Here is a 144179-nt window from a genome sequence, read left to right on the forward strand (position 1 = left end):
TCACTGCAACCTCTGCCTCCCAGGTCCAGGCGATTATCCTGCCTCAGGCTCCCGAGTAGCTGGGATTATGGGTGCCTGCCACCACGCCCAGCTAATTTTTTGAATTTTTAGTAGAGACAGGGTTTCACTATGTTGTCCAGGCTGGTCTCAAACTCCAGACCTTGTGATCCACACACCTCAGCCTCCCAAAGTGCTGGGATTACAGGCGTGAGCCACTGAGCCTGGCCTGAAGCATTTTAAATTAAGTTATATACATTTTTTTTTTTTAAAAAAAACACAATGCTACTACAGACTTTATACTACAGTAGAGTATAAACCAGCATTCCCCAAACTTTTTGGCACCAGGAACTGCTTTCATGGAAGATAATATTTTCCCAGACCTTGGGGGGAGGCGGGGATGGTTTGGGGATGATTCAAGCACATTACATTTATTGTGCACTTTATTTCTGTTATGATTACATTGTAATATATAATGAAATAATTATACAACTCATCATAACATAGAACAGTGGGAACCCCGAGACTGTTTTCCTCCAAAGAGACAGTCCCATCTGGGGGTGATGGGAGACAGTGACAGATCATCAGGCATTAGATCCTCATAAGGATCACGCAGCCCAGACTCCTGGCATGCACAGTTCACAATAGGGTTTGTATTCCCAGGAGAATCTAATGCTGCCACCGATCTGACAGGAGGCGGTGGTAATGCCAAGTGACGAGGAGTGGCTGTAAATACATGTGAAGCTTCATTCACTTGCCCACTTGCCCTCTTGCTGGGCAGCCCAGTTCCTAACAGGCCATGGGCCACTGGTACTGGTCTGCGGCCTGAAGGTTGGGGAACCCTGGTATAAACATAACTTTTATATGCAGTGAGAAACCAAAAAAATCATGTGACTCACTTAATTACTGTATTTGCTTTATTGTGGTGGTCTGGAACAGAACCCGCAATAGCTGTGTGGTGTGCTTGTTATTTAGTTTTCTCTCTTCAGCTTTCTGAGTTTTACTTACTGCCTCTCTTCATGCTAGAGAAATTAAAATATCACCTCTTTCCGCATGCATGCAGCAAACATTAATGAAGCAGTTGCTCTGTGTGAGGCAGAATGCTACAACGCCGGCCTACAGCAGGACAGAGGTAGGGTCAGGAAGATGTGGACTGCAGGGAAGGGTCTCCCACCAACCTAGTCAGTGATGTCCCAGAAGTTGTTTTCTTTTACTGGGATTCAGTTTCTCCATGTGTGAAATAGCAGTCGTTTCACCAGATGAATTCTAACCTCACTTCTGGCACTAATAAGCTATGATTTACCCAGAAAGTACAGACTCAGATCCCCCAGGTAACTCTAGAAGAGCTTCAAGATTAGATCTTAACCCCTTTCCCACGCCTCACCCCAGAGAATTTCAGCAGTGGCCATGCAAGCTTATGGGCTTCCAACTTTTTATGACATTTTGATGCTTTCTTTTAAGATGGGCAGAAATTTCTTTCAGAATAGTTTGGAATTGACAGACGCCTCTAAAACAATTGCTGCTCTTTTAGGCAATTCTGAAAAATTCTGAGGGAAACCCATGTTCCTCTTTCCATAGTATTCCCTTATTATTAAGCAATCAATGCTGAGAGTGTAACTTTTCACTTACATCAGCTCTCCTAAAATCATCGTGTCATCTCACAGAGTTACACGCAGAGTGACCAGTAAAGTGTTGTTTAAAACTAAATAAACCCGCTTGCATTCTCATAGACTTACCTTTAGTACAATTTATAAAATTGTGATTGTTTAGGCCATTTTCAGTGTTCCTTATTAGACAGAAATTGCCTTTTATTGGCTTTGCTTTTTAACGGATGTTAACTTGCATCAACAGACTACCATAAAATGCACCTGCGTTGGAGAAATGTCCATCTATCAATGTAGACTCTTGCAAAGAATTCCAAGTGTTAGACAAATTGTTTCCATTAAGCTGAAAATACTCCTTCGGGTGTGAGCTTTTAATTCATGAGTTGCTGTAAACTGATTCAAATAATAACGAGGCTTTTTCCCCCACCCCCTGGCCTGATAGCAAACTAGTGAAGAACATGCTCAATCCCTCAGAAGATATTGCATTGTGATTCCTACAATTGTCCTGAAGTTCAAACAATGCTGTTCTGTGAGAAAATGTGGTTTTTATAAGGCTGTTATTTTGTCTGACTGTTTTATTCCTATTTTATAAAGAAAATGTGAAATTTGACTGATAACTCAGATGGAGATGGAGATGGAGAGTAATCAGAATTGCGGCCCATGGAAAAATTAAGAGAGAAACCAGGAGCTGATAAAAACTGAAAACAGAAAAAAAAAAAAATGCAGCCACATTTAACGTTTTTACATTTTTTTTTTCTATTTTGGAAAAGCACCAAGCAGCACAGAAGAAATTAAGGGGAAACTTGATGAAAAACTCTGTTTATTACCATAGCAGAGAATAGACACTGATGTCTCTTTTTTTCACTGTAATGTTCACAGGATGATGTCTAGGGTTAATTTAGGTTAATCATATCACTCCACACAAGGTAATCTCACCTGTACAGCAACACTTCTGAAGTCTCATAAAATGTGTCTTTTTATTGTAATTATAGTACGGCAAGCCACATCCCCAGAAACCTGAAAGGAATAAGGCAACTTTGCCCGTAAACAAATGCTACCCACCACCTTCAGTTTTCAGGGCCTGTCCAATGAAAACTAACATGTAGTTGTTCAGTCTATGCTAGGCATTGTGCTAACTGGAAAAGGGTTAGCTAATTCATGTAGTTATGTGGTGGGCATTTATAAGTGCCCATGTCTGCCAGCAGATGTGCCCTGCCTGTCCATAGGAGGCTAATAGGACCACAAAACAACGGTAAAAGGGTGACAGCAGAGGGCTATACAAAGGGACCCAAGACCACAAAGGGACCCAAGCTCCTCAAAGACCACTTCCCTTCCCGTTTACCAATGTCTCTGTCAGCTAAATTGTTCAAAAGAGGAAGTCGTGACCTTGCCTTCCTTGAAGCATTTCTGGCTATGCCTAAGCTCTTTCAATGTTATTCTGCAGTTCAAGCTACAATCCTGAAACATAACTGCAACCGGTTATTGAAAAATGCAAATGAGTTACCTGTTCAGGATTAAAATGAAACATTCTTTTCTGAGTCAGCAAAAAGTTGGAAGTATATACATTTAAAATATCTTTTTTATTACAATAGTAAAATATGCTCGTTGAAAAAAAAAATACCCAAACAACACAGGAGGAAATAAAGTAAAAAGTAAAAATATTTCCTTTCCTCAAGGCTTCTAAAGCTTCTCTCAGAGTTCAAGGTCTATGCTTTTAGACTTTTGCTATGCCTAACTAAACATGTATCTATAAAGTTTTAAACGCTGAGAAGCCATACAACTGTATTCATTTCAAACTAGGTAGAGCAAATTTATATTTACTGAGCACTACATGTGTGCAGAGCCTCTTAGTGCGTTGCATGCATTACTTTGTATCCATCGTATTCCGCAGGAGTCCGCAGATGTTGGCCTGGGGGCCAAATCCCATCCCTTGCATATTTCTGTAAATAAAGTTTTATTGGAACTCAGCCACATTCATTTGTTTACATATGGTCTCTGATTGCTTTTGTGCTACAATGACAGAATTGAGAGATTGCAATAGAGATAGCGTGGCCTGCGAAGCCTAATATATTTACTCTTTTGTCCTTTACAGAAAAGAAATTGCTGACCCCTGAGATAGTAGATAATTTTATGTGGACAAAAAGGACACTGGATGTATATAAAACAAGCTATTAACATAGGTTAAATTATGAGCAACTCTTAAGTATCTTCTTCATCCATTGCTGTGCTGTGTAAATTTTTAATAATGATGCACCTATTTATTTTGTGCCTTAACTACATATGCAATTTAAATAAAAGGCTATCTTATGATGAAAAAACTAATAAACTGTTACTAAGGAAAGTCTTAGAAGTTAAGACGACTTATAACTGGCATTTCCACTGTGTGCATACAAATACAATACTCTAGAAGGATTTTTTTAAAAAAGAGTTTGCAAACGCTCTATAAGATGACTTTTTTTTCAGTAAAATTTACCCTTTCATTTTCTCAGGGCATGTATTTTCTTGACGATTTGAAAAATGTGGCAGACACAGTTGACCATGCATCAGACTTGCCATTGCTTCTATTTGGGCAACTAGATTCCATTTCTCAGCTTCTTTGGAGTCAGCATGGCCATGCAACTGAGTCCTCATCAAAGGGATGTGGGCAGAGTGGAAGCACTCCACTTCCAGACCTGGTCCATAAAACCCTGCCTGCTCACACCTCCACCACTTGGCTGAAAGGGGGATTACCTCTTGAGTGCACTTGGGAACCGAACGAAGACTGTAGAGCCACGAGATGAAAGAACCTGTGCCCCTGGATCAACACTTGGAGGAGAGCCACTCAGGAGAGCTGCCTGTTACGTGAGCGAGGAATTAATTTTGCATTAAGCCTTTGCGATGTGGAGGTTTATCTGTTACTTTTCATAATGAGAGTTCACTGTATTTATGGAGCTAGCTGTTGACAGATGGCTTTGGGATGGAAAAACGATATAGAAGTCCCTTCTCTAGGTAATGTCATCCAATAGCTTCTCCTTGAAATCAAAGTACTGGAAATGCTTTTCAGACCTCCGCCTAACTGGTACTCAATCACAGTGAGTAAGTGGTAACTACAACTCCCACCCAAGCCTTTATCTGCCTCTATTCTCAGGTCTCTACTCTAGCAGTAATGGTGTCCTTAGGGACCAATCCCATTTCTCCCCTGCCAGTATCATATTCACCATGCTTCCTGGTCAAACTCCTCCCTCTCTGCCACATGACACTGGGTTCCATGTAACCTAAGATGGCATCCGGTAACAATTTTTAAATTTATCAACCAGGATACTTTCTCACCTACTGACTCCTATACATCTTGACAGAAGATAAAGGACCATTCTGCCATCAGCAAGGAAGCAATGTAGATAAATTCCAAGCCATTTATAATTCATTCCGTCTTCATTAAGTATTCATACACTACTTATTGGCAATCACCTAAGCATTTTATGTAATAAAAAACAGAATAGCTAGAAAAGAAACTGGGAAAGGTCGGTTTTATTAGGAGACTGGGGGAGAGGAAAATAATCGATTTGCTATATTCTTTATCCCAAACTTTTTCTTGCAGGAAGGATTTCTGGATAGGTCGGTCACAAGTCAATTAAGTAGCTATCTTGAGGGTGATTTGAACAGCACCAATAGAATGTCACTGCTATTCTCTTTGATTCATTCAGCCCATATTTATTGGAGACCGGCTTTGACAGGCCCTGAGAATAAAACAAGTATTCCTTTCTTAAAGGCTGGACATCTTAAGGAGATGTGGATTAAACACACTGAATATATGTGGATTAAACACACTGAATCCAGAATGAAAATACTAAATACCTACCTTGCTATTAAAATTAGTTTATTGGATTATTACCAATAATAATAATGGCATTAATTCATAATAACTCACCATAATTAGGATAGCCAAAACTTATTGAGATTGTACAACTGGCCAACTCCTAAACAGAGAAAAGTGTTCCATGCTTATCTCATTTAATTGTTATAGGAACCCTGAGATTTCATTTCTATGATTCGTTCCCATTTTAGGGATGAATACATTCAGACTCTAAGAGATTAAGCGATTGCTAAAGGTAAGACAGCAAGTCATTGACCATGGAGAGGCTGAACTTCATATCAATGTGAACCCAGAGCCCAAGCCCATAAGCCCTCAGTGCCATTGTTCCCTAAGACAGAGAAGATGTAGAAATAAATGGTGGGGCATCAGGGTGAAAGGACAGTGAAGAGAGAGGGCCCTGCAGAGTCAAAGGAAGTCTGTCGTAAGAGAAGGCTACCAGAAATCTGAGACCAGCTGTGCCTCCCTCAGGGGTTTACCAATATTGGTCTTGATTACTTGTCACAGACACCATTCCATCCAACCCAGTTAGTAGCATAGAGAATAAATGAAATTAGAAGAAGAAAAGGAAGAACTTCCAGTATACTCATTAATCTTTAAGTGATGTCAAAGAATTATCCCTTCCTACTAATTACAGGAATCATGCAGCCCATTCCCCCTAACGGAAAATGCTCTTGGATTCAACAGTCAAGCTTGGGAATAAATTTAAGATTGGCCAGATCCCTACACACCTGTTCTTTCAAACATCTGCCTCTCCGTAAGCTGATCATCTGAGTTTGGTTGATTCAGCATGGTGACCTGGAGAGGTCGATCACATTCATGACAATGTCTCTGGAAAATATGATTCAATTTTTACCCCATAGCTGTGATCTGAAAGAATTCCCACCACTCCTCACGCCTATAATCCCAGCACTTTGGGAGGCCGAGGCAGGTGGATCACCTGAGGTCGGGAGTTCGAGACCAGCCTGACCGACAAGGAGAAACCTCATCTCTACTAAAAATACAAAATTAGCCGGGCATGGTGGCACATGCCTGTAATCCTAGCTATTCTGGAGGCTGAGGCAGGAGAATCACTTGGACCCGGGAGGTGGAGGTTGCTGTGAGCCGAGATCGCGCCATTGCACTCCAACCTGGGCAACAAGAGCGAAACTCCGTCTTAAAAAAAAGAAAGAATTCCCTCCACTCTTTGTCCATTTCCCATGTCACCTATTCCTCTTAAAGGTCAACTCAACAACATTTCCTAGATCATCATACCTAGATTATCAGTATCCTCAAAGTGAAGCCATGGTGTATTCCAAGCTAATTTCAGAAGAAAGCTTAGTATATGTTAATGGATCAAGAGGGTTTCTCTTTGGGGTAAATAAATAAATAAATAAATGGCCCTTTTAAAACGATGCTCTTTGATTTATTTTGTGCCATGAATTATTAGGTGCTCTGAATAAAAAATGAACTGAAACATGTCCCCAGCCCTAGTCTAAACCCAGTAGACTAGTACACACACATAATGGATGCTACGTTATCTCCAGTTTGGAGATTGAGAGGCGTGCAAATGGCAAGGATGAGACACCTTCAACTCCTCTAGTCTTCCAGCCAACATATCTCAAGAAGACATCTTCCAAATTTACCAGTAAATAACTTGTTTTTTCTCCCATCTTAATGGGGCAGTTTTTATTCCCACCTGTCATAATCAAAATATATCAGATATATTTACATTAAAAAATTGATTTTGAATCAAGTGAGCAAATATTAGCCCTGAAAATGTCATATTTTTAGCAATAAAAACAAGTTAAGGCTGGGTATGGCGGCTTATGTCTGTAATCCCAACACTTTGGGGGACCAAGGCGGGCGGATTGCCTGAGGTCAGGAGGTTGAGACCAGCCTGGCCAACATGGTGAAACTCTGTCTCTGATAAAGATACAAAAGTTAGCCGGGGGTGGAGGTGCATTCCTGTAATCTCAGCTATTTGGGAGACTGAGACGGGAGAATTGCTTGAACCCAGGAGACGGAGGTTGCAGTGAGCCAAGATCCTGCCACTGCACTCCAGCCTGGGTGACACAGCAAGACTCTCTCAAAATAAATAAATATTAAAAAATAAATAAAAACAAATTAATGTGGACATTCCTTTGGTGAATGAGACAAATTCTACAGGGAAAACAGGGAGTTAAACGCTGCCGATGTCTCTACCATCTGCAATTTGCTTACCTACTATCCCAGCATGGTGCACAGCTGCATCCACCCTGCACAGAGCCTGCCTGCTAACATACAGTCCTGGAAAGCGTCCTGTGCAGAAAACTTCCCCACAGGATTTATGGGGAGCGATCTAATTATTCCACTCAATTCCACTCACTCCCATTATGCCCCCTATTTAAAGCCTCTATGAAAAAGGCCATTTATCTCCAGGGACAAATTTTCAGAGCAGTGTTTTATGGATAGAAATAAGCCCATTCTGTTTGGTAAAGAACCTGGCAAGAGATAAACATATCTCCTTCTTAACAGGTCCAAGGAATTAGGGCCTCAGGGGTCCACATAATCCAGTGGGATCCCCTTACATTCAAGAAATGCTAACTACATTGGTTTGCTGAATGAGCATAGATTACTCCAGAACTCTCAACTTTAAACCATTCTCAGAGTATGGGAGAAGCATGAGCTACAAAGTTGGCTCAACTAGAGAAAGCCGTTCTTTACAACTGTAAGCTAACAGATGACAGAAGTCATCTTGAGCTGAGCAAGTGTCTTCTGCAACATGACCTGAGTGTGCCTACCCAGTTCTTCACACCCTAGAAACAGCCCTTTACAAGGATAGAACTCAAGTTCTGCCTCTCAATGAAGCAGTCTATTCCTGGAGTCTCCTCTTCTTTTTGGGACATTTTGTTAAAATTTAAACCTTGAATATGTAACAACCCTATTCATATGCAAACACATGTAGGTCCTTTGTAGCATAGAAGCATTAAATACATTTGTTTATTTCTTCCTGCAAAGCCATGTTTTTACACACACACACACACACACACACACACACACAGACACCCTTGGAGCCTATGTGTTTGCTTTGGTGTGTGTATAAGGGCTTATAAGAAATTTGGGTAAATGTAACTTGTGGGGACTCATTGAAGATTAATAGAGGTGGTGGTCATTGCTGTTGAAGAAAAAACCTACTCAGAATCACAAATGTTGATTCGTCTTTCTCATTAGGATAAGGTTGAAAGGGACCGTTCTCTCCAAGAAAAAAATCTCTCCCTGAAATAATTTCCAAATTAGCTCTGCAGGTATTTTCCGTGCAACAGGTGTCACTTGCAATTTTCACCATAGTTTGACATGGCTGCCCTCCTAGTTTCATGGGAGATGTAAAAGAGCAGCAGCCCAAAGCCAGGCACCTCCTTATAATTGAGTAGCACTTGGTTTTTTTTTTTGAGCACGATCCCATTCGGACAATGATACTACAAGGAATGAAACGACTAATAATAATACTAAAAGTGTCAAGAGCAATACTGAAAAATGTCAGTACTTTTTCATTCAACCATGTCAGCAGCAAATCCAATCTGAAATATGCTGACAATAGTGGAGCTATGAAAACCAATATACTTGATGAGCCAGCCGTCCAATAAATTATATATGTGTACATATACATTTGTATGTACTTCCCCCAGAAGTAAGAGACGGGGTAAGGGGACTCTAGGAAGACATGTTACAGAATCAGTTAGTTTACACCCAACACTCTGTGCTCCTCAAATGAGGATTAAGCTTAATACTTTGTGACGGGACAGGCACCCCAGAGTGATCAAGGCACCCCAAGAAGGTCATGGTATCTTTCATCAGGACCTGAAATGCCATCGCAATTGGAAATCAGGACTCACATTATCCACAGCTGCCTCCCACAGTATGAGAAAGAAAATGACTCAGGTGTGCTCTAGAGGCCATATGATTTCCTTATCCCAAAATGTTGACTGTAGTATATTTTTAGAGTTTAAAAGAAACTCACAACCTTTCTTATCTTTCCTTTAATTGCTCATTAGAGGTATTTTTTTTCAATATGGATGATCGAAAAGAAGAAAATAAAAGTTGTCCATCATCCCACCATCCAAAGATTTCAACTAGGATTTTGGTATATATAAGTGTGTGTGTGTGTGTGGTGTGTGTGTGTGTGTGTGTGTGTGTGTATTTGCTGTGTGACTACTCAGCTAACTAGCAGAGAGAAAGAGCTCATGACTTCCACGTCACTTCTCTCCCTAAACCTTCTCAATTAGCTATAATATTAGAGAGCCTGGGACACCTGAGTTTCTTCCTCCTGTCTCATCAGTCATGAGAATGCATGTGTTTCTCTGGGCACGGTTGGGGACAAGGACAAGTGGATTTTTCAGTCACTCTCTATTACCAACAGAAGACTACTTTGCCAATGACAGAAACCATGTGGCCCTCAGAGACAGAGTGTTTTTATTTCATGAGGGGGCATTTTTATATGTTTTAGATTATTTAACAGCATAGGAAAATATTTACAATTTACAATGAGGTGAAAAACAAGTTTGCCAAACAGATGCCAACTTGACTTAACTACGTGAACCAAAATATCAATCACGACCAGCTCATGGAGGTGGAAGAGGTGAAAGTCTACTCTTTGTGCGTTTCTGTATTTTCCAGATTTCAACAATAAGCATGAATTGCCCTTTTACATAAAAAAGTGGTAATAACGGTAAAAATAATAGGCACGTTTTTTGTTGTTAGGTCGTTTGTTGTTATGTTTAGTGTGTTGGCTAAAAAAATGTATCACGAAGTACGTAATGTAACCCTTTGCATTTGCCAAAGGTCAAAAGGGAGATGTCACCCTTTCCTTTCTTGGGCCTTGTCTAGGGTTAGAGTCACTGAGAAAAGTTTCTCCCTGAGGAGGTCTCACTGTTCAGAGATTTCTGCAGAGATGCTAAACAAGGTACAGGAAAATGCAGGGAAAGATGTACTTTTCATTTGTTTTGGTTACTTAAACATATATATTACTTCTTTTTTCTTTCCCAGATTTCCTGGGAAGAAAATGAGTTGCGGAACATTTTAAACAGCAGTTACCATTTATTGAGCTAAGTGCTTCATGTATGCAATCTCATGTATCTCCATTACTCAATAAGGCAGGTACCATTCTTCTTTCAAACATTTAGGATAGAAGACCAGGAGCAGTCGATCAGAGGCAGAGCTGGGGTCCACTACAGTTTTGTCTCGCATAAAATTTCATCCTCTTAACCACGATGACATACATGCATAATTAGAAGAAAACAAAAAACAAAAGACACAAGAATCCTGATTCCATTTTGGCATATATTCTTTCAGTCCTTTTTCCTACCTCCCATGTGAAAGGCTTTGTTCTAGGGGCTGGGGTGACTGCAGTGATCACAACATTAAAAATGTGCCCTTGTGGAGCCCACATGCTCTGGGAGAGTCGTATTTTGTACCAAGTACTATTTCTGGATTGTTTCTTTTGTTCAATTATCTAGTCCTCTATCAGTACCATGCTGTTTTTCTATCGTAAGCTTCAGAATACATTTTAATATCTACAAGGAAAAGTCACTTCCCATTGCTCTTTATTTCAGTAAGTTCTTGCTTATTCTCAGTTATTTTTTATTATTTTTTATTTTTTTAAGACAGGGTCTTATTCTAACAACCGGGATAGAAGGCAGTGGTGTGATCATGGCTCACTGCAGCCTCGACTTCCTAGGCTCAGGTGATTCTCCTACCTCAGCCTCCCGACTAGCTGGGACTACAGGTGCGCACCACCATGCCTGGCTAATTTTTGCAGAGATAGGGTTTTGCCATGTTGCCCAGGTTGGTGTTGATCTCCTGGACTCAAGTGATCTGCCTGCCTTGGCCTCTTAACATGCTGGGATTACAGGCATGAGCCACAGTGGCTGGACTATTCTCACTCTTTTCACCAGTATTACAAAGAACATTCTCATAAATATATCTGTGAGCGCTTGGATAGATTACATTCTTAAAATCAAGGAAGCATATTTGCTGGGTCAATGGGTATGTGCATCTAAAATATTCATCCCTTTCACCAGGTTAACCTCCAAAAAGGCTCATTCTGCTTTTCGTCCATTTTAATATGGCTTTTTATCTTTTTATTATTGCCTCAGAACAGATCTTTGTATTCTGTAGATACTAACATGTTCATTTTCAAAAGTGTTGCAAATATTTTCTGTTTATCATTTTTATTTTGAACTTTGTTTATATGCTTTTTACCATGCAAAAGTTTTACAGTGTTTGGTAACTGACCTTATCGATCTATTTCTTTATTTTTTCCAGGATTGGGCATTATGCTTAGAAAGATCCTCTAGTGAGATGTAAAAGAGCTCGTGTATGTTTGTCTATAAAAGTGGTGAAGGAAACTAACAAAAAATGGATAACCAATTGTCCCGACAATATGTATTAAATAAGTTCTCTTTTCTCCCCTAATTTGAAATGTTACCTTCATAATATACTAAACTCTCATGTATAACCCATTCCGCTTGGAACTCTATTACTCTATTTGTCCATTCCTGCAACATTATGATATTTTTAAGGAATATGTTTTTATATTTAATAGAGTAAGCCAGTAGCCTCTCTCCCTATCAATTAGGGATAAAAAAAATCCATTTGCTCTTTTGCTTATAAATTCTTCCATCTAATCTTTAGATTCAACTTGTCACTTAAAAATCATTTAGAATCTTGATTGAAGTTCCTTGGAATCTACAGTTTAATTGGGGTAGGGTTATATTTTGAACCTACCTTCTAAGACCTTGATATGTTTCTCCAAGTCTTACTTTAAAACATTAAAAAATTATAATAAATTTTCTTCTACATTTCTTGCTAACCTTATCCAAAGGCATTTTAAAGCTTTTCTTTTTATGGTGAGTGGCTCTTCCTTCACAACACTTTCCCCACTTTTTGTTGATATGTAGATGATCGATTTTACAACATAAAAACATTTTATTCTTTTTCTTTCTTTCTTTGTCAGCTCTCCAAGCTTGTAGTAATCTGAGTCTCCCTGGCTGCCTTCTACTGACATACTTACAGGCACATGGCAGAAAGGATGTGAAATTTGTTACCAAAAACACATGTATTTGTGAACTTTATGAACTTCTGGTTTGCTGTCTATAAAGTAGGCATACTAGTAATTGTTTTAGTAACTTTTAAAAAAATTAGAGCTTATGTGTGTTTTGTTTATCTGTGTTGAATGTCATTCATCACTTTTTGAATGCAGATGGCTGCAGGATTTTGTAAGAACACTCACATGATACTTTCTTAGGGGTGATATATTTACTTAAGTAGGTTAGTTACTATACAAACAGCCTCCAAATTTCAGTGGGTTAACACAAGAAAATGCATTTTTTGCTTATAAACAGTCTATTGTGAGTATTTCTGCTCAGCTGTCTCTCTACAGCAGCTCTCCTCCAAGGGACAACTTGGGGACCCAGTCTCCTTTACCCGATGGCTCCATACTCCTAGGCGTCCTTGGGCCATGTCAGCTCAGCCAGCAGATGGGAAAGAAAGACCATGGACTATTGCCTAGGAGGCCCTCACGCAGGCCAAAAAGGTTCTTTGTCATCTCCCCTCTCTTCTGCTGGCTTGAGCACAGTCACATGGTGCATGTAACTGCAGAGGATGCTGGGAAATATCACCTGGTGATGTGCCTGGGAGAAGAACCAGTTTTGTTAAGTAGGGAGTAGTCTCTGCCATAGGTACTATTTGGAGAAATGGGAGAGGGCACTCATGTCCATGTGCTTACCATTTGGAGAGAGGAGACAGACCACTTGTGCCCATGTGGTTGGTCTGAAAACAGTCCAGGAAAATGGAGAGAATCCCTACCTAAGCGAGACCCATCCTCCTATGCCAGTTTTCCACTTCTTTTTCTTCATGAACTCGGTGACCTATGGTTTCTTTTTAGCAAAACCAGCCCTACCATGATTTTTTGGATTGTTTTCTAAACCTGTCTAGTAGGAGGTTAGAGAACAACAGGCCAGAAGCCCAGTGTATTGCTCCAGTTTATGAGAAGGCACCTGCCACCACTTCCAGGAGCTTTCCCTGCAAATGGAGTCTCTACTTTCTCCACAACCAAAGTGCCACTGGCTCTCTCTGTTTCCCCTGCCTCCCCTCGCCTATCTGGGCCCATCAGCAATTCCTCCCCTTGGGAATTCTCTGGCTTACCTCAGTTTTGGAAAAGTGATACCGATAATAATGGCCACAATGGCTAACCTTTGTTGATTCCTTATGCCATACCAGGCACCGTGCAAACATACTCTGTACTGATTTCATTTCTTCCCACCAATTCTATAAGGGAGGCACTTGTATTACTCCCATTTTTAGGTGAGGAAACTGAGGTCTAACCCAACAGGATGAGTAACCTACTTAAGTCCACCAGTTGGTAGTAGACAAGATTTGAACACCAGGACCAATCTGCCTGCAGACTCCTCAATATGAACGACTGCACCAATGAGTTTAGAAGTGCTCCCCATTGCTCTGAGTTTAATGTCTAAACTTCTTACCCCACCTAACAATTCCCTCCTGGTCTGGTCTGGTCTCTGATTTCCTTTCTAGACTCACCTCTTGCCAGGGGTGTTCACACACATATGTACACATATACATGTGCACAAACATGCACACACACACAAATACATTTGTACACGTGCAAACATACATGTTCACACACATGTATACAAACACACTCACGTACAGATGTGCACCTACACACAAAGGAAATTTCGTGCACTCGGGCCATGTTAACATTTCATTTCCTCTTGTGACCCACGTTCTCTGGCCTTTGGACCTATACCTACACATACATATTGGGCACTTACTAAATGCCAGGCACTCTGCTAGGTGCTGGGGATGTCGAAGTAAACAGGACAAGTCAATAATTTGCCTTTATAAAGTTTATATTTTTATGGGGGAAATAGATAATAAACAAACAAAATAGAAGTTCATATTTTGGGGTATTGCTTAGCATTATGAAATTACGTAAATCAGGATAGGGGATTAGAGGGTGGTAAAGATGGGCCTGTTTTAATCAGGGTGCTCAGAGAAGGCCCACTCTAGGGAGTGAATATTTCAGTCAAAGGGAATCTCCACTGCAATAAGAATGGTGGCCCCATAAAGCTGGGGAAGAAAACCCAGCCCAGGCAGAAGGAAAAGCAAATGCAAAGGCCTGACATGGCGATGAGCTTGGCCCGCTTATGGAACAGAGATCAGGCCCATGTAGCTGGAAAGAAAAGAGCAAAGCAGAAGTGGTTGGAGACGGGTCCGGGTCACACAGAGCCATGAAATCTATGGTAGGAGTTGGGCTTTCACCCCCACACACCATGGTAGGTACTGGATGGTTTTAAGCCACATAATGATGTGACCTGATTTACATTTTAATAAGATCACTCTTACTGCTCTTGTTAAATGCCAGCTTACCTTGATGCCCTGAAAGTTTCCCTTCCAGCCCTGTTTTAAGATAGCATAAACATACAATGACAATTTGATTTTAAAATTCCATGTTTCATATAAACTGGGGCAAACCTGTGCTACAGATGACAACAATGTAAACCAGCCACCACAGCAAACAGATGCACTAGTCCTGAGTATATTTTGGAAATTGGAAATGAGCATTTTGTAAGGGTCTGATTAGGACGAAGTTTGGCATCCAGTCTCTACGTCAAGTCAAACCCTGCTGGACCTGTTTTAAGTCAGAGCAGGTGAGCCCATTTGACACCTAGGTTGGCATTGGATGTGTAAATATGTAAATTTCTCAAAAACTTTAAGCCCCTTTTTTAAAATCTCTTAAAAATTTGTTTATAACATTTTAGAAAAACATGCACCGACTTTTTTTTCTTGAGGTAGTAGATCCCGCTGTGAACTGTGAAACATGGCTTCTTTCTAATTTAGTTGTTTTTTGCAGGTGTGGTGTTGTTTGATGCACCATCCCACCCTAAAACAAATGCAAACTGACATTGCTTCTGTAAGAAGAGTGTTAGGAGACAAAACCCTGGAAAGAGCTGACGCTTGCAAAAAAAAATACGAAGGACGATAAAAAGGGCTTTTTGAGCTATGTTTGGAGGGAGAAGGAAAAGGAAGGGATCGGGAGCAGATGATGCAACTCGAACAGATGACAGTAAGAAAGCAGAAGTTCTCCACTCTTATTTTGCTTCCACCTTCTCCCTTGAGGAACAAGGTCTTAAGGCTGGAAAGAATCAAGCATGCATTGTGCAGAACAAATTTAAACATTAATTTTGGAATAGGAGTACAGGGCTTTTGTAGACACCACGGATAATGACTCAGATGACTCCAGAGGCCAGACAGGTAAATGCAAGCATGAAGTGTGTGTAGATCTGACTGTGTGGAAATAACTGAGAGGACTGAGGGAGTAGGGACCTGAGGACCTCAGCTACTGCCCACTCTAGCCCACCACAGTAGCCATGAAGACATACAGAATGTTGTCCAAGAAGATATGGTGGGCTGTCCAATCTTTGATTTTTTTTCAACATAAGTCAACACCTTGAATGACTTCATGCTTGCCCTGCCCAGATGTTTAAATGCCAGCAAGGAACTCCGAATTTTTCGAAATGCTATACAGACCCAAAGAACACCTGTCTGCAGAGCAGACTCAGCCCAAGGCTGCCATTTTGGAAATTCTGCTCAAAATAAATTCAGCTCTTCAGGGTACCTGGTAAATGGCATAACTGAAAACCATGACATCCGGTAGTAGAAAACAAGCTACACCATGGGTCAGGGGGGACTGTTGTTCAAGGTTTCTGAGGGAGTCAAGGTCGTATCCCAAAATTAGATGCGTCCCTGACCCTGATTCCAGCAAATTCCAGGACAGGTTACAGCAGATGACGAATATGACAAGAAAGTAAGTCATGGGACCTGGTTCCCACCAAGGCTTGAGTAAGATTAAGTACTTTTGAAAAGGGCCATTAGACTAGAAGTTCAAGGAGATGATACAGAAATGACCTCAAAAGAATGTGACAATATCTCAGCAATGAGAAATGTGGCTGAGTATATAGTCATTTTAGATGAACTTCTAGGTGGATAGTCATCCAGATCTCAAACATGTTGGTTAATGGACCAACAGTCACCAGGGAGAAGGTCCTGAGCAACCATCCTATGAGGGTTCAACATTTTAAGAATAGTTGTCCCTGGGTATCTATGGGGAATTGGTTCCAGGGCTCCCCTCAATGCTGGCAATACCAAAATCCATGGATGCTCAAATCCTTTAATGAAATGGCAACTTGGAACCCATGGATACAGAGGGCCAACTGTGTTTTCATTACCTCTCTGGATGAAGAACTGATGGCAGAGTAGGTCTTAGAAACATATTTAAGGGCAGGGCGTGGTGGCTCATGCCTATAATCCCAGCACTTTGGGAGGCTGAGGCGGTCAGATCGCTTGAGCCCAGGAGTTTGAGACCAGACAGGGCAACATGGCAAGACCAGTCTCTACTAAAAATACAAAAAATTAGTTGGGTGTGGTGATGTGTGCCTGTAGTCCCGGCTACTTGGGAGGCTGAGCTGGGAGGATCTCTTGAGCCCTGGAGGCGGAGGTTGCAGTGAGCCGTGATCCCATGATCGCGCCACCACACTCCAGCCCAGGTGACATAGCAAGATCCTGTTTCAAAAACAAACACAAAAATAAAAATAAACAAAAGAAAATAAACATACCTTAAAACACGTATTATTATTTTTTTAAATCAGACTCATCTGTGTGTATGTTTCACCTTCACCATCACTAGTTTTGTGTCCTTGGCTGCATTACTTAATCTCTCTGACCTTCAGTATCCTCTCCAGCAAAGAGGGAGCTGTAGTAGGGTCTATCTCCAATAGGTATTGTGAGGAATAAATGGGGTGGTACAAGAAAAGAGCTTAATATGGCACCTCCCTTGGGAAAAGTGCTTAATATATGTCAGCAGGCTTAATGATCATTGTGATTACGATTATGATGGATACATTTTGCAAATATTAAATCTTTTTGCAGATCTCCTGGGCTTGGCAAACTTGTATTCATCTGTAATTCCTTCATTGTTGAATAAAAGGATGAATGAATGAATGAGTGAACACATGAGTGACTCTGTTACCCACAGTGAGAATTTCCAGCTTAGAAGGTAAAGTAATAGGGCTGGAGAGTTTTTCTGGCTTTTAGGGATCTCCAGACAAGTCCAGCCCTAATACCTGGGGCTTCTACAATCACTGATGAAAAACACAGGGTTACTTTCCCTGAATCAAAGAGGTTCGGAATTCCTCTGGACCTCACTCCCTCTAGACCCACCCTCTCAGACCTGTCTTAGCACAGGTAACTGAGGGGCACCTGGCAGGCTGCAGGGTGACATGCTCTGAAATCTGTGTGAATGAAGGATGACTCGTGGGTTTAAATGATGCCCGTTAATGCCATCCTGAACATGAAATTGCCTCACTCTCAGTAATGGTGTTCTTCAGGTTTCATCTTGGCAGACTGGTTAGGGCTTTGTGTTGAAAGGAGCAAAGAAAATATTCAAGCATCTTGAGTAGGGGTCCTGGGATTAAATAATAAAAAGAATCCTGAATTAGATCCAGCCTCTTATACTCATCAAGGAGATCTTGGAGGCAAAAGTTTGGATCTTCCTCAGATTGGCACCTTCAGCTGCGTGATGCTATCTACATAGCTGGTGGTCAGCAAAGATTTTTGGAATGCATGTGCTGATTTTCAAATGTTCTGCACATAAATAATGTGTGTGATGCTTGACAGCAAAAACCTTAAGAGAAGACTGTATGTGTTTGAGTTATTTGGAATCTTAGAAGACCACCTAATGTGGTATGTTTTATGTCATGGGGAATAATTATCTCATGCAACAGACACCAGGTATTTAAGATCCATCATTACTCAAGTGCATCTTCTCCTCTGCCCCTGACACCAAACTAATAGCTGCAGTGTTCCATATGGACACAGATCTGTGGCTTTTACCAATGTGGAAGAGGGGACCATGGAGGAATCAGGTTTCCAGAGGGGAACAGAATCTTGGAACTTGAGGCCTGGCTAATTCAGTCTCTGCTATTCCTACATTCACTCCTGGCCGCCTCCAAGCCTTGCCCCTAAGCCGAAACTGGAAAAGATCTTTTCAACATTAGAATACAATCTTGTTGCCACTTCTGTTTAAAACATTATTTTGTCTTTCCATTGAGCCCAGGATGCTGATCAAACCCCTTACAGTGGCCTCCAAGGGTCCCTCCCAGATTCATCATTCCCTTCTTACTTGTTCCTTAAATTCCAGCTCAATTTCATCAGGGGGTCCTCTCTGACCTCCCCAGTTAAATAAACTACCCCATTACAGCCTCTCACTGCCTCGATCATACTATCACCCTTACATGTATACTGCCTCACACCCTTCCAGATGGGAATCTGCAAGGGGGCAGGCACGCAGCTGCTTTGCTCTCCAATAGCATGCATTGAGTGCTTATTGTATATCAGGCACTGTGCTGGGTGTTTTGCAGGCATGAAAGAATCTCCCTTATTGCAGGCAGTGATCTTATGAATTAGGAAACTGTGGCATAGAGAAATCAAGTAATTTGTCTGAAACCATACAGTGTGTAAGTAGGACCTGAACCCAGGTGATTCCAGAGCTCGTGCCCTTAACCTCCAAGTCAGTGGTTCTCAGAATGGGGTCCCTGAGAGCAGCAGCATTAACATTACCTGGGCCTTGATAGAAATGCATATTATCAGGGCTCACCCTGGGCCTTGTGAATCAGAAACTCTGGGGCTGGGGCCCTGCAGTCTGCGTCCTAACAAGCCCCCCAGTGATGCCGATGTATGCTCAAGTTTGTGAACCACTGCTCTAAGTGTTATTCCCTTCTTGTTATAGCTCCACATCCTAGGCACTTAATAAATGTTTAAATATGGAGGGGAGGAAGGGAGAGGGGGAGAAACGATGCAGGCAGGCAAACCTCCTCTCAAAGAATATTCTCAAGTAAGTGCATGTGATGCTTTGGGGGTGGTGGGGTGGGGGTGGTTGTGGCTTGACCATGCTTTAATCTCCAAATTGCAAAAACATTAACATTATTGATTGATCAGACATCAATCCAACAGAAATTTAATTAAATTAGAATGTGTCACTGAGCAGACCTGGCTGCATCATGCATAAATCTCAGGTAATAAGTTGACAAAGAGACAGCAGCCATTGGTGCCTGGGCTGGCTGAATTTATTCTCCGCCGTTTTCTCTTCCCGGGCTGCAGAGGGCCCTGCAAATACCCACGAGAAGGTACAGGTGAAATGGGGTGAGGTCCTGATTTATGACACCCACGGAGTCCCCAGCAGGTCAGGCGTCCAAGAAGTGCCTTCCCCTGTGTGATTTACTGCTGCCCTGGTCCGGCCAGGCGGCAATGGGGGGATGCCCCTGCCTGCGTCCAGCCCTCGACTAAAATGCTGACCCTGCTTAGATCTCCTGGGTGAGAGGATTAGCACTTGGGGTGTCCTCACGGCAAATGTGTCCTCTGGAGGGAGCCAAGTCCGCGGAGGGCGGGAGACCTGCTCTTGTTTGGCCCGTCTGCTCTTGCCTCAAGAATGTATTTTGGTGTCAGTGAACGGCTGCACCTGCTGTCCCAGAAACAGGTCTGGAGCAACCCCAGCATGCTCCAGCCTCAGGGCAAACCTGGCCTTAACCTGCTCAGCCCCAGCTCATCCTGGGCAGGCCAGGGGTGTTGGCATTGAGGGGCAGTCAGAGTCTGCCAGGATGGTGCAGACAGTGGTAACGTGGCCCCCACGCCTGGGGAGATTCAAATCCTTTGGAGTAGAGGAAGGGGGTGGCTGAGGATAAGATAATCCAGTGGGCAGAAAAGAAACCAGAGAAGCCAGAGAAGCTCCATGGAGCATTATAAATCACCCGGGCTATTCTTGTCCTTGGTCAGGAAGGCTACATGGAGGAGACCCTTCTAATGGCGACCTCTTGTACTTAATCCTCCTGCCTGCTTTGATTGCCTTCAATCAATCGTGGGCTCACATTTCCTTTTTAATAGCCATCTTCCATATAAAGAGTGATGTTGTTTGACAAGCAGATATTTTGTGGAGGCTACAAGCTGTCCTTATGCTAGCAGGCATTTATTCCTTAGCCACCCCGCACCCAATCATGTGTCCCAAGTGCCCAAGGGCCCAACTCATGCGTTCCTCTAAAGCAGAGATTGCAAACTGGAGCCCTGCAAGCCCCATCCAGCCCACTGCCTATTTTTGTAAATAAAGTTTTATTGGAACATAGCCATGATCGTTCATTTACATTGTGTGTGGGTGCTTTCATTCCGCAACGGCAGAGTTGAGCGGTTGCAACAGACAGCCTGGATCACAAAGCCAAAAATATTTAATATCTGTCCCTTTACAGAAAAAGTTTGCTGATTCTTACACTAAATAAATGGTGAGTGGTTAAAAACATAAGCTTGGGATTCAGACAGATCTTGTTTGATGACCAATTCTCCCGCCTATTACCTGGGTGACTTTAAGCAAATAGATACCTCTGTGATCTCAATTTCCTCCCCTGTAAGTAGAGATGATAAAATTGTCTACTTCATTGAACAATATGAAGATGAAATAAATTACAACCTGAAAAAATGGTCATTGCAGAGCTAGGTATTTTTATATGCAGGGTCTCATTTATTTATTTATTTATTTATTTATTTTTATTTTTATTTTTTCTGAGACAGAGTCTCACTCTGTTGCCCAGACTGGAGTGCAGTGGCGTGATCTCAGCTCACTGCAACCTCCGCCTCCCAGGTTCAAGCAATTCTCCTGCCTCAGCCTCCTGAGTAGCTGGGATTACAGGTGCCTGCCATCTTGTCCGGCTAATTTTTGTATTTTTAGTACAGACATGGTTTCACAATGTTGATCAGGCTGGTCTCGAACTCCTGACCTCGTGATCCACCCACCTCAGCCTCCCAAAGTGCTGGGATTACAGGCTTGAGCCACCGTGCCTGGCCTACAGGGTCTCATTTAAACTCATAAACTGCCTCATGACAGGGCACATTTTGTTCCCATTTTACAGACATAAGTTATCTTAAGTTTTGAAAAGTGAATAAGGATGGGAACATATAATCTCTACCTCGCTCAGAAAAGTGGGGTCTGCTCCTTCCGCTCGCCATCCTCCAGGCTCTCAGGCCATGTCAGGCATTTGTAAAGAAGGACATTTCATCACAAGACCAACACTGGCATTTTTCCGGGATGTGCTTACATTTGGAACATGAAGAATGTCCCAATAGATCATATGAGCAGCAGAGATAGGAACTGTGGTTCTGAGGAAGTGGGAACTTCCTTGAAATGTCCCTTTCCTTTGTCCTCTGAACCCCAACACTTGCCCTGCTTGGATCCTTGCCAACGAGGACGCCCATCCGCCCTTTCCTGGCAAAGTTAGGGGATGAGTCCAGGGCAGGTCGTGTTACTGAGCCCCCCCAGGAGCTCAGCTCAGAGGGCCCAGGGGACCAGGATGGCAAGTGGGGCATGGCAGAAAGAGCTGCCCACTCCACTGTGGGCTACAGAAATGGCTAGGGAAGCAAAGGGCCGTGCACCAGCCCCCACCACGAGTTCCTGGAGGGCAGGGTCCATGTCTTCCAATGCAAATACAAATACTATTACTAAACAACAGCAGCCAACTCATTCAGGTACTGTGCTAAGCATATTTTGTTTAATTCTCATAGCCACCCACTGGAACTTACTGGGTATTATTCTTTCCATTTATCAGCTGAGAAAACTGAGACTTAAAGAGTTTAAGAATTGGCTTCATGTACTACAGGAAAGACAGCCAGGATTCCGTTGTCCAACATGATGCTGGACCCATAGAAGGCACTCCCTCTTTAATCTGTTGAATGTGTGGTTGGATGGGTGAATGGATGAATGGATGACTGAGTTCAGCTGACACCAGAACTAGTATGTTTTACTGCTATTCATCACCATTTCTCATCCATCTCTGTATCCCAAGAACCTGATGTAGTCAGAGGCACTCAAATTATTCAGTTAACTGGAAAAGAATGAATGAAGTATCTTATATAATGCATGGAAGATGGTAGCAATGAAAGCTACCATCATCATCATGTTCATATCACATCACCTCCCACCCTAGTCTTCACCATCATTCTTGCAGTGTGTGTTTAATTACCAGGTCCATGCCATCTTTTAGGTCCACATTTGCTGAACTTTCCTACCTGGCCTGCCTTCCTGCTGACCATTCCCACACCTGTGGAGGAAGGAGGCATACCTGCAAGGTAGGATGGAGAGGCAGAAGGAGCAGCTTCCTGCGCTTTACAGCAGAGCTTCTCTGCCCATTAATCTGCTTACTTTTTTCCTTATCTTACAGATACAAAAGATCTAAGCAGTCATGAAGAGCACAACAGAACCCTTGACTCCAAATCCTCAGCATTCCCTGTTATTTTTTCACACTTTCCAGATGTGAAAAACTGAGGTTTAGGCAGGGCACAGTGGCTCATGCCTATAATCTCAGCACTTTGGGAGGCCAAGGCAGGCAGATTGCTTGAGCCCAGGAGTTAAAGCTCAGCCTGGGCAACATGTCTTTTGTAAAGACAGGCTAACTCCCGTCTCTAGAAAAAAACCCACAAAAATTAGTTGGGCATGGTGGTGCACACCTGTAGTTCCAGGTGCTAGGGTGGCTGAGGTAGGAGGATGGCTTGAGCCCTGGAGGCAGACATTGCAGTGAGCTGAGATCATGCCACTGCACTCCAGCCTGGGCAACACGGCAAGGCACTGTCTTACAAACGCAAACAAACAAAAAAACCCAAACAAGTAAAAAAGCCCTGAGGTTTGGTGATATCATAGTGTTTGCCTAGGACAGCTGATAAGTGATCATGTCAGGAATGTCACTATATAGGTAATCCAATTTCTTCTTTATTGATGTGTATTATCAAATTTTCCATAATGGGTACAATAAAAATTATTATTATTAGAAGAAAAAACTTCTAACAGGTGATATGAGTGAAATCACTGACAACTTTGGGGAAAATGGCCTTGCTAAGTGCAGACATGCTTTCTCCCTCATACATAAGACAAAGTGTAGCTTTGTAGTTAGGAAAGACTCCACAGCAATTTTTCCTTGCTTCTCCCCTAATGCTGCAGGCCTTGGCTTCAGCCTGACCTCTCTTTCCCTCTCTTTCCTTTGCTCTGGAATGGTTTACAAGGAGCCACCATATGTAAGCATCTAGGTCAGATTTTATAGAAATATTTAGATGACTCAAATCCCCAGTCAACCCTCGAGCAGCTCAAAGGCTGATAATGGAGAGAAGAATAAATATATTACAGGGCTAAACTGACAAAATGCCATTAGAGACCCAGCAATTCCACTCCTGGGAATCCACCCAAGAGAAATGAAGATCCGTGTCTACATAAAGACTTCTATGTGAATTCACTCATAGAGACATTATTTATAATAGTCAAAAAGTAGAAACATCCCGAATGTCCATCAACTACTAAAGGAATATCCAAGATGTCTTCTATCCATACAAAGGAATACGATTCCACAATCAAAAGAACAAAATACAAATGCATGCCACATCAGGGGGAAACCTCGAAAACATATACTAAGTGAAGGAAGCCAGGTACAAAGAGCAATGTTGTATGATTCCATTTCTTTAAAATGTCCACTGTAGGCAAATTTATAGAGACAGGAAGTAGATGAGCGGTTGTCTAGGGCTTGGAGGCACAGAAGAAACGGGGAGTGACTGTTCATGGGTATGGAGTTTCCGTCTAGGATGGTAGAAATGTTCTAAAATTAGAGTAGGGCGATGGTTGTACAACTCTATACATATACAAAAGCCCATTAAACATCACACTTTAAATTGGTGAATTTTATAGTAATGTATATAAATTGTATCTCAATAATGTTAGGAAAGAAAGAAAGAAAGAAAGAAAAAGGAAAAAACCCTGCCATGGAGAGGGAACAAGCAGTAAAAGAGCGTGAGTTCCTGTCCTGGAGAGATTTGGATAGTCAGTGATTGAATGGGTGTGTACCGAGGCCCGGTACCATATGGGCCATCAGCCAGTGCGAACACAACACAATTCTGTCCTATGGAGCTTACATTCCGGTGGGAAGGACTGACGCTAAGCAAATAAATGTACAGACTACAGGTTGTGATAAGGGGAATGAAGAAAAGTAGAGTGAGGGGACATGGAATTGGGGATGCCTTTTTTGAGTCATTCACACCTCTGGCTCAGCGTAGGGAGAGCCCAGACACATTGTGGGAGGAACAGCCACGGACAGTCATATCCTCTGTGGAGGGGAAGGCAGTCCTCACTTCTCTTTACAGGTCCCAGATGTCTGCATGCCCACAAAAGGAATGAATGCAGGAACTATCTCAAGATGCCAAAATCCACGGTGGCAACCCAGGCATTTAATATAACAAGGATTGTTCCAGGAACTTCACTCCTTTTAACAATTCAGGGTCCGTCCTAGAGGAGTGGGGCTACCACTGGGCCTCTTGCAGCAGGAAGGACACAATCATAGCCTCTCATGGGTGCAAACAGCCAGCGGATGTTGCCCTTCACAAAGAGTTGGGAAAACCATAAAAAACGCATAGCCTTTGCCAAACAATGTCAGATAAAATGGCATGGAGAGAGGACACATCTACCAGCCTCCTACCCACTGCACGATTCAGGGCACGCAGACTTCAGCCTCTCTCCTGAGTTCAGCACTCCAGAGCAGGCTGTGGAAAGGGCACGGGGTGAGCATGTCTTTATGACATTATTGATTTATTCTCCACCCGCAGTTAAAAACCATGCCCAGACAGACTATAAAAATAAGTACTTAACCGTATCGCAAGCTCTGCCGACTGAAATGGATTTTACACTTAAAGATACAGCTGATCTGGGTGAGGGTTTTAATGGCATTTTTGAGTTTTAAATTAAAAAAAAAATCAAATCTTTGGAAAAATTAAATGAGAAATCATCAGTGTTGCCCTTTGTGGGATTCTTCTCATAACGTCTCCAGGCTCAAGGGATCGGGGGTTATGGTTTATAAACTGGTCGAGTGGGGAGGAATTATGGCAGGTAGTTTATTTAGTAGGGATGAGGATTCTCATGTCTATAAGGAAAGGGAGAGGGCAAAAGAAGGAGGGAACAGGAGAGAGGAAGATGGATAATCTCCTAGAAGGAAAGAGGCAGGGGAGAGGAAGAAATGATGAGGAAATAGGAGAAGGAATAGAAGGAGGTGGAGGGATAGCCTAGAATTATCCGTGGTCTTTAAATTAAAGCTCAAGGGCTACCCCCTCCTCCAAATCTCTCTATATGGCACAGAAGAAAATGATCCTGCTGGAAAACTTAATGCATTTTGTATTCACCTCTTTGGGGGAAATTATCCTTGTCTGGTTGTACTATTAATATTTATAAAAACGCCTATCTCCCCTGCTAAGGGCAGAAATCATGTTTGATGAATCCATATATTTCTATCCTTCATATGTATTAAATGGTGAGAGATGGCTGAGCAAGTGCCTGGCTGGCTGGACAGACAGACAAGCCAGCAAGGGTGGATGTTAAAATCCAAGGCAAGGGGAAGGGAATAGTGTGGGCTCAGGTGCTTTCTGCCAAGCACAGCATGCTTGCTTTCGATCCCCATAAAAGGCTGATGAGGCTGGGCTAGGAGACGTGCAGAGAGAGCCTCAGGTGTTAAAATAAATGGGTTCAAATCACAACATTGGAATCTGTCTGTCTGATGCCTCATTCTTTTTCTTTTTTTGTCCCATCCAGATGCCACACTCCTTCTTGTTGAATATTTATTTTTGCTGGTGAAGGAGGAAATCCCTGAGCATGAGCATGACCCAGACCTACTTTTTGGAGGCAAGAAGGGACCATCCAACGTCAGGAAATCAAGGATAAGATTCCTCCTCACCCCCATTCTGAGCCATGTCTAGAGCGTGTTGCCATCACTGTATCAGGAGAGATCTAAAAGCAAAGGAGTATGAGTCACCGTCATCTAATTGAAATACACATTCTAGCAACTAGAAACGTGTGGATTAATCCAACAGAGATCAAAGCACCTCCCATGCTTTGTAGACACTGTGCTGGTAGGAGAGGATGTTCATTCTGTCTATCGCTAAGAGTAAGGCAGGGCACACACGGCCTTGGCCTCACCAGGCATCCCGACCAAAGCGCTTCTGGAAGCCTCCTCTCCAGGGCTTGTGCAGCTCAGCAGTGTCCCTTCTCTTTGCCTTTGTGGCATCTCATAATAAACACAAACTCGAGTTTAGAAGAATTGGAAGGAAGATTAACAATTATCCATTGCCAACACTCTGCCAGGTATGGTCCTAGGTACTTCCTAGAATTAGCTTTAAAATAAAATAAGAAAAAAATATATATTATTAATTAATTCTCAGACCCACATATATATGTGCATATATATATGGAGATATATATATATGTATGTATATATATATGTGTGTGTGTGTGTATGCAAGAAAGAAGGTGAGTTGGGAGGCAAATCCAGGTCTATGTCCAGGATCTTAAACAAACAATGTACTTCACTCTTTCAAATATCCATGTACACTTTATATATTTTCAAATGTCTGTGTACATTTTCTGTCTGTCTGTCTATTGATCTGTCTATCCATCTGTCTGTCTGTCTATATGGCTCTGAGTAGGAAGGGACATGAAAGAATTTCCTGGGGGAGATGGAGGTGGAAATATTTTAACTGTTCATAAGGGTGTGGGTTATGTGGGGCTCATCTGTTTGTCAAAATTGGGCAGCTAAGATTTGTGCATTTCAATGCACATAAATTTCACCTTAAAATCTGTAAAAATGAATAAGGATTAAGTGGGGGTGGGAAATGAAGCAAGAATGGCAGAATGACAACCATTCTTAAAGCTGTGTGATGAGTCCATGAGGGTTTGTTATACTTGTTGCAGGCAGAATCCTAAGATGACCCCTGCGTGGCCAGTGCTCTTGTAAAATCTCTTTCCCTTGAGTGGGGTCAGGGCCTGTGAATATGATGGGATATTATTCCTGTGATTACCTTACATTAGACAGAAAAGGTGCAGGGATATTTTTCAAATGTAATCAAGGTCCCTAATCAGTTCGAGTTAATCAAAAGGGAGATGATCCTAGGTGGGCCTGACCTAACCAGGTGATGGCTTGGAAGACAATTTAAGCTTCCCTGAACTCTGAGACTCAAAGCAGCAGAAACTGTCTCTTGCTGGCCTCAAAGAATTAAGCTTCCATGAGTTTTTAGCTGGAAGGGAGTTCTGTCAATAACCATGTGAGCTTAGAAAAAGACCGGGAGCCTGAGATGAGACCCTCTTGATTGCAACCTTGTGAGTCCCTGGCCAGGGAACACAGGAAGTCATGCCCAGGCCCCTGACTCATGGAAACTTTGAGATAACAAGTGAGATAAGACTGTGGGATAATATACTGTGAGATAAATAAATGTAAGCTGCTGAATTGATGGCGATTTGCTACATAGCAATAGGCAACTGATACAATACTTTATATATGTTTAAATTTTTCTGCAATAGAAAGTTGAAACAATGAAATAAAGTGTGCATGGACATTTGAAAGAGTGAAGTGTATTGTTTGAGATTGGGACATAGAGCTGGATTTGCCTCCCAACTCTGCTCCTTTCTTGCATTGTGGTCTTGGCACATTTACATGTCCTCTCTGACCCTCAGATTTTTCATCTTCCAAATGAGAGGGAAAAGAGGATTCACTCCTAAGGAAGTTGTGAGGGCGAAAAGGAGCATCTGGATATTCAAAGTGCCTACCCATGTTAGGGGGGAGGACAGAGACAACTGTGGTGAGAAGTCTGACAGGATGACAGTGAGTGAGTAGACTTGGAGTCACATGGTGGCAGGCTGCTGTCACCCATTACCTGGGTAACCTTAGGCAATGAAGCCTGTCATCTCTGTGCCTTGGTGTCTCCATCACTGACATTTTTTTAAAAATGTCATTTCCTACGGGAGCTCCTGTGTGCAGGTCTGAGGAGAGCGGCCTTTGAGAGTCGCGTTATCATCTGTGGCCATCTTGCAGGTCTTTTCTGGACATCTTGCTCCAGAAGGTCAAGTGCCATCCATACCTGCCACAGGTGATGAGTCCCACCTCAAGGACATCAGGCATTTCTGACAAGGCCAACAGAAGTCCCCAGAACACTCCAGGGTAAGAGGGGAACAAGGATGCTAGCAAAGCAATGGTTGAATAGACCCAGAGTGGGAACTGCTATAATTACGTCAATTTGAACTTGGCAATGGCTGAAGCTGTCAATGACACTCCTCTTCTTGGGGAAAAGGTGCCACTGGATCATTTTAATGACCACAAGAGCTCTGTCATGCTTTGTGGCTGAAAGATGCCACTTCAAGAGCAGCAGGACCCTGGAGCATGGGTTTCAGGATGGGCACAGATTTGCTGAACAGAGAAACTGAAGTGGCTGTTCAGTCGCCCAGTGGGTAGGGCCAGACGGATCAGCTTTGCACAGTGTGAAGAAGGCCAGCCTCCACGAGCCTGGCTGTCTTTGGTAGGAAACATCATTTGCCTCATATTCTCTTCCAGCATGAGAAAACTACCTTGAAAGCCTGGGTTCACAGTAGGAGAGGAACTAAGTATTTACTGAGTTTGTACCACATGACAAGCATGGTCACAGTTGCCTTATGAACACTTAGAGCCTTAACATCCCTACAGCTGCTTTTGTTTCCTTAATCAACCCTGGTTTTCTCTTCACCTGAATTATCCATGTATTTGTGTCTTATTTATTCTGTGAGATTTTGCAAGCTGCTTGAAATTCATTGTGGAATTAACTGACTTTTTTTTTTTTTCTTTTTTTTTGAGATGGAGTCTCGCTCTGTTGCCCAGGCTGGAATGCAGTGGTGTGATCTCGGCTCACCACAACCTCCGCCTCCCGGGTTCAAGAGGTTCTCCTGCCTCAGCCTCCCTAGTAGCTGGGACTACAGGCGCGTGCAACCAGGCCAGCTAATTTTTGTATTTTTAGTAGAGACGGGGTTTCACTATGTTGGCCAGGCTGGTCTCGAACTCCTGACCTCGTGATCCTCCCGTCTCAGCCTCCCAAATGGCTGGGATTACAGGTGTGAGCCACTGCGCCTGGTCGTGACTTTTAAGGTAATAAACAAATACTCAGAGCTGGGCATGATTAACTCTTTTATAAATAAGAAGACTAAAGCTTAGAGAGCACCTTGCCCACAGCCTCCAGACTACTGAGTAGTGAAGCTCAAATGTCAAACTTTGTCAAAATTTCCAAGCTCCCTTCCCCGTCATCCTGTGCTACAGGTTACAATGGCCAATCCTCAATCACAGTTAGCCTTGAGCGAGGCCTTGTGAGTTGCTTTTCACACATTCCTGTGTCCACACTTTACAGGGCTACAAAGAAAGTTTTCTATTTTCTCATTTTATAGATGTGGTAGAGTCTACAGGAGCTCAGGAAGCTGCTCAAGGTCAAATGGCCAAGAGTGGTGGGACCAGAATGGGAGTCCAGGCAGTTTGTTTCCAAAGCCTACACTCATCCATGGCTACCGGGTTCCAACAGAGAAGAACACAATCACCACTGTCAGCCACAATCACTAGTGGTGGGATAGGTCTTAGATGTGGCAATACTGGGACCCCTGTGAGAGTCTATTTTGACTCTTTATTTATAGGATCTTGTACCACCCCAGAGAACCACCCCTGTATGCCACACAATCACTTGTGTACTATCCCCGTGTGTCATTCCAGTGTTCTCTCCTAGTGTTCCATCCCAATGCCAAATGCCTGCATCTTTGTGTAGCATCCCAGGGTTCATTCTAGTGCACCAATGCATCATCCTAGTATACCTGGATGTCATCCTAGTCCACTTCGGCATCACCCCAGCATACCCGTATACCATCCTAGTGTACCTGTGCACCACCCCAGCATACCTGTATCCTGTCATGGTACACCTGTGCACCACACCAGCATACTTATATACCATCTTAGTGCATTTGTGCACCACTCCAGTATACTTCTATATCTTAGTGCACCTGTGTACTTTTCAAGTTAATCAAAAGGGAGATGATCCTAGGTGGGCCTGACCTAACCAGGTGATGGCTTGGAAGACAATTTAAGCTTCCCTGAACTCTGAGACTCAAAGCAGCAGAAACTGTCTCTTTCTGGCCTCAAAGAATTAAGCCTCCATGAGTTTTTAGCTGGAAGGGAGTTCTGTCAATAACCACGTGAGCTTAGAAAAAGACCTGGAGCCTGAGATGAGACCCTCTTGATTGCAACCTTGTGAGTCCCTGGCCAGGGAACACAGGTAAATCATGCCCAGGCCCCTGACTTTTGGAAACTTTCAGATAATAAGTGAGATAAGACTGTGGGATAATATACTGTGAGATAAATAAATGTAAGCTGCTGAATTGATGGTGATTTGCTACACAGCAATAGGCAACTGATACAATACTTTATTTATGTTTAAATTTTTCTGCAATAGAAAGTTGAAACAAAGAAATAAAGTGTGCATGGACATTTGAAAGAGTTAAGCGCATTTTTTCAGATTGGGACATAGAGCTGGATTTGCCTCCCAACTCTGCTCCTTTCTTGCATTGTGGTCCACTCCAACATACCTGTATACCATCTTAATGCACCCGTGCACCACCCCAGCATACCTGTATAGCATCCTAGTGCACCTGTGCACCACCGCAGCATATATTTATAGCATCCTAGTGTACCTGTGCACCACTCTAGCACATCAGTATAGCATCGTAGTGCACCTGTGCACCACCCCAGCATATCGGTATACCATTCTGGTATGCCTGTGCACCACTGCAGCATACCTGTATACCATCTTAGTGCACCTGTGCACCACCCCAGCATACTTATGTACCATCTTAGTGCATCTGTGCACCACTCCAGTATACTTCTATATCTTAGTGCACCTCTGTACCACCCCAGCATACCTGTATACCATCTTAATGCACCCGTGCACCACCCCAGTATACCTGTATATCATCCTAGTGCACCTGTGCACCACCCCAGCATATATTTATAGCATCCTAGTGTGGCTGTGCACCACTCTAGCACATCGGTATAGCATCCTAGTGCACCTGTGCACCACCCCAGCATATCTGTATACCATTCTGGTGCACCAGTGCACCACCCCAGCGTACCCGTATCCCATCTTAATGTGCTCGTGCACCACCCCAGCATACCTGTATCATATCTTAGTGCACCCATGCACAACCCCAGCCTACCTGTATCATACCTTTGTACCATCATACCTTTGTACCATCCTGTTGTACCATCATGGCATACCTGTGTTCCATGACAATGTAGCAGTGTACCATCCCCATGTATGTGCCATAAAATCCATTATCATACCTTTTCCAGGATATGTGTTTTATGAACAAGTGAATGATCAGTTTCAAATGTTTGACTGAGTATCCGTTTTAAGACCTGCCTTGGCACTCCAGTAGTTCATTTCTGTGGTTCTGTACTTGAATGGAACTTGCCAGGGCGGGGCCATCACTGCAAGCTTCGATAACTGCATTTGCAAGGGATTGACTCCCTGCTGACAGTGGGAATCCTTCATCCCTTTCTCTAGAGCTGAGCCAAGCCAACTTGCGTGTATCTGAAGGGGAAGCAGGCCAGTTATGCGGATCACAGTACTGAGTATGTGAAAACTCTTCCTACCTTATATGCTAGGCAGAATTTGGTATTTCCCACAGGAGAGAAAGGAAGGAACGAGACTACTACGTGCTAAGGTCTGTGCTGGTACTGTATATCCATGCTTTAATTCTGTATCTTGTTGGCATTGTTGACCTCGTGTTAAGATGAGAAAACTGGTGGTTCAATAAATTGTCACTTGGGTCAAATCACAGGGTTAATTAGTGACAAGGCTGGGATTTGAACCAGGCCTTTATGGCTCAAGTGTCTACAGTCCTACCCTACTTCCAGCAGGTTTTCAGTGGTCAGCTGATTAGGAAATTAGCTGCTGGTGAAAAAGGATACTGGCAGCTCTACAACTGAAGGATTTCATAGACACTCATTCTACTCTCTCTCTTAGGTCAACTCCAGGGTGTAAGATTAATAGAATCTTTGGCCTGTCCCCAGATACTCCTTGACTGCTTTGCTTGGTCTGGCTGAGATACCACCTCTCAGAACCTCTGTTTCCAATACAGTAAACGCGTGAGTATCCACTCATTGGAGCTAGTCTGTTGAAAAAACCCACGGCACACGGAAAGGACTGCTCAAATTCCCCAATTAGTAACATGTTGTCGGTTTCAATTCTTTTCCAGGTGAAACTGGGCAGGCAGAATTCTCAGCTGAGGTGAAATACAATTTTTTTTCATTCTTTTGCAAAATACGTTTTTAATTCATTTGGATTTTAAAATAAAAAAAGCCAATTCCAAGCACAAACTAGTGTGACCCAGATTGAGACAAGCAAGTGAAGAAGGGGCAAAGAAGGGGGACGAGTCTTCCTCTAAGCCACAGCTCAGAAGTGCAGAAATCAGCATGTAGGAGAAAAACTGTCCAAAGGCCATTCGAGCTGGGCTTCCCAACATCCAAGTGCTGTGCTCTATTTGGTACCTGGCATTCAGATGTTTTATCAGTTCTCACTATGGGGGGAGGGTAGAAGGGTTGGGGAGAGGTATCTGTATCTGAGATGGGATCTCAGAATCCAGGAACAGAGCTGGCATTGGACAGGGATGGCCTGGAGGTGTGGGGTCAGAGTACCATGAACCAAAGGCTATGTCTCAGTGAAAGACGGACATGGAAGGTGAGTGTAGTACAGACAACGATGTGCTCATCAAACCCCATTCCCTTCCTCTGGGAAAACAGCTGGATGACATTTCCCAACATCTGTTTGGATAGGACCGTGGGACTGGGCTGTTCAAAACTGTAAGCCAGAGATGTGGATGAGGAGATGGGTGGGCTGTTGTGCTTGGTGCACATCTCTGCTCTGTGACACCATCAAAAAAGCACCCCCAACTCCATGTCCCCTCACTCCACTTTACTTTTCTTCATCACCCTTAACACAACCTGTAGTGTGTATGTTTATTCACTTAGCATCAGTCCTTCCCACCAGAATGTAAACTCCATAGGGCAGAATTGTGTTCTGTTCCTACTGGCTGACAGCCCATGTGGTGCTGGGCCTCGGTACACACCTGTTCAATCACTTACTACCCAAATCTCTCCAGGACGGGAACTCACACTACTTTACTATTTATTCCCTTTCCACAACAGTTTTTTTTTTCTTTTTTAACAGTGTTATTGAGATACAACTTATATACGTATCATAAAATTCACCCATTTAAAGTGAGAAGTTTAATGGGATTTCAGTTATTTATAGAGTTGTGCGACCATCACCCTACTCTAAATTTAGAACATTTTTACCACCACAACAGCATACCCCATGAATAGTGATTTCTCTGCCTCCAAGCCTAGGCCACCACTCATCTACTTCCTGTCTCTATAGATTTGCCTACACCCCCTAGACTTTACCTCTCCCTGCCCCTAACAGTCCCATCCATCCTTAAATACATCCATCCATCGACTACCTTTTCTTCCATTCATCTACCCATCAATCTATTCACCCATCCATCAACCCAGGTATCCATTCACCCATCCATCCAACCACCCATCCACCCACCCATCCACTCATCCACTTATACATTCATCCACCAATTTACCTATCCACCCATTCAGCCATCCACCCACCCATCCATCCATCCATCCATCCATGCATGTACTCACTTATTCATAAATATGTTATGAGTTCCTTCTGTATCCTAGACCCAGTGCTAGCCCTGGCACTAGAATGGAGAGTAAGGCCACCTTGAGAAACCTCCATCTGGGTAGGGGAGACAGTCACAGGAAGGTGTTACTTCAACAGCACATCAGAAAGTCCACCATCGAAGCAGGTGCGACCTGCTCAGACTTAGAGAAAATTTTTCAGACACAAGGCTGGAGGTCAACCTGGAATCGGAAGAGACTGCAGACAAAGGATGGATGATGAAAGCAAAAACTGCTGGCTCATGGGATGAGGCCTGTGGGGGTTGGGGGGCAAGCAAGAAAAGAAAAAGAGATGTGAAAAGTGTTTGTAACTGCAGAGGGTTGGACGCGTTGACAAGATCCTTATTAAAGAGACTCATCTGACTTCAGTTTTGAGCAGAATCTATCCTGGTTTCTAACAGCCTGTCCTCCTAATAAGGGAAGACCACAGTCATATGACAGTTTCATTTCCCTCAAAACATTCTTGGCACTTTCCTTCTTCTCTTTTTCCCCTCTATCTGGGGGTTCATTTCCTTCTGTTGGGGAAGCGTGGAGCGCAAAGCTTTGGCACCTCTCCAGTGTTCCAGGAGAAGGCTTACCACCGCCTTCTGCCCTAACCTGAAATCTGTGCAAGGGTGGAGAGATTGTCAAATCAGCGACCTGGTCTTTTAAAAAACCTGAGCTGGCTGCTGGATGCCAAGTGATGCTATCAATTGATTAAAACACAGCTTGCCAGCTTCCTGCTTGATAAGAAGGAGCACAATCTGATGAGGAAGTCTCCAGTCCATTACAGAATGAGGAGTTCACCACCTCCATCACCACCTGCTCCTTCCCACACATCATCAAACTTTCAGTGATCATTTCCATGCAGCAGTGAAGCACGGAGCATGCTCACAGCGTGGCCCTGCCCCAGCATGGGGTGGTGGCTCCTGGAGGTAATCACCAGGCTCCCAGTGCCCCACTGAGCAGGGCTGCCTCTAACCATGCACTCAATGAGGGGTCCAAGGAGGGGGGAATCTGGCAGCTTCTTGCAGCAGATGCCCGACTCAGTAGGGCATTCATCATACCTCCCTCCATCCCCTCCCCTCCCCTCCCTCCCTCCCTCTCCTCCCCTCCCTCCCTCCTTCCTTCCCTCCCTCCCTCCTTCCTTCCCTCCCTCCCTCCTTCCTTCCCTCCCTCCCTATCTCCCTCCCTATCTCCCTCCCTCCTTCTGTCCCCCCTTCCCTCCCTCCCCTCCCCTCTCTCCCCATCTCCCTCCCTCTGTCCCTCCTTCCCTCCCTCCCCTCCCTCTTTCCCTCCCTCTGTCTCTCCCTCCCTCCCTCCATCCCTCCCTCCCCTCCCCTCCCTCCTTCCCTATCTCCCTCCCTCCCTCTGTCCCTCCTTCCCTATCTCCCTCCCTCTGTCCCTCCTTCCCTCCCTCCCCTCCTTCCCCCCTCCCCTCCCTCCCTCCTTCCCTCCCTCTGTCTCTTCCCTCCCCTCCCTCCCTCTGTCTCTCCCTCCCTCCCTCCATCCCTCCGTCCCCTCCCCTCCCTCCTTCCCTATCTCCCTCCCTCCCTCTGTCCCTCCTTCCCTCCCTCCCCTCCCTCCCTCCTTCCCTCCCTCCCTCCCTTCCCTCCTCTCCCTCCCTCTGTCCCTCCTTCCCTCCCTCCCTCCCCTCCACTCCCTCAATCCCCTCCCTCCCTCCCCTCCCCTCCCTCCCTTCCCTCCCTCCCCTCCTCCCCTCCCCTCCCTCTGTCCCTCCCTGTCTCCTTCCTTCCCTCCCCTCCCCTCCCCTCCCCCCTCCCTCTGTCCCTCCCTACCTCCTTCCTTCCTTCCATTAATCAATAAATATGCATCAAGACCTCTGTGAACAAACACTGTGTGAGGAAATAGGGATACAAGGGCAGAGAAGGGACAGGACAGAATAGAACAGGGCAGCAAGGGAAAGGAAAGAAAACAGAGGAAGGAAGATAGGAAGGGAAGTGAAGGGAAGGCCCAAAGCCATTGTCCATGCTGGCATGGAGTGGACATGCCCGGGGGGGAAGGAAGTTAAATTAACGTGAACTGCTAAGAGGAAGAGGTGCACGGAATTAGAAGAGAATAGAATGGGCAAGATTGACCAGGTCATGAAGCTTCTTTGAGGAAGTGACAATTGAGAAGGAAAATAAGTATGTCTGTCTGTTCTAGCAGAGGTAGCAGCAGATGCAAAGATCCTGCTAGAAGAGGGAGGTTAAGGGTTCATGTAGCTCAAATCATGAAGCTCACAGGGCTGTATGGCAGGCATAGAGAGAGAGGGGAAGCCAGGCAAGCTTCTGGGGCTGGATAAGCAGAAAGGTCTTTGAGACCCTGAGAAAGAATAAGGTCTCCATCCTGTGAGCAAATGAGCAATGTGATGGTGGTCTTATTAGACAGGCAGAGTGAAGTGATCATCTTTGCCTTCTGTCCCCTTCCCTGGCTGGCTGCCGGGAGGCAAGGCAGGAATGTGTTACCCCTCCTGGAAGAGTGGCCATCTTGACAAATACCAATGGTGGTAGGGATGGAAAAGTGTGTTAGATGGAGTGAGGGCAAGGGGTCAGGTTAGTGATAGCAACCAGCAGGTGCCGGGTATTTCCTTTGAGAGCTTCCTCCCATTCACTCTCTCACTGAATTGCCCGGCATCGCTTGATGGGGTCTATTGTTGGACCACGTGGAAGAAAATGAGTCTCGCACAAGGTTAAGGGACCGGCCCACAGTCACCTATCAAATGAACAGCAGAGCCAAGGCAACCGTCCAGGTTCGCTGAGAACCAAGTGAATGCCCTCCGTCTTCTTAGTCAACTGGTGGTGATGAGGCTGGGATGACAAGGCTGGTGTGACGATGCCTCCCAACATGGATTTCGTTGACCACTATCTCCCCACCCAGGAGCCAGAGGGCTCAAGTGACCCAGGCCATGGCAGCCGAAAAAGGAGCAGAGCCAGCATATCTGCAGATGACCTCAGAGGTGACTCAGCCTTTCTGGCCACTGACACGTCCACTAGGCAATCACAGGGCTGAGTCCTTACCAGGGGTCAGCCAGGTTCACTTTTCATAGTCTTTGGTCCCTGCTATGGTGGGAGGGAAGGGCTCAGCCCTTCATTTTAACAAGGGAAACAGGAGACAGCCTCCCTTGGAAAAGGTCCAGGGCATATTCCAGGTGGCAGCCTGGGCCAGGTGGAATTATGATACCCCTCGTTGGTCCAGCTTTGGGCTCAGTTCTCACAAAAGGGCCAGGCTGGGAGCTGCTCACATTGGCCTGTTGGTGATGATACTCCACAACTAGAGCCGGTGGAGCAGCTGGCAGCTGGGGAAGAGGGGTGATGTGTGCATGTACGTGTGTGTGTGTGCATGTGTGTGAATACATTTTCACTAAAAGCTACTTAACCAGAGAAAGGACCTGAAGGTCTGGCCTCCCAGCGGCATCAAGCATGGTGCAGCTGAACAGGATTTAGAATCAGGCAGATCTGGCTTTGCTTCTTGGACCTGCCATTAGAATTTCTGTGGCCCTAGGCAAGCTGCTCAACTTCCGAGCCTCAATTTATTATCTATAAAAATAGACATCATGCTTCTTGGCCTGATTGCCTGATTATACTTTTATGAAAATTAATCTGATAAATTAGTCAAAGAATTTAGCATGAGACGTGGTATAGATACCGGATAAAAGCCAGTTTCCTCCAGGAACAGTGATCTCCTCTTTAAAGCCTGTGTTCAAACCCCACCCCTGCCACTACTTGCTGTGTGACTCTGGGCAAGTGTTTTGATCTCTCTGTGCCTCAGTTTTCTCACCTTTAAACAGAAATAATAATAACACCTACCTCATAGGGTTGTTTGAAGAGTAAATATGTTAAGATACTCAAAGTCGTACAACAGCGATTGGCACAGAGGAAGTACTGCTCTTTCCTTCTCTGTCATCCATTTGTTGTGATTTTATGACCAGTTATTTTTATTTATTTATTTATTTTTTACACAGATGCTCTGACTCTCCAAATAGGCTGAATGCTCCTTGAGGACCAGAGCTGAGGTTTGTCATTCTGATAACCCTCTCCGAGCCCAGCACATAACAACAGTCCTACAAATGTACACGAATTACACATTGAATTTAGCTGTGGTAAGTCCATGAACACAAACTGACAATCTGAGACAACAAAAGTTTATAAGAAAAAGGTTTCGTTTTGTTTTTAAATATCTCTTGAAAATCTTAAGATCAGGTAATTTAAAAGCACCACTATTACACTTGCAATGTGTCTTCTCTGAGCAAGAAGATCTGTCGGGTTCCTCCTGAATCTTCCTTCTCTCCAAAAGATTTAATACAACTAAAAGCAGCACACAGACTCTGTGTCTTGCCAAACAAAAGTAAGCTACAAATGGCCCAGGGGCGGCCAGCAGCTGGCAGAGAGCATATGAATGAATTAGCAAATTAGCAGAAAGGACTTCTGCTGAAAAACTAATAAAGCGTCCATCCAATAATGGGATAGATTTTTAACTGATGGAACTCTATAAGGATCTTACAGACAAAAAATCTGGACCACTGTGGATAATGGGAGGAATTTTGGGAGCACTTATTGATTGCTTCAACACACATCACAGAGAAAAGAAAAGGTCAAAAGAGATAATAAACCTGATTATGGAGTGTCTCGCATGACTCTCCGATAACTATCACTTCCTTGCTCACCCACGACCTTCCCTGCCAGCTCAGGAACCCCTCTTTTCATGTGGGGCTCATCTCCCTTGATTTTTAGAGGCAGAAATATAGTGATAGGCAAGAGAAGAATTTCTGGTTCCCCTGTAGTTCCAAATTAGTAGCTGCAGAATGAGAAAATGAACTTTACGTAAAATAAAGAAAACCAACTTTTTCAAAATGGTTATTTTCACTCATGTTTTGAAAAAGTTTTGAAAGTGATCTTAGATTCGCCCTGGTCATTTTATTTTATTTTATTTTTAACTCTTAGGACAATCTGAGAAAATACAGATGCAAGCCATGTGTTTTTCACATCTAAAACGTAAACATAAAAATATTTTACCCAAAGACTGATTTCATATCACCCTGATTTCAGTACCTAGGTTCTAGGACATAAGTTCTGTGAGACAAAAAGATTCTCCCGCATAAGAAGGTTCTGCAGACAATGGTGTTTGGTTATTGCTCATTCAACCCAAGTTACGTAGCTACCTTTAGAGCAGGACTTACCAGTGCCTTTAATGTGCTAATTAATAATTGGCTTTATGAATCTCTGAGACAGAGAGAGAGAGCATAAAATATTTCTTAAATTCATTTGACCACTAGCTTTCCTCTGTAACATTACTTAGAAGAATAATTAACTATCCTAAAAGAAATCAATCCTGTTGCTTTTCACCTTGGGTGGGATAGAGCTACGTGTTTGAGAAATAAAGTTTATTGCAGATCATACTCGTAGCTACTCCATGGCCACCTGACTTGTGGAGGTGCCCCTCCACCTCCCACAAGGTGGATTTTGAGTAGACTGGTTAACATATTCTAAGCAGTCCATCCTACATCTGCTGCCCAGATTTTGTACAGGTTAAGTCAGTGGTTTTGACTTGGTGGTCGAGGTGGGAGAGGTTGGGGAGGCCTAAAGTTCCACTCCTTTTTGCAAAGAACATCTATTGAAATCTCCTTCAAAACATTGTTTTATATACTTTCACGAAGACCTTTTAATTAGGTAAGTAGGACCCATTCGGTTATAGAACCTCCAGATTTTAATGCTAAGAACGTTGTCTCTAATGATGAACTAGCGCAAAAAAAAAAAAAAAAAAAAAAAAAAAAATTCCCACATGACTCCAGTTTCGTGAAGTTCAACATCAGGCAAAACTAATCTATAATGATAGTAGTCAGAGTAGTGGTTTTTTAAGGGAGGCATCGACTGGAAAGCGGCCTGAGGGAGCCCTCTTGGGTGTTGAGAATATTCTATATTTTGATCTGAGTGGTGGATATATGGGTATATGTGCCTATACAAATTCGTGGGCCTATTATACACTTAAGAATTGCACATCTCATTGTATTATTTAATCTCAATTAAAAAATTAAGTAAAAGAACCTAAATTATTGAAAGAAGGCATTTTTTTTCTGTTTGGGGGCAATCCTGAAATGGTTTTTAAAATGAGGAAAAAGAACAGGAAGAAAAAGCCCTGTTATCCATTTGGATCCACTCCAAAGATATGAATAATTCTCATACGCCGTTTGGGGAAAAAAATCCTATTTTATTGCCCAATATGCAAAAGGTTAATGTGAAGGGAAGGCAGAGGAAAAGATGGCTCACTGTCCACATAGACCTAATGCTTCTCAACTTTGGAGACTGCATCCTTGGCCAGGACACTGGGTGCCTCTGGAGCACCCCAAGTTGTTGGGAATCCCCGTGGTTGCTAAGAATCCCTCCCCCTTGCTCTTGATGGTAAACAGCTCTGCTTTCATCTTTGCATATGGATGAAACTTTCCAGCCTGCATTTTAAATGAGAATCTTTCCACGCAGGGGATAAGGCCCTGTGCTCACAAGGCTCAGGTTGAGAAGCTACAAGGAAATTAGACAGCCTGTCAATCCATTTATCTGAGAGGGATGTGGTTACAAATCAGTGGGAGAAGTATTTGCATCGAGAATCGAAAAGTAGAAGTCTCAAGACTTAAAAAGTGTGTCCCTGGAGACCTGGAGTGATGCGTTGGCTCACCTGGCGCTGCCACCATGGATCACTCATCCTGCTCATTCTTATTTAGAAGAGCACGCAGAGGGAAAGAGCTGGGCTCTGTCTTGGCTCTGTCATGTGCCAGCCAGCCAGGGTACCCCTTGTGAACCTGCCTTTTCCTCCAATTAATGAAGAAAATCAAACCTTGTGAGGACTTTAGGAGACCAGCAAGGAGAAAAACACCTTGTATTGGGTGTCCAGAAATGTTAGGTCCTCTCCTCTCACCCCCTTACCCTCCAAGTGCAGCTAGGAGGCTCTGGGGTGAGACTGCTTGGGATTGGAGCTTGCTCCTGCCACCTAGTACACTGGTGACCTTGGGCGGCAAGTTCTGGAGCCCTTATAATCACTCTATGTAAATGGAAGTCTGTAATGTAACAGTCCACCAACACCCAGGTTTACCCTGAGGATGGCATTAACAAAACAGGGAACAGGTCGAACATGCTATCTGGATCACAGATGGTGCTCCTTACATTGTAGGCTGCTAGCATTATTTTATTATTAATATTATTACCATTATTAGAGAGACTGAAGGAGTCAGTCTTCAAGTTAGGCAGCTTTCAAGGGGACAATGCATCTCAGCCATTTATAAGTTAATTTATCCTGTGTCTTGCTATGTCAGAGGCACCCTTAGAGAATGCAGTGCACAAAGCAGCCTTCCTACCTCTCGTTCATCAACCTTCCTGGAGCATATCATGAGGACTAATATTCCCTTGAACATCATCACCTCAATTAAAAAGTTAATTAAGAAGAACTGAAATGACTGAAAGGAGGCTCTAGTGTCATGCCCTAGGCAAGAATAAGGCAGGGTCACCTCTCCTTCCAGACTTTGCTACTGCCCTGTTGGCCTTTCAGGGCAGAGAATATAGTGCCATGAAGCCAGAGGGAGGGATGAGCTACCTCAACTACTCAACTTAATTTGTTGATGCCTGAAACTAGAGAAACATGGCAACTATTCAAAATCATTTATTCATCTCTCTACCCATCCATCCATCCATCCATCCACCCACCCACCCACCCATCCCCACACATTCATCCATCTGTCCACACATCCATTTATCCATCCATCTATTCCTCTATCTATCCATCCATTTGCCCATCCATCTACTCATCCATCTATTTATCCACCAATCTATTCATTCATCCACCCACTCACCCATCCATCTATTTATCCATCTATTTATTCATTCATCCATCCACCCATTCATCTATTTATCCATTCATCCATCTATCCATCCATCCTTCGTGTACTGAATATGTGTTATGCATCAGTTCCCATGATAAGAGTTGGGGATATAAAGCTGAGTAAGATGAGGTGATTCCCTGGGGGAAATTCTCAGAAAGAGAGCAGACAAACAATCTTACTGCATGAGGTAAGGGCAACAGTAGAGGGAGGAACTGCCCTGTTGGGGAACAGAAGTACCTAATTCAGTCTAAGTGATCAGGGGAAGCTCCTTAGAGGAGGAAACATCTCAGACTGAAAGAAAGTGGTGGAGAGGAGATCCAGAGAGAAAAGACAACATGGCCAAAGAGATGGCCTGAGAAGCTGAATGTTAAACTTCCTTTCAGGGCAGAAGATGAGGGCAAAATAGAAGGCAAAGCTTCAGGGTATGGAAAGTGTTCTGCTCTGACAAAAGTCCTTGTGGTTTATCTGGTAGGAGACAGAGGGCCAGGTGGAATGGGTCTGTGTGAAATGCAGCCAGCTTAGCTTTTCTGACAGTGACTCTGGGCAGGTTGGAAAGAGACAAGGGTGGTCAGGGCCCCGGCAATGTCCAGAAGCTGAGCAGTGATGAAGGCCTGAAGAGGAGGGCAGGCACCCTAGAAATGCTCAGGAGGTAGAGCATAAGGTAGATGGAAAAAAGCTAACAAGGATGAAAGCCATCATCTCATGAGGAAAGACAGGTTGGTTTGGAACGGGTGTGTCCAAGTGTCTACACCTGTGTGTGACAAGGTAAAGCAGTCCAGGAGGCAGTTATATTTCATATCAAAAGCAGATAGAGTGAAAAGATAAAAGGGCCAAGGATGACCCATCAGGGAACCCTAATGTTGAAATGGCAGTGATTCTGCAGGTGATCTGCCTCAACTGCTGCGCGTCTTTAAAATATCCTGGACACAGGCACGGCTGGAAATCTCCCTTAGTCTTGATTGAACAGCCAGCATTTCAAACGAGGCAGAAATAAAAACATCACCCCAGAGACTGAGATCCATCAAAACTTTCTATACCCAAGGAAACCCAAGACCTGTGTGGGCTGGGCGAGCAGCCTGTGGAGATGCTGTAGAGGGGATTCCTCTGCCTGAAAGCACTAGCTGAGCTTTAAGAGTCTCTGGTTTTAATTAGATAAATAAATTATGATACACTCATACAATGCAACTCACTGCAACCTTTAAAAAGAAAGAGACAGATCTATATGTACTGACATAAACAGATACCTCAGATATATGGTTAAATGAATATAGAAGTATATGCATGCACACATATACACACACACACACACACATAAATATATTATAAGACTTGGAAAAATGTATGCCAGACTGTTACAGAGATTGGAAAGTTGTACAAAGTACTTTCACTCTCAAAGTTCTATGCATTAAGAAATACAGATATATATTTGTTTTGTACTGAGAACAAAACAGTGACCATAATGCAGTGAAGGTAACACAATTCTGCTATTTCTAACTGTCCAGGTCCCACTTCTGGGCTGTCATGTTCCCCAGAAATGGGCTCTGTGATGTCAGAGATGAATGGAGAAGGAAGAGGCGGGGTGATTTACTGAGGATGTTTTCTGGCATTATGATCAGATGAGATGCCCAAACTGTGATAACCAAGGGAACCACAAACACAAGCTAGGGAAATCACGTTAAGAATCAGAGAAAATGGTGATGAGAATCAATAAATGGAAACAAGTCACAGATAGCCTAAATTCAGAAAGGATAGGTGACAGGGGGAGGGTAAGCAGTTCGAGATGGGATGCGGTTATTGAGACCCACCAGCCTGATATCCTGTGGAGCTGACTATATGCTTTCAGGGCAGGCCTGATGGCTGAAAACAGCAGTGAGGACCAGACTCAAAGGCACATCAGTAATATTACAAATGGGGCAAACACCAGCCTGAGTGGGCAGTTAGAGGAACCGAGAGATTGGGAGGTAGTAGCTGCCTCATGAAATTAACCAGAACTTAGACGTGGATAGAACCCTTGGTCTGCCAAACAAACCAGCAAACAAAAGTCTTTTCCTGCGGCATCTGATTGCATTCTTAGTGCAGGTTCTTCTTTGGGGAACACAAGAAACAGGCAGAGAGCCAGCTTCGCAGTCTCGTGTCCCAATCAATTCTGAAGTTGTCACACCACTGCCCCATTTCCCCTTAGTGAAATCAATCACCAACATCCCAGGTAGAACCTTGGTTTCTAAGCCCTGGTATCCCCTGCCTCCCGGTAGTAAATGAGCCTGGATTTGCATGCACTGCTGCTATATCCAGAATGCCCAGCAACTAACATGTAACAAAATAAAAAATGTTCTGCTCCAGACAAGTAAATTACACCGACTGATGAACAATTTTTCTTGAGAAGATGTGCTTACCTAAATCTAATAAACCAAGCCCTGAAAAGTCTCTTCCTATGAGCCTTGGGATAGCGCTGACTAGAGAGATAGGAAGTAGGTGATTGAGAATCTCTTCCTCTTAAAGAAATGGAGGAAAGGCGGATATTAGTGAGAAGAATTTAGACCTACTCTGGCTGTGAGTGCAGCCCCTCTGCCCAGCCAGACCTTCATAAACAACATGTCTCCTCTCTCACTTCTTTTCTACATACCTGGAACTGACAACGAGGGCCTGAGAAACCCCAGTCCAAGCTATTAATTAATTAATTCAAAGTCAAGCTCAAAATATTTTCCCCCAAGCCCCCAAGACCATATTGCAAAGATCTCTGTGAATAAAAACAGCCTATTTGATAATAAAACAAAGTGCCTCCATGAGATAGAGCAGGCACGGGCATGAGAGTTGAGGACCGGGTGCCTAAGGGTCTGCTCAAGCCAAGAGGCCCAGTGGACCTCTCAGACCAGACATGAAGAATGCAGGAAGGGAGGTATTTATGAGACCCACTTGGGGCTGGGATTAGGGTGAGGTGAGTGACGCATTCATTCTGGGTGCAAAATTTAAGGGAACACCAATCAAAATTCAACATTATAATTAATACAAAAAGTCAAAACAAATGCAAAACAATCCATGATGTGCAATGTATCCGAATTTTAAAGAAAGACAGGATCTGACCCTGTATTTGGACAATTTACATCGCTCAACTCACCCTTACCCCTGCCCATTTGTTCTGTATTTAGCAAAAGAAAAAAAAAATGCTTTTGACTCAGCATTCCCCCTGTCCCAGGTCTAAACCCAACAGAAATGCATAAATAACAGTGTCACCAAAAGACACATATGGGAACTTTATAGCAGCATAAAGTTTTGGGCCATTCCATAGCCCCAAAGCTTAAATGAATACAATGTCCATCAATCATGAAAAGGTTAAGTAAAGTGTAGTCTACTCATACAATTGCCATTCAGCAAGAAAAAAAAACCATTGCTATATGCAACATGCAGCGAATCTCATAAACACACTGATGGGTGAAAGAGGCCAGACCCAAAAGGGAACATTCTTTAAGTCCATTTACATAAAATACAAAAAACTGGCAATATTATTCTTTGGTGTTAGAAGAGAGATATGAGATGATACTAGGAGGTTAGTGATTGGGAGGGCTATGAAGGGGGTCTGCAGAACTGGTTGTGATCTATATCTTAACATAGGTGCTGGTTACATGGATGTTTTCTTTTTCTTCTTTCTTTTTCTTTTTTGTTTTGGAGGTAGAGACTCACTCTGTCATCCAGGCTGGAGTGCAGTGGTACAACCTTAGCTCACTGCAACCTCATCTCAAGGGTTCAAGCAATTCTCCTGCTTCAGCCTCCTGAGTAGTTGGGATTACAGGTGTGCACTACCATGCCCAGCTAATCTTTTTGGTTTTTTTGTTTTGTTTTGTTTTGTTTTGTTTTTTTGTTTTTTTGAGACGGAGTCTCGCTCTGTCGCTCAGGCTGGAGGGCAGTGGCATGATCTTGACTCACTACAACCTTTGCCTCCTGGGTTCAAGCAATTCTGTGCCTCAGCATCCCGAGTAGCCAGGATTACAGGTGCCTGCCACCATGCCCAGCTACTTTTTGTATTTTTAGTAGGAATGGGGTTTCACCATCTTGGCCAGGCTGGTCTTGAGCTCCTGACCTCATGATCCACCCACCTTAGCCTCTGAAAGTGCTGGGATTACAGGAATGAGCCACCGCACCTGGCCTCTTTTTGTATTTTTAGTAGAAACAGTTTTCACTATGTTGGCCAGGCTGGTGTTGAACTCCTGATTTCAAGTGATTCGCCTGCCTTGGCCTCCCAAGTGCTGGGATTACAGGCATGAGCCACTGTGCCCAGCCTTGGTTACATGGAAGTTTTCACAAAATGAAAATCCATTGACCTGTGGTCTTTTATTTCACTAAGAAGACCAAAGAGTTGATAAAAGGGTGGAGCTAATGACAGCCACCTCAGCTTGCATTGTGAGTATTTGCATTATGAACATCATGCCAACATTTTCTTTGCTGGAAGGAAGACATCAATACTTCCTGAGAAAACAAGTTCCAAGGAAAGACTTTGCTTCCCCCAAAGCCTTATCAAGAGCAAAGACGTGCCCCTTAGTCTCTATTCTTCGTGGATGTGTATTCATGGAACTGTTTTTTTTTGTTTGTTTGTTTTTTGTTGTTTTTTTTTCTTGAGGGCTACAATCCCAGGTTACATAAGGATTTCCCTGAAAATCAGGCTCTTTCAAAAAACCCACGATTTATGATCCTTGGGTCATTTCCATGGTGACAGCAAATGTGAAATCTCTCCACTGCTATTTCCAAAGCCTTCTATCATGTTTAGCCTAGCCAGGAATCCAGAGCTGTTGAACACAGTTGTATTGGTTTTCCATTGCTGTCATTAACAAATGACCACGAACTTCGTGGTGAGAAGCAACACAGATTTATTACATTATAGTTCCAGAGGTCAGAAGTCCAGTATGACTCTCACCAAATGAATGCCGGGGAATTAGCAAGCTATGTTTCTTCCTGGAGGAACTGGGGAAGAATTGGGTTTGCCCATTCACAGTGTTGGCAGAATTTAGCTCCATGCAGTTGTAGGACTGAGGTCTCTGTTTCCTTGCTGGCTGTCAGCAGGAGTGGCTCTCAGCTCCCAGAGGCCTCTCTCTTCTCCTTGTACAAAGCTTCCTATATCTCAGAAGTAGCCACAGGGAGTCAAATCATTCTCAAGCTTCCATCTCTGGGACCACACCCAGGACAGTTTCTCCACTTTCAAAGACTCATGTGATCCCATTGTATCCCCACCCCAGAGAATCCAGGATAATCTCCCACCTAAAGGTCTATAACCTCAATCACATCTGCAAAATTTCTAGGGGAAAAAAACCCACTATTTCTCTACATAGTACTCACACCACACTTCTGACACCAAATGTGTGAGAGTTTTCCCACACTAACCAGTCCTCTAATTCTCAGCAGATACTGACTGAGTGTCCCGATAACTGCCTGGAGTTATGCAGATCCCACAGATGAAGGGCTCAGTCCCGTGAGACTGATCTCATTTCAGACATCAGTCCTAAGTCTGGGCCTCTGGGATATCTGGCAAACTGGCTATAAATTGGGGTTCCCAAGACTCCCTCCTTGGGTTCTATAATTTGCTAGGATGGCTCGCAAAAAGTCAGAGAAATATTTATTTACATTCACCAGTTTATTGTAAAGGGTACAACTTAGGAACAGCCAAATGGAAGCAACGCTTAGGGACAGGTATGGTGAGTAGGGTATGGAGCTTCCATTTTCCTCTCCAGGTGTCTCACCCCCGAGACACCCTGGTGTGTTCACCAACCTAGAAGTTCTCTAAACCAGGTAGCTTACAGTTTTTATAGAGGCTCTATTTGGTAGGCATGATTGATTAAATCACTGGTCGTTGGTGATAGAAGAGCAAAAGATGTGGCCAAACTCGGTGGCTCATGCCCGTAATCCCAGCACTTTGGGAGGCCAAGGCGAGACGATTGCTTGAAACCAGCAGTTGGAGACCAGCCTAGACAACATAGTCAGACTCCATCCCTAAAAACAATTTTTTTTTTAAATGGGGCATAGCGTCTGGCGCCTGTATTACCAGCTACTCAGGAAGCTGAGGTAGGAGGATCACTTGAGCCCAGTAGGTCAAGGCTGCAGTGAACCCTGATCACACCACCGCACTCCAGACTAGGTGACAGAACTGTCTTAAAAAATAAATAAAAGATGTTCACCTTACTTCTATCACTCAGGAAATTCTGAGAGTTTTAGAAGCTCTCATGCCAGAAACCAGGGTCAGAGACCACATATATATTTCTTCCTATGCCACAGTTTCTTTTTGCCAGGTAAGGTAACATATTCACAGGTTCCAGAGATTAGGGCATGAATATTGTTCTGCCTGCCACAACTGTTGAAATGAACTTTTTCTCCTAGTTTTTATACTATCTCAGAATTTTGATGCTCAAAATTCTCCAGCTTCCCTTGTGCTGATGAAGAAAAAGAATTAAGACATGCATGAGACTTCTGCAAGGAGCAGAAACAGTCTCTACACTGGTCCATTCATTCAACAAATATTTGAGCACCAGCCACACATCAAGCTTAGTTCTGGGCACCCTGGACACGGGAAGGAACAAATCAGAAATATCTCTGCCTTTACGGAGTTTCTATTATAGTGTGATGGAGATAACATACACACAAAATAATTAAAATAAATGGATTGATAGATGGTTTCTAAAATGACTCCAGCAGATTTCCCCTGGATCCTTCCATGGTTGAGCCATGAGACAACCATAGTCTTGGCTGCCATTTTTCTTGCAGCCTTGTGTGAGACCCTGAGCTAGAGGAGTTAGCTAAGCTATGCCCAAGTTCCTGACCCACAAAAATTATGAGACAAAATGTTGCTATTTTAAAGCCACTAAGTGTAGGAGTATTTGTTATGCAGCAGTAGCTAACTAGTACATGTGTCATGTCAGATGGAAATAAGTCTTAACTTTAAAAAAATAGAGCAAAGGAAGAGAAGAGGGAATTCCAGAGAAGAGCTTGGCTGAATTTTGGAAAAGGGTCATTTGGGAAGATTCCAGATAGTATCGTAACAAATAAAAGACTCACAAAGGGCTTCTAGGCAGCCATGATTTCGGAGTAGGGTGAGGTTTTCTGGCATTGACTAGCAAAATCAGCAGGCTTAGAACTGTCATACACAGTGAATTTCAAAGACACAACCTAAATTCTTTTACTGTACTTTATTACTCTCCCTGCATGACACTCCTCAAGTTCTGTTATCACAGCTGCTAGTAGAAATTCCCTGAGTTTTATTAACAGAGCAGTTTCTTGCTGTGGTATTATATAACATACCTCAGATATCTGCCTTCATCTATATAAATCGAGAATTCCATATGGATATAGTTTTCAAAGGAGGGAATTCACATAAGGAAGTTCTTCTCTTCAAAATGCAGATGGCAGGATCTAGAGATGCTTCAAATGCAAGCACATTTAATAAACAATGGGACTATGAAAATAAACACACCAGTGGAAAGAGAAGCTGAGCTTGCCCATGACATCTAGTGTTGTTCAAATATGCAAATTCATCTCTATAGCAAAGTATGTTTTGATTTTCTAGAATCTGATCATCCAATCATGACAAATCCCTCTGATTATTTTTTTTTCCTTGCAAGTTACAATTTAAGGTTCTATACAGTAGCAGTGGGCCTGAGAATATTGGTTGATACAATTCTTGGTCTTGGTTGAGGCAGAAACTTAAGTGAGTGTAACGATTTATATGATCAAATAAAAGCTTCTGAATAATAATAATAATAAAAACATCTTTTCTCCATCTCCCAACTCTCTTAAGTCATTTAGTGCCTCCACCAAAATGCAATGCCAGTGATTGTGTTGAAACAGCTTAAATGGTGGCACATACATTCTCACTCTCTTTCACAAAGGAAGTTTCAGAAATTTGCAAAGGATTAATTGACCTCTCCTTGCCTCCAAATCCTCATATTTAAAACAAGCAATAATACAGAAGAAAAAAAAAGGCTTATTGTAAGGCTGTTTTCACTGGTATAGGTAGGTACTAGTCTCCCCTTAGAAGGCACCCTTTTTTACCAGGATGGATCAGATGCTGCCACGTATGCCCCTCAACTCTCCTCACCCCCCTCCACTTGCCTGCTTCCTCTGCCCCTGTTAGCTGTGAGTGCCTCCCAAGAGACCCAGCAGTGCTATGTACAGTTGTGCTGGCTGTGCACAGTTGTGCTGGCTGTGCACTGCCCAAGGTCACTGGCCTAGGAAATAAACTAGGCCTATACCTAGCTCTTTTTTAATTTGCCATGCCACAAACTCTGCCAGGAGGAAGGGATGCCTTTATCTAATTCACCTCACAGGCCTCCTATGGGTCTACAGTGACCCCAAGACGAGGAATCTGGTGAGGTCTAGACCCGTGGGTTCATCCTGGTCATGGTTTGAACCCCAGCACCTGGCACAATCCTTGGCATATAATGAACACTCAAGAAATGCATAGTCATGAATTGCTGAGTGGATTAATGAAGTAATTGGAAGAGACAAGGAAGGAGAAAAGAGGAAGCCTCTGAATTTTTCCCAGCAAATGAGAGAAAGCTCAGACTGTGGTGGATACAGCACCCCTGATTCCTGCAATGCCTTGCTCACCTATCTGTTTTTTGTTTCCTATTGACTCATGTATTTCACCAGTCTTCTAGAATAACCTCTCCTCTGAGCTCTCCCAGTTCTAGATACCAGAAGACACCACTCTGAGAGTAACAAGATATGCACAGAGACTATAAAACTAAAGGGACGGGAGCTGAAGAAGGTGTGACTTTCCATTCCCTCCTGCCCTTGCACCCAGATGAAATCAGCAGGACTGCTCATCTGTGGGACTCTTTTGCAGAAATCATCACTAAAACTGAGGTGTGGTCAGGCAGAGAGGAAGTGGTGGTGTCTTAGCTCCAGTACTTGGGCACATTTGCTAAGTATAACCGTAGATTATAACAACTTAGATCAAGAGGCAGCAAACTTTATTTGTAAAGGACCATGTGGTCTCCATTGTAACTTCTCGGCTCTGGTTGTTGGAGCAGGTTAGCAGCCATAGACAGTGTGCCAATGAATGGGTATGGCTGGTTCCAACAACACCTTACTTACAGACACTAAAATTTAAATTTCATATAATCTGTATGTGTGATGAAGGAATATCCTTATAAGAAATTTGTTTTCAACAACTGAAAAACTCAAAAGCCATTCTTAGCTTGTGAACAATGGGAAAACAGGCTTCAGGCTAGCTTTGGCCCATGGGCTTCACTTTGCCTGCTCCTGGCTTAGATCGTGCTTACCTGGTGCCCACCACTGTGCCAAGTGTTTGGTTGTTTACAACTTACACCAGCTCCTTGAGGTGGAGGCTATTAGTACTCCCATTTTGCATATAGGAACAGAAACAGGGAGGTTAAGTACCTAGCTGAAGTTCATATGCCTGGTTAGTGGAAGAGCTGGGATTCAAACCCATGAGTTTATTTCTGGAGTCCTTGTATATAACATAACCTCTATACTACCCTAGCCCAGTAAGCAAGTGCTTTCTTCTCTTACAGCCCTTGGAAGCTAAGAATACTCCGGTAATTTGCTTATTAATTTTTTTATCCATCCATTCTTAAATCCTCTCCTCAGGTGTGGAGTATACAGAGACACTTCAGCACCATCCCTGACTCTTAGGATAGTCTAGTGGGCAAGGCAGATGTGTAGCAAGGAATTATGGAAAGATACTTCCAAGATTCTCCATCTGGATTTTTTAAGCCTTTTTAGAGAGGAGAGTAGGAAGCCCTCCCCAGATAGACAAGGTAGCACAGACATTTCAGGGGGATTATCAATGAAAGGCACAGACATATTTCATAGCCCTACTTGAAGCCAACTTGCAATCTCCATTGTATTAGTCATCTTTGCTGCAGTAACAAGCAGTCCCCAGATCTCTGTGAAGTATGACAGCAAGCATATATTGCTAGCACTCTCATTTGTGGCTGGGCTGCATCAGCTGTGTTCCAAGCTGCAGGTCATTTTGGATCTGTTCCTTTTGGGTCTCGTGCTCATCACAGAATGAAGGAGTAAGCACCATCTGGGACACAGTCATCTCAAGGCAAGGTGGCAGGAGTGAACAGAGATGTATGGACTCTCAACAACAACTCCACCCTCCATAGGGAGAGGCACTGCAAAAGCACATGGCATAGAAGCTGTAGTAGGTGGAATGGTGGCTTCCTGCTAGGATCTGAATGTTCATGTTCCCCTAAAATTCATATGTTGAAATCTAATCACCAATGTGATGGTATTAAGAGGTGGAGATTTGAAAGGTGATTAAGTCATGAGAATGGGGTCATCATGAATGGGGTTAGTGCCTTTATAAAAAGAAGCCCCAAAGAGCTGCCTTGTCCCTTCCCCCATATGAAAACACAGCTAGAAGGCACCATCTATGAACTAGGAAGTGGACCCTAACCAGACACCAGATGGGCTGGCATCTTGATTATAGACTTCCCACCTCCAGAACTGTGCAAAATAAATTTCTGTTGTTTATAAGCTACCCAATATTTTGTTTTAGTAGCCTCAAAAGACAAAGACACTTCCCCAAAAAGATATGTCCATGTCCTAATCCCTAGAATCTGTGAATATTACCTGATAGGGCAACATTTGTGATTTAGTTACAGATCTGGAGGATTTTGTCCTGGATTATTCTGATTGACCATAAATGCAGTCAAATCTATTATTGTAGGGAAGAGGCAGAGGGAGTTTAAGGGCAGACACATAGAGAAGGTTATATGAAGACAGTAGAGAGAGATGCAGCAGCAAGCCAAGGAATGCCAACAGAGCTGGAAGAGGCAAGCACCGGACCTTTGCCTAGAGCCTCCAGAAGAACCATGACCCTGCGGACACCTCAGTTTCAGACATCTGGCCTCCAGAACTTTGAGAGAATAAATTACTGTTGGCTTAGGCCACCCAGTTTGTAGTATTTTGTTACAACAGCCACCAGAAATTAATGCAGAAGCTAAATCTGAGAGAGAGAGAGAGAGAGAGAGAGAGAGAGAAAGGAACAGTGAACAATAATCCCATCTGCCATCTCCACTAACATTCTTCATGGGATGGTGTTATGTTGTTGCCTACTAGGTGGTATATGCTCTTTGGGGTTAGACAAACCTCTGTCTGCACAACAGCCTTCCAGGTTATAGTAACCTAGACAAAAGTCTCCACAAGACCTCTGTCTGCAGAAGGGCAGACACCATGTGTCATACCCCAGTAGTTGCTTGACATGAAACTTCCTCTGTCTCCAGCCATCCTACTCCTTCTTCTCTCTAAGCCACTGTTTCTTCACACCAGGGTAGAGATTATGAGCTTGACTGGTCCCACCCAGAGGCTGGATGGCTCTAGGCAGAAAAAGTACCCAAAGTTCTTTTCACCTAATCTCTCCACGGCTCAGAGTATGCTCCCTGGGAAGCACTCTAGGACTTGTCTCTGGGAAAGGTACATTGCGTCAGCATCACAGTGATTTTTTACTAGAAGAGTAAAAAAAGTGCCAGCAGGGATGCAGACTGACTTCCTGCTGTAAACTTTGGGACTCAGGGAGATGTCTGCCTCACACTTACTGGATAAGACATGTAGCTAGACCTTCTCAGAGGGTGTCTGGAAGAATCTTGACTGCGGACTCAAAATACTTCAAGCCCAGTTTCTCTGTTAGGGAAAATTCACCGCCATATTTTTTGGTGTTGCTATATCCTGGTCATGGGCTGGCTCTTGTTTCTCTAAGCAGAAAAGATATGACCCAATGCTAGTGCATTTGTTGCCTAGGGCTTCCATAAAGGGAGCCCATAACAGGTGGGTTACCTCAACAGAAATGTATTCCCTGCCAGTTCTAGAAGTCCTAAATCAAGGTGTCACCACACTGCCTCTGGAGACCCTGAGAAACTGCCCCAAGCATCTGTTCTAGATTCTGGTGGCTGCCAGCAAGGCTTGGTGCTCTTTGGGTTCTGTCTACAACACTCCAGCACTCCAGCATCTGCCTCCTTGAAGGGTTGTCACGTCCTTCTTTTCTCTCTGTGTCTGTCTTTGTGTTCGCTCCTCTTCTTATACAGGCACCAGTCATTGGATTTAGGATCCACCCTAATCCAGTATAACCTCACCTTAGTTAATTACATTTGCAACAAACTGATTTCCAAATAAGTTCACATTCTGGGGTTCTGGGAGGACATAAATTCTGGGGGGACGCCAGTCAAGCCACCAGAACAGGCAATAGGTCTTGTCTGCCTTTCCATTGGCAGTGAATCTAGTAGAAGTCTTTATTTTATGCCAAAATGCTGGAGGCCACATTGCATTCAATGTCTAAGTGAAATTTTCCTGATTGGTAAATTCTTACTACACAAATCTCACAGAGACACCCTGATCCCCTAACTTCAGTGTTGATGCTGAAATTACGCTGAGTGTCAAAATTACCTCAAACAACTGAAGTTATTTCCACCAGAAAAAAATTGATTATTTCACTTTGATTTACACGGCATTTTTCCCCCTCACCTAGAAAAGCTGACTTTGAAATCCCCTTCGGCACCGGACAATGAGAAGCAGGCTGTGTTTTAAATGGGAAAGAAAACTTCCATTATATTTGATACGTATTTTCTCTCCTTGATTTGAATGTTATAATTGGATTGGTGAGATATTTATTAGGAACTCTGTATTTTTCTCCCCCAACGGCTTGAAGGGCATCTCTTAATTTGCTTCTCTTTTTGGACTTCTGAGAAGTGGCTGTGAGGTATTATTCCCAACAAAACTTATTTCTTTCAACCACTTATTTAAGGGTATCAATTTCTTAATAATTCTGAGGATAATTCAGAATAATTTTCACCACCACCGCAATTTTTAACTTCAGTGAATACGTATCATCTATTTCTCCCAGCTGAGTCCCCTCTCAAGAGCCCCTTGTTGTGACAGCCAGAAGGACTCAAAAAGGTACATACGGTGGAAGAAGCATGGCTCCTGAGGCCTGGCTACTTCCATCAGCCTCACCATTGACTAGCCAAGCACAAGCCTGCTGGCCTCAGGTTACCCATGGCTAAAATAAGATCATTAGACTTAACAAGTAGCCTCAAAACTTTTAAAGCTTCTGTTTTACCTAACTCTTAACCTTAAGAATAACATGAAAAACAGACTAAAGACCCATCAGGCCAGGCACAGTAGGTCACGCCTGTAACCCCAGCACTTTAGGAGGCCGAGGTGGGTGGGTGGCTTGAGGTCACAAATTTGAGACCAGTCTGGGCAATATGGCTAAAACCTGTGTCTACAAAACATACAAAAATTAGCTGGGCGTGGTGGTACACACCTGTAGTCCCAGCTACGCAGGAGGCTGGGGTGAGAGGATGGCTTGAGCCCAGGAGGTGGAGGTTGCAGTGAGCTGAGATTGCACCACTGCACTCCAGCCTAGGTAATAGAGTCAGACCTTATCTCCAAAAATAAAAATAAATAAATAAATATATATTTATGTATGTGTGTGTGTATATATATATATATATATATATATAAAATTTAAAAAAGACTCATTAGCTCGATGCGGGGTTGCCTGTGGAGAGTGGTAGGGGATTAATTGTAAAAAAATCCAAGGGAACTCTGTAGGGTGATAGAAATATTCTTTACCTTCTTTGAAGTGGTAGTTACATGGGGTAATCCACTCATCAAATTCATCAAACTGTACACTAAAACTACACACATCTTAGTATATATAATTACGCCTCAATAATGTGGATTAAAAAGCTATCTGCTTTTATCAAAGGAATTTGGTCAAAGCATGTAAAAATCAGTAAACTATCTAACATTCTCAAGTGCTAGCATTGCAGGAGAGCCTGGGGGTTCAAACTCAAGATATTAAGTTGCTAAGAAGGGCAGCTTAGTTTAGTGGCTGGGCACAAGTTCAGAAATCAGTTATTTCTGAATTTGAATAAAGAATACCCAAGATTTTATTAAATTTGTCCTTTGTTTCTCTTTTTTCAACAACCACCTTGTTTCTATTTTATTCACTCACTCAACACGTTTTTATTGAGTGTCTACACTGCTCCAGAAATGATGCTAAGTAGTTAAATCCCTTGATATACCGGCCACAACCACAAAGCGACCATCATTTAAATAAGTTAAAATTTTTATTTACAAGGACTTACATTTTCTAAGAGCTTTATAAAAAATTTTGGTAACTAAAAAAGTTTACTACAAAATTAAAGTACATAAAATTCTTAAGGACTGAGAACCTAAGCCACTATCATCCCCAGTTTAAAATCTCTTCTCTTTTCTTTGAGACACATCTCCCTGCTGGACTGAAATCAATGACCATACTGCCTTCTTTTCATCATTTTTTGTGGATTTCATTGTGGCTGGATTCTCTGACTCTGCTCTCCAGAGTGTGAACTCCTGTTCATCTTTGCCTACAGAGGAACTGCTTTGTTTAGTTTTCTTGGACAAGAAAAATCACATGAGTATTCCTGCTTCCCTTTTTACTTTGGTCACCAGGAAGCTCAGAACTAACTGTGTGGCCCAATCAGAGCAACTGTGTTGAATTGCTTGGTCCGTGCTTCTGCCTTATGGTTACTCCATAGTCTTGACCTTCTTTCATAATGTGTAATTCTGTCATTATCTTATTTTTACTTTTTTGGTAATTTCTTAAGCATTGATTTGTCACTATATCCTATAAACCACTTATAGAATTAGGCCAAATATTAATAAATAAAACTATTAAATCCATAATTTCTGTCTCTAACATGTTAACTGTTAGATTGCAGGAGCTCAGTAAATATCCCCAAATTTCTCCCACCCTCACAGTTTTCAAGAAAGCATAAGTTCTCCCACTCATGTTCTTTTAAATACTGCCTATCAGAGGGTGTTATCTAAAATTAAATATTCAGATGTGATTTTTCAACTTCTGTTTGGGCCATCTTAACTTGGCTGTTATGCTGTAGCCTGAGTTTAAATACACTTAAGCTGAGATATTTGAAACCATTTTTAGAAAGAAGGAGAACCAAACTAAAATGCCTAATAGGAGTCATCCAGTTTCCCTCCCCTTTTGTCCCTTATAGTTGATAGCCTCCACCTGACACCAACTACCTGTCCCCACCACTCAGATAAGCATGATATAACAGACGGAGCTCAGGCTTTGGAGCTAGTGAGAGTGAATTCCAGTTCACCTTCTTATAGCTGCATAACTTCGACAAGTTACTTAACTTCTTTGAGTCTATGCTTTCTTATTTTGGAGACAAAAGCAAGTATCTCATTGGGATTTCTCTGAAGATTAGGTGGGAATCCCATGTAACATAATGTGTGGCACAGAACAATTACCCAATAATTCTTACTTGAATGGATGGATGGACACATGGATGGATGGATGGATGGTTGGATAAATGGATGGAGGATGGAAGATGGATGGGTGAATGGATGGATAAATAAATGAACAGATGAATGTATGTTTGATGGATGGATGGATGATGGATAGATGGATGGATGAGTGGATGATGGATGGATATAAAATGAAACTATGTCTTCAAACCTGGCAATCCCATACATTGGAGTAAAGAAGCTGTTCTCTGTATTTCCTTGCCAGAGTTTGGAGGGGACAATATACATTTTCCTCATCTCTTTTCCCTTGACTACAAGACTATGACTTGTATGAATGCCTTATATGAACACACACATTCACAAACACACACACACACAGTGTGGAGTTACTATTCTGTTTCTCAGGGGTGCCCAATTCTGTTTGGGGGTTGCCACATTTGCCCTCTTGGAGTATGCCCTCATCTGCAAGTATTTATAGCATTTTTCACATTTTAGAAAAACAAAACCCTAAGGATGACTGAGAACAGCTTTGTCTTCAGCTACGTTTTCAAACACAGATCTTACCTACAAGGTAAGTTATTTTATTACCTCATTTTTAAACTAAAAATTCCAAGTAGGAGGAAAACAGGTGGAAGATATTGCTGCTTCACAAAATTTTGTAAAGCATTGACATTTTACTTTTCTGAAAAACAGCCAAAAAACACAATTCAAAGTATAATCTGGAAATCCGGATTATGGATTTCATTCCCTGACCCAGTGTTCGTCTACAGAGCGAGGGGGCAACGAAGTAACAAGGGCTTTTCTACTGCAAGGCGACAATTTGAAGGGTTTTGTATATTTTGTGAGGCTGATTTGTCCTTGTCCTTCAGTCACGGGAGAGGGGGGAAGCTTGTCAAAGGAGGAAGATTAAAATTTATAAAAAGGCCACAGAAAAGGGGACCCGTTGTTCCTAGGGGAAGAGTCCTCTGATCACCAGTATGTCCGGAAGCTCTTGCTTCCTGTCCAAAGCATAGCACTAAGACAAACAGCCACTCCCAGGCGCAGGGACTGGAAACAATGAAAGTCTCAGGGCCCGAGGGGTGCATCACTGAGGAAGCCACAACTGGTCTCTGGGCCTGATGGTAAACCAGGGCTGTTAAGTGTTGCCTAGGTGGCCAGCAAGACAAATAAGGTGAGGCCACTGGGGTCTACATCTTGCATTCCTGTGGCCTAATAATCCCTTGGAGGGCTGGAAGGCCTGAGGCCAGGAGGCCATGGGGATAGGGAGCTGGGGATAAAAATGCACTCATGAGAAAAGAAGCAAGAGATATTCACGTGGCAGTGACTGGAATGCGGGAGAACTTGGGACATGGCAGACAAAATCTGCACACCCAACACAAAGAACAATTGATAGAAGGAAAAGAGAAAGAAAGAAAGAAGATAGAGAAGCAGCAAAAGAAGAGAAGGGGAAAGGAGAAAAGGAAGAAAGAGAGGAAGAAAAGAAGAGGGAGGAGAAGTCATCATTTTTTCCTAGGCTACAAGGAAGGATGTCTCTCCTACTGAGCAGTATAATTTGATCCCTCAGCGTGAAAATGCAATAAGAAAGAGATTTCTTGGAGTTGGATTAATGATAGTCTAAAGATGTAAAAATCGACTGAATATTTACTCTGTAACAAGCTACCGTCCCAAGTCCTTTCTTTGTATTCCATTTCCAGGACATACATCTGAAATGGATGCCTTCTGTAGCCTCATTTTAATGCTAAGGAAGCTGAGGCTCAGCAAAGTCCAAGGCCTTGGGTTCCTTTGCCCATGATTTTTTTATTTCCTGGGGGAAGGACTCAGGGTTTGAACAGAGAGCGGCTCAACCTCAGAGTGTGTACCCATGACCAATATCTCTTAGCGTCTTTGGGAAGCAAAGCAGCAGCTGAAGATGCCCAGCCCAGCACCCATAAAGGGTGAGGCTCTTCTGCATGGGAACTGGAATCATAGCAGAGAGAATGTGGGGAAGACCTGAAACCAGGTCTGGTACATAAAAAAGGAGGATGGTGAAGTATAGGACCAAGAAGAGGGGCCAGAGAGGAAGGCCAGGACCCAGAGGCAGTATTTCACCTTTCACGGGAGGGGCTGGATGGAACTGTGCTGAGGCAACACTCATGCTGTGTGCATGGAGCACCTAGAGGGGCATGGGTCTGTGAGCTATTCAGGGTCTCGCTGGGTGATGAAACAGCAAGGGAACCAATGATCCTGCCACTAAAGGAGTGAAGAAGAGAGATGGGGAGGAGACTCGAGATGCGGCCAGATCAGAAAGAGCCCCAAAGGCTATGATAAGAAATTTGGATTTTATTTTTAGTGCGATTGGACATAAATGAAGGGTTGAAACCAAAGAAATGCCAGCACTGGACTTAGAGGAGTGTATATGAACTCTTGGGTACTTTGTGCTCAGTCCTTCTGTAAACCTAAGACTGCTCTAATAAATAAAATCTAGAATAATATCTATCTTTCTTCCTATCTGTCGACCTCTGCTGTTTGTGTGTACCACTAGTGTGTTATTTAAAAATAAACCATGCTTAATTAACTTTTCGGCATCTTTTTTTTTTTTTTTTTTTTTTTGAGATGGAGTCTTGCTCTCTCACTCAGGCTGGAGTGCAGGAGTGTGATCTCGGCTCACTGCAAACTCTGCCTCCCTGGTTCACGCCATTCTCCTGCCTCAGCCTCCCAAGTAGCTGGGATTACAGGCACCCACCACCATGCCCAGCTAATTTTTTTGTACTTTTTTAGTGGAGACTGGGTTTCATCGTGTTAGCCAGGATGGTCTCGATCTTCTGACAACATGATCCGCCTGCCTCGGCCTCCCAAAATGCTGGGATTACAGGCGTGAGCCACCACGCCCGGCCCTTGCATCTTACTTTTCTCATTGTTTTTTTGAGACAGAGTCTCACTCTGTCGCCCAGGCTGGAGTGCAGTGGCGTGATCTCGGCTCACTGCAAACCCTGCCTCCTGGGTTCACGCCATTCTCCTGCCTCAGCCTCCCAAGTAGCTGGGACTACAGGTGCCCGCCACTAAGCCTGGCTAATTTTTTTGTATTTTTAGTAGAGATGGGGTTTCACTATGTTAGCCAGGATGGTCTCGATCTCCTGACCTCGTGATCCGCCCACCTTGGCCTCCCAAAGTGCTGGGATTATAGGCGTGAGCCACCGCGCCCGGCCGCATCTAACTTTTCTACTCAACAATGTGTTTGGGAAATCTCTGTAAGTCAACTGATAAGCATGTAAGTCACTGCAATAAGAGTTGCCAAATACCCCATTTTCTTTAGTACTCATAAGCATTTTCTTCTGTTGGGGTTTGTATACATCCATTATGAACATATATAAAATACCTAATTGTTATTACCTAGAAGCATTAGACTTGGGTTTCATGAAAATCTCATTCTTTTTAAGTGGGGGAAAGGGCCTATTTGGTGATGGCCACAGTCCTGCAGTATGAGAGGATGGTGGATCAGAGCAGAGCAGGAGAGATGGACGTGAGGACTAGATTTGCAGCAGAAAAAAGGCCTGGAAGAACAGAGTCTCCACCACGGGGAAGGAAGAAGGCGCAGCATGGAGCAACCCTTGGAAGGAGCGGGGAGTCATTCATTGCAAGCCCTGAGCCACTGTGCAGGGGATAATTCTGCCCTTCCAGATGTACTATGCTCCTTTGCTCAAATCCGCCTCCCACACGGAGGCCGCGTGGTGTCTAGATTGGCTGAGCACCTCTCAGGCCTTCTGGCTTCTTGTTGGACTTGGCCAATGGGGAGTGCTCGCAGGAGGTGGGCAGCAGAGTGAAACTGAGTATTCACTTCCCTGACTCCCTCCCTCTCTGTGGGGTCTCCACTGAACTGCTTTCTCCATGGGCCTCTCTCCTCCTGGGTGTAGGTCACTCCTTCCTAGCCTCGCCCCTTCATGTCTACAGTGTAGCAACTCCTGCTGTTGCCAGTCCCAGGGCACTGCTCAGCAGTACTGCTTCTGCTTCCCTCTCCAGTGCGTTCTTTGCACCTGCTCTGCACCAAAGGCTCCTAGGCTCTTCCGGCTGAATGTGCCCTTTCGAGCCAGGGCTCAACAGCTACCATCCCACCAGAGCCCACTTTCCTACCCTATACTGACTTAAAGTAAATTACATATAGCACAGACTACATAAATGAAAATCTTGCAAAAAAAAACAAAAACTTGGCTGGGCGCGGTGGCTCATGCCTGTAATCCCAGCACTTTGGGAGGCCGAGGTGGGTGGATCAAGAGGTCAGGAGATCGAGATCATCCTGGCTAAATGGTGAAACCCCGTCTCTACTAAAAATATAAAAAATTAGCCGGGCATGGTGGCGGGTGCCTGTAGTCCCAGCTACTCAGGAGGCTGAGGCAGGAGAATGGCGTGAACCCAGAAGGCGGAGCTTGCAGAGCCAAGATCGCACCACTGCACTCCAACCTGGGCGACAGAGCGAGACTGCGTCTCAAAAAAAAAAAAAAAAAAAAAAAACTTGCATGGACCTCGAAAACATTATGGTAAGTGAAAGAAGACACACCAGAAAGGGCATGTCTTGTAGGTTTCCATTTATCTGAAGTGTCGAGAAGAGGCAAATCCATAGAGACAGAAAGTAGATTAATAGTTCCCAAGGCTTGGGGAGAGGGAATGGGGCGTGACTCTTAATGGGTATGAGGCTTCCTTTGGAATAGGGGGAAATGTTTTCGAGCTTTGTAGAGGTCATGGCTGCCTGACACTGAAAGCGCTAAAGGCCAACAAATTGTATACTTTAAACCAGATAATTATATGTTAAGTGAATTTCACCTCAATTAAAAAATAATAACTAAAATTCATGATAGCTACTGCTCTAGTCTTGATATTTAAGTCTCTATTTGTCCCCTTTGGGGCTTTTACCCTGGACACATGTGGGTTGCACCGCTGAAGTTACTTGACTTTTTTGCTGCCTTGGTGAAACCATCTCCGAGGCGTGGTAGCAAACCCTTGGCGTTCTAAGCAGAAGCAGAATAAAAATAGGACTCCTCTTTGCAAAGGGGAAGCGGAGACATGAACCATGCTGGTCTCTAAGAAAGCCCTCCAGGCCCTGGTTGTGATGGACAGCCCAGGGAGGAGGAAGCAGTGAGGGAGGAAGCCGCAAGAAGCGGGGCACATTCCCCACATCCAGTCCTGGGAGGAGAAGCCTTTGTCTCTTCCCTCTCTGCTGTCAGCTTTTGCCAGAAGAGCTAGAATGTTTACACAGCTTGGCTGGCAAGCATGTTGGCAGCGGGGCCCTTGCTGGATGGAACACGAGGCCCTGCTGGGGCTCTGAGACCAACTCTGATGCGTACCTCTCCTGCCTCCCACCCGCCTTCCCATTCCTGGCTGGAGAGGGCCGGGTCTGGGCCAGCACAGGGCAGGAAAGACCTGGGGATATTGGCCAAGGCCTGCGTTACCTTGGCCTGAGCGTGTAATTCATTCGCAGTGGGGGCCCAGGGCCTGGCATGGCATTGCCTCTCCCTCAATTTCTCTGGGGATGTGTGCTCTTTTAGGCCTGGTTTTGATATCACTCCACTGTTATCCACAAAAGCACCAAACCTATTTTGTTTCTTAGGCTCTGATGAGCCTCTTCTTATCAATGCCTCTTCTGTGTCTACTGGTGAGAATTAACTTGTCAGAGAGAGCCACATCCAGAATTCACGGAGCAACTGGGTTGAAAGGGAATAACAGAAAACCCCAGGGAAGGAACTCACAGCTGAAGGATAGGGGAGGGTATCCTGAGTTTCCCGTAGGAAGCAGGGACTCTTCCTAAATCGCTTTGGACATGGCAGAACAGTTACAAAGTCTCTGGAATCAGGTTTGTAAGAAGCTCTACCATTTACTAGCTCGGTGATCGCAGGACGGCTACCGAAATTTATGCCTCAGTTTCTTCCTCCATAAAATGGGTACAACAATTATGTTTATCCCCTGTATGGATTGCGAATTAAACGCAAATATAGTGCTTAGAAGCACATTGGCCCACAGCAAAGAGCTCAATAAATATTGCCTGTTTTTATTGAACATATATTTGCTTCCTCTTGGCTTCTTCATACCTCACATTTGGAAAATGAGGACACTAGAAGAGAGACTGTTTCTCGAGAATCCTCTGATTGTAAAGCGGTCTAATTCTGAGGTTTTAATAACGTTTTCTAACTGGTCCTGGAGGTGTGGTATCTCCCCACAGTCTGGGGACTATCACCCCACCTTTCAGAACAGCCTCTGCTTCTTTCGAGGTGTTCTGGGATGGAGACACAGTTTGGGTTCCAGAATAGAGGCACAGTTTGGGTTCCGGAATGGAAGGTTCTGTTTCATTTGCACTCACCTTTAAGGCAGCTGCTCATCAAAGGGACAATGGAAAGCCACCCTAGGGTCTATTTACTGTCGTACCCAGAAGGCTTGTGACCTAAACAGGCACACAATAGGGACAGCTTCATGGGCCTGTGACCTGTGCCCTCAAAGGGGACATGGCGCTGGCTAAGTCCCATACACATCGAATGCTCTGCCTAGCTGTCTTGACATTTTAATAATTTTTGAACAAGAAGCTCCACATTTTCATTTTGTGTTGGGCCCCACACATTGGGTAGCTGGTCATTTCTGCATGAAGGTCCCGAAGGTCATCACTGTCCAAGTGTGTGCAAGTGTGCGTGTGTGTCTCTATGTGTGGTTGGGACAGAGAGGGATTCTTTTGAATTTTAAGTTGCTCTATGTAAAGAGATGCTTCTATCAGCACTGGTTGCAGAAAAGAAGTCCAGCTAATTACGAGCCGTTTCCAAACCTGGCCCCCTGCACTTAGAAGACATAGTCAACCCAACTGCAGCAGCAGCTGGGAGGCCAGAAAACAGCAAATGAGCTGACTCATGAGAATCTCTCTGTGCACAATGCGGGGTGGTGATTTTTCTCTGCCTTACTTCCGTGTCTCCTGCAGATGATGTATGAATTGCCTTATTTACCTTTTCTCTCCAAATCTTCTCCTTTATTATTTTTATTAATGTCATGCCAACCCTGAAAATGAGTTTCCTTTTCAAAAAAAAGAAAAGAAAAGGAAAGAAAAGATCCCCAAACATGTCATTCTCATAGCCAAGAGAATGTATTTTTTAAAATACTAGTATTTGTGTGTACGTGATGTAAGAGAGAGAAGGAATGGTTTACTTATATGAGAGTCCAAAATTTGAATAGAAATAGTAACAAATTCAGGTCTTTATTTCTGAACAGGCCAGACTACCCAGGAAAGTTTTATCATCTTAATTGACAATAAAGGCATTGCTGCATTTAAAAAGTTTTAATTTCAAAAATAAGGGAGACGTAGAATGCATTTAGAGCCAGGACAGAGATGTGTGTGGTGTTACACACACAAGAAGCATGTTACTGGCTTCCCAGCAGCCTGATCCTGGCACTTACTGTCATATGTATGGTACATATATCTCTGCCATTTATTGAGTGCTCACCAATCGGCATTCAGTAGCCCATTGGGTCTGCAAAACTTCCTGTGAGATAGGTGAGTCCCAACTTACAGAGGATGAAACTGAGGCTTAGAGAAAATCAATAAACTTGCCCAGGGTCACACATCTCACACTAGAATCAACATTGGAATTCAGCTCCATCTAGCTTCAGAGCTCATGGTCATAAGTTCTACATATTTACCTCTGCTTCGGTCTGCAAACATAAGCCTCCTTGATTAGCTGTGGCAAAATACCATCCACAGACTGGCCAGACTGCTGCTCTGTTATACATTCAACATCTTAGGGGACAGACTTGAGAAGTGATCTCTCTAACCTGTCACCCAGTGCATGAACTTCTTCTCCAATATTCCCTGTTATGGATTATTTTTTATTATTCCCTGTGATGGAGAACTCACTACCTGTAGAGACAGATTGCTTCATAATCCCACAGCTCTTTGAATGACAATGTTTGTCTTTAACTTGAAAGACAGATCTTTTGTCCTCTACCCTTGGATCTAAGCTAGAGGCACAAAGAACAGGCAAAGCTTCACCTTCAGTACAGGTTCCCCAGGCCTCCTAGACTCTTCATCTTAAGGCAGAGCCCCTTTCAATTTCTCAATTGTTTCTTCACAAAGCCAGTATCCAGACCATTTCCAAGCCAGCTCAGGGTACTGGTCTCTGGTTGAAGAAAATGAACCTTTCAGCTTTGCCCATCTGCAAATGAGCTTTGAGGGTTGGGGGTCCACTCCTAGGCCAGTGGCGCAGTGGGTTCCACATTCCATGGAGCAGATGTGATCAAGGGCTCTTGAGGTGGAAAGACAGCTTGCGTTTCAGAATCCAGGCCCATCTCCAGGTGTCCTATTAGGGGAGAAATGGCGGCTCCACCTGGACCCCCAGTTCACCATCTGAGCTGACTCTCTTCTGAGAAGAAACCTCCTTCTGCCCGGCAGTTAGGGAGCTCATTATGAATCCTAGGAAGGTGAGGGTGTGCCGTTTATGCAAACAACTGTTTAATAGCTCCCAGATCATCCATATTCGAATGTGAAGAAAATAATGGTAAAAACATAATAAAGTAACAGATGTGCCTGAGTCAGGTTTTGTGGCAGGAAAAAATGTGGGTTTGCTAGTATTGATTTCATTCTTCCAAGGGTTGAGGATGGACGTGGGTGTGTTTCCAGGATGGGTCTCGCAGAGCCCAGGGCCGTGGGCAGCACAGCGCCAAGGACATTCCACACGTGCTGTATACCTTTATAGGCACATGCATCCATCCAGGTGGCTGCGGATGTCTAGCAGCGCGAGAGCGGGGCTGAGTTGCAACACAAAGGTACTGACTGCTCAAGTCATGTGACCACAGAGCTAGGTCTGCCCAGAGGGAGCGCCTTTTCACCTTTTCCCACTGTGCATGAAGTTGCCTGTAAGCACCAGCAGCAATGCTGTGAGCATAAATGCACATGTGCATGTGGGTGTACAAGCTCACACTCTCACACTGGTCCTCACCAGGGTGGAGGATAGACCAAAGCCCTATATCCTGGGCGACAGCCCCTTGCTCCAGGCATCAACAGCCAGATACTCAACTCAGCAGTAGCTTAGAGGCAGCCTGTCGCAATAGATGGAACAGGTTTTACAGCCACAGAAACATGATTTTTAATTCTGGTTCTGCAACTGACTAGCTATGTGGCCAAAAGCATGTCACAAAACCTTGCAGAGTGTCAAGTTCCCCGATTGGAGCATGAGAACAATGAAAGAGAATCACCTTATGGAGCTGTCATGAGGATTTGAGATAATAGATGTGCTAACTTCCTAAGCTGCTCCTGGAGCATAGCAGACGGTCAATGAAACAGCATTTTGGAAGTTACTGTGCAATTGAAGGCAAATACACGGGAGGGAATCTAGCAAAGTGGTTGTGAGCGGTGTTTCTGAAGTCAAACAGCTTGAGATAGGAATTCCACTTTTACCTTTGACCAGTTGCGGAATCTCAGGCAAGTTACTTAATCTCCCTGTCCCTCTGTTTCCTAATTGGTAAAATGGAAACAATAAGCTTGTTGAGCTTATTGAGCTCATGAGCTTGTTGTGGGGAATAAATGAAATACATGTTTAAAAGTGCTTAGCTGAGAACCTGGTGTGTAGGACACGTTCCATATATACTACCTAATAATATTGCTGTTCCAACCCAGTGAAGGCTGTCTTTTCCACCGGGTAGGCTGTGTCCCATGCAAACTTTCCTGGATGTGAAAACTCCAGTCTTTTTGGCACTGAATATCTCCGATGCAGTTCAAAAGCACAACAATAAATCCTCATCAAAGGAAAGAATGGAATCAATAAAAAGAACACCTTTCCCCCCACCCTGCCCCGCACCACAAAAGAGGAACATTTAATATCTGTTCTCAGTGTCTATGTTATCTCTCCTTCCCCTACATTTTAGTAAGTTTAATTTCTGAAATGTTTAACGGTTGTTTCCAGATAAATCACAGTCAAGCTTTCTGGCCCACTTCATAGGACTTTTCATTGCACGGGGGAAATAAGCTCTTCCGGCTTGTTGGAGAAAAGCAAATGTGTTCTCATTGTCTATTCATAGTGGAGTCGCTGGGAAGGGACCTTGAACGTGCAGCTTGTCAGACTTCCCATTACCTATCATTCAAATGTGTAGCAGAATTCTTTTAAAAATGGATTGCTAGGTTTTTGTTTTTTGTTTTGGTTGGGGAGTGGTTTGCAGGTATGGTTTCATGAAAAATAGCTTTGTAAAGATGAGCTCACCTACAAATAATATGGAAGTATTCACAGAATGGGTGCAAATATAGTATATACACAGGATTCCAAAGGGGGACATCCCAAATTCCTTGTCAGTTGAGAATTGAAGACCATATCAGCTTATGACCCAGAGCTTTGATTTTCCTAAGCATTTCCCTGCATGGTAGCCACACTGCCATTTTCTTCCAGCAGAATGACTGAAAATTTAGGCTGTAGTGGCAGAAAAATCTGGGTTTGAAACTAAGATCTGTAACTCCTATGGATATTCCCTGTCTACCTCTACAGATTCAATCTCCATCCTTCTCTATGCAATTCTGTGCCCTGGGAGGCTGTCATAGGCGGCCTCTATCAATCAGGCACTCCATTGCTTTCTGGATGCTAGCTGGATTTAGCCAACGAAGTTCACTGACAGAGGCTTTGTTTGGGTGTAAATTCTCCTGGCTTTCTCTCCAACAGACCTCATGGTTGCAGTAGGTATTTTTCTCTACGCAAGCCCTTTCCTTCCGCTAGGACCCTAGGACTCTCTCTGGGCTCTGACTTGATGTCTCCTTCATTAACTTGCCACCATTACTGTGCTCAAGTGAGCATGAAAGATGCTTCATACTGGCTGACAATGACTTCATCTCTTCAAACCTCAGCTCACACCTTTGTAAATGGAGGACAGAAAAAATGCCTACCTCATCCAGGTGTAAGGATCAAATGAGATGACACAGGTAACATTATGGCCTGACACAGAGTTCACTGTGTTCAATAAATGGCACCTGTTATTTTTCACCATTGTCATTGTCATCCACTTAGACTTCAACGCTGCTGACCCTTACTCCTAGTAGTCCCTGATAATTGTCTATGCTGGCGATTAGTGCCATTCATCAAAATACAGATGGTGCCCAACTTTTGATGGTTCCACTTACGGAATTTTTGACTTTACAATGGTGTGAAAGTGACACACATTCAGTAGAAACTGTACTTTGAATACCCATACAGCCATTCTGTTTTTCACTTTCAGTACAGTAGTCAATGAATTTCCTGAGTTATTTGACACTTTATTATAAAACAGGCTTTACGTTTGATGATTTTGCCCAACTGTAGGCTCATGTAAGTGTTCTGAGCACATTTCAAGTAGGCGAGGCGAGGCTAGGATGCTTGGTAGGTTAGGTGAATTAAATGCATTTTTGACTGAAGACATTTTCAGTGCATGGTTTATCAAGCTATAGCCCCATCTTAAGTTGAGAAGCATCTGTATTTACAGCTCTCCTCCTCCCAGATAAGAGGCTGGGCCATGCTTCCTGCCCTTGCTACCCGTGGGCATGAACACGAGACCTGCCTTGGCCAGGAAGAGATGTGAGTGGCAGTCATGTAAGTTGCCTCCAGGAAGGAGGTCTAAGATCCAGTGATGGAATCACCACATTCCATCAGCCTCACTGATCACAGAAACATAGGTTGAGATAGAGCCTCCATCATATGGAGTCTGAGTGACAGTGACAATGGGCACAGCCCCTCTTGCTAACCCACATTGCACATGTTACTTGGATAAAAATTAAGCCTTTTTTTTTTTTTTTTTTTTTTTTTTTTTTTTTTTGCTGTGCCTCAAGCTAAGGTAAATGAGGACCAGAGAGATGAACCTCCTGGCTCAAGTGGCCCCTATCCCATGATTCCAGCTCTCCAGCAATTCTCCCCCACTCCCACCTCTATTCGATTCTGGGGCCGAAAGCCAGCAAGGCAGAGCCGCTGGGACCTTCCCTGCCTGAGAAGCACATAGAAGTAAGACCATTGAACAGGGCCAAGCTGGGCCCATCACAGAAAACAGATGTCCACTGAGGGTCCAGCATCGGGATTTAGAGCTATTTTTTACAATGTTACTGAATGAATAAATTCTCCCAAGATTTAAATTTTAAAGTTTAAGAGTTGTCACCTGTTCTGTTCTAAGGATGCCTATAAGGAATATCGGCTTTAGCTCAGGTTCCCATGGCGAAGGGGAAAACTGCTGTGTGCTATGATAAGTGATTTACAAAACTTCTTTGTTTAAAATTTCCTTAGAACGAGGCAAAGGTAAGTATTATTATCCCAGGCTACAGAGAGGATGAATGAGGCTCAGAGATGTTAAGTAAATTGTCTAAGGTCCCAAAGCTAGTAATAGATGTAGTAATAATGAATATAATACATGATGATTTTAGTTGACATTTATCAAATGTTTACTCTGTGCTAGACACCGCTAATCTCTTCCTGTGGATTAACTCATCTGTGATGTGCTCATGGAATGTGCCTATGAAGATGGCAATTTTATTATTACTATTTGGTAAATGAGAAAACTGATTCAAGCCCTGGGCTCATTTTCCAAGACCTTCTCCACTATCTGGTGTTTCCCAGACTGTGTACCCTGGAGCTCTACAGGTTCCATGGAATCTACTCAAGAACAAGGAAAGACAGAGCTAAAGTCTCATGGCCAAGTTCTTTTATTAATCTTAAAGCAGCTAGACCTTCAACTGCATTGTTGTTGCTTTTTCATACAATTTCTTTAAACAAAATTTTGCATGGCTAGGAAAAGGTTGAGAACCTCTGAACCAGAGGCTTTCTAAGGCAGCTTCCACACTGAATCTTCTAGGATCTGTGAATGGAACCCCCAGTTTTTTAATTTTTTTTTTCTCCAGGACCATAGAACACTGCTCTTTTGTCTTGGCTGTCTGTTTTAGCTATCTGGCATCAGCTGGTACCAGCCAGGTGTTTATCTTTTAGTTTATACTGTAGATTCTATCACCACTGAGGTCCGAGTTCTAATCTTCGTTCCTTGGCTCTGAGCCTACCTGGGCCTGATTTCCTCTGTTAGAGGAAAAAGCCCAAAGACCAACCATTCCCACCTGGCTTCAGTCTAGCAGCACCAGAGAGTACTGATGTGGGAAACATCTGGAGACAAACGATTGCCTAATAATGAGACAGACATACATGCCAATGGCTTGCTCACACGCTTTTTGTCATTGTGCTGTTTCACTTAATTACATATTTATTTTCTTAACTTGGGCTGCTTACTCAGAGTATCCTGGCAGCAAACATATTCTCAATAATTTAAAGAACAAATAAAGTTCAAATAAGTGATCATTCCAGTCTTTCAAATCCAGTTAACCCCCAAGTCTTAGAGCTCCTTTCCCAGAGTGGGGTTTTGAGTGGACTGTTTAGACTTTTTTTTTTTTCTTTTTTTTTTGAGACGGAGTCTCACTCTGTTGCCCAGGCTGGAGTGCGATGGCAGGATCTTGGCTCACTGCAATCTCTGCCTCCTGAGTTCCAGTGATTCTCCTGCCTCAGCCTTCCAAGTCGCAGGGATTACAGGCACCCGCCATCACGCCCAGCTAATTTTTGTATTTTTAGTAGAGACAGGGTTTCACCATGTTGGCCAGGCTGGTCTCAAACTTCTGACCTCAAGTGTTCCACCCGCCTCGGCCTCCCAAAGTGCTGGAATTACAGGCATGAGCCACCACTCTTGGCCTAGTCAGCCTTTAACTACAAAGTTGGAGCTCTGAAAACATACCCACAACAGTGGACCAAGGGCAGGGTCTTTTTGCCAAGACCTACAGCTCTGCTTCTATTGTCTGGGAACTCAACAGTAGTTGCTTTTCCTCATTGTGCTACTAGTTAATCATATATATGAAAATGGATTAGCACTCACTTGATGCCAGGCATCCTATTAACCTTTGTAGACATTAGTTTATTACATTCTCTCAACCACGCTATGACACATCCCACAATATCTCCCATTTGGCAGGTGAAGAAGTAAAGATTTTGAGAGGATAAATCATTTGCCCAATGTCACATAGCTAGAAAGTGGGGGACCTGAGGTTTCACCCAAGGAACATGACCCTAGAACCTGTGCCAGTGCATGATACTGGCAAAGACATCTTGCCTGCTCCTTGGGAAGCCATTCGATGGCTTGCCTGGGAATTTTGGTGTCCTTCTCTGGGCGTCTCATCAGTGAGCTCCCTGGCTGGCTGGAGAAGTCATTAACAACACAAGCTCTGAATCTAGACAGATACATCTTGTAGAACTCTCATGGGAAATCCTGAAAACCACTGGTAGATCTTCTCACTCAACAGGCTACGTGGAGGAGTAGTAGGGAAACACAGGCTCTGCAGCCAGCTGCTTTGGATGTGATCCTAGCACCAACTGTGACCAGCTGCCTGACTTTGGGAAAGTTACTTGGCCCTTTGGTGCCTCAGTTTCCACATCTGTGAAATGCTGATAGCACTTTACATAGTAAAGTTATTGTGAGGATAAAATTAATATATGTAAAACATTGAAAACAGTGCCTGGCATATAATAAGTGCTTTACACTTGAGGTCGGAAGTTCAAGACCTCATGGAGAAACCCCATCTCTACTAAAAATACAAAAATTAGCCAGGCGTGATGTCGCATGCCCATAATCCCAGCTACTCGAGAGGCTGAGGCAGGAGAATTGCTTGAACCCAGGAGGCGGAGGTTGCTGTGAGCCAAGATCACGCCACTGCAGTCCAGTCTCGGTGACAAGAGTGAAACTCTGTCTCAAAAAATAAATAAATAAGTAAATAAGGTTTATAAGTCTTAGCTAGCGTTATTAACTCTATTACTTACATAAGAACCATAAGCTCCTAGGAATGGAAGAGCCATGTATCTATCACATGTCTTAGTGTAATAATAATATTACTAATGCCTTGCAATTATATTTCACTTTCCAAAGTTCTTCATGCCTATTATCTTGGTCGATCCTCACAACATCTCTGTGGCAGAGATCCTCTCCTTTGTACATGGAGAACCAGAGAGGTTCACTGACTTGTCCAAGCCCCCAAACCTGGAGCTGTTACTCTAAGCTCATGAAACCCAGAAGCAGCCATGTGACCACCTCAGAGATCTCTGAAGATAACGGAACCCCAAGAGATGAGGTATAATGCATTCCAGATGTGAAGAAAGGCATGATATGCAATTGCAACTCCCAGAGGTTAGGTCAGCTCTGCCCATGATGGAAAGAACATCTAGGGTCTGCCTCTTGCTTTGTCTAAATAGGATGCTATGGGGAGTCTCTAACCAAGACCACGTTTCCAGGGAGAGCTGATCCCAGGAGCCCTCAGTTTCCATCTTCAAGCACGAAGCAGCATGTTTTGGCCTCCCTTACCACTCTCTGTCCCTCCCTTTCTGCTGCAATACAAAACCCAGTTCCTTATCGCTTGTCATCGCTAACCATCCGCTGGCCCTTGGAGACCAGAAGGGACTGTAGCCCGGGTGGCCTGGCAGGAGTCCAGGCCAGGCAACACTGCTCTCGTATACCCAAGTATCCTGCCTGTGGTTTTCACTGCTGTAATTGTACTGGTTTGCATTTCCTGTCCTAACTCATGGGCCGGTGCGACGCTGAGCATCCTCTGAACCCTGTGTTCACAGCACAGGTAGCCAGCTGTGGTCCTGTGATCTGTCTCCATGTGGGTAAAGAAAGTAGAGTCCTGGACCCTGTTGACTGCTCGCCCATCCTGCCTTGGCCCTCCTGGCATGGCCATGTGTCCTCCATCTGGGACAGCACATGTTTGTCAATGCAAGACCTTCTCCCTCTGGGAGGGAACCCTGTCTGTGCAGGCAGAGTTGGGCAGGAGGGGATGCTGGAACTGCATTGAGTAAATACCCCAAGCGTGTGCTGTCACACGTTGGGTCAAAAGGTTCGCATAGGTATTGCAAAGACTACGGCCCCTTCTGAGTTCTGAATATGAATGACTCAACCATTCAGCAGGCGCCTGCTAACTCTGCTTCTGACATCCCCTCTTGCCAGCTACTCGTGTCTTCCAATGCCAGCTCTACTTAGCAGCTGGGGCCATCTTTTATAATTCAGATCAACTGGCACTCCTGGTTCGAGCCCTTCAATCCTTCCATGAAGTAAAATGGTGAAGTTCTCACCGTTGCCTAAGAGACCCTTCAGTGTCTGGCCCTGCTTCCCTACCACGTACATTTCCCACCTCCTCTGCAGCCATATGAGCTCCTTCTCATCACCAGGAGCTGGCCCCATGGCACACAAAGGGCTCTTATGGTCCTGACCTCATTCCCCACACCCTAGCCTCTTTTCTCTATCTCTTTGTGTGTGTGTGTGCGTGTGTGTGTGTGTGTGCTTGAACGTGTCCCCCAGGGTTCTGAAATCTGGATAAGTAGTACATAAATAAATATGGCTTCTCTTATTTACTGTCTAGTTGGTGCCCCCACAACAAAATGGTGGCCAACTTGAAAGCAAATGCTGTTCTGGCAGTGCTAGAGAGAGAGAGAAAAAAAAAAAGCACTGGCTTTGGGACAAATCAGATCTGGTTTCTGTCCCAACCCTGTGCTTGGGTGGTCTTGGGCCACGTTAATCTACCTGCTGGAGTGTATTTCTGCACCTGAAAGCAAGAGCAGGACACCCAGGGCACCCAACTGCTGGGAAGGTTGTTATTGCTCCTGATGAACATTGCCATTGGCATTGGAAGCATATTCACCATGTGCCTGGGACCCTGCTAAGTGCTTCATTTGCTTACCCTACTTCCTTCCTACAACACCCCTAGAAAGAAGGCATTACCATCACCATATTTTAGATGAATAAACTGAGGCTTAGAGAGTTCAAGTAACTTACCCAAGATCATTCTGTTAGTAATGCTGGAGCCTGGCTAGGTTAGAATTTTTTTTTCCTAACCACTGTATTATACATTCCTGGAGAATTCAATAAAATAATGAATTAAAGCAAGAACGCATTGAAAGTGCTTAGATGTTGTTGAGGAGGGCAAGGAGCACAGGCAGTTAAAGTGAACATCTTGTGCTCAAGTGACTGGGAATTCTAAACCCGAGCTCCACAGTACATACTTTCCCTGTTTACTTTTCGTTAACAGAATCACAACATATCATTGGATCTTAATGGCACCCCAAGGGGGTTAATTACATGATGGGGAATTGTCCTTGGTTTCAACCACTGTTGGTTTAATGGATGTTCCTTCAGAAAAAAGAAATATAGCACATTGATCTTTAAAAAGGAAAAATAAAGATCTCTCAAATGCAGATGAGGAAACGGAAAAGTTCACACTCAGCATTCAGCCCACCATTAATCCTCAGGACGCATTTCGTACAGGATCTCTGGGTTCTTCCTGTGGTGGACTTCGGAATTCTAAGGCTGAAGGCTTCCAGCCAGCAGTTTCCCCATCTCCCTGAACAACACCCTCCTTCTTCTACTTAGTCAACATCTCTTAGAAGAAAAAATTCTCTCACCCTCTGCAAACTCACCACCAACAAAGTCCATGCATCATGCAGCCATGTCTTTCCAGTGCAAGAACCTCCCACTTGCTTTTGTCTCTGAGACTCAGTTTTCCCACCTATAAAATGGGGTAATACCACTGATTTCAATAGGACAGCTCATTTCAAACGGTTACTGAATCAATTATAATGCGTGCTTTCTATGTGAAAAAGACACCATACTAAGCACTTTAATAAATATATTTGTATCTCACAATCCTATGTAATAAATATTAGAATCACCATCTTAATTTTCCAGAAACAATGCTGGGCTCTGGGGAAATAAAGATAAATAATATGTAGTCCCTGCCTCCAAGGAGATCGACTTCTTATTGAAGAAACAGCCATGGAAAATGGCAATTGCAAGAAAATGGAGCCACTGTGAAGAGAGGTGTCAGCTCAGAGTGTAGCAAGCACACAGGCGGAGAATCTGAGGTGTGTAGGGGGATAGAGACAGCATCCTGGGGTTGTCAGAGAAGCCATGAGATTCAGAGAGGTTGAGCATCTTGCTCAAGAACACACAGCTACTTAGAAGGAGAGCCTGGGTTGAGATCAAGGGGACTTCAGCCCAGACTCTCCACTGTTCCAGTGCTGTTTGATCTCCATTGAGCTCTCAGCTCCCCTGGAATAGAAGCCACGTTTCTCTTTTTGCATAAGTCTTCCTGCCTATGCAAGGCAGTTCCTCAGTGACTCCATGACACAGATGAGAAACCAGCCTGCAAATGGTGGCCTGTATCTGCATCATGCCCTACCACCCCCAACAGAGCTGCTAAAGGAGCTGTGTTTGCAGAGTCCTCACCACTTGTGTGCACAAGTTGAAGGAATAACTATCAACTCAGAAATACAGCTGATCAGTTCAATAGACATAGGATGATTATCCTGTGGCTGGCACAGGGTAGGCATGTCAACAGCCTTCCTAATTTTGCCCCTGCTGTTTGGGAGTTTACACTCAAGCCAGGGAGACAAATGCATGCACAGTTCATGCATCCAAAGGCAAAGCAACCTGAATGTTGCAAGCAGGGTCCCAGTAAAGTGCTCTGGGAGTACAGAGAAGCCCGTGATTAAATAAAAGAGGCTTCCTGGATTGAGATCAATCCAACGATGGCTTGCTTGCTGGGGCTTTGGGCAAAAGTCATTTAATATCATGAATGTTTTAAGGCTGAATTGGATTAAGGCTGTAAATGCTTGGAGCTCCTTGGAGAAACTTGTTTCATGAACACCATGCAGTTGGAGAACTCAGAGTGCTGGCACATCCCTGAGAACATCATGCTTAGATTTCGAATTCCAGAGAGGAGACATGATGTCTTTCCACCTCAAAATCTTACCCTGCACAGGGAGAAAGGCAGAATGACGGAAAGACAATTTTGAGGATTTACTTCATGATAATAGCGTTAAGAGTCATCATAAAAATTTTACCCCCTAGGTATTTCTCTCCTGGCATCTAATGGTTTTTCCGTCTTGAGCTTTTTCTGATCCATTGGTCAATACTGTTTGATAGCAGATATTGTTATGATATTAGAGCATAAGAATTTCCATGTGGCAAAACCAAAGGAGCATCTATTTGACTCATCTTCTAGCCATGATTGTTCTAACAGGAATTCTCTACCATAGTAAAGGAGGGTATATCCTTCTGTAACTAATTCTCTAGGGTGAATAGAATGGATTCTTCTCACACTGAAGGGAGGGAGACTACAGAGGACTTTTCTGTGTACTAGACCAGACTTCAGTATAGGAAATGAGGTTATGTTGAAGCTCTAGAAGTCTTAAAATAACTTTCACATATGTTATTTATTTCTATTTTCATAACAATCTATAAGCATGGGTTCATTCATTTATTCTTTCATTCTAAAATATTTACTGCTGAACACCAACTGCAGCCAGGCACTTTGCTGAGTGATACAACTGGACTGGTGAATGAGAGATGCTGGCTGCCTCAAGAGCTTAGTGAAGAAGACAGATGAGTACACAAGAATTACAAGGCGAGATAAGCTGATTCTGGAGACAGTGGTCACGAAGGTGTGCAGTAGTGACCTTAACAAATGTTAGAAGCTCCATTTTACAGAAGGGGAAGCTGAGATGCAGAGATTAAATAACTCATGCAATGCCATATACATCCTTCAAGTGCTAAGTCCTAAAATCATGCACACGTCATCCAGCAAAGCCTATGGACAAATTCAGTTCCACAGAAATGAATTCATTAGGTCAATAACAGCCTCAATTAGATGATCACTCTTTCAATGTAGACGGAATCTGCAAAGTTTACTGTGGCTTATTTCTTTTTTTCCCCACTATCTTGGAATAATATAGTTGTCATGATCCTGTGATCATCGGCATGAAATTACCCCAAGCTATCCAGTATAAATAGACACACACACCTCTCCCGGAGATATCTGGGTTTCCCCAGATACTCAAGCCTACTCAGGCCCTGGGGGATTTGAGGAGCTTTTGAAGGGACTCACTGGCATCCAACTGCGCCCATCAGCATCCCCGGTTGCTTTTCCTCTTTGATAAACCCTCTGATCCCTGTTCAGGTCAGTTTCAACGGGAGAGCAGAAGGCCTGGAAAGAGATCTAAACGACTTAACCCTTCCGCAGGGGGAGTTAATTTGCTGCATTAGCTGGGGGCTATGCAATACCTTCTTGCTCAGATTGCCTGCTCCACTCTGACCCATCTCTCTTAAGGATAACACCTTCCTCTGGGATTGGACTTTGAGGCTGGGTTTTGTAGATGGGGATTTATTTGCAACTGGCAAATGAAACTTATCTAAGCATTAGCCTGTTGCAATTATTCCTGTCTGGTCAGCCAAATGGGAGCTCGGCACGAGATCCCAAAGGTTAAAGTTGGCTATCCAACATTCATCAGCAATTTTGAGGTTTCTAGGAACAGCAGTAGAACAAGAGTGTTTTACCCTTCATAGGTTCCTCCATCATTGCACTTGGTTGCATTATAAATTTTTCAGTTTGAGTGTGTGTTTCTTGTTTTGTTTTGTTTAGAATTCTGGTTTTCCTCGACAGCTACTTCTTTGGAGAAACACATTATTTTTCACTGGCCAAATATAGAAATCATTGTGTTATCGTCTAGCAATAAAATATGTCATTACTTTCTTTCCCCAAAATTCTTTATCCCATTGGATATGGGAATTAGATAAGATTAAGTTCTTAGGCAACATCAACTTATGGGGCAGACAGATTCTGTGCTGTTCAACTGTGTCAGGACAACATTTATATCTGCTTAAATAGGAGACAATGTGGCCAACACGCACACAGATACAGCCACGTGAGGTTTGCTTTAAGTAGAGCAGCATTAGGTTACTTTAAGGTGACAATTTCTAAATGAGTGCAAAACTGTGTAATAAGATTTAAAAAATTGGACCCATTCTTAGTCCACCAGCTCCCCAGCCAGTGACAAAATATGCCATTAGTGGCCACAGCACGCTTCTGAAAATATACCTTCCTTACGATTTAACGCTTTTTTTCTCCCTGTGAGCTAAAAATTACAAAGCCCCGGATTTCATCGCTCTTGCAATCTATTCTTTTCCCCTGACTTCCTGTTTTCATGAAATTTTAATCAGGCACTTAAAATAAATAGCTATGCAGAGCTTCTCTGCCTCCCCCAATGCCTGCGATGGATGTTTTGGGTAAAGTGATAGTCCAGAGACCTTGAGAACAGTGAATCCCTTTCTGACTTGGCAAGACAACGGAAATTAAAACACGGCTCTGTCCACGGCCATGCGCTCCATGGGGACAGGGTGGTCTTGTTCCTAGGGGATCAAACAAAGACATAGTATGTTGAACTTTTTTTCTAACTCTTCTTCCAAATATTGACAGCAATTTGATCAATTTAGAAGGGCAAGCAAAATAAAGCACATCTACATTATTCTAGGAGAGAGAGGAAAAAGAGTAAGCCATGTTAAAACCTTAAGATCCCCTTCAAGTGGAAAAATTAATCCTCTAATGTACGCTGCTACTTTTTATTGCTAATGGTTTTTAATGATGTACATTTGAATCCCCTTCATTTAAACAGAAACACACCTGGTGTTTAAAGCCTGCTAAGATTTTTTTTCTACATTTTTCATGTAATGATTATATCTACAAATGGCATTCTAGGAAAATTTAATGTATTTGTCACAAAACCACTATATTAAGGGGAAGACGTCCTTTCTAGCAGTAACTTCAGGTTTCATGAAGAGTGCTAGTACCAAGAAAGAGGCAAGAACTCATGAGAAAGAACACAGTTACTAACATCCCTGCTCTATAAATCAAAGCCCCAGAGGCCTTAAGAGAAGATTGTTGGAGACGTGAGGACATCAGCTTCCCTACCTTAACCTGCCAACCTTCCGTATGACAGACAGTAAGTGGCAGGAAAGGCTCCTAATTTATGAGTAAGAATAAGGTGAAATGATATGAATTAACATCATTCAGTTCCCATGGACCCCCATGAATCTTCCTGCCTCTTGTTTCAAATGTGAAGAGATTCACACCAACTGTAGGTTCTGAGGAATGGCATTAGACCAGCGGTCCCCAACCTTTTTGGCACCAGGAGCCGGTTTTGTGGAAGACAATTTTTCCATGGATGGGTGTTGAGGGGAGGATTTCAGGATGAAACTATTCCACCTCAGATTATCAGGCATTAGTTAGATTCTCATAAGGAGACCACAACGTAGATTCCTCGCATGCACAGCTCATCATAGGGTTTGTGCACCTGCGAGAATCTGATGCTGCTGCTGATTTGATGGGAGGCAGAGCTCTGGCAGTAATGGGAGTGATGGGGAGTGGCTGTATATACAGGTGAAGCTTTGCTGCTGCTTACTTCCTGCTGTGCAGCCCGGTTCTTTACAGGTCAGTGGCTGGGGGTTAGGGACCACTTCCCTAGACAATATGCATAGACATGTCTCCATGACTCTGGAAGTCTAGCACCTGGTTTTAACTATCAGGAGATGGGTCTTACAGGTTAGCAGTATGCTGGTAAATGTTTTACAACAGGCTTTCCTGGGAAAAAATTAAACAAAACAACAACAAACAAAACAAAAAACAAAACAAAACATTGTGGTAAGGGGTAACCCTGATCCGTAGCATTTGTCCATTTCTGTGGTGTAAATATTCCCACCATGGACAATTTCAAGCTACTTTTGAAGTCACCAAATGTGGAGTTAGGAAGAGATACATGGGATACATTAGATATTACGATACATGCAAATAATAAGATATAGATAATAGGAGAAGGTAGTAAAATAACTATCTTCTACTTTTATAAATAAAAATAGGGGGAATTTTATTTTCAAATAGAATTGATTTGATTGTAAAGTTATATAATTTTTAATGGTGGCTGTTTTTAAGAATGACTCATAGAATTTCTGAAAATTTGACAGGGGGCTCTTGGGAGCTGCTACAAACTAACTCCAACACATCAGTGCTGTGGGGGAACCTGGCTTTAGAGCTCCATTCACTTGGATATAGCTGTGTGTCATCTGTGGTTTAGTGAACTTGCCTATTTCCAGGGACAGACCACATTTTTGGATCTGTACTAGATTGGTCTTCATCCCCTAAAGTTTCCCCCAAATTACAATTGACCACAAAATATCAGTGCTGCCTGTTTTCTTTGATACAGGGTTTCATCTCCTTCACTGTCTCCAAATATAGCTCTAAGCTTGCCTTCTTACCTTGCTTAAATGAATCTAAATAACCTCAAAAAGAAAGCAATCAACTCCCCAAGTGACAAAAATCATTCAGCTTCCTGGCATCTCAACTCAGAAGAGCTAGAAAATACTATTTTTCTTCCTATGGGCCCAGAGGATAAATTCCCACTAGAGAAAAGAAAGAGACTAAATTTCTACCACATTCCTTTTCTTATGCCAACATTTGGTGACATTACAAAATGGGAGATCTGGGGGCCTTCTACTCCACCACCACCTTACAATCATTAAAAGCACTTCTTAGGGAAGTCCCATCACCTTACAATCATTAAGGTGATGATACAGTCATTAAGGGGGGGTCCCATAACCTTACAATCATAAAACCACTTCTTAGGGAAGCTTGTGAGGGTGTGGGGTGGTGATGTGTAGGAAGTTCACTTCAGTTTGAAGAAGTGAATATTGTCAGGAAATCTGGAAGAGCTACTGAGAAAGGTCTTTTCATAAGATGGTACAAGCAACATGTTGGTTCAAGACTAACAGACAAGAGGGTGATGGTTTTAAAGCATGGAGTGGCTAGGCATGGTGGCTCACACCTGTAATCTCAGCACTTTGGGAGGCCGGAGTGGGCAGATCACTTGAGGCCAGGAGTTCAAGACCAGCCTGGCCAACATGGCAAACCCCATCTCTACTAAAAATGCAAAAAATTAGCTGGGCATGTTGGTGCACACCTGTAATCCCAGCTACTCAGGAGGCTGAGCAGGAGAATCACTTGAACCTGGGAGGTGGAGGTTGCAGTGAGCTGAGATCATGCCACTGCATGCCAGCCTGGGCAACAGAGCGTGACTCTGTCTCAAAAAGAAGCATGGAGTGAATTTAAGGATTCAGTTCAAGTTGCCAGGGATCTCATATTCCAAGAGCTTCTTCTGCCCTCTTTAGTTTCTTGGCCATGTCTAATTCCAAGGTGCCTGCAGCCCTTTGTCCCCTCTCATGGCAGTCCCAGTAGCAATGGTATGATGTTCTAGAATCACATTCATGAAGAAAAAGGCCGAGCTCATGTGGCTGGATGCATCTAGCTTCTGTGAACCACCCACACTATCAACAGACACTGTCCCAGGGGCCAGGAAATCATCCTGCTCTTGGCAGAAACTCCTGCCACTTGGGTAGGAACTGAGTAGAATCATCTAAGCCAAGAAAAACTGAGCAAGGCATGGCTGTCTCTTTGCTGAAATCCAGATTCAGCATGAAGGATCTTGGCAGAACGACAGCTAGGCTCAGCCCTGGTGAATGTCACGACCATATCTCAAATAACCCATTCTCTTAATAAAACACAGTTTGACTTAAGGCTTTGAGAGATATCAATTCGAAGGGAGAAAAGAAAAAAAAAAGAAAGGCAAGAGAGAAGCCAGTGGAAAGCTTCTTACTATATTAGGGCTATTATTGAATGCATATGCTTATATATGCATTTCTCATAGAGTAATCCAAAACCCCGAAAATGAAATCGGCTGTCTTTGGCTTCTTTATTTACAATCAGTAACTACTCAGAGATTCTCAGAAATGTGGAGATTTCTTGGAGCTGACTACCTGCAGTAATGTGCCTTCCCTTTCATCCCATCTAGGCAGTTGATGACCCGGTGCAAGATTTCCCTGCATTTGCATATTTATAGGGTCTCCTCCAGCTCCACTCTGTTCTTTATAAGAACAGAGCTTGGTGCCAGCAAAAGGAGCTCGAGCTGTCAGGAGCTTCTACTTTTGTTCTTACCTATAGTCTAAGTAAGTCAACCCAAGCTTTTCCCCCACCTGAACATAAAACTACTGCAGGACTGATTGCTACATCAGTGGCCTCCTGAGGCAGACTGGGATGTGGGAAATGACACACTGGAACTCATGGTCCCAGAAGAGATTCCAAACTCCAGCTGGTCTCTCACTCATCAGTTACACCTTCCCATGTGCCAAAAGCCAGGGGAGGGAGATTACACTTTGGAGTCAGATGGACCCAGCTTGACCCCAGTCTCCACCCTCTCTAGCTGGAAGTTGGCAAACTATGTAGCTATTCAGAGTTTCAGTACCTTGTGTATTAATAAACAAACAAACAAACAGAAAAATTAAAGGAAGACATCCGCCATAGAGAAAGTTGGATGAAGCATATTCTGAAATCTACATACTATTTTAGTAACTTCCTGTGAATCTATAATTATTTCAAAATATTTTAAATAGGGGCATTAATAATAACAACAACAACGCCAATCTTAATAATATCTCAGAGGGCGTTTTGGAAGAGTTAAAAGGAACAATATATGGATAAGTGTCAGCAGGTGTTTCACATTCAATAAATGTCTGAATTCATAGTTGGAAGTATCGATACAAAGCATGCAATAAATATTATTTTAGCCTGGGTGCGGTGGCTCACGCCTGTAATCCCAGTACTTTGGGAGGCGGAGGTGAGTGGATTACTTGAGGTCAGGAGTTCAAAACCAGCCTGGCCAATGTGGTGAAACCCCATCTCTACTAAAAATACAAAAATTAGCCAGGTGTGGTGGTGCACACCTATAATCCCAGCTACTCAGGAGGCTGAGGCAGGAGAATCACTTGAACCTGGGAGGCAGAGGTTGCAGTGATCCGAGACTACACTACAGTGCTCCAGCCTGGGAAACAAGAGCGAAACTCCATCTCAAAAAAAAAAAAAAATGTTATTTTAACTTAATTTTCAATAGAGGATGATGCAAGTTTTGTTTATCAAATGTCAGGAGAGTAATTTTTCTATCAAAGAGATAGAACAAATATAAGATCTCCCCAGTAGCCCCAAGTGAGGGCCAAACAAGTGAATTAGTATTACTACGTATTTTTGGAGTATACAACCTTGAAGATATCCCATAACAATTTATTTTAAGGTCCTGTTTATCTTTACATTTCTTCTAGCTTGAGAACACACATGCAGATTCCCATTTCTTAGGGAAACCATGACACAACAGACTACTGGGTTTTCCGTGGTCTCAGGAGTGGTTCAAATGGGTTGGGGGGTGGACCTACATCCATAGTCATGCATTCAGCTGTCCCAACACATCAGGGTCCCAAAGTGCCTACTTCAAATTCAGAGCACCCTGATAGACTGAAGGAAAGAGATGTAAATATTGGGAAGCAGTTTTACCCCATTTTTTTCTCAAGAGAAAAAAATTTAATTTTTGTTTTTGGAAAATGTATATGGAGCACACTAAATAAAAAATCAGCATAAAATATTTAAGGACATTATTCATTTTATAAAGTATGTTTCCAGGCATTTACATAAATAGGAATGAATATATATATTTGTGTCTCAAAACATAGATACAACATAAACACCAAAATGTTAAGAAGAGTTTATCTAATTATTGAAAGTATGACTGAGTGCTTATTATTTTTATCTTTATGTTTTTTGAATATTATGAACTTTCTCTAATGGATTGCTTTTATAATAAAATTAATGATCAATTGTGGTTTATTGTTTCCTTTCAAAATCAGTCATAGATATCTCTTTGCTTAATTGTTGTCCTGGAGATAGTAAAATGGCAGGTCCATGGGTGGAAGGAATGGAAATGAGTACCTGTGAGCCACTTCTTTGTAGCCAGAAAGGACTCTTGAGCCAGCCAAATCCTGTGTCTTTTAGGGAGATGGCCCTGGGTGGGGAGAGGCCCGAAGGGAAGGAAATCAGGAGACTTGCCCTAGACTTGCCTGCCAGTAAGTTTTTGAGTAATGTCGCCATTCCCCAATCTCTAATTTCCTAAATATCCTGCCTCATCAGCTATTTGAAGGGTCAATGGTGTTAACGTATATACTCTTAACTTTCTAGATGAAAATCAGGGACCAACATGAGACATTTTAATTCTATTGCTAGAGCTTGTATAAGCATACCCTTGCCTAGGTGTTTCAAAGGGATAAAGTCCAGGTCTCCCTAACTTCATAGGATTAAATAAAAGAGGCAGTGGAGTTAAGATGAGATAACCTCTATCCTCTGCATCTCATCTCTCTAAAAAGAGTCCTAGGAGGCATTTCCTAAGCTGGGAATCTTTAAGTTCTCTAAAGCAGCAGTCCCCAACCTTTCTTTTTTTTTTTTTTTTTTTTTTTTTCAGGCAGTGAAACTACTGTTTATGGTATTTTAATAGTAAGTACACATTACTGTACATTTGTCCAAACCCACAGAATGTATGACAAACACCAAGAGTGAACCCTAATGTAAACCATGGACTTTGAGTGATAATGAGGTATGAATGGTTCATCAATTGTAACAAACGTACCACTCTGGTGCCAAATGTTGACGGTGAGGGTGGCTATGCACGGCTGGCAGGGGGTAGGGAGGATATGGGAACTCTGTATTGTCTGCTCAATTTTGCTATGAACCTAAAACTTCTCAGAAAAAAAAAAAAAAAAAAGTCTTTAAAAGAAGACGGCTAGCCTGGAGTCACATGACAGAGGCTGGGAGACCCATAGAGGTCCATAGGCAGCATCTTAAAGAAACAGAGGATGAGTAAACCAAATTCCACAGCTCTACCCTGCTATGTTCCAGTCATTTGCTCCATTATGCGAAAATAGCCACAGAATATTTACAACCCTCTTCCTCCTTGTACTCTTCGTGTTGTTTGCACAGAGTTGTCTACTTTTAAAAACGTATTGTAAGTGTATCTATTTTATTCAATTTACTTATTTTTTAATTAATTTATTTTTGTAGAGATAAGGTCTCACTCTATTGCCCAGACTGGAGTGCATTGGTACCATCATAGCTCACTGCAGTCTCAAACTCAAGCTCAAGTGATTCTCCTGCCTCAGCCTCTCAAAGTGTTAGGATTACGGGCATTAGCCACGGGGTCTGGCCTTAGTGTGCCTATTTTATTTTATTTTTTTTTCTTTTTTATTATTATTATTATACTTTAGGTTCTATGGTACATGTGCGCAACATGCAGGTAAGTTACATATGTAAACATGTGCCATGCTGGTGTGCTGCACCCACCAACTCGTTATCTAGCATTAGGTATATCTCCCAATGCTATCCCTCCCCCCTCCCCCCACCCCACAACAGTCCCCGAAGTGTGATGTTCCCCTTCCTGTGTCCATGTGTTCTCATTGTTCAATTCCCACCTATGAGTGAGAATATGCGGTGTTTGGTTTTTTGTTCTTGCGATAGTTTACTGAGAATGATGATTTCCAATTTCATCCATGTCCCTACAAAGGACATGAACTCATCATTTTTTATGGCTGCATAGTATTCCATGGTGTATATGTGCCATATTTTCTTAATCCAGTCTATCGTTGTTGGACATTTGGGTTGGTTCCAAGTCTTTGCTATTGTGAATAATGCCGCAATAAACATACGTGTGCATGTGTCTTTATAGCAGCATGATTTATAGTCCTTTGGGTATATACCCAGTAATGGGATGGCTGGGTCAAATGGAATTTCTAGTTCTAGATCCCTGAGGAATCGCCACACTGACTTCCACAAGGGTTGAACTAGTTTACAGTCCCACCAACAGTGTAAAAGTGTTCCTATTTCTCCACATCCTCTCCAGCACCTGTTGTTTCCTGACTTTTTAATGATTGGCATTCTAACTGGTGTGAGATGGTATCTCATTGTGGTTTTGATTTGCATTTCTCTGATGGCCAGTGATGGTGAGCATTTTTTCATGTGTTTTTTGGCTGCATAAATGTCTTCTTTTGAGAAGTGTCTGTTCACGTCCTTCGCCCACTTTTTGATGGGGTTGTTTGTTTTTTTCTTGTAAATTTGTTGGAGTTCATTGTAGATTCTGGATATTAGCCCTTTGTCAGATGAGTAGGTTGTGAAAATGTTCTCCCATTTTGTAGGTTGCCTGTTCACTCTGATGGTAGTTTCCTTTGCTGTGCAGAAGCTCTTCAGTTTAATTAGATCCCATTTGTCAATTTTGGCTTTTGTTGCCATTGCTTTTGGTGTTTTAGACATGAAGTCCTTGCCCATGCCTATGTCCTGAATGGTAATGCCTAGGTTTTCTTCTAGGGTTTTTATGGTTTTAGGTCTAACATTTAAGTCTTTAATCCATCTTGAATTGATTTTTGTATAAGGTGTAAGGAAGGGATCCAGTTTCAGCTTTCTACATATGGCTAGCCAGTTTTCCCAGCACCATTTATTAAATAGGGAATCCTTTCCCCATTTCTTCTTTTTGTCAGGTTTGTCAAAGATCAGATACTTGTAGATATGTGGCATTATTTCTGACGGCTCTGTTCTGTTCCATTGATCTATATCTCTGTTTTGGTACCAGTACCATGCTGTTTTGGTTACTGTAGCCTTGTAGTATAGTTTGAAGTCAGGTAGTGTGATGCCTCCAGCTTTGTTCTTTTGGCTTAGGATTGACTTGGCGATGCGGGCTCTTTTTTGGTTCCATATGAACTTTAAAGTAGTTTTTTCCAATTCTGTGAAGAAAGTCATTGGTAACTTGATGGGGATGGCATTGAATCTGTAAATTACCTTGGGAAGGATGGCCATTTTCACGATATTGATTCTTCCTACCCATGAGCATGGAATGTTCTTCCATTTGTTTGTATCCTCTTTTATTTCCTTGAGCAGTGGTTTGTAGTTCTCCTTGAAGAGGTCCTTCACATCCCTAGTAAGTTGGATTCCTAGGTATTTTATTCTCTTTGAAGCAATTGTGAATGGGAGTTCACTCATGATTTGGCTCTCTGTTTGTCTGTTATTGATGTATAAGAATGCTTGTGATTTTTGTACATTGATTTTGTATCCTGAGACTTTGCTGAAGTTGCTTATCAGCTTAAGGAGATTTTGGGCTGAGACAATGGGGTTTTCTAGATATACTATCATGTCATCTGCAAACAGGGACAATTTGACTTCCTCTTTTCCTAATTGAATACCCTTGATTTCCTTCTCTTGCCTAATTGCCCTGGCCAGAACTTCCAACACTATGTTGAATAGGAGTGGTGAGAGAGGGCATCCCTGTCTTGTGACAGTTTTCAAAGGGAATGCTTCCAGTTTTTGCCCATTCAGTATGATATTGGCTGTGGGTTTGTCATAAATAGCTCTGATTATTTTGAGATACATCCCATCAATACCTAATTTATTGAGAGTTTTTAGCATGAAGGGTTGTTGAATTTTGTCAAAGGCCTTTTCTGCATCTATTGAGATAATCATGTGGTTTTTGTCTTTGGTTCTGTTTATATGCTGGATTACATTTATTGATTTGCGTATATTGAACCAGCCTTGCATCCCAGGGATGAAGCCCACTTGATCATGGTGGATAAGCTTTTTGATGTGCTGCTGGATTCTGTTTGCCAGTATTTTATTGAGGATTTTTGCATCAATGTTCATCAAGGATATTGGTCTAAAATTCTCTTTTTTGGTTGTGTCTCTGCCAGGCTTTGGTATCAGGATGATGCTGGCCTCATAAAATGAGTTAGGGAGGATTCCCTCTTTTTCTATTGATTGAAATAGTTTCAGAAGGAATGGTACCAGCTCCTCCTTGTACCTCTGGTAGAATTCGGCTGTGAACCCATCTGGTCCTGGACTTTTTTTGGTTGATAAGCTATTGATTATTGCCACAATTTCAGCTCCTGTTATTGGTCTATTCAGAGATTCAACTTCTTCCTGGTTTAGTCTTGGGAGGGTGTATGTGTCAAGGAATTTATCCATTTCTTCTAGATTTTCTAGTTTATTTGTGTAGAGGTGTTTGTAATATTCTCTGATGGTAGTTTGTATTTCTGTGGGATCGGTGGTGATATCCCTTTTATCATTTTTTATTGCATCTATTTGATTCTTCTCTCTTTTTTTCTTTATTAATCTTGCTAGCGGTCTATCAATTTTGTTGATCCTTTCAAAAAACCAGCTCCTGGATTCATTTATTTTTTGAAGGGTTTTTTGTGTCTCTATTTCCTTCAGTTCTGCTCTGATTTTAGTTATTTCTTGCCTTCTGCTAGCTTTTGAATGTGTTTGCTCTTGCTTTTCTAGTTCTTTTAATTGTGATGTTAGGGTGTCAATTTTGAATCTTTCCTGCTTTCTCTTGTGGGCATTTAGTGCTATAAATTTCCCTCTACACACTGCTTTGAATGCATCCCAGAGATTCTGGTATGTTGTGTCTTGGTTCTTGTTGGTTTCAAAGAACATCTTTATTTCTGCCTTCATTTCGTTATGTACCCAGTAGTCATTCAGGAGCAGGTTGTTCAGTTTCCACGTAGTTGAGCAGTTTTGAGTGAGATTCTTAATCCTGAGTTCTAGCTTGATTGCACTGTGATCTGAGAGACAGTTTGTTACAATTTCTGTTCTTTTACATTTATTGAGGAGAGCTTTACTTCCAAATATATGGTCAATTTTGGAATAGGTGTGGTGTGGTGCTGAAAAAAATGTATATTCTTTTGATTTGGGGTGGAGAGTTCTGTAGATGTCTATTAGGTCCGCTTGGTGCAGAGCTGAGTTCAATTCCTGGGTATCCTTGTTGACTTTCTGTCTCGTTGATCTGTCTAATGTTGACAGTGGGGTGTTAAAGTCTCCCATTATTAATGTGTGGGAGTCTAAGTCTCTTTGTAGGTCACTCAGGACTTGCTTTATGAATCTGGGTGCTCCTGTATTGGGTGCATATATATTTAGGATAGTTAGCTCATCTTGTTGAATTAATCCCTTTACCATTATGTAATGGCCTTCTTTGTCTCTTTTGATCTTTGTTGGTTTAAAGTCTGTTTTATCAGAGACTAGGATTGCAACCCCTGCCTTTTTTTGTTTTCCATTTGCTTGGTAGATCTTCCTCCATCCTTTTATTCTGAGCCTATGTGTGTCTCTGCACGTGAGATGGGTTTCCTGAATACAGCACACTGATGGGTCTTGAGTCTTTATCCAATTTGCCAGTCTGTGTCTTTTAATTGGAGCATTTAGTCCATTTACATTTAAAGTTAATATTGTTATGTGTGAATCTGATCCTGTCATTATGATGTTAGCTGGTTATTTTGCTCATTAGTTGATGCAGTCTCTTCCTAGTCTCGATGGTCTTTACATTTCGGTATGATTTTGCAGTGGCTGGTACCGGTTGTGCCTTTCCATGTTTAGCGCTTCCTTCAGGAGCTCTTTTAGGGCAGGCCTGGTGGTGACAAAATCTCTCAGCATTTGCTTGTCTGTAAAGTATTTTATTTCTCCTTCACTTATGAAACTTAGTTTGGCAGGATATGAAATTCTGGGTTGAAAATTCTTTTCTTTAAGAATGTTGAATATTGGCCCCCACTCTCTTCTGGCTTGTAGGGTTTCTGCCGAGAGATCCGCTGTTAGTCTGATGGGCTTCCCTTTGATGGTAACTCGACCTTTCTCTCTGGCTGCCCTTAACATTTTTTCCTTCATTTCAACTTTGGTGAATCTGACAATTATGTCTTGGAGTTGCTCTTCTCGAGGAGTATCTTTGTGGCGTTCTCTGTATTTCCTGAATCTGAATGTTGGCCTGCCTTGCTAGATTGGGGAAGTTCTCTGGGATAATATCCTGCAGAGTGTTTTCCAACTTGTTTCCATTCTCCCCGTCACTTTCAGGTACACCAGTGAGACGTAGATTTGGTCTTCTCACATAGTCCCACATTTCTTGGAGGCTTTGCTCGTTTCTTTTTATTCTTTTTTCTCTAAACTTCCCTTCTCGCTTCATTTCATTCATTTCATCTTCCAGGGCTGATACCCTTTCTTCCATTTGATCGCATCGGCTCCTGAGGCTTCTGCATTCTTCACGTAATTCTCGAGCCTTGGTTTTCAGCTCCATCAGCTCCTTTAAGCACTTCTCTGTATTGGTTATTCTAGTTATACATTCTTCTAAATTTTTTTCAAAGTTTTCAACTTCTTTGCCTTTGGTTTGAATATCCTCCCGTAGCTCGGAGTAATTTGATCGTCTGAAGCCTTCTTCTCTCAGCTCGTCAAAGTCATTCTCCGTCCAGCTTTGTTCCATTACTGGTGAGGAACTGCGTTCCTTTGGAGGAGGAGAGGTACTCTGCTTTTTAGAGTTTCCAGTTTTTCTGCTCTGTTTTTTCCCCATCTTTGTGGTTTTATCTACTTTTGGTCTTTGATGATGGTGATGTACAGATGGGTTTTTGGTGTGGATGTCCTTTCTGTTAGTTTTCCTTCTAACAGACAGGACCCTCAGCTGCAGGACTGTTGGAGTACCTGGCCGGCTGTGTGAGGTGTCAGTCTGCCCCTGCTGGGGGGTGCCTCCCAGTTAGGCTGCTCGGGGGTCAGGGGTCAGGGACCCACTTGAGGAGGCAGTCAGCCCGTTCTCAGATCTCCAGCTGCGTGCTGGGAGAACCACTGCTCTCCTCAAAGCTGTCAGACAGGGACATTTAAGTCTGCAGAGGTTACTGCTGTCTTTTTGTTTGTCTGTGCCCTGCCCCCAGAGGTGGAGCCTACAGAGGCAGGCAGGCCTCCTTGAGCTGTGATGGGCTCCACCCAGTTCGAGCTTCCAGGCTGCTTTGTTTACCTAAGCGAGCCTGGGCAATGGCGGGCGCCCCTCCCCCAGCCTTGCTGCCGACTTGCTGTTTGATCTCAGACTGCTGTGCTAGCAATCAGCGAGACTCTGTGGGCGTAGGACCCTCTGAGCCAGGTGCGGGCTACACTCTCCTGGGGCACCGTTTCCTAAGCCCGTCGGAAAAGCACAGTATTCGGGTGGGAGTGGCCCGATTTTCCATGTGCCGTCTGTCACCCCTGGAAAGGGAACTCCCTGACCCCTTGCGCTTCCCGAGTGAGGCAATGCCTCGCCCCTGCTTCGGCTGGCGCACGGTGCACTCACCCACTGACCTGCGCCCACTGTCTGGCACTCCCTAGTGAGATGAACACGGTATCTCAGATGGAAATGCAGAAATCACCCGTCTTGTGCGTCGCTCGCGCTGGGAGCTGTAGACCGGAGCTCTTCCTATTCGGCCATCTTGGCTCTACCCAGTCCCCAACCTTTCTAACACCAGAGACTAGTTTCATAAAAGACAATTTTTCCATGGACCGGGAGTGGGTTGGGATGTTTTTGAGATGATTCAAACACATTACATTATTGTGCATTTTATTATTATTAAATTATAATATATAATGAAATAATTATACAACTCACCATAATGTAGAAACAGTGGGAGCCCTAAGCTTGTTTTCTTGCCACTAGATGGTCCCATCTGGGGTTGACGGGAGACCGTGACAGATCATCAGGCATTAGATTCTCATAAGGAGGGCATAACCTAGATCCCTTGCATACGCCATTCACAGTAGAATTTGTGCTCCCATAAGAATCTTAATGCCACCACTGATATAACAGGAGGCAGCCCTCACGCAGTAATGTGAGCGATGAGGAGTGGCTGTAAACACAGACAAAGCTTCACCCACTCACCCATCACTCACTTTCTGCTGTGTGACCTGGTTCCTAAGAGGCCACAGACTAGTACTGGTCTGTGGCCTGGGGGTTGGGGACCCCTGCTTGAAAAGATTAGAAAATAGACATCAGTGAGATCTAGAAGGCACAATGTCCTATCCTATTATCTGTGCTCAGTGGTCTGAAGTGGGGTTTGGATGGTCTGGGGGCCGTGGGAACGCCTCTTAGGAATATGCCCCAGCATAGGGTTGCCAGAAGCAATACAGAATAACCAATTCAGTTTGAATTTCAGATAACCAATGAGAAATTGTTAGCATGAGTAGGTTCCTATATTGCACGGGATTGACTTATATTAAAACATATTTGTCATTTATCTCAAGTTCAAATTGAACTGGGCATCTTGGGACTTTATTTGCTAAGTCTGGCAAACTGACCCCAGTAGCGTATGGTTCTCCAATTCCTTGGATGGAGTGTGGGGTAGAAACATAGCCCCCACTCTGGTTTGAGAACAGCCAACGGAGGAGGGTCGAGAACAAACAGGAAGCCCTCCTCCCATGTCCTGCAGCATCATCCATAGCCACTGGGAGACAAATCTTTTACGCAAATACGAGAGTTGGTTTTAGACAAGCAGCTTAGATGAGTTTCACTACATAAAAGAAAAAAAGTGAAACAAATGTGCAGTGAGTAAGAAGCTTGTACATTTCAGTGCAGTTTATTTCAGCTCCAATCATTCAATATGATAGATGGTCAACTACTCAGTAGCCAAATGGACTGTTCTCGACTCCAGAGAGAGGTCACAAATTATCTGGCCTCTATAAACTCAGACAAGATTTAACTGGTAAGAAACAAACAAAGTATTGAAATAAAGTATTCTAATGAGATCATTAGGAGAAATGGGGGCGGCCTCTGTCAGGCGTGAAGATATGAAATGTGCGTCATAAACTGCTCGTGTGTGTGTGCGCGTGCATGCGTGAGTGTGGATACATGTGTGTTTGTGTAGTGCCAGGCCTAGAAGATGGATAAAAATAACACAAAAGAATCACTGAGTGCCTCAGATATCTTTGAAGGAGAACATGGACCTTGTCTCGCCGTCCCCAAGTGGCCAACATATCTATGTGGTCAGTGCCAGCTTTGAACAGTTAAAATAAAGAAAACAAATATCCAAATATCCAATATCATTGCTGCAAGCTGGCCTGTGGGTCTTTGCTGACATCTGACCTGCTTCACATAACCTCCTGGCCTCTAAAAATAGATATTCTGTGGTACATATAATTTTTATATGATGACTAATACAGGAATGCCCTTCGGGATAACTTAGTGTCTTAGTTTCTCTCTTTTCTCTCTATATTTATCTATGTCTTCACTGGCCTCTTTAAATAAAAGTTAGTCTGTAACCATGGATCAAGAACATTAGCCAAGAAATTATTTATCTATGCCTTGAAGGGCTCTACTCTTCTTATCAACATAAGAGACACTCATATTTTTTAAAGGGGGCAGAGGGATGGTCTCAGACCTGTTTTGTATTTCTCTGCCTTTACATATTACTTTTCCAGATCCAAGGGTCAGTCAGAAGAGGTTTCCACCTACCCCACTCCTTTTCTATTTTATATACAACTGAGTCGAAAATAGAAAGGTAAATTCCTGGACTATAAAAAAATTCCTTATATTAATATTACAGCTTGCTGCCCTAAACTCCAATAAGAAGGGTAGTGTGGTCATTCACAACCACTGGAATCTTACTCTGAATTTTACTTTTGTCCTCTGGTTGAGTGAGAGGGAGAAAGACAGAGGAAGACGGCAGGGGGAGGGGGAATGGAAAGTATGACATCTGTTCAGATCCCCTCATTGTCCATCTGGTTCATAACCCGAAATTTTGTCCGGAGGTAAGAATTCCAGAAACCGAAGGAGAAAGTCTGCCAGGGGGGAAAATAACAGAGATCCATTCCTGACTTCCCGTCACCTTTATTTCAATACCAGTGACCTCTGCGCCACCTCCCAGTGACCTCTGTGCCACCTCCCAGCCAATTAGCTCTGTGTGTAAGGATGTGGAGAGATGAATTTTCTTATCCAGTGATGTCCTTCCTTCGAAAATAACATTCTCCCTCCTCCGTTGCCATCAAAACAATAACTGCTTAATGTCAGTGCACTAAGCAAGGTCGTGGCAAGATCCAGGGCTCCCAGAGACAAGAGAGGGCAATGAAAGCCTGGGAAATTCATGCCCTCCTGTTAATGCTCCCCTCAGATCACCTGAAGTCCTCACTGTCCCCATACTACAAGCTCATCTTACAACAGCCCTTTGACTCTGCTTATATTGTAAACTACAATCCCTTGAGGAAAGAGATCAGAATCTACTTGCCTAGATAACTGGCCCAACATTGGCTATTCAGAAGTACAGCTTGCGAACATCCAAGGAGATTTCTTCCTTACCTTTGAAGTAGAGTGTAGATTTGGTTTACTCCTTTCAATGAAAACAGAATCCAAATGTCATTTATTATTTTTTCTGTTACTTAAAAAAAAGTTAGGTGTCATGCACACTCTTGGTTCTTCCTCCTGTGTCTCCTTCTACCTCACCGCATTACCATGTGGTTTTATTCTTGTGAATACAGGAGTTAGGCCAGCTGGGCATCTGAATTTGAAAGACTTGAGTCTCACTCCAAAAATAGTGTCAGAAAGCTGTCCTGGAATGCAATGCCCCAAAGCTAAAAACTCGCATACAGGTGAGTGTTGATGAATTACATGCAATATCCTTTTATCCACCAAACCTATGATTTACAGAATACTGCCAGTATCATCTACCTTGGACACAGGGTGGGGAACATCACACACCGGGGCCTGTCATGGGGTGGGGGGAGGGGGGAGGCATAGCATTAGGAGAAATACCTAATGTAAATAACGAGTTAATGGGTACAGCACACCAACATGGCACATGTATACATACGTAACAAATCTGCACGTTGTGCACATGTATCCTGGAACTTAAAGTATAATTTAAAAAAAAAAAAGAAAGAAAGAAAAGAAAACTGTGACCAGCTGTCAAGCACGCCCTCTTCAGTGTACTGACTGTAAGGGTCTAGAACTAGAAGAAAGCAAGCAGATTTGGAAAGAAATATCCAAAATTTGATCCTAGGTTCCTCTCTGGACAGTGTGGGCCAACCGCTTCATCTTTCTTGGTTCAATTTTACTTTTCTCATTTGTTGGTGATGATGATAACAACAACAAAAATATCCCCTCCTTTGTAAGCTTCCTTTGAGGATTAGGTAAACTGCTCTTACATCAAAATCCTGCTCAAAGATTTTGACCTTCTTTGGTGAAACCTTCCTTGACTTACTTAGGACAAAGTCAATTTATCAATCTGCATTTTGAATCCGCCAGGAAAGGTGAAGCTCTGTGACTCTAACAAACCACCCACAAATCTCAGTAGCTTTAACCGACGAGGTTTACTTCTTTATTCACGCTGAATTTCTATTGCAAGTCTCTAGAGACAGATGTAGACATTGCTTTTCACACTGTAGAGTTACTCAGAGACTGGCTGTGGATGGCGCCTTGGTTTTCTGATACTATCATCTTAACATGTAGCTTCCTTGTTTTCCAGAGCAGGGGAAGAGACCTTAGGCAATCGTGTACTAACTTTTCAATGCTTCCACCCAGAAATCACACTTGCCACTTCTGCTTGTTTTATGGGTCATGGCAAATTACAGTACCGTGCTGAGTGGTCAAGAGGTGTGTGAAAATATCTTTGGATGCAGGAAGGAAAGGAAATATTAGGAAGTATTAACACCATTTTTCCCACTTGTCTATAATATCCATTATTCATAAAGGACTGAAGATAGCATCAAGCATTGCTTTTTTTTTTTTTTTTTCTGAGACAGAGTTTTGATCTTGTCGCCCAGGCTGGAGTGCAATGGTGAGATCTCGGTCACTGCAACTTCTGCCTCCTGGGTTCAAGCAGTTCTCCTGCCTCAGCCTCCTGAGTAGCTGGGACTACAGGCATGTGCCACCATGCCCAGCTAAGAGAAAGGGTTTCACAATGTTGGCAAGGCTGGTCTTGAACTCCTGACCTCCCCGCCTTGGCCTTCCAAAGTGCTGGGATTACAGGCAAGAGCCACTGTGCCCAGCTGCATTGCTACTTTACTTCAGCTATAGAAGCAATAGTTCAGCTATATGTGATACCACTATGAAGTCAAGGATAGAGTTGTGTATTCATCATCCACCTATTTTCTTTTCTCCCACAGTTGGCAGTATTTATAGAATCAGGATTATGTCCGATCATCTTTGGTTCTGCATGCTATGCAGACAATAGGTGCTCAGTAAATACTTAACCAGAGAGATAAACCCTTTCTCTAGCTATGGGACTTCATGATCCTAGTGCTATATTCAACATGATGTAGATATAAGGTAGTACTTACAAAAACTGGTAGTCAACCTACTTTTTATAAAACTTTGGCCCAGGCAGAGTCCATGAAATTTCAGAACACGGAATTCACTGCCAATTTCTGCCAGTCAACAACAGCAACAACAAAAGGCACATGCAGTCAGCCTTCCATATTGGTGGCCTTCCCACCCATGGATTCAACCAACTGGGAATTGAAAATATTGAGAAAAATTAGGGCTGGGCATGGTGGCTCATGCCTGTAATCCCAGCACTTTGGGAGGCCGAGGTGGGCAGATCACTTGAGGTCAGGAGTTCAAGACCAGCCTGGCCAATATGGTGAAACCCCATCTCTACTAAAAGTACAAAAATTAGCCGGGCATGGTGGTACACACCTGTAGTCTCAGCTACTTGGGGGACTGAGGCAGGAGAATCGCTTGAACCTGGGAGGCAGAGGTTGCAGTGAGCCCAGATTGTACCACTGCACTCCAGTCTGGGCCATGGAGCTAGACTCCGTCTTGAAAAAAAAGAAAAGAAAATATTGAGAAACATTTTAAAAAAGGATCATTACATCTGTACTAAACACATAGAGACCTTTTTTTCCTTGTCATTATTCCCTAAGTAGTACACAGTAACGCCCATTTACATAGCATTTACATTGTATTAGGTATTACAAGTAATCTAGACATAATTTAAAGTATACCTGAAGATGTGTGTAAGTTATATGCAAATCCTACTACACCATTTTATGTAAGAGACTTGACCATTCATGGATTTCGGTATGGGAGGGGGGTCCAGGAACCAATTACCCCACAGATACTGAGGATGACCATCTCATGATAGTGTCAGTAGAGAGACCTTTTATGTATACCATAGGCTTAGACACATGCATCAGGCATCTGTACAGTGTATGTGTTTGTGTGTGTGTGTGTTTGTGTGTGTGTGTGCACATGTACCCAGAAGCTCACAATGTCTGCACGTCTGTGAGATCTTGGGAAGACTACATACTCAATTGCCAGATCAGCACATTTTATTGAATGATAAAGTGGGTCATTTGATGAATCTATTCTCAGCCCATATCTGCTTTGAGATAGCACAGAGCCACACTCGAACATCCTGTTCCAACCTCGAAGTTTCCTGGCTTTCCTTTGTGAGGCTGCAACAAAAGTATATCCAAATACACGTTGATACTGATGAAAGCATCATCATCATCAGCCTCTAACAGTCATCGAGTACTTGCAGTACCAGGCATCTTGATGAGTGTTTTATGTTCACAATCATGTATATGTTTCACAAGAATTCCAAAAGGAAGGCACTATTACAATGCCCATTTTACAGCTGAAGGCATTAAGGTTAAGCGACCCATTCAAAGCCACACAGCTCTAAGTTGGTGGGGCTGAGTCTTCAAGCCTAGACTCATGCCTATGTTCCTGACCAAACCTGGCTATAGGAGGATGTTACTCTGGCTACAATTCGCTCCGTGGCTGTCTTTACCCCATCAGTCTTTTTCAATCAGGAACAGGTTGCTGTTTGCTGTACATGAACTTCAGAACAGATGGCTCCTAGAAATACTTCAGATGCCATGAGATCCACCATCTTGAAATGTCAAAGCAGCAAAATTCAAACCCAGGGGCCCTGGGTGCCAGTGAGACAGCTGTTATCTTTTTTACTCACCAGACGAGGTCACAGATAGAATGCGAAACCTCTGAACCTCAGAATGACAGTCGCCGTTGATTGAGCACCTTCAATAATTCAGGCCCTGAATTCCTGGCTTGATGTAGGTTCTCATGGTATGCATGTGACATGGATACTATTTAACCCCATTTCACAGATGCATAAACTGAATCTCAGGTGGATAAAGTAACTTTGTTCTATAATTAATGATCTAAAAAGTCAGAATTTGAGTCTTTGTCTGGCTGCAGAGTGCAGAGTGTGAAATCTATTCTACATACTGCACCAAGAAAAAAAATGAAAAGGCATTACTTTTCACTTCGAAAACAATTTTGAAAAAGAAGAATGAGAAGAATGATCACTATAGCAGATATTAAATTTATCATAAAACTATAAAAAAGAGTTCTGTCCTATTATAAGAATCAACAAATAGATGAATGAAGTAAAATAGCCCTGAAACGTTTCCGTGTGTGTAAAATTAAAGCACAGTACAATATGCATATACAAACCATTAGAGAAAGGAAGGCTTTTTTTGACAAACACTGTTAGAAAACTGGTGATTTATATAAAAATAATTAAGTCAGCATCTCATGTGAAATACCCAAATAAATTCTAAATGCACTGAATATTTAAACGTCCAATATAAAAACCATGAAAAAGAAGAAAGTATGGGGGAAGAATTAACTGATGCTTATGGAATCTTTTCAAACACTGAAGCAAAGAAAGAATGTTAAACCTGACTACATTTTATTTACAAACTAAATATTATACATGTAAAAATATAAGTATAATTAAAAGGCCAAAGATAAACATGGAAGAAATTTTGTCACAAATATTGTTCCATTATATATTACTGGGAGATATAAATTGCTGGGAGAAATTGCTCTGGAACATGGTGGCACATGCTTGTGGTCCTAGCTACTCGGGAGGCTGAGGCAGGAGAATCACTTGAACCCAGGAGGTGGAGGTTGCAGTGGGCTGAGATCATGCCACTGCACTACAGCCTGGGTGACAGAGCATGACTCCATCTCAAAAAAAAAGAAAGAAAGAAAGAAAGATAGAAATCACCCAGGAAAATACAAACACTCTTGAAAAACAAGATGAGGTAGAAAAGGAAAAGAACAGACAATTCATGGAAGGAGGAACAAAAATGGCCATAAATAAAAATACAGAAAAATGTTCAAGAGTAAACAAAGATGAATACAAAGATATCATTTTGCTTGACTATGAAAGAAAGTTTTGTAAAATGAATAATTCTAATAAGGTAGTTACAGTGAAACTGGGTATCTCCTGTGGTATTTGTGGTAGTATAAACTAATTCAATCTTTCTGGAAAGCAATCTTATTATATGCATTAAGTTTTAAAATTAGGCCAGGTGTGGTGGCTCATGCCTGTAATCCCAGCAATTTGGGAGGCCGAGCTGGGTGGATAACCTGAGGTCAGGAGTTTAAACCAGCCTGGCCAACATGGCAAAACCCTATATCTACTAAAATTACAAAAATTGGCCGGGCTTGGTGGCATGCGCCTGTAATCCCAACTATTAGAGGGGGCTGAGGCAAGAAAATCACTTGAACCCAGGAGGTGGAGGTTGCAGTGAGCCGAGATCGTGCCACTGCACTCCAGCCAGTGTGAAAGAGCGAGACTCCACCTCAAAACAAAACAAAACAAAAAAGAAAGAAAGAAAAGAAAGTTTTAAAATTAACTATAACAAATAATTTCTTTCGTGAACATTTATAATAAAGATATAATCAGAGATTCAGACTAAGATTTATAAAGATGTTCAATATAGTGTTATCTATAACAGGAAAAATGGAGACAATCTAAATATCCAATAATAGTTTGATGATTAAATAGTTTCATTCATAAAGTATAATATTCTGCAGCTTTGGATAATGTTAATTACACATAGCCTAGTGCTAAAAGGAAAAATGCAAGGTGCATGCCTTTCTAAATGCCACATGATCACAATCATGTCAGACACTCTAAGGCATGTGTGCATTGAAAATCTATTGCAAAAAGATTCTCCAAGGTAAAAATAGTGATTTTTTTCTCTGATGAAATTATGAGTGATTTTTAGCTTTTCCTATATCCTTTACTGTAAGTATGAGATGATTTCTGTAGCAAAAAAATATACATATATTTTAAGCAAACATGGCCAGGTGAGTCTCTCCGGACGCTCACTGCTGGGAGGAGCCTCATTTGTGAGCTGTCCCTGCTAAGGGGAAGAATTGAGACTGCGGTGGTAGAGCCAGGGCCAAAAGGATCCCCAAGAGGTCACCATAGGAGCATGCAACCACCAAGGCAGGTGGAGGACTAGAGGCTGTAAAGGAATGAGGTGGGATTATCAGACAGGTTAGGTGATAAAAGACTGAGAAAAAGCTGGCCAAATGGATGGAACACAGCACCTCCTTGTAACCCCCAGGGAGGCCATCTCCAGACACATCTAGATTGCAGTTAGGGCATCAGAGCTCAGTAACTCTGCTTCCCTGAAGTCCCTGAGCTCTGGTGTCACTGGCTCCCAGAAGAACCATGGAAACCAAACAAACCTGATTCCAACGCTTCAACCACTCAGCCTCCCAGTGAGATCAGTTACTCTGAAGACAAGGGCATCCACGCACCAAAAGACTCATTGGCCAGCTCAGAAGAAGCCAGCTGGAGGACTAGCTCCACCACAGGGGCTTCCTCTCCCATCAGCACCCCACCCTGCTCATCGTCAACAATGCTCATTGGCATGGTCAACTGGCTAGGAACCTCTGTGGGAAGCCAGACCACTTTGCTGGGCGTCTGCTTCCCGGTGCATGCTTGCTGGGGAGATGGCAGATGACCTTGTGAAGGTCTAATGAGGTTGACAATGTAGATCGAATTTTTCATGGCACAGGCTGGAAATAATCAATTCAGTATCCAAATATGGGCTTCAGGACTCACCCTTTTCTCTGACATGTGGGGAAAACAGTTATCTTAGGTTTATTTGGGAAAAGTAAAGGAGTTGGTCTGTGAAAAAATTTAGCAGCATCTGCAGTGCACAATCTAGGTTAATTATTACTTTACTGTTACTACTGTTACTTTTACCGTTAATACGATTATCACCAGTACTACTATTGCTATTACCGCTAGTACTATCACTACTACTATTAACTACTACTGTTACTACAACTGCTATATTTAGCACTACATCACACTACTACTGTTACTACTGCTGTTGCTACCATTACTACTACTATTGACATGATTACTGCTATCACTATTCCTGTTACTACTAGAACTGCTGCTACTGCCATTACCACTACTATACTAATCTAATAGTGCTATAATTATTGCTATCACAATTACTTTTACCATTACTGATACTACTGCTGCTTCTTCAACGACTGCTATTGTACTCTAAGCAACCTCATGCATTTACAGCAACCACACACTCCAGATTTAGGGGAAATCATCTTGGTTGGAGTTATTCTGTCTCATCATCTCCAAAAGTCCTCTCGCAACCGTCAGACTATGCACCTGTTGGTGCAGAAAATACTTGTACCCGTAACCCAAACCCTTGTTGAGTGAGGCAGTCATGTGCAGGGCTGAAGGAGCCTGCGTCAATCCCTGGGAGGGACTCTAGGCACAGTAGTACCTGCTTCCCAAACCACCAGAAAAAATAATAATAATAAATGCTGCTACATAGGAGCTGTTCTCCTTTTAAGGATAAGAAAACTGAGGCTTAGGACAATAGGTAATACGGCCAAGTTCATACAGCTGGTGAAAGACGAGAACCTAATTCAGACAAGGTTCTACTAGGACCCTTGTTATCAGCTAAGCTACTAGGGTTTTGTTTTTTTGTTTTGTTTTTTTTGTTTGTTTGTTTTGTTTTTGTTTTTGAGATGGTGCCCCAGTCTGTTGCCCAGGCTGGAGTGCAATCTTAGCTCACTGCAACCTCCACCTCCGGGTTCAAGAGATCCTCCTGCCTCAGCCTCTTGAGTAGCTGGGATTGCAGGCATGCCCCACCACGCCCGGCTAATTTTTCTATTTTTACTAGAGACGGTGTTTTACCATGTTGGCCAGACTGGCCTTGAACTCCTGACCTCAAGCGATCCACCATCCTCAGCCTCCCAAAGTGCTGGGATTACAGACATGAGCCAACAAGCCCAGTTACTACTAGGGTTTTAGATGATTAAAAAACAGGTTTAGATTGTGGCATTTGCTCAGCTTCCTCAAGGCATGAGATAGATTTTGGAATAAAAAGCTCAGCTGGTTGGTCCCAATTCTCCTGACTCCAAGCATTTCAGTCTTTGGTGACAATTTCCTCCACCTGCTAATGAGAATTCAGTGGCAGGTGACCATCCTTGCTGGGACACGGGGCTCCTGGAGCAAGTCCTGTGCAGCTGAAGAGGGAAGCAAATGGGAACTTTGGAAGGAGGAGGAAACGGGAAGTCCAAGAGAGCTCCATGAAGCCTCCGGGCAGGAACGCAAACAGGAAAGCGGTTCTTGGCTGGTGGTGGCCTCTCGCTAGCTAGGCCTGGTGTCCCCAAGGCCCTCCTGGTGTGTGTTATTTTTGGACCATGCCACGTGGTGAGTAAGTGCCTGTTGGATTAGATAGAGTCAAGGCCAGCTTCCAGGCTGGTGTCTCCCAAGCAACAGGGGTCAGTGGCCCCAGGGACATGGCCTATGGCAGAGTTTCAAATCACACTACCCCCAGCCACCCCCCAGACAACTCTGAGGCCCTTGGATAACAAAAGGAAGCAGGGAAAGAAAGAGGGAACTGCTCTTCCTTCCCCTCCAATCAGAGGTCTCCACTCTGGGTGCAGTGGCCAGATCTGATGACCTTAGCAAAGCAGCTCTTGGCCTGGAGAATCTTGCAAGCTTGGACTTTCTGGGGCTCGTGTGCTGATGGGCAATCTGGGTTTCCTGGACTGGGAGGGGTTAGCTTCCTTCCCCTTTGGGACTCATACCTCAACCCCAAAGCAATTCGCTGAACTGCCCCTGGCCTTGGATAATCTTCAGTGACCATGGCTAGTAGATCATGATAGACTTTAAGAAAGGAGTGTCAAGGCGGTTGGTTTCCACATAAGTTAGTCTCTGGGTGGTTTTTATATCATAAGCTAGCACGTCTGACCTATAATAGCAAAGAAATTATCCTATTGTGTGACCTTACAGGATTGTGTATGTGTGTGCATGCACACGTGTGTGTATGTGCAGTTATGTTTTCTCTCTCCATCTCTCTCTCACAATCACATAAACAATAAAAAACAGTAAATGTTAAGCCTTGTAAAAGCAGAACCGCATCATTTTGAGTTTTGCATTTCACTAGACAAAGTGGGAACATTCACTAGGTGGTAACATCATGAAGAGTGACAACACAGTAATAAAAGTAGATTTTTCTCAGGCATTTAAAAAGAGAAGAGACAAAGGTAGGCGCCATCCATGCTCTGGGTCTGTCCATATGATTCCCCAGTATCTTGGAGACAGGCAAGAGCGTAGCTGGAATGGGATTTGAAGCCAGGGAGAACTGGGGACCAATCCCGGTCAGACACCATGACCCTGGTCAAGTGCCTCCTTCCCACTTATCTCATACACAAAATGGGAATGGTGCCTACAGTAGAGGCTTTCTGCCAAGATGACAAGAGCCACTTACACAAAGAGCATGTGGTGGACACCTAGTGGATGTTCAACAAATGTCTGGATGTTCTCAAGATGGCGGGCAGTCCCACCTTTCCAAAGCCTTTGCGGCCAGGAGAGAAGAGCTCAGTCACAAAATTCCTTTCCTTTGTCTAAATGTCCCACCTTCTGGGTAACGCAATATGGTGCTCCTCAACTGTGGCCAAGTGTCAATGCAATGATTACAGCTTCACAATTTCCAGGCCCTCTTTTCTTTTTTTTTTTTTTTTCTTTTGAGATGGAATCTCGCTCTGTCGCCCAGGCTGGAGTGCAGTGGTGCCATCTCGGCTCACTGCAAGCTCCACCTCCCGGCTTCATGCAGTTCTCCTGCCTCAGCCTCCCCAGTAGCTGGGACTACAGGCGCCTGCCACCGCGCCCGGCTAATTTTTTGTATTTTTAGTAGAGACGGGGTTTCATCGTGTTAGCTAGGATGGGATGGTCTCGATCTCCAGACCTCGTGATCCGCCAGCCTTGGCCTCCCAAAGTGCTGGGATTACAGGCCTGAGCCAATGCGCCCGACTCAGGCCCTCTTTTCTTGTACCAAGGTAGAGAGATAGACACCAAGAGACACCCCCATCATTGAATGCTAGACTAAAAATGGGAAAATGTTTGTAAAATTAAGTTTTAAAAAGCCACCCAACAAGTGGTATGATGTGGTCAACCGTAGGGGGGAAAGTTTGCACAGAGAATCAAAGAATATACACTAAAATAAGAGGAGCAACTATTAAATTTAAAGTTCAACACAGTAGTAACTAGCTACATATGGCTATTTAGATTTAAATTAATTAAAATTAAATAGAACTAAGCCTTCAGTTCCTCTGACACACTAGCCTCATTTCAAGTGCTCAGTCATCACACATGGCAGATGGCTACTGCATTGCACAGCACAGATCTAGAATAGTCCATCAGCAGACAAAGTTTTACTGGACAGCACTGATGTAGAGATGGAGGGAATTCTAAGTGATTTCAAAATTTTATTTCCCTAAATGATATTCCATCATTTTTTTCCTATAAAAATGTAAATAGTGGCCGTGCATGGTGGCTCATGCCTGTAACCCCAGCACTTTGGGAGGCCGAGTCGGGCGGATCACAAGGTCAGGAGATCGAGACCATCGTGGCTAACATGGTGAAACCCCGTCTCTACTAAAAATATAAAAAAATTAGCCAGGCGTGGCGGCAGGTACCTATAGTCCCAGCTACTCGGGAGGCTGAGCAGGAGAATGGCGTGAACCCAGGAGGCGGAGCTTGCAGTGAGCTGAGATTGCACCATTGCACTACAGCCCGGGCGACAGAGCAAGGCTCTGTCTCAAAAAAAAAGAAAGAAAAAAAAATAGCAACAGACGAAATACTAAAATACTATTTTATGTATTGATATGGCACCTTACTTACATTCATGTTTGGTAAAACTGAAATCACAGACAGAGGTGCTAACCTAATAACGAGGGACTGATCCTTAGACAGGACTTTCATGTTTGGCCATGGCTAAGTTAAGCCTCATGGGGCTTGAGGTCGTTCTGGATGAACTCAAGCAATCTTGGGTCAGGGACCACTGGCTCCCTCAGGCCAGGATGGTGTCCTTCACCACTTTCCAAGAAGACACTCAGCATGCATTTCTGTTGTTTGTTTTCCTTCTTAACTCCTAGAATATTAAATAGATGATCTCTGAGTCTTTTCCTCCATGGTTCTAAATTATATCCTTAAATAATGTGGAGGAAAAAAAAGTGAGAAAGGGCAGAACATGCATTACAAAATAGACTCAGACACAGGACATTGTTTTGGACCTCAACTTCCTGCAAATCAAGCTTGGAGAAGATACACAGTGTCTGTGTACTGGGTGAAAGGTGGGGAATGCAGAACTGGACATGCTGCAGAACTGAGGGGGCCCATGCAAAACGACAATGCAAGCTTCCTTGTTCAAAAAGTATCAAGAGATTCAAGGGGACAGCAGAATGTGAAATCAAGTGTGGCACCCATTTGAGCATGAGTACAACTCCACACATTGCATGCCTATGAAGCTGGGCCCTATGCAGAATTCCAGTTTTTCACAAGCCATTGGAAAAAAAATGATTCCAATACAAAATCGTGGACACTGCAAAATTTACCAGAAATTTTTGTAAGTATCACTGCAACCCCCCGCCCCCCTCAGAGGCATCTAATTTTTTGGTCTATCTTTGATCTCAATACTAAAATTGAAAGTATTTCTATGTAAGCTATTTTAAAATATGGATGCCTATAGAAGCAGAGAATAGTATGGTGGTTACCAGAAGCCAGGGGATGGGGAGTGGGGGAGACGTTTTTCAAAGGACAAAAAATTTCAGTTAGAGAGGAGGAATAAGTCCAAGAAATTCATTATACAACCTGGTCACTATAGTTAATACATACAACCTGGTCACTATAGTTAATAACAATGTATACTTCAAACTTGCTTAGAGAGTAGATTTTAAGTGTTTTCACTACCAAGAAAAACATAAGTATGTGGGGTAATGCATATGTTAATTTGTGTGATTTAATTAATCTAATTAATTAGCTATTTCACAGTGTAAACATACTTTAAAACATTATACACCATAAATATATACATTTTTGTCCATTAAAAATAAATAATAAAAAACAAAATAAAATACATCACTACATTGGAAAAAATAAAGTGTGGTATGAGTGTTACCAACATCATCAAAAGGTTAAAGAGATGGGATGAACCTTAAAACTTGATTTTATTGGATAAAGGACAAAAAAGTTCTATCATTGTGAGCACAGATCTATGTCCACCTTATAAAATAACCCCAGTCATCTTAATTTAAACATTATTGATTGGTAACCCAAATGAAAATCAAAATCAATAAGAGAAATTTTTTTTCAGAGTGGGATATTATAGACTTCATCCTGAAACTAGTTTTAGGGAATAAACTTTCCAGTCATATAACCTAATTTATGCCACTTTTTATGAACGAGTGACTTGGGCTGGGAGAAGAGATAGAAAGTTTTGACATTTTTGAAAATGTAGGAAGTGATAAGATGGTTTTCAATGTGGAAAGCAGAAGAGTTCATCTTTATGGAAATTTCCCACAGCTACACCTATTCCATTTCATATAAGATTATTATGGGGTTAAGAAAAACAAGTTGGCTTACATCAGGACAGATTAACTCATTCTTTGAAGAAGGAAGAAGTTGGCTCTAAACTCTATCTCTTATATGATTGCTGGTATCAGGTGCAACATGGTCTAGTCAAGCAAGACAGGGAGCTTGCTTTTTCTGCCTCAGTTTCCACCTCTATAAATGGGAAAAATAAGAGGCCCTGCCTCGTGTGCATATGTGTGACCCAAAGAGAAAAGGCACATAAAGAGTTTAACCCAACAACTGACCAATTATTAATATAATTATTGGAAATTACAGTGGGAAGATGGACTTATATGACATGTTTATGAATTGGAAACTAATTAAGGAGGAATCTAAATACAGTGAACATCATTTTCTAAGCCAAATATTAGGATATACTACTTGACAATTGAAAGTGCAAATTTGGGGGTGATGACAGAACATTTTACTTCATCTCTGTGTTGGTAAGTGCTGGACATGGTCATAGGACGTGCATACAAGTTTGAAGCTTTTTCTTTGAAAAGTTCTTTTCTGAAATCAGATGTATCTAGCACTGTTGGGGGAGGCAATGAGACAGACAGTTCAGGGATGGACTTGGTGATATGGAAACATCCTCTACTCCAAACAGATACACAAACACACATCCCTCCATGCACACCCCTACACACACCCCTACACACACTCGCACTCCTACACACATACCCATATACACTACTGTACCTACACACACACATAAACACACACATACTCCTATACACATTCGCCTACACACACATACACACACGTACCCACACACACCTCCATATATCTACATCCCCCAAACCTGTATACACACATTCACATACACACATACAAGCAGTTAATTGAAAGATCATTTGAATGTTTAACCTATATTCTAGGTCTATACAAGCATCCACATTTATACACACACACCCCCAACCCCTGACACACTTGACTTGATCTTAAAAATATACTAAAAAAAAACCTTTGTAGAAACCCCTAAAAGTTAATTGTAAAGCAATTGAAATATCATATCCTGTACATTGCTATATAGTGCAACAAATACTTCCCTCTGGAATTGATATAACCCAATTCACTGTGAAAGATTAAGATTCATCAGGTCTACCTTGGATCTGAAGTATTTAAAGGCCTGTGTCATAAGAATGCTTTATATATAAGCCACCATATAGCATAAATCCAAGACATCACATGAAAATAAGTCCAGTACTGGATATTCGTCTACAATTGGTCTTTTCTCTCCTCTGTCTCTTCTGTAGCAAACTCACTGCTTTCGTTTGCAAACTATCTCCTTGTGTGTGTGTGTGCATGAGTGTGTGTGTGTGTGTGTGAGAGAGAGAGAGAGAGAGAGAGAGAGAATAGCATCGATGGTATAAGAAGGCTGTTTCCTAAATATATTTCTAATACATGGGCTCAGCAAAGAAATAGGTTCACACACAAAAAAACTGAGATCTGTTGCTTTAATAAACATATCGTGGTTTGATATAGTGGTTGTTTTCTTTTTTAGATTTGATTTATCTGTCACTTTCTTTCCAAATTTGATTTATTGGTCAATTTCTTTTCAAGATTTGATTTATTGGTCAATTTCTCTTCAAGATTTGATTAAAACACATTACATAAGTCTTTTCAGATCTATTTCTAAATATCATATATATTTCTAAGTACGGATGTTTAAAGTCTTTATTCATAAATGTTCTTGATTGATGTCTGTTTTTTCATTAGTTTTTTTAAAGCTTTAGGTAGTCATTTATTCTGTAATTGGAATCAGCATAAATAAACCATAAAGTCCAATTGTGTAATGAATTACTCATACTTCACATTCAGAGAGAAAAGAAGCTTAAGATATAACAAGGAAAAAACAGCTTTATATGTGGGAGAAACACATTGGTTGGTTGGTCTTCAATCTCTGGATTTAAAGATACACTATGAAACAATTCTACAAGAAAGGATTCTAGCACGATATCGCTGATTACCATTAATTAGTCCATGGGTACATAGATGGCATTGATGATGAAGAGTCTTGTGTTTTTCTGAAAACCCTTGTTTTATTTTGTGGATGGATCCATGGAGCTCTGTTCTTCTCACTTCTTCAGAGCTTCCCTACAGACTTCCCCAGGGAGGCAATGCCCATTGAATACCTGCCCAGCAGATACCTATCCACCATACTCGTGGACTCATGGCAAGACAGTACATAGAAAAAGACCCTGAGCCCCAGAGAGAGTGGCAGACACACCAGAAGGTAACCTGAAGCATGGCAGAGGGGGTAAGTCTTCTTGCCTCTGCTCCTTAAGCCTCTACACACACCTACACAAAAAATAAAAGAAGGATATTCACTAGCTAGTTATTGTGCGCACCTCTGGGATGATGACATCTTCTACATTAGCGTGTATTATTATTTTTTAAAGACATCGTTACCTTCCCCTTTACTCCAGACAAACACTTTTCTAGCCTGGTTTCTTCATCTGTAAAACAAGGATATCATTACCTCCTTTGAAGGATAGTTGCAAGGATTAAATGAGCTAATGTATGCAAAGTGCTGAGCCCAGGGCTTGGAGGAATACAGTTAATGGGATCTGTTTCAAAGGATGATGGTGATGAGCAACAGAGACAACTACAAGAGTGTCCAGTGGCATTTCCTGAGCAGTCATGTCATGCCCAACATAGTGCAGAGTGCTGAGTGATACATCAGCTCATTGAGCAGAACAGCCCCATGAGGTCGACGCTATGAAGAATGCCTTGTTTCCAGCTGGGGAAATGATACAAGGTCAGAACAGCTAACATCAGCTCCACTCCAGGCTGGGATAGAACAGCCTGCAGCACAGCCACTATCCTTTAAGAAAGCCACAAGATACTGTCTGTGAAGGCAAGCTAGAGCTCTACGTTCCTCAACAACTGCAGGTCATTAATGTCAAATTCAAGGTGAAGAACTTGTGTGGTTTCAGCAAGGGACTGAACTGAATCGATTCTCTGCCTGGCCTTTGGCATGGCCAGTGAAGCCCAGCTTCAATTACACTGGCCACATCCCCAGTGTGGAAACCTCCCTTTCGGATAGACACTCCCTTGAAAATGATCCCCTTTGGTTCCATTTTGTCTGTCCGAAGCCTGACACCAATGTGGGTCATCTTGCAGCATCTAAAAAAGCGCCCTGGAAGGGAAGCTGAGTCTCCTCCTCCTAGCAGTCCTGATTTATACTAACCCAGAGAGTTAAAGACCATCACCCTACAGATTGAATCTAGGGATGGAATGCCATTTCCATAATGGCACCTTATGAAGTGATCATTCCGTAAATAAAGGAAGTCAAAAAGGACCCCTAAAAGTGACTGGAAAGCAGACCTCCTAAATTGTTCCATTTCAGGAGTTTAAGCACCAATTAACTGAGTTCCTACACAAAGACAATCTATCTAGCCTTGGTGGCAGTATAAACTGAGGCAGGAGAAGCTTCTTTCTGTCACTAATGTTTTACTTCCATCTCTCTATTCCAGCCACACTAGCTTTTCCTCAAGCTCATACTGCTCTCTCCAAATCCTGAAAACTCTGAGCCCTTTTGTTCCCCCAGGGCATCTGCAGAGTGCAGTACTCTCCCTAGTGTTTAATAACCCCCCTGGCTTGATGAATGGGTGACCATTTATCAAAATGAACTTTAATATTAGAATGAAAGAAATGGTGTGTAAGGAGAAAAGGGAGGAAAAGAGAGTTGATAATGAAGATCTTCAGGGGGGATTGGGAAAGAGGACACCCTGCATAAAGCTTAGGGAGAAAGGAGAGAGAGAGAGAAAGAGACAGACACACCCCTACAGACAGAAACTCTCAACTCTTGGTCCACCATGAGTTGCAAAATGGGCCAGGTCAGCTGAGTCTCCATCACTCCCAGGTCTTTGACTCTTCCAGTCAGTAAAACCTGTGAAATCTCACATTGGAACAGCTCACCTTGTGACCCACTGGGACAGATACTCTTCAGACTACAACAGAAGCTAGCTGAGCATTGTCATGCAAAAAGGAGAGAAAATGAAGTCAAGGGCCACCTGGCAGACAGGATCACCCTCATGCTTGTAAGGAGGTAGAGCCTCATGATATCTCACTCACTGCCTTTGTCCATCTCACCGCCTGTTATTGCTGGGTAGAATTTGCCTAGTTTGGGTATGGTAGGATTTTGCACCATCTAATCTGTGGCTAGAGGAAGAGTCTCCTGAAATTTCAGGCACATAAAAGATTTGTTCTGTATGTAGGTTCCCAACCAGGTTATTGTAAAGTGAAGAAAAATCCAGAGGACCCCCAGGGAGATTGGCACAGATGGCTCAAGAAATACCTATCCAGACTGAGCTCTCCCCCAGAACCACAGCATATGAGGCCACTGCAGACTCTTTCCACCATAGCCAGGACCGTGGTTCCTCTAGAGGCCCCCGTGGCCCCACAGACAGCAGAGATCCCCGGCATGGGGAGCAGCAAACACCTACTATGCACAGGTTCTTTCTGGAAGCTACACGCTGGGAACCACAAAATGTTGACTAGGACCTCACACCAGTCCCCTTCCTTGAGGAATTGCTGTACCTAAGACTACAACTCTGCCATTCAATGAGGGGTCACCCGAGGAAGGGACAACCTTAAAGGTGCTGGATCTCCCACCAGATTCCCTAAAGAGTCAGACTCCCCACTGGAGTCAGACTGTACCTAGCATCAATGCTCCTCTCCATCAGAAAGCCAAGCAGGAAGAGGCACCCAAGGCATCATTTCTGGTTTTGAAACAGGTTCCCTTGGAGCCATTCTCTGATATGGAGTCTTTCACTTTCCTTCTTGAATTGTTTTCATGGCAGAAGTACATGCCCTGTGGGTAATTTATGGAAGCAATACAGGCATAACCAAGCTTGAGTCCCACCCTCCCCTTTTTGATGAGATTCCCAAACTGCCCCTAACAATTACAAGTGAGAAAGAGGTGGCCCCTTCTGTCTCCAGGACCTTTTGAAACAGAAATTAAATCCCTCATTTCCCTGCCTGAAGCTGTGCCTCCCTGGATTGTATAACTGTCTTTTAGGGACAACTTGGGTCTAATCCCCACTGTTTGTTCTTGTACAGCCCAGGAGCTCAAAATTATTTTCACATTTCAATTTTTTTGAAGTCAAAAGAATAATATTTAATGACACATGAAAATTAGATAAAGTTCAAATTTTAGTGTCCATAAATAAATGCTATGCCCATTCATTTATCTATCATCCATGGATGCTTTCGCACCATAATGGCAGAGTAGCTGAGCAGCTTGAGTAGCTGCAACAGAGACAGGATAGCCTGATAATCCAGAAATGTTTGTTCTCTGGCCCTCTACGAAAAATTTCTGCCAATCCCTGGCATTAGAGGGCTGGGCCTGGCCTTATCTAATTCTGCCTCCTGCTTCGACACAGCTGTGATTATTTTTAGTATATAGAAATTCTAAGGAAGATACTCCTTCAAAATGTTTGGAGGATAAAACACAAACTTCTTAGCTTGGTATAAAGACCTGAAACCTAACCGCCCTAAGACCCACCTACCCTCTCCAAGCAGTCATTGTGTGGCACCCTTCTCTCAGGACAATGGGAAATGCTGGCTCTTCCTGGGAAGATCATCCTGCTCCCTTGTTCTTCTGAACCTTGGCACCTGCTGTTCTCTCTCTTTTTTTTTTTTCTTTCAGACAGGGTATTGCTGTGTCACCCAGACTGGAGTGCAGTTGAGCAATCAAGGCTCACTGAAGCCTCAAACTCCTGGGCTCAAGCAATCGTCCAGCCTCCCCAGTAGCTGGACTACTGGTGTGCACCACCACATCCAACTTAATTGTTTGTTTGTTCTGTAGAGATGGGGTCTTGCTACATTGCCCCAGCTGGTCTTGAACTCCTGGTCTCAAGCAATCCTCCCATGTCAGCATTCCAAAGTGACAAGATTACAGGTGTAAGCCACCTGTTCTCCCTTCTTAAACCTATTTTCCATCTCTGGCTACTAAGAGAATTCTTTATCTTTTCGTAAGTTTCATTTTAAGTCTCACTTCTTTTGTAACACTTTTCTCAATTCCTCAAAAATTAGCTCCCCTCCCCCTTAGGCCCCTCGGTGTTCAGGACAGGATCTTGGCTTTCGTGATTTGTCTTCACTAACCACAGCTGGCCTTGCTGGGCAGCCGGTTCTGGGTTCTTCCCACTGGATTTGCTACCACCAGACTGATTTCTGGGAGGGGCTTTTTTTTTTTTTTCTCCTTGTGGTTATGTTCACAGTACTTACCTTCAAGGCTGGTGCAAAGCTGAGGCTTGGTAAATGTTGACTCATGAGAGACCAGAGCTATGATTCTAATGCCATTGCAATCCCAATCTACCTGACACCATTTTGCCACATCAGTTCAATTTGGCGGCAATAGCAGGAAGCTGTGACAAGGGCCTCACACTTCCCTGAAGTAAAGTTGAAGAAACATGGAACTTTGGGACATAGGCAAATTGGGGTCTAAATTTCCAGGCTGTGTGATCTTTGGACCTTAATTTCCTCACCTGCAAAATGGGTTATTAATATCCCCAACTTGGCAGAGTTGAGAGGATTAAGTGAATAAAAGAATGTGCCTGGCACACAGTAGGTGCACAAAAAATGCCAGCTGTCATGCTGATGCTCTGCCTCGGCAACAGCTCTGGGTCTCTTTTGAGAATAGCAGCCATTCCTCAAGGCACAGCACCTCCAGGGAAGGCCTTGGCCATTGCCACCTCTCTATCATGGCAGAGAAATCTGCATTCACAGCAGTTGGCTAAGTGGCATCCAATGGAGCCTGGTCTCTCTGGACCTCTGGCCCAGAGACAGAGACCCATAGAGGAGGGGCTGGTGTGAGGCAGCCCTGGAGGCTCCTGGAACCTTATGCCTCTCCCGTTACAGATGCCTCCTTTTGGGGGAGGCTTAGGCAGACAGCGTGGAGTCAGTTTGTGCTCAGAAAGCACCTTTGTCAAAGAGATGCCTCAGCATATTGTCTCCACAACACAGTCTGTCATCTCACTCACAGCTTGTGCACTGGCCTGGCTGAAGTCAGCCTGGTCAGAAAGCTGCCGGGTACAAGCTCACTCCCAAAAATGCCAGAGCCTCAAAGAAAGCCCAGGGGAAGGCTGGAAGTTCTCAGTGTTCTTTCCTCTGTCTTCTTGAAAGGGCATCTAGCATGGCAGAGAAACATCATGGTTCTACAGTTCTCTTTCACCCAGTGAATAGATAGTCATTTCTTAACACTCTCGTCGCTACTTAAAAATAACCACCAGGGCTGTGTGTGGTGGCTCATGCCTGTAATCCCAGCACTTTGGGAGGCCGAGGCGGGTGGATCATTTGAGGTCAAGAGTTCGAGACCAGCCTGGCAAATATGGTGAAACTCCGTCTCTACTAAAAATACAAAAATTAGCCAGGTGTGGTGGTGCACACCTGTAATCCCAGCTACTCGGGAGGCTGAGGCAGGAGAATCGCTTGAACCCAGGAGGCACAGTTTGCAGTGAGCTGAGATCATGCCACTGCACTCCATGCTGTGTGACAGAGTAAGACTGCCTCTCAAAAACAAACAAACAAACAAACCCACCAAACCAAGAATGATTGATTCTAAAGTGCTGTTCACTTACTATGAGCTAGCAACTACACAGATTGCAGTAGAAGGATTTCCTAATGAGATCCTCCCAACAACCCAAGAGGTAGGAACCAAAGACCCTATTTTACAGATAAGGAAACTGAGGATCTGAAAGACAAGTGATCAAGCTGAGGGTTCCATATCCATGTCTGCTGGTCTCTAGAGTCTTTCTTCCTAATCTCCCAGATCCTCATTTATTAGAAAGGTAGAAAAATGTGGGCTACATCAGAGATGCTGAGACAGAGGAAAAGACTCTTTCAAGGGAATTTGAAAGCCATAGGAAAAGCTGCAAACGGACAGTACTTGATCAGAATTCTAGAAATCTAAATGGGATTTCAGAAAAGAACATGTAACAAGACAGAAGACAGGAAGATAACACAGGTGGATGAGGACATTTGCAAACAAGTGAGGGCCCCTTTTTCTCTACTGATGTGGCCCAGTGACCCCATTGCTCAGTCTCCCAGGAGGCTCATGAGAAAAGGCAATCCCTGACTCCAACCCCAGTTCTAAAGGCCCAGAATTCTAAAGATAAGCCCAGAAAAATGACCTTCGGGGAAGCTCCCACAAATAAGACTTTTGTACCCTAAAGTTTGAAAATTGTATGGGCATCACGTGCGACCCCTCAGTTTCTCACGGCCTCTCTGTCCACCTCTCTCTGTGGTGGAAACTGATCCTGCGTGATTTTTCCTGTGTCTACCATCAGAGCCCTGGCACCTCCCACTACTTTCTGATTCACACAAAGTGCTCCACTGCAGGGCAGGCTGGAATCTGGCTTCCTCTGAGCCTACAGCCCAGAAATGTGAGTGAGTTCAGTCTGGTGGGAAGAACTTTTGATTAAGAGGAGATGGGATGGAAGGGAGCTGGCAGATACACTTCCTCCCTGCTCCTCCCTCTGGCAGGCTGACCTACGGCTCTGTCTGGAAATGAACAACTGGCTGTGTCTACTGTGAGCTGTGAAGCAGTGGCCAGCTTGGTACTGCATCACTTTGTATTTGCATCCATCCTCCTCTCTCATCTCTCTGTGCCCTAACTCATGCTGCCCTGGGATTGCAATTCCCAGTAAATAACTACTGCTTCATGCAGGCCATAGGCTCTGGTTTTTCAGGAACATGAGCTAATACAAGAACCAATACTCTACAGTTTACAGTTTGAAGTCTCAGGAATGCACTCAATGTCTTTTGATACCTGATCCCTTCTCACCTCTGAGCCATGGTGTACTGGTAAATGTTTAATAGGCAGCTCTTTGAAAGGAAAAAAGCACTGATTTTTAGTATTTGCCAATTTCTGTGGTGTAAATGCCTTCACCACAGCTGACTTTAAGCTACCAATGTAACATTATTAACTGCACAGTGGAAAGATACCTGCAATACCACACTAATACAGATCGGGTATCCCTAATCCAAAAATTTGAAGTCCAAAATGCTCCAAAACTGGAAGTGTTTGCACACCAACATGATGCTCAAAGGAAATGCTCATTGGAGCATTTCAGATTTCTGATTTTCAGATTAGGGATACTCAATCAATAAATATAATGTAAATATTCCAAACTCTGAAAAACTCTAAATCCAAGACACTTCTGATCTCAAGAATTTGGGATAAGGGATATGAACCCGTTAATGGTATTTCTACCAGATGGATAACACAGATATAGATAACTTCAAGGGCATAAACAATAAAATACAGTAAAATCACTAGGAAGTGATGATTTTGTTTAGTATTTTTATTTATAATATATTTAGTTGTAATTTTATATAATTTAATTTAAAAACAATGGCTGTTTAATAATCAGCTTGCAAAATTCCTGAAAACTTGACAATCTGATCGTGTAAGATATTACAAGCCGATGTCAGCATACCACTGTCTCTAAGCTTATTATATCATCCCGTCAATAATATCAAATACCACTTACTTCTGCATGCCTTTAATCATGCTACTCCATCTTTTTTGAAATGTGTTCATTTCCCTTTGAATACCCAGTAGATTCCTACTCAGCTTTTACCACTTAGCTCAAGCTCCCTCCACAAGGCATAACCTGAAAGTCCACAGGTTTGCCATGATCTGGTTTAGCATGTTGACTGTAGATAGAGAGTTGTATTGGGTTTCTGCTTTCCATGGTCCCTGGCCATTGTTGCCTGAACCCACAATAATAACCCTGCAGAAGGAGACTGTAAGCTGAGACATTATAGGACCCCTGTCTTAAAAGGATTGGACCCGGGAATTTGTTGGTGATATTTTCCAACAAAATTGAATATATAATAACACAAATTGTGGGGACAAGGGTTGAGCAAGGAGAGTAGATCCTTGGGCAGCCTTTTAAAAATGTCTCTCTTTTATTCTTCATCTTAAATCAGACACAATTAGATTTTAGCTATGTGGGTAAATTAGATAATCTCTTGGGTAAATTAGATAATCTCTCTATGCCATGGGTAAGTTAGATAAGCTATCTATGCCTCAATGTATACATCTGAACAATGAGGATAATTAGTAATAACCACACCATAGAGTCATTGTAAGGACATAACATATATGAAAAGCTTATAATAGTGCTTGGCATGAGAAATGTGATCAATGAATGCCAGCTATGCTGATTATTTCTGTTATGAGTTTCTACCATCCTCGTATACATAAAACATACACAAGCTTTAAAAAAAAAAAAAAATCAAGAGACAGGGGCTTGCTATGTTGCCCAGGCTACACTTAAACTCCCGGGCTCAAGTGATCTTCCCAAGTAGCTGCAACTATAGGCTCGCACAACAGCATCACAGCACCCAGCTCACGCACAAACTCTTTTCAGCCAACACTCCTTTCAACAGACTTCAGCGAGTGTAGTTTTTTTTTTTTTTTAATTCAATTCCATTGCTAGTGCCAGCTACATCTACACTTCGGCTGCTGGGGGAGAGCTAAGAAAGACTTTCTTGCCAAGGTAATTTCCCGAAGTTTCTGTTTTTGGAGGAGAAAATTAGACAATGGCCAAGATCAGCAGTTTGAGGGTGGAGGAGGAGAAAATAAGCTTCTCTTTGCCAATGATCTTGTCACAGAATTTTCCAGGCTCTCAGGTGTAGAGGGGAAGCAAAAACAGCTCTGGCAATGAGCAAGACGAAACAGATCCCCCAGTAGAGTCAGCCCAAATGCAGAGCACAAAGAAACTAAGATTGTTTTGGTTGTGGGCATTTGTTCTAGTCTACAATTTGTACTTCAGCCCTGCCATTTACTACTTACGTGGCCTTGGGCGTGTTAGAGCCATGAAGACTCAGCTTCCTCATCTGCTAAATAGAGATACTAATAGCAGTCAACCCTCAGAGTGTTGCAAAGATTAAGTGGGATGACCTATGTCATACCTAAACATGATTAACCTCCAGTAATGCTAATTATGATTCCAAAGACAAAGTTCATGAGCAATTTTTCATTTATTCAGCTCATATGTGTTAAGTGCCTACTGTATGCTGAGTGCTCTCTGATGGGCAAAGATATAAGATGAGAAACACAGATGCATCCCAATAAGTTGAGCATTATGAAGGAGACATGTGGGTGCTAAAGGTCCTTAAATCCATGGCTCAAAACTTAATTGGGCACTAAGAGAAGGACTCCTGAGGGAAGTGACATTTAAGCCAAGGCCTGATGGGTGCTTCAGGGAAGGGCAGTGAATGTCTGATGCAGCCACCAAGAAAATGGTTCAGGGGAAGCACACCAGCTTCTCTCATGCACCTTCACATTTCAGAATGTGACACCTGTCCTGGAAACCGAGCACTGAATTGAGCAAACCAACAGGAGACCATCACAGCTGAAGTATCTCACAATTGGAGAGAGTGGGTCTTGGGTTTTTCCAGTCTGTGGGGGGCCATTTTAATAGCACCAGGATTGTTGGAAAGAGCCAGAAAGAGTGTGAAAGAGAAATGTGTCCATTTATGCTTGAGCTATGCCATGTTGAAAAAGTGAACTGGAAACTATGAACTATAAAGAGAAAGAAGAAAGAAGGAAGGGAGGGAGGCAAAGAGGGAAAGAGGGAAGGAAGACAGGCTGGTCCATAAACCCACTGTCAAAGAAATATCATGGCTTAAAGTCGCATATCCTTTGCTTTGGCTAATTACATTAATCAGATTTGTCATTTCAAATGATCATAGTTCAGTCCTCTACTTCCTTGAGCTATAATTAAAAAGTAATATTGGCACTGATTTATATTATTGTTTTTCTCACTTAAGAGAGAAGGGAAGATTGGCATCAGACTTTTCTGGAATCAGCTCCATAACACAAAGAGAGGGGAGTATGAGGATAGCTGTCCCCCTGGAAGCAACACAGAATGGGCATTTTCATTCATAGTTGGAACTCAGTCCCAGGCCCTGAGGATACACCATTGAGTGATGCAGATACTCCATGCCTTCCTAAGCCTTACCATCCAGCTGGGGTTAAATTCAAGAGTCCAGTGGCTTTCTTTGGGAAGACAAAACAAAACAATTATCCCTGTCGATCTAGGATCTTTAGCCTAGTTCTCATTTGATTGTAATAGGGGCTCCTGATTCTTTGGAAGGCATTTGACTTTGAGAGATGATCACAGGCTAACCTTCAGGCTTCCTTTCTCTCAAGTCAAACAAATTATTCACAGAATTTGTTTATTCTTGCCTGGGCACATGCATTTCTTTTCTGAACCAACAGAAACACCACAAAACCCCTTACCTAGGGTGTGTCTTTTCAATCTCGCCTGGTGGCTGTGTGTTTGTTTGGGAGCTGTTGACATTGATCTAATTGCCGTTTCTGAAACTACAGTACAGCTTGTTGTACACCAGTGTTGAGCCTGAGGACACTGGCCGTGGTTTGGGCGTGCTTAGCTAGTAACTGGCTTGCACCATCAAGAAGATGGCTGTGGAGGCCCTTGGGTTCCAGCGACCGATGATTTGTGCACACACTTAACATTCTTCATTAGAATGAACCACTGTTAGAAGCAGATAGCAGTTTGGTTTACCACTTGAATCATCCTGATCACCCACATTGCAAGAAAAAAAGGCCCCAGCTATTCACAGTCCTCAACAATGTGTATCTCTATGTAAATTCTAAAGGCATGACAACTGGTGAAAATTAAACTGGGTCTTCCAGAGGGAAAGTCTTTGAGTGGCAGGTTTCAAAAGCCACAGGATCCTCCCCAAAAGGCACACATCCCTACCTGTTTCTCTGCCTTCCGTTCTACTAGCAAAGCCAGGAAACAAATATTAGGTGACTGAAAAGCTTGAGGCTTCCACTGTTTTATTGACTTGTCACTGCAGATAAATTGACTGTAATTTACTTCAAGAGTAAATTACTAGATGTTCATAAAAAAAAAACTGCTGTACATTACTGTCCGTAATTAAGATGTTAAGCATGATTCCATTTTTAAATTGGAGAAGCCAACGGAAATGAAAAATGCTGATGATGCTATATTTCACTCTAATTTTTCTTTCCTTCCTCTTGATTCTATCAATTTATTGTTTAGCTATCTGGTCGGCAGATGGGATAAAACAGAACATGGATGCTTGAAAGTTCTCCTACCATAACACTGCTGCTTTGGTTTTATTTGTGTTGTGTTGTGTTTCTCTCCTATATCTATGTTACCTTTTTTGAGACAGGGTCTGGCTCTGTCATCCAGGCTGGAGTGCAGTGACACAATCACAGTTTGCTGCAGCTGTGAACCTCTGGGGCTCAAGCGATCCTCCTGCTTTAGCCTTCTGAGTAGCTGGGACTACAGGCATGGGCCATCATGCGTGGCTAATTATTTTCAGAAGTATTTTTGTAGAGATGGGGTCTTGCCACTTTGCCCAGGCTGATCTTGAACCCCTGGCCTCAAGCAATTCTCCTACCTTGGCTTCCCAAAGTGTTGAGGTTACAGGCGTGCACCACCGTACCTGGCCACCAACAGTATTCTTAAATGAAATTCCATGTCATATATTACTTTGGAGACATTATTGGTTAAATCATGAAGTGAAAAGGATTTGAGATGAGCGCGAAGAGGCAGGAAGATTGTGTAAGCCTCCATCTGGACATTTCAAATTAAGTTGAACAAATACAATGTTGAAAAGGAAACATACAAACGAACAAAAAGCAAGCTGAGAAAAAGAAAACCTGAACTATTTTGTTTTTCTACAACTGTATGCAATTGTGGAAGCTGTTGAAGGATCCCAGGAACTATCGGTCCAAAATATGATGCATTGGTTTGCTGACTACTTCAAGCTAAAGGCATTTGAGAAATAGAAAATGCACAGAAGGTCTTTTTTTTTTTCTTTCTGAATCTCCCTTACCTAACTAAATGCACATTTTCCATAAGAAACTCATTGTCATGAAAATCCTCCTGAGGAATTTTTAAATCTATCTGGGAAGATTAACACACAACAGGAATGAGCCTAGAAGTCACTGGAAATTGGCTCCTCATCCAGAGAGGCCACTGCCTATTCTTCTGAAAGCCCATTCACCTTTTCATAATCCCTAGGTCACCTCCACTACCCTCCCAACTCCCCTGTGAAGGCCGCCCTTCACAGTGACGAGGTGTGGGGGGAAATAGGGGGAACACACAGAGCAGGACTACCTAACTGTTTTGGAGAAATTCAACAGCCATGTAGGTCTTCGGTTCTCAACTGCATTCAAGGTTTGCTCTACCCATCCTTGACTAGGGGATTTCATCCACTCCGCTAGCTCAATGCCACCCTGCTGTCTACAGCCGCAAAACTTAATTTTTAGTCTAAGTCTTTGCTTTCATCCCAAGACCTGTATCTTTAACTGGCTCTCTGACATATCAAATTCCACATGTGATGAAAGCTTCTGGGTCACACTGGGCTCATGGGCACACATTTCTCTTCCACATGATGCCCCTTGCACATTAACAGAATTTGTATGCTTTTCTCTTGTTCATCTGCCTATTGCTGGTTTATTTTAAACAGATTTTAAACTGGAACCACTAGGAAAGGGAGCAGGAATCTCCACTGCCCCTACAATGTCTTGAGGAGAAGAAGAAAAAGTGGTCTTCAAAGCCAAAGAAAGTTAGAAGAATTATCCACACAATTCCGAATGAAACCAAATGGATTGAGAAGAGAGGAGACGGTGTGTTTTGATGTTTGACAGGAATGACCTACAAAGCTAGGATTAACCAAGGGTAACTATTTGCCTTCATTTCTACAGAAGATATTTGTTGAGCACCTGAAGTATTGCAGGACACTCAGCTGGGTACAAGCAAACCAAGAGTAGACACCACAGTATCTCTGGTTCAACATAAGCCATTTGTCCCCAGGCTCACAACCACTTAGGTTTGCAGGCTCAAAACCACTGGGCAGCTATTAGCTCTTGTTGGTCTTCAGCATTCTAGCACATTCCTTGCTCTACTTGGAAAACATTCCCCCTTTCCACCCCTATTCCCTTAACTTCTCAATACATAATCCTGCTCATCCCTAAATATTCAACTTAAAACATGTAATATTCAGACCACGTCTAGTCACACCATTCTGTTCCCAGTCTTTACGGTACTTGGCACAATTGTAATGAATTACTTGTGTAAAGCCCATCTACACCAACGAATTGTGAAGCAGTACGAGGACATGGACAAGGTTTGTTTTGTTCCCATCGATAGTCCCAGCGTCTCACTGCCTTAAACAATAGTTTCTTCATAGATGATGCGACAGGTGAATGAATAAATGGACAGAAGGATAAGGAAATGGCAAGCGAACTCCCTCACCAGCTCCAGGACCTATAGGAGTCAGAGATATAGTTACTACCCTTGGGAAAAATACATTTTGTAGGCTTAAAGGCCTATTGTCTAACCAGACCACAAAACATTTCTTTACATCATCTACACCCTGGATGCCAACGAACACCACAGAAGGTCTTTCAGCCTTGTCCCTGAACACAGACCTAAGAACACAAATTTCTCAACATCTGTAGACCTTGGACTCCAGGCTGAAGTGCCAAGCTCTCTCTAACCCTCATTCTTAATCCCCCATGCTTTGGAGAAGGTCACCCACTCACCACAAAGCTGTTGTCCAGGGCTCCAACCCAGTATTGTACTCACTCCTAGGAAAACAAGTGGAAGATGAAGAGGAGACATCATCCCACCCAGGAAGTGGGTCTGGTTATGAGACCATCATACTTGCCTGCCTGGATTCAGCCCCCTCCCCAGGTCCAGAAAACAGAGTAGATCTTTCCCTTCTTTTTCAGATCCAAATCAAATCCAAACAAAACAAAAGCAAAAATCCTTCAGGCCTCAATTTCAAATTCAAATGTGTCTACTGGTCAGGAGGTTCATTTGTGCCTTCTCCTGTCCATTCATCCGTTCAGCAAATATCAAGTCAGTGTTACATCTAGGCTTGTACTAGGTGGTTATACTATGGAAACAGACAGCAGAACTTACGCTAAGGAGGATTTATCATACGGGCTGAAGGCTGTACCCATAAAGCACTGGACTTCTCAGACACCAAAGCTAAACCTCAATCTGGCAGGTAAAGGTTTTCAACTGAATAACTCAAGTAACTCTGAAAACTCTAGAGCTTAGTGCACCATCTCATGTGACGGCCGCTGCCCATGTGTGGTTAAAGAACACTGGCAATGTGGCCGGTGTGTCTCCGGAACTGAATTATTAATTTTATTTGACTCTAACTACTTTATGTTTAAATGTAAAAACTGAAGCAGTGAAAATATTGTTTCTTTCTGTTAAGCACATCTTTATTGTTGTGGTCAAACTCTATTTCACTTTAACCTTGTTGAACATTTAGCATCCAAATTGAGATATACATCAAATTTTAAAGACTTGGCACCAAAAAAAATTTGTGAAATATCCCAGTAATACATTTTTTATAATGAGTATGCATTGATATCATAATACTTTTGATTTATGGCATTTAAAATAATATTAAAAATCATTTTAGCTGTTTCTCTTTTTTAAATGAGGCTGTTACAAAATTTAAGATTTAAAATGTGACTTACATTATATTTCTTGTTGGACAGCTATAGATGTCTTAATAATTAGCTAGCAAACACACACACACACAAACACACACATGTGTGATCACTGAGATGTTCTCAGGGAGTTTTCATATCTGATTCCTTACACTCACCTAGCAATTCTGGTTGAGAAGTAAAAAGCCTTCTACTCCTTGTAAATTTCACATTCAAAAAGTATCATCCAGACTCCTCAGGACAGGATCACCTGTGATCATTTTCGGATGTTGGGAAAGCCAGCCTCAAACTATTAGCTTAGGTTTGAAGTTTCTTCTTAATCTAGTTCACAATTCCACGTATTTCAAAGGAAAAAAGAGAGACCTTTCAGGCAGGTGGGATGCATTTCAAGTGGAGCAAACCCTGCTTTCAACAGATTCCCTCCCCCATGGCCACTGCCACCCCTTCAGGCCTCCTGGGATTTCTGCTAAGTGGCTTTCACTGCATAATTAAATGCAAAGTCCTGGCAGGGCAGCCTCTCTTCTCTTCACCTTACCAATTTTTTTTTTCTTTTGTTTCGGGAGAAGATGGAAGGAGTATTTCCTGGTCCTAGGAAGTGTGCCTGCCTTGCTGGAAGACTTCTTTTTTGCATTTGTTACCTAGAAGTTTCTTTCTTCTTCTGGTTGCGGGGGAGAAGGAAGGAAGAATTATGGGGAAGAAAAGTGAGGAATCAGTTCATAGCCAAATAAGGTCAACAGTGTCAAGTGGGGACCCTGAGATAGGCAAGGGGGAAGTAGCTATGAACTGGGCACACTGGTTTACTTGGAAATAATACATCTTTGAGCCTGATAACTTCCCCGATGGAAGAAGACTTCCACTGGGCACATCCTGAAGAAGCCCCACTGTTTACAAAGTACTGTCACCCACAGTGCCTTCTTTTGTCCATGTGACAACCCTCGGGGCATGGAGCACCCTGTGGCAGCCCACAGTGGTCCGATCCACCCGTCTTCTTTGTTAATGAAAGTCAGGATTTTATTCAGGTCTGCCCAGACAGTGTGGTTCTGGGGAAATCTGGCAGATCCCCAGCCCTGTGGAGCATGTGTGGGGTGAACCTTGACCAGTCCAAGCCTGTAATGGTTAATTGCATAACCAAGGCCAACCATTGACAGAGGGATGGACGCCTGACAATTGCAGCCTATTAACTATGTGGGGAAACGACTTCTGCAAAACATTCCTTGCTCTTACAAAGGAACAAAGGGCTGCACACTCTCTGCCTCTGGTTTTGGGTGGGCTGGTGTAAAAAACGTGGTACCTCGAAACTTACACGTGTCTTACATCTGAAGCTTGAGAATGCTGGAGCTGGGAGAGGGCAAGAGTCCGAGCCCTGACATCATTCAGCTGTGGAAATAAACAGCTTTGCAAGGGCACCTACCCCTGGACTTCTCACGGGAGATAACTGGTCACAGGGTGTTCACACCATTCAGAGCCAAATTTTCTGCTACCAAAGACCCAAAATACCCAGTTACAATCCTCTACGTTGTCTCAGCAAGCTGAGTCTATGGGAGTTGAACCCGGCCCAATTACCCGTTTTTGTGGAAAAAAGAAGCTTTATCGAAACACAGCCAGGGGCATTCATTTACATACTGTCGAAGGCAGAGTTGAGCAGCTGCAGCAGAGATCATGTGGCCCTTGAAACCTAAATGATTGACTACCTGGCCATTTACAGAAAAGGTCTGCTGACCTGGGACTATGACATCACAACTCTCCCTTACCTCCCCTTCACTCAGTGATATGGTTTGCCTGTGTCCCCACCCAAATCTCATCTTGAACTGTAGGTCCCACAATCTTCACGTCTTGTGGGAGGGACCTGTTGGGAGGTGACTGAATCATGGGGGTGGTTACCTCCATGATGTTCCTGTGATAGTGAGTTCTCATGAGATCTGATGCTGTTATAAGGGGCTCTTTTCCCTTCGCTCAGCACTTCTCCTTCCTGCCTTCATGTTGCTTCCCCTTCTGCCATAATTGTAAGTTTCCTGAGGCCTCTCCAGCCATGCTGAACTCTGAGTCAACTAAACTTCTTTCCTTTATAAATTACCCAGTCCTAAGTATGTGTTTATTAGTATAAGAATGGACTGATAAACTTAGCAAGCTCAGGGATGTTGAAAGCCCTATACTGAGAGCACTATTCTGAAATATTCTGAGGTAGGCAGTATTTTTCCCCACTTGATAGATGAGGAAACTGAAGTTCAGAGAGATACAGTCTCTTGCATCGAGTCACACAGCTAGAAACTGACAGGACAAGGATTGGACACCAAGTCTGGCAGACTCTGGGCCATGCACAATTCACCTTGCAGTGATACACCCTGGGCCACTCTGATTCTTCTGACTCTTAGGCTTAGGTTTGTGTATTAAAAACAAACAAAACCCAACCAACTCACAGGTAATTCTGATCTGTATCCAGAACAACATCTCTGTAGATTATCAGTTCCTTTTTTTTTAAAAAAAATGCACATATCCATATATCTATAAGGACCAATTAAGTGTCAACACTCTGCCACTAGAGATACAAAGACAATCCCCATGCATCAAAATAGGACACAGTTTCGTCTTTACGGCACTTTTAGACCAATGTGGGAGAGATTAATCTTAGGGTCTTACAAATGGCTGTAAGCGCTGAGGGAATGGTCAGAGGGGCCTGGGCTGGGATTCACAGCAGAGAGTGGGGACTGTACTGCAAGACCCCCAGTCCTCCCTGTTGATGGCCCAGCAGATCCATGCTGAGCTGAGGGAGTGATGGTGTTTCTGGGAAGGAAGGGCCTATGGGAACATCTTGCCCACCTTTCGGTGCTAACCAAACCAACCATCTCTGGAGGGTTGATCCTGGACATGCCTTCCTTTCACACTGCACCCTGGTGGCCATCTGACCCTCCTGACCATGCCACCAGTGTGGATCTTGGGGGAAGAAGCCAAGGTTCAGGAGCAAAGTGTAATGTCCCCCATCCCCCAGCCTGAGTTAGTGGATGAACCCTGAACTGGAGTCTACTTGGCCTGAATCGTTCATCTTGGTGAGATGTGCAGGGCCCTAAGGAACCTCCAGTTCCCGACTCCTTCCACCACTTCATGGAACTGGGACTCTCACCAGGAAAGAAAAGGCCTTTGGAACCCTGTGGTTTGATTTCCAAATCCTCTTTGGCTGCTGAAGTTTTTGAGGCTCTGATGGATGTAGGGACCCTCTTTCCAGAAAAATGGACTTGGATAGAATCTTGAATACCTCTTAGGGCATTTTATAGAGTCCTGGAAGGTAATCTTTTGGCTGTCTGGGGATGAAGTAAATGCATATAAGAAAGACTACCTACCATTAAGATGCAAACATTAGGTGGGGTATGGTGGCTCACGCCTGTAATGCCAGCACTTTGGGAGGCTGAGGCGGGCAGATCACGAGGTCAGGAGTTCCAGACCAGCCTGGCCAACATGGCGAAACCCTGTCTCTACTAAAAATACAAAAATTAGAAGGGTGTTGTGGCAGGAGCTGGTATTCCCAGCTACTTGGGAGGCTGAGGCAGGAGAATCACTTGAACCCAGGAGGTAGAGGTTGCAGTGAGCTGAGATCGTGCCACTGCACTGTAGCCTGGGTGACAAGAGCAAGACTTCACCTCAAAAAAAAATGCAAATATTAGCTAGAGGGGTCACTCATTCAATCTGAGTTTTGATTACTACCTTAGTTTGATTATACACATACACAGATACATCCACATACTGTCAAATCAACTTAGAAATGGATCCATAGAAGCCACAAGGCAAGGGATTTTTTTGTTTTATTTTTTTGCTTTTTCTTTTTCAAAAAAAGTAAGTAAAAAAAAATGGCCAATGATATTAGCAACCTAGTTTTGTCTGTTTGTATGTTTTTCCTGTCCTGACCTGGGTCAAATTTAATGAGAATTATATAAAGTGAGGGCTTCAGAAGGTGAAGCATGGCCTCTCCCCACTGGGCTTGGGACAAGGCCTTGCTGGGCATCTCCTCTCTGCCCACCATCACCTCCATGAGCAGCTCAGTGATCTGCATTTCCAATACATAAATCCCATCTACAGGGCAACAGGCTTTCCTATGTCCAGGGAGATGTGTGCAAAACACCTTCTACTCCTCAGAAATGGAATCTTCCACCTGCCAGCTAATGTCTCTTTGAGTTCCCTATTTATTTTTATAAGGCTCTAAAGGTGAATTTTCTCCTGCGTCGGAGAGCTGGAAGTTAAGCTTAATGTACAAATCTTTATTTTCCAAAGAGGCAGGTTGGCCTTCTTGTATCGACAGACTCCAGAGCTTAGATTTATTACAGAATGATAATCAGGCAAAAGAATAAATACACTGCATCTTTAATTCATTAATCACCTTGGAAAGCAAAATGAACTACAGTAAAGAGGACAATATGTTTTCAAATGTTGGGGGTGGGGGAAGAGGTAGTCTGTTTCTCAATAAAATCCAGTCGCTAAAATCCGTTTTGCATGCAGATTAGAGAAAGGGCATTTTACCTCTGTGGCTGCAGTTCAGATAGGAGCTGGAAGCTCTGCAAAGGAAGTCTGGCAGGGATGGGTGTCTGTGGATGGCCCCTAATGGTACCTGATGTCTTCCATTGGGTTCCTGTTGTAACTCACAAGATGACCCACAGGCTTGTTAAGAGCCCAGGTGTTGGAGTCAGACAGACCTGGGTTCAAATTCCTGTTCTATCTGGAAAATGGGAAGGCCTGTGGGGAGCCATCCTAATTCATTTATTGCCTTGAGACGTGTCTACCTCATGGCAGGTGAGTCTGAAGGTCTTTTATCTTCTCAACACTTGACTTCACCAAATTCTCATTGAAACAGGCATACACTGAGACTGGAAACATGTAGGTAAAAATTAAACATCAGGTTTTTTAGCGGCCACATGCACTTGGCCACTGTTGGAGATATCATCTGGTTTCTGAGTCTTGGATCTGGCCTGCAATACTAAATAGTTGCTGTTATTTTTGCTGCTGTTCCTGAGTCCTTGCCACCTGAAAACTAGAAATGTGCTGCCTTTCCACCGTTTAATGGACCTACAAATTGAGAAGTAGTAAGTGAGCATCTTGGACCCTTCAAGACTACCTTCAGAATCAAGGCCTGTGTAAACATGTAACAGAAATGGCAATAACAGATCATGTTTACTGAGCACTTCCAGGGGCTTTACATAGATTATCTCCTTTAATCCTTACAAGCATTCTTCAGAACACTGAGTCTGTTACCGTGCCCATTTTACAGATGAAAAGAACAGATCCACAGAGGTTAAGCCCCCTCATGCAAGTTTATGTCACTATATTAATCAGCTAGAAGGTTAAGCATGTCTACCATGTACTGAGCACTTCCTGCCTAAGTCCCTGCAGGATCTCATTCATTCTTAGCAACAATCTGGAAAGACAGATCTCACTATTCTCACTTCACCTAGGAAGCCAAACAGCCTCAGAGACTTTAAACCAGTTTCTCAGTCCCAGCATGATTGACATCTGGGGTTGGATAACTCTTTGTGGGAGGGTCTTCCCCGTGCATTGTAGAATGTTTAGCATCACCTCTCATCTCAACCTCACTGGAGGCCAGTGTCCCCACTACCTTGAGTCTTGGCAACCAAAAATGCCTCCAGACATTGCTAAATGTCCCTGGAGGAGGAGCATCCTCCAGCTGAGACCCACTGCTTTAAACAGGTGAATTTTTCTGGGTGAGAGCTGCAGAGCTGGGGATGGGATGTGTCTATAACTCCTCTATCAGATTGTTTTCCAAATCCTCCTTTAGTTACTGAAGGCAGAGGTTCTCAAGTGCTCAAATGTGGTCCCTGTTCCAATATCACCTGGGAACTGGTTTGAAATGTAATTCTCAGGCTCTACACTCAGACTGCCTGAATCAGAAACTCGGGGTGAGGCCATGCAATGTGTGATTCTGATGCTCACTGAAGTTTAGAACCCGTGCCTTAGAGCAGTGCTTCTTGGCCTTAGCTACACAGTACAGTCACCCAGGGAGCTTTGAAAAACTTATTGATGCCTGGGTACCACCCCAGGATTATTTAATTGATCTGGGCTGGGGAATAGGCATTGGGATTTGAAAAGATTTTCAGATGATTTTCACAAGTGACCAATGTTGGGAACCACCAACCTAGAGGGAGCTGTCCCCGGCTCTTAGGGATGCAGGGGTCAAAGTACAACAAGTTAAATACAGACAATTGACGTTGCCTTCCTGATCCATCAGCTGGAATCTGGGAGGGATGCAGCAAAGACCAGGTGGTGGGATCCTTTGCTGTCAGCTTCAAACCACAAACCACAGCCCCCAAAGCCCCACTCCTGTCTTTGTTCTTTTTTTTTTTGATCTTTCTTCCATTGATTTATCTAAATTTCTTCAGGTGTTTGGAAGCTATTTAGTTAGACTCTACACCAGCTCAAAAGGTTAAGAAAGCCACTAAAATTGACAGGTTGATGCTTTTGTTGCTGTTGGACATATCTGCAAGGTAAAGGAATCATTGCTTTGGATGGAAATAAGATTTACCTTCCTTTCTAACACTACCTAAGCATCCTCCTGGGCTCTGCCTAATCTAACCCCTCCCTCCAGCCCTGGCCTTCCAAAATGTCCTGTTATCCACCCATCCCTCCTCAGCTCTTTGCTTGTCTGTCTTCTCCCCAGTCTTTCAGATTCCAAAGCCATTTCCTTATTAACCTAGCCATGTACCGTCCTATCCTATTCCCTATAGCCCTGGAGCATCCTATCACTTCTTCCTGGGTATCCATAACCTCTCCATTTTCCAAGATCTTTCTTTGACATCTCCAGCCCACAGCTATCTCTAACTTCTCTGCTTATTTTGTGCTTACCACCAGACTAGCAATAGTAGATATACATTTTGATACTCCTCTGTTCAAATTGTTCATCTGGGAAGCTCATGCAATGGTGTGCTGCTAAATGTTTAACAACTGGCTCTCTGGGTGGGTCAGGATAAGGAAACGGGCTCTGATTTTACAGCATTTGTATTCCCTTCTGCAAATATTCCCACTATGGCCAATTTCATGCTACCAATGTAAAGTTCCTAGATGTGGAATTCAGAAGATACAATACAACTGGTTCTTCTGAGCCCATGCCTATGGGCATACTACTGACAGTCAATCCAGCAAACATTTACTGGGAATATGTTCTGTGGGAGTTTCTGTGCTAAATGCTGAGCGTAAGGAGGAAAAGAGCAGCCAGCTGGTATTGGCACTTAATAGATGCCGCCCGGGTTCATTCACTTAACCTGTATAAGAATTCCATCAGATCTGTTCTAGTATTCTCATCTGAAAGGTGAGGAAACGAAGCATCTATAGAGGGGAAGTGACTTTCCCAAAGTCACAAAGCTAGAAAGGTCTGGCACTGATGTCTGTGTAGTTTGCTCCACCCTGAGGAATCCCCACATTTCCAGTTAAAAAAAAAAAAAAAGTGATCCTTTGCTACATCCAAGACTGTCTGAGCTGACATTTCCTTAGAGAAGTACTTCTCACAGACATTCAAATTGGGGTGCATAGAACCTAGAGTCCCAGGGAGATGAGTGGGAGGGAGGAAGGTTTAAGAACTTGGAGAATCAGTTCCACCCTCAGTGGCTTCCAATTTCTCTTTTACATAGTGATCCCAGATAAACTTTCATTTTCCAAAACGGCTCCTCTGCAGAAACAAAACAAAATAAAACCAGTTTGAAAACGTCTGATTCATGCCAAATCCCTAAATTTATGGAGGTGGTAACTGAAGCCCAGGGAGCTTCTAGTGGTCATTTCCACCACTCCATAATTCTTTCTAGCCTGGTGCAGTGTTAGCATACTACAAGAAAAAAAACATCTCAGCGGATTTTTTTTTTTTTTTTTACAAATGCACCAAAGCCCAGTGCTTCCCCATAAAATGGGAAACTGTTAAGGCAAAATTTTAAGCATGCCAAGAACTGCATCCTATAGGCCAAACATAGTGGGTTCAAATCTCTCTATCCTCTGCTCTCCTAGGTTCAGGCAGGATAGATCTATAGGTCTACAAGGTTTCCAGCCTTGGCATCACCAGCTTCTCTTAACCCAGTCAAATCTAGATTCACGAAAGAGTTCCAACTGGACCCATACTGGAAATGCTTTTCAACCACATTGAACAAAACATGTTTTACATCATTTCTTTGCAGGAAGTTTTGTCCCTGCTTCCAGGACTTCCCCCACATGCAACAAGGTCAAAGAATTAGAACTGAAAATTTCCCCCTTTCTTTGCCAGCCCCTGCCCGACTCACTCTTCATTTTCCTTCTCCTAAGAAAAGACTATGACTGCATTGCCGTGTTTTAAGATATAACTCACAAATTAAAAACTGAAAGAAGAAACACATTTTTCTGTCAATGGCTTAAGGGGATTCCACCTCTAAGCTGCTGCTAAAGCTTTCTCAGTCTTTTTTACATTTGTAGCATTTTGGAGCAATTTGCTGGAGTCAAAGAAAGCAGTGAAATTTCCACAACCAACTTCAAAGCTCCCAAATCCTGTATCAGTGGAGGGGAGTCTGGTAGCAACACCAGAGGGGCCGTTTTTCAAAGAGGTGTGTGGAGGGACGTGCCACGCATTTTTGCCCTGCATCTGCGATTGATGTTAATGGAAGGCACGTGACCAAATCCCCATGTAGTTCTTTGAAAAATGCCCCTCCCTTTCTTCCCCCAACACTTTTGGCTGTGACAATGCAGATGATACAGAAAAAGCCTAGAACAGAGGAACGGCTGCCACAGCTCAATGAACAATGCCGGCCTTAATTCAATTAATGCACATAAGTCTCTTTTATCTGGTGCAGAGCTCACAGCAAATTCAGGTTGATCAGGAGGAGGGGCTACCTGGACGGTTTCACATTCGAAAATGTTTCACGTTTGAAAAATGAATTCTAGGCAGAAGTGGCTTCAGAGGAGGGAAACATGCCAAATGCCAGGGCACTGACCACTTTAGTTCATTCCTCTCTTGAGTTTCAGCCTCCTGTTTTCACGCCTTATTTGGCCTGACCTTCGAATTTCTTCTTGATCTGCGCCCTGTCTACCCATCTTGGCTTGTGTCGGAGGCAATCCTTCCTCCCCAACTCAGACACATAAACACACTGTTTATTCCAGCTATATCCAAAGTGCTGTATTGAATTAAAATCCCCAAACATGAAATGTGTATAAAACGGTATTATGTCTGTGAATATTCTGTGCTATAAGATGCTATAAATATTAGCTGCTTAAGAGGTTACCCAATTTAAATACTCACAACGGTGTATGGAGACTGCCAATCATTCTATGTTCTAGCCAAAATAAAATATCATTATTATGTGGTTGTGAGGAAGGTTGAACGTTGTTTCATAATGTTATTGGCCATTCATATGTACTTTTTTTTCCAAAAACTGTCCATTCTTCTCTGAGCATTTTCCTATTAGGTCATTTATCTTCTTATAGATTTCTAAGAGCTATTTATATTAAGGAAATTAGGTTTTTGACTATCTTGTGGGTTGCAACTTTCCACACTTAGTCTTTTCATATTTTTGTTGTGTTTTTGTTTTGTTGTGCTTTTGCTCTGCATAAGTTTTAAATGCTTATGTAATCAAACTTACCAAGCCTTTGCTTTATAGCATTTGGGTTTTATATCAGGCTAAGGAAAATCTTCCATATTCCAGATGAAAAATCTAGGTTGCTTTTGATACTTTTGAAGCTTTTGCTTTTCTGCATGGTGTTTACAAAATGGTTACACCCCTCCTGTTCACCTCATAAACCCATGTTTGAAAAATTCCCCTCCCTTTCTTCCCCCATATCTTCTGGAAAGCATTGATCAAACAGGACCAGCATTTATGTTTTTAACTGTCTTAATCAATAATAAATCTTGAAAGCAAGAATGTGTTTTATTTGTTTCTATATCCTCAGCACCACGTTCATTTTCTACTGTGTAGGTAATACACAACAGATATTTGTTCAATGAAATCTTAAAATAATTAAAGCTTAATAACTTTGACAACAAACCAGTCAGAGAAAAAAAGACAAACTTTCTAATATATGTCCAAAGAAGAACATTAAGTAATAGCACTAGTGCAGACTACATTTAACAGGCTGTCCAGGAAAGGAAACTTAGTCTGCAAAAGTGACAAGGAAATGTCAGGCTAGGGGTCTTTTGAAAACCTAGAACAAAGTTAAGAGAATAACTTCTAATTTTGACAGATTGCAAAGATGTCATCTTAGTCATTTCACAAACTTTTACCAGGCTCTTATCTCCCGTTCGTTTGCCTGTTTGTGTACCTAATTGCTTATTCAGGTATACCCTGTCGCATTCTGGAAAGGATCTGAGACAGCTACTATGTGCTACTCACCGATACAGGGCTGTGTTGGACACAAAAATAAATGAGGCGTGAACTTCACGCTCACAGAGTTTAGCGTCCAAGAGGAGATGAGAAATTTAAAACGTAATTGTCTTACAAGGCAGAGTGAAGAGTGCCTTTGGAGCAGGCCCACTTTTGTGTGGTTTAATACTATGCTTTAGTGGAGAATCAATGAGTCTGACAGTGTGCGATCAAGTATCTTGGTTAATTCCAGCCAGCACTATTTTCCCTCAGTCCTGTTTCTACTTTAGCCCCAATCACACAGTAAATAAGTGTCTGATGATGACAAATAATATAAATATCTTATTGGTATCTGCAGAAGTCTGTGCAAATAATTTGGGAATACCTCCATCCTTGTGACTTGATAACTAAATACATTATTCTCTTTTCTCTGCAGAATGTTTTTAAAAACACCATCAACACTGTTAAAATGAGCCATTCTAACAGGTCAAAATCGTCTATGTATCTCTCTTGGTTCAGGTGCTGGCTCTGGGATGAACTGATCACTTCGCTGATTTTGTGAGACCCATGGAAGACCTCTGACCGTAGCTCAATTGACCCATTTTCCAAAAGAGAAGAGTGAGACTCAGCAGGGCAATTGGGGGAATGTGACCCACCCAGGTCACATGGCTGCTTTAGTGGCTAAGTCTGGCTTCAAACTGAGGCTTCTGGACACCAACTTCAACTCACTTTCCCTGGGCACCTTACCTGACTGCCTTGGCCTTGCTTATAAAGAATAGCATTGATGTTAATGAAGAACTAGGAAGGGCAGATGAAGCAGGGGAAATGCAAAGCAACTGTTCATCCCTTTCCATTTTAAACTGGATCTCAGAAATGCTGAGTTGTCAAACTCAGAGTAAAATGTGGGAAATTCACCAGCAGCTTCTTCCCTTTCTGGGTTTCAGTAGATAACTGTGTCCCTGGGGTTCTTCTACTAGGAGTTCTCAATCCTAATTGTACATCAGAATCACTGGGAATTTTTTTTTTTTAATACCGATGTCTGAGCCCCACCGGCCACTAAAGGTTCTTCATTCAATTGGTCTGAGGCACAGCATCAATGTTTTTAAAGCCCCCCAAACCAGTCTTTATATTCAGAGACCCGTTTATGCCCCAATACTACTCACTCCTCTCTTCTAAAGGAGCACACGTGAATCTCAGTACAAGTTTCCCTCTCCCCTATTGGGAACTGGTCATTGCCCAAGCCTTACCCAATCCCATGATCCCATTATCAGAAAAGCAGGCAGCTGACCATGAAGGCCCACCCTTGGCTACTGCTGATTGAACAAGAGATATACACCTGACTAAGAGAAGCCAATCAGCTATCTTTTCTGACAATTCCCATAACCCCATTTTCAGAAAATCTAATGAAGCAGGCAAGGGGCCATGAGGACTCACTCTTAGCTACTGCTGACTAGACAAGAGATGAACACCTGACCAAGAGGAGCCAATCAGCTATCTTTTCTGAGAATTGGCGCTTGGGGACTCTAGCTGACCTCTGCTGAGGGTTTAAAAGGAACAAGCATGTATAAGGTGGGACCCAGGAGTGATGGTGGGAATAATTTGTACCGCAGAGCAGAGAAGGCCTGCTTGCTTTCTGGAGGTAGGACAAAGCAGATGTGCAAAAAGAGAAAAGGGAGGAAGTTGGGACAAAGAGAATGTACCTTCATCCCCAATTTTTCCCGCAAGTCAACTTCTATTTTATATCCTTAATAGATACCTTTATACCTATAATAAAGGAACAGAAACCTGAAAGCATAGTTTTTATATCCAAAGAATCCCTGGCCAAGACCCTAGGAAATTAACACATTCTTATAATACCTCTGCTTTCCTTGGAAGGCTCATTCCATCACAAATGTCTGGGCCAATTTAGTTAGTGATCCTGGGTTTTCTACAAGAGCAGAGAGTCCTAAACTGGGGTCCTGATTTCCCACAGGGAGCCTATGAAGACAGTAAAGGCACTCATGAGCCACTCCCACTATTAATGGGAATAATGACCTTTACCCCACTGTAAAGACCTATAGGGTTACCCTCATAAGGTTTTCTTATCTTCTGACTGAGTGAGTATACATCAATGGAATTATATCACTGCTCTTGCTTTTCTGATTAATAAAACGAATACAAAGAATGACAAATGAATTTTTCAGATAATGGTTTCATGGGGGGAGATTAATAAAAGAGTCCTTTGGTACTTAAAAAAAAAAAGGACCAATACTTTAGGCAACCATTTTTCAAAAGTGCCCCATACAATGCGAATTCCATGAGACAGTTGATTAAAAAACTGGTTCCCTGTTCGTGGAAGTTTGAAAGATACCGTATACCACCTAAGCTGGTCCTTCCCCATGGAGGGTCGTCGTGCATATTAGTACACAAAGCCTCTGAGGTGGACGATAGCAAGATTAAATGTTTAACTTTCTCTGACCCTTAATTTTCCTAAATTGTATGACCACAAAACTCCCTAAGCACAACTTTATTTATTTTTCAGGAGGATTGCTATTTTTTTTCCAGAGGAGGGCAGCTATAAACTAACGTTGTATGTTTTTCTTAGTTTTCCAGTCTTGAAAAACTTAAAGTGTAGGAGGGAAATGTCCAATATCATAACGGCAAAGTGATTCTAAAACAAACCAAGCCTTGCAAGGTGTCAAGGTCAAATTTTTATTCCATATAATATTGTCCAAGGCCAAGCATGGCAGAGTGTTTACCTGTGCCAGGTGCTTTACGTACATTATCATATTTAATCCAGATGTTTACATACATTATCATATTTAGTCCTCTACACATGCCTTTGAGGGGCTATTCCTATCTTGCAGATGCAGAAACTGTGTATCCTTTTTAGTGTTACTACAGATTTTGCTGATAACTTTTTATTAAATGGGACTTTTATTAGAGTGATTTAATGCTGATTTATCTTCACTATCCAGCAATTTCCTGAGTGCCAACAGTGCACCTGATACTTTACACATTACAGGGTATTAAAGAAATGTGCCATCTATTGTTTTTTAAATGGTCATTAAAGGACACTCTCTTTTTCAGTAGAAAAAAAGCCACTCATTACCTACCAATATCAAACCACAGAATCATTTGTTTTCAGAGCCGGAGGTGTCCTGGATCAAGACCACTGGCAGCCACAGCTCCAGCCTTGATACTAATCACATTATATGCATTTTCTTCTGGGCCTCAGTCAACCCTACTCAGAAAAAGATGACAAAGAAGGAGAGGAGGGCACCTGGGCTCCTACTACATGTGCTGAGGTAAAAAATGGGCTGCTTAACTGAGGAGGAATGAGGGAATCAACTGGTCGAGATAGTGTCTATCTAGAAATATCTGCATGACTGTAGTGAAGGGTCAATTGATACCTTAATTGCTTTGTGCCTGAGTCTCCTAATCTGTATTAATGAGATTAAAATATCTGCCTCTCTATTTATTGTTAAGGGTCAAAGACGGCATAGATCTGGTGTCCAGGAGACACTTGGTGCATGGTAGCTGTTGTCATCATAGCCCATGGAGGCTTTGGGTGACCTCCAAAGGGCAGGGCTTCAGGGAACATCACTGTCTTCTGCTCCACGGAAGTTGTCTCTAACTCCTGACATGCTGGAATGGCCCTCAAGTGATCAGAAGAAATGCTAAATGTTAACTTTTCTGTACATATTTTAAAAATCTGATTTTCATAATAGTCTCCACTGTTGTAGAGTTAGAGAAAAATAAAAGTCTATCTATAGTAAAATTTTGTGATTAAATATTATGGTGCAATGCCCCAAAATTGAAATGTTCTGAATCTTGACTGTGGATCTCCATGTATATTTTAAAACTTTCATCAAACCATTTTTCTACATTTTGCTCTTCACTTTGGTGATCTTTGCCGAAACTGAGCTCTGGGTAACCTCTGACTCAGTCTGTTCAATGCCCTTGACATTGGTTACATATGCTGGCATTCTCGTTTCAAATTTATGTCTTTGGTACCTTTGTAAAAGTATTTCCCAATTTCTGAACTAATGAGCCCATAATAAATAGCAAATAACAAGCTGAATAGCTGCTTTAAAAATATATATTTCAATTAATGAGATAATCTGGCATTAATTTAAAATGATCACTTTTTTAAACCAGCATTTATAAATTTAGCTCCTTGGCTAAACATTTTATTGTATACCTATAATATGCTACATGCATTGTATTTGTAATTTACAGAATACATTGATTTTTATTTTATTTTATTGGCATGCTTTGGGGTAAGTTTTTTTAAGATTTATACCAGGGACCCATTTTGCCCCAGAGAGTCACACCATGCTCTCTTCAGTATTAATGAATCCAAAGACTAAATGCCCAGGACTCAGGTGGATGCCAATATTTTACTGATACTCATGATCAATTTCTTCTCTACTTTCACATGATGTATCATTTTTCAAATGTAAAGATTTTATTATGTAGTGCTTTGTTTCTAGATAGAATTCTATAGCTCTATTCATTTCTCATATTAACAGGTTAATATTTAAATTTGAAAAAAACAGACATGGAAATATAAAACGAGAAAACTACAAGACTCCCCCAATAAATAACACTTATCTCCCATTTGACAAATATTAGAGAAGCTTTGACACACAAAGCCTTTTAAAAAGCCATCCGTCCAAGTTCAAACCCAATGGTCCTGAGAAATAGATAAATAATTTTCACTTGCTATTAATCACAAATTATTTTTTCCTTTAAAAAATTAATTAAACACACTACATGAAATAAATATTTCAGATGACCAGCAGCAAAATGGGAAAATACCATGTGTTTGGAGCTTTAGTGCCCTCTGAGTACAGAAATTTATTTGCAGCAAGCAGAAAATAGACAGCAAGCATAAAAATACAGCAGAGTCCCCCTAGTAAAATTATTTATCAAGCTAACAAGGGAGGGACCCTTCCAGTAACAACAAGCCAGCCAGGAAAAGACATGGCTTTATATTTCACCTTTGGGTTAGCAAACCAGTAAAAATGCCAACTGACAAGCACTTCACATAAACATTTCTTTCTAAATGAGCTTCCTTGTTAGGGGGAAAGAAAAAAAAAGTCTTCCAAGCTAAGGAGCCCTATAGCTTACAGACAGAGAATTCTAGTGCGTATACTCTGACTTTTTCGTGCAAAAATAATACTCCTTCATGAAAAAGTAAGGGAATGTGAATTATGAATGGAGTTTAAATAACAAATGAGAAGTTCATTAAAGAAAATGTGCTTATATCCCATCAGTGTATCCTTATATTTGGATGTTAGAAAAAGTCAGTTCAGAAGATGCTTTTTCAAGACCAGCTTTAACAATCTGTGAAACAAAACACATATATATTTATACACACAGATATATATGTACTGACATTGCCTCTACCATACAAGCCTCATTGCTATATTTTTTCAAATATTTATTTTATGAGCAAAATCCCAAAGTTGGTTTTTACAGTTTAGTTTACTGATACCAAACTTTGATTATAAATTACAAGTCACTTTACTGCAGCTTGCAATACCAAAAGAAAAAGGAAAAAGGGAAAGAAAAGAAAAGAAACAATAAAAGGAACCCTTGAGTCACAGTGGCCTGATCCCAATTAAATTTTAAAGAAATAGTAAAAAGATGCATTCTCCAAATAACTGCCTCACTGCCTCCTCAATAGCTCTACAAATAACTCCTGACAAATTCACAATGAAATCACACACTAGGATCTCATCTTTCCTAAAGTGCAAATGTCATTGGTTAACCATGGCAAACATGGGAAGGTGACTTTATTATTATTAGTGTGGAAGGAAATGATGCTGAAGAGGATGGGAAAATCTGAATGGCACTGTGACATGCTGAGTAAAGATAGAAAGAAACATCTTGCAGGAACCACACACCAGCCCAGCCTCCTACCAATACTTGAGAAAATAAAATTTCTCAGCAACAGTAGTGGCATGTTTTTTATTACTAATATCACCCCTCTCAAACAAAATAGGAGGAAAACAAATAAAAAGAAATCCTTTCTTATTATTTTCCCCCACTCTTGAACAGAGTGACATTTCACCACACCTCTGTCAAACCTCCCACTCTCAGGCAGAGACCAAGTTGCACCCTGTATTTTTCTTCCAGGGTCAGGACCAAAACACTCCAACGCTAACCCTATCAGCCTGATTTGAGAACTGGGTCTATTATGTGGCCACAGATCTGCAGGGATGGTTTGTAGCACAGGTCATGTGCTATTTCATGACCATAGCCTTTGTTGCCCTTAGACTAGGGTCTTGTCAGGATGCTACCAAGTGATCGAAGATCAGAGCAAACAGATGGAACATTCTAAATAACAAGGTTCCCCAAACTGCACATGCTGACTAGAGTGCCTAGGACACATCAATGGACAACTTTATCACTGACAAATAAGATGAGGACAGGCTGAAAGCAGAAGTTCTGGAAGTTCTGATTCTGTGGTTCTGCTGGATTAGAAAAACATTGAGGATGCAGAGGCAGTATGTCGGGGAAAAGAATGGGATGTGAGGGGGCTTCGAAGGTCTGATGGGTCTCCAGACACTGCTTGGAGGGAGAGCAGCTGGGATCCCTCAGACCTGGGTAGCTGAGCGGCCCCAGCTCCACGGCTTACAGAAATCCTGGCCCCATCACAAATTCTTTCTCCTCCCCTACTGTGACAGATCCAGCCTCAAACCTCCAAACCTGCTTTGTAAAGCTCATGTAGCCTGTGCACTTTTCATTTTCATTCTACCAGGTAACGGTGAGAAACTGTTCCAGGCTTTAAAAGGAGAAAAAAAAATAGAAGAAAAATTTAAAAATAAGAAGTCTGGAGAAAACCAATACCAAATAAACAAAACAGCCTTTGAGCGTCGGGACAGAACTTCAAGTACGTGCTACCCGCTGGAGCAAAGAATGAGAAAGCAGTTCTTAGTTTGGGTCAAATAGGTCAACACGGGTAAAGGAATTTCTCGTCTCTCTTGGCTACCCTTACTGCTGAGAGAAGAGAGATGCCAAGCATCTCTTCCAGCAGACTCACACGCCTTCTAAAATGTAGTGCTTGATTTCAACACTATTAAATGTACAGTAAGCACCTTAAGTTTTTTTAAAACAATTCTAATCACTCCATTAAAAGAGGGAGAGAGAGAAGAGGAAAAGAAGTAATGAAAGTTAAACAGAAAATTCCATTCTGCTATTCAAAATGTTCAGCCCAGTAAGAGACCCTCATGTTCGCTTTCTCCCCCATTTCCTGTTCATCAGGAATGAACCTCATTTTAAAATATAAAGAAGCCAGAGGCACACCACAGCAGTATAGACTCAGTCCTTTAATTAACTACCACCGGTAACAAAAGGTCTCCATTTTGATTAACTTTGCAGAGGGGGGAGTCAACCCTGGCGTTAGAATCCCTTTAAATAATTACAAACCCCAACTCAACTCTGCTGCTGGCAGCACCCAGGAGCCGGAGAAGAAGAAAAGAAACTTTGTCTGTGGAACCCAATTTAAAGGAAGAGCGACCTCAGGGTCAATTTCTCGGAGCATTTCAGATCAGTTCAATTGTCACCTCCACTGCCTACCTGCTAGCAAATGAACTTACTGTGCTTTTCAATAGACTGAGAGGACTGAAAAGAAATCGTCACCAGCTGCACGTGAAAAAAAACACATTATTAGATGATGCTTGTCGAGGGAAAACACAATCCTACCAACAACAAAAAAAAATCTCCCTTCGCCTCTCTTTTTGGACTGTCATGCTCACCGTACTGATGATTAAGTTGTACAATGCGCCCCTGGATTGTTAATTACTTGTTAATGTCATTCCGCAGGCTTACACCTGAAGTCACTGCTTGGTGGCCACCTTGCCTCTACTGACAATACCTGTAAATCTCTCAGCTGGTTGGATTTTCCCACTGAGCACCTGACGCTATGTCCTTCCATTTGGTATTAGTTCCTATCTAAAATTTTATAAGTGCCAATAACTTTACTATATTTCATATAGATACAGAAAACAGAGGCGTGTTGAATTTTCCCACTGTCTTACTGTTGTCCTACCATTTTCCTAATAGTGAAAAATAGAGACCAAAAACAAACCCACAAAACAACCCTGCTGCTTTAGCTCATTTATTGCTGATAATTTCATTAGGTGTCAGGAGAAGCCAAAACTGCAGACACAAAACAACAACTTTACAGTAATTTTTGGATGGAGGAAATAAAAGACTCAGCAAGCAGCAGGTGAAGGGAGTTTAAACATTGGCATCTGTGAACGGCGGCAGTAAATCGGAGATTTTGGCAGGTGACTGAATGTGTGCTTTTAGAATGAAAGCTCTACAGAAGCATCATTTTGTTTTAAGTAACAAGTGCTGCACTTTTGCAGAAATTCCTTCTTGTTTTATTTTTTATTTCTAAATGCTTAATGTTTCTTTAAGTTGGCTCCTTCAATAGTACCCCAGAGTTGACTGAAAATAATACAAGTTTATATGCCATAATTAGGCTAGTTACGCTGCACATGCTCTGCTATAATTAATTGATTAAATCGGCTCAGTAGTGGGCCAGTGCCCACAGAAAGAAAAACGTTAGCCAGCCTGTATGGAAAAGGGGTGATGTGGTAGTTAGGGAGGAGTATAATCCGAATAAGTAACAATAACAAAAAAACAATTAGGGTAAGTCCAAATAATAAAACGCTTTAAATGAAATTGTTTGGCCTTATTTTCTCAGTGCCAACAGATATACTGATGTAATTAGTTTAAGACATACTTGTCGAATTTGGGATAGATGGGTCTCTGCTCCAAATCTGCAGCAGAGACAGCATTCTCCTTCCCTTCTTGTGGGTGGGGGATTTACTCTTAAAACCGAATATTTAGAAGCCCTGGGGGGCCTTCAGTGAAGATGGGGTCAAGACCAGCCACCTGGATTTTTCAAATAGAGGCACCAAGAAATCAGAACTCACAGTGTTGGTTTTCACATGTCTTTTGTATGGGACCACATGGTTCACCATTTCTGTTAAAATATGTTGATGGGTTCTGCAAGGGAAATTTGGTTATGGCTTCTTTTATATTTGAAAGAAGTAGCTATACACGTTGCGCTAAGGCACCCACACCAACACTCAGCATCAGGAAACCACATTTGCATTTTATTTCTGGATGATTACGGGCAACACAGAAGGACAGGCGTGCAAGATAGAAACAAGATTTCTGAGTACTTTTTACTGTTTTTGTTTTGCTTTGTTTTTCCCCAGTTCACAAAATCATAAAGCCTTCCTTACATTTGACAACTGTTTGAATTCATGTCATCGGATTAGGTGCGATCAGGGTAAAAGATGTCCACTCCATCCACCGATTGTAAGACTAGAAAAAAAATATCGATGGATGCTTAGGGCCCAGGAAGTGCTGTTTATACCAGTTCCATCAGTTTCTCCCTTAGATGACAGGAAAGCTACAAATGGGCCTCTCCCCTAGGTAAGTGTCCCACCTGCCCTGCCCTGAGACACCTCTGTAAGGCTTGGTTGCATCCGGATGGGTCTTAGGCAGTGTCAGGAACGTCTGAAAGGGGCAGAGCATAGACATGAGCAGGCTAAGGTCCATCCCCATGTTCTTATCGGTCTTTCAGCGCATAAGATGCAAGAACATGTTTTGAACGCCAACTTTCCACTTTGGTGCAAACCACGGTTAGTTGTGTTGTCTCCTTGTCACAACTCAAGATAGAAGACAGCCTCAAAGAGAGATTCAAAAGCCACCCTTAGCAGGAGGTTAAAACATCATCATCATCACGTGTTTCCCTGGCAAAGATGGTACCATGGAAAAATTTACATTAAATAGCCAAATTGGGTGAAAGGCATACAAGTAGTGTGCAATTGTTGTCTATGTTAATCTTCATGTTAGAAGCCCTATTTTAAGAAGGCACAGTCTTGGCACAGCATGTATGTTGGTTGATTTGCGTATGTTAAGCTGTAACATGCCCTAATGAAAAGTGTTAGTCAGGATCAAGGGATGCTACTGAAATAGAGATTTTAATCTTTTTGAGATACCACTTGGGATGAATATTTTGTAATATGTCCAAGAACCATAATATAATCTAGAATGCTTCTGAGAATACATAAAAGGTAATTAAATGACTCCCCAAATAGCTTATGATTTAGTTTCTATATCCTGGCCTAGAAAATTGTCAAAAATAAGCCATGAAGCTGTACATGGTTGAAATTAGCCAGAGAGCAGAAAAGCTAGTGGTTCATCATTTTTGGCTTCCATGACTGAAATCCCTTAACCAAAGTGACGTTCTGAAAATAAACTAAGTAACTCCCCCAAGAGTACCAAGTATTGAACTTTTCATATATCAGCTTATAATATCTAATATCACAGAGTAACTTCAAGGAATTGTCCTTCTCCTCCCCAAATTCCCCATCTGACCAAATGCCTTTCTCTTCCTTGCTCTCACCTGTCAATCATGTTCACAGCTGAAATTTGATTTCTTTCCCACCAGTAACCTTATATGAAATATTACCAGGGGGTAAGGACCAGTGTGAACCTTGCCTTTCAAGTTCATTAACTCTTTGCTCAAAATGGATGGTTTCAATGTCACAAAACCTGCCAGTGGACCTAGATCATCATATTTAATAGGTGGTTTTCACATTGTAATGATAAAGGCTGAGACAATAAAGGAATAAAGCATCGGAACTGCATGCACAGACTCAGACACACAAATTAACCCCAAATGTATACACTGAGTTTACAACTATGTATGGGAACTATTAAAGAAAACATTAATTTCATCTAAGGCTAGAAAATAAACAATGAAATATTCACAATCCGGTTACTTAAAGTAAGACTCTCATGGTAGCACCGTGTAGAAGTAAGTAATCAGATACTATTTTTAAAAAGTGGGAAAAAAAATGAGGCTATGTTTTTCCAACACTCTCAACTCACTGGATCCTTAACGTACCTCCTTTGCAAAGAGCAGCAAC

Source organism: Pongo pygmaeus, chromosome 18 (genome assembly GCF_028885625.2).
Source record: "Pongo pygmaeus isolate AG05252 chromosome 18, NHGRI_mPonPyg2-v2.0_pri, whole genome shotgun sequence".
In the NCBI taxonomy this organism is placed as follows: domain Eukaryota; kingdom Metazoa; phylum Chordata; class Mammalia; order Primates; family Hominidae; genus Pongo; species Pongo pygmaeus.